The sequence below is a fragment of the Phyllostomus discolor genome, chromosome 5 (genome assembly GCF_004126475.2).
Source record: "Phyllostomus discolor isolate MPI-MPIP mPhyDis1 chromosome 5, mPhyDis1.pri.v3, whole genome shotgun sequence".
Taxonomy (NCBI): Eukaryota; Metazoa; Chordata; class Mammalia; order Chiroptera; family Phyllostomidae; genus Phyllostomus; species Phyllostomus discolor.
In genome coordinates, this window is record NC_040907.2 from 17,245,748 (window position 1) to 17,384,771 (window position 139,024).

The 139,024-nt window shown below is 48.5% G+C and overlaps 5 protein-coding genes, 1 non-coding gene and 2 pseudogenes across 12 annotated transcripts; 3 read left to right on the forward strand and 5 right to left on the reverse strand.

Moving 5' to 3' along the window:
- Positions 1-15,649: 15,649 nt before the first annotated feature.
- LOC114496884 lies at positions 15,650-16,287 on the reverse strand (annotated as a pseudogene).
- A 2,746-nt stretch (positions 16,288-19,033) lies between these two features.
- On the forward strand, positions 19,034-84,151 carry WDTC1 (WD and tetratricopeptide repeats 1). Of its 4 annotated transcripts, XM_028511139.2 has the most exons (17): positions 19,048-19,353; positions 19,854-19,915; positions 35,573-35,720; positions 37,157-37,240; positions 63,195-63,241; positions 63,673-63,784; positions 66,559-66,746; positions 69,908-70,090; positions 70,823-70,917; positions 71,318-71,433; positions 72,724-72,799; positions 73,420-73,528; positions 74,778-74,951; positions 77,979-78,214; positions 79,610-79,787; positions 81,399-81,591; positions 82,192-84,151. In XM_028511139.2, the coding sequence occupies exons 3-17, from the start codon at positions 35,673-35,675 to the stop codon at positions 82,387-82,389; spliced, it is 2,037 nt and encodes a 678-aa protein (XP_028366940.1). In that variant the 5' UTR covers positions 19,048-19,353; positions 19,854-19,915; positions 35,573-35,672; the 3' UTR covers positions 82,390-84,151. The 4 variants fall into 4 exon arrangements, with proteins under 4 accessions (XP_028366939.1, XP_028366940.1, XP_035881467.1 ...); XM_028511138.2 differs by lacking the exon at positions 19,854-19,915 and having other exon boundaries at positions 19,034-19,353; XM_036025574.1 differs by lacking the exon at positions 19,854-19,915 and having other exon boundaries at positions 19,064-19,353; positions 73,423-73,528.
- LOC114496885 lies at positions 28,177-30,051 on the reverse strand (annotated as a pseudogene).
- LOC114498279 lies at positions 53,967-54,029 on the reverse strand. The gene has a single exon (XR_003684716.1). It is a non-coding gene; the product is annotated as a U7 small nuclear RNA (small nuclear RNA).
- Positions 84,152-93,756: 9,605 nt separating the features above from the next.
- On the forward strand, positions 93,757-106,241 carry TMEM222 (transmembrane protein 222; the record flags this gene model as incomplete). The annotated part of the gene is made up of 6 exons (XM_028512612.2): positions 93,757-93,968; positions 100,559-100,643; positions 101,871-101,902; positions 103,948-104,044; positions 104,130-104,260; positions 105,200-106,241. Coding segments are annotated over 6 exons (645 nt in total), but the record flags the coding sequence as incomplete, so codon positions are not given.
- A 4,074-nt stretch (positions 106,242-110,315) lies between these two features.
- SYTL1 (synaptotagmin like 1) lies at positions 110,316-119,554 on the forward strand. 3 transcript variants are annotated; one of them, XM_036025577.1, is made up of 15 exons: positions 110,316-110,451; positions 112,544-112,802; positions 114,441-114,589; positions 114,812-114,884; positions 114,967-115,012; positions 115,455-115,527; positions 115,782-115,882; positions 116,016-116,129; positions 116,367-116,530; positions 116,810-116,906; positions 117,213-117,371; positions 117,643-117,721; positions 117,840-117,939; positions 118,921-119,126; positions 119,325-119,554. In XM_036025577.1, the coding sequence occupies exons 2-15, from the start codon at positions 112,612-112,614 to the stop codon at positions 119,462-119,464; spliced, it is 1,692 nt and encodes a 563-aa protein (XP_035881470.1). In that variant the 5' UTR covers positions 110,316-110,451; positions 112,544-112,611; the 3' UTR covers positions 119,465-119,554. The 3 variants fall into 3 exon arrangements, with proteins under 3 accessions (XP_035881470.1, XP_028369815.1, XP_035881469.1); XM_028514014.2 differs by having other exon boundaries at positions 110,317-110,451; positions 112,574-112,802; XM_036025576.1 differs by lacking the exons at positions 118,921-119,126; positions 119,325-119,554 and adding exons at positions 118,056-118,102; positions 118,332-118,913 and having other exon boundaries at positions 110,317-110,451; positions 112,574-112,802.
- Positions 119,555-119,711: 157 nt separating this feature from the next.
- On the reverse strand, positions 119,712-131,234 carry MAP3K6 (mitogen-activated protein kinase kinase kinase 6). Of its 2 annotated transcripts, XM_028513516.2 has the most exons (29): positions 130,433-131,234; positions 128,996-129,135; positions 128,887-128,910; positions 128,419-128,609; positions 128,131-128,299; positions 127,692-127,798; positions 127,031-127,201; positions 126,831-126,943; positions 126,351-126,510; positions 126,001-126,163; positions 125,811-125,918; positions 125,641-125,690; positions 125,458-125,553; positions 125,229-125,316; positions 125,005-125,138; positions 124,532-124,659; positions 124,145-124,281; positions 123,711-123,816; positions 123,056-123,213; positions 122,761-122,953; positions 122,525-122,663; positions 122,065-122,224; positions 121,750-121,926; positions 121,365-121,470; positions 120,929-121,097; positions 120,728-120,840; positions 120,563-120,636; positions 120,199-120,275; positions 119,712-119,990 (listed from the first exon to the last, which is right to left on the reverse strand). In XM_028513516.2, exons 1-29 carry the CDS (start codon positions 130,773-130,775, stop codon positions 119,861-119,863), a joined length of 3,924 nt encoding a protein of 1,307 aa, XP_028369317.1. In that variant the 5' UTR covers positions 130,776-131,234; the 3' UTR covers positions 119,712-119,860. The 2 variants fall into 2 exon arrangements, with proteins under 2 accessions (XP_028369317.1, XP_028369318.1); XM_028513517.2 differs by lacking the exon at positions 128,887-128,910.
- A 1,309-nt stretch (positions 131,235-132,543) lies between these two features.
- FCN3 (ficolin 3) lies at positions 132,544-136,719 on the reverse strand. The gene is made up of 8 exons (XM_028513313.2): positions 136,586-136,719; positions 136,206-136,301; positions 135,826-135,870; positions 135,543-135,575; positions 135,201-135,328; positions 133,970-134,099; positions 133,736-133,870; positions 132,544-132,919 (listed from the first exon to the last, which is right to left on the reverse strand). The coding sequence occupies exons 1-8, from the start codon at positions 136,671-136,673 to the stop codon at positions 132,675-132,677; spliced, it is 900 nt and encodes a 299-aa protein (XP_028369114.1). The 5' UTR covers positions 136,674-136,719; the 3' UTR covers positions 132,544-132,674.
- Between the last annotated feature and the right edge of the window lie 2,305 nt (positions 136,720-139,024).

The following is a 139,024-nucleotide window of genomic DNA, read 5'->3' on the forward strand; positions in this document are numbered from 1 at the left end:
CTCTTGGGACATGCGCTTCCCCAGACTCCACCATGATCCAGTGTAACATGGCATGTGTTTTTTCCTGGACTATTACATGGAAGCTAAGGACAACATACACCAAATCCTGAATGAGAGAGCTGCTGCGAGAGGATGGTGACTGAAACCCACAAGAGCACCTTCCAAAAGGGATGGAGAACTGTTTGTGCAGCCACCTTAAGAACAGATAAGGACATGAGGAAATTTGGGGCATGTTTTTGGCTTATAGCCTGGTGGGGAGCAAGGAAAATGTAGGGTCTCATGGGAGAACAGGGCTCCGAGCAGGAGTGCTCCCAACCCCCCACCCCAAAATTGGAATCCTGTAAATAAAAACCTGTTTCCTTCAACACTACTTGTTGGGTCATACATCAAGGCGACACCTGGACAGGTCCCAGTTTGCTCAGTTATAGGATTATAACCCAAAAAATGAAATACAGGGTCTGGCAAAAATAATGCCCCCTTTTTATTACAAAATCATACTCATGTAATTCTGTAATACTCATACTCATGTAATTTGGGTTCTGTAATGTAACAGTATCACTCAAACAGACCATATGACAGTTTTTTCAAACTGCTGACCATCTGCGTGAGAACCTAACAATCATACTCAAGCAAGTGTTACTTCTGTTGGACGCTGTATATGTATATGTACATATTATGATATAAATAAACAAATGGGGGAGAAAAGACAAATCTTTAAAAAATTCCAAATAATTTATGTAGATGCTCTCCCTTCAAGAAGGTGGAGCTTAATCTCACTCCCTACCCCTTGAGTGTGGGATGGGCTTGGTGACTTGTTTTAAGAATAGTGTGTGGATGGGTTCCAGCCAAGATGGAGGCATGGGTAGATATGTTTTGCTCCCTTGAACAACCAAAAGAAAGATAACAACCAGTTAAAAAAAAAAAAACCCACTTCCGGCCAAGATGGAGGCATAGGTGGACGCACCGTCCCTCCGCGCACAACCAAGATTGGAACAACAATTTAGAGGCAGAATAACACCCAGAACTGACAGAAAATTTATCTGAATGGAAGTCGGACAGCCAAGAAGTTGAAATAGACCCGTTCATCCAGACCGGTAGGAGGGGTGGAGACGAGCAGCGGGGCTCGGGGCACAGTGCTGGGGCGGAGGGGGGGGGGGGCGCGGCGCTGTGGGGGGGGGCAGCGCGGCGCGGCACAGAGGGGGATGGCGGCATGGCGTGGGGGGGGGGCACGGCGCCGTGGGGGGGGGCGGTGCGGCGCGGCGCGGCACAGGGGGGGCTGTGGCACGGGGCTGCGGCGCCGTTGGGAGGGCGGTGCGGCGTGGCGTTTGGGGGGGGGGGGGGGGCGGCGCTGTGGGGGGGGCGGTGCGGCGTGGCGTGGGGGGGCGGCGCCGTGGCGGGGGGTGCGGTGGGGCACAGGGGGGCTGTGGCGGGGGGGGGGGGGGTGCGGCGCCGTTGGGAGGGCGGTGCGGCGTGGCGTGGGGGGGGGCGGCGCCGTGGGGGGGGCGGTGCGGCGTGGCGTGGGGGGGCGGCGCCGTGGCGGGGGGTGCGGCGGGGCACAGGGGGGCTGTGGCGGGGGGGGGGTGCAGCGCCGTTGGGGGGGCGGTGCGGCGTGGCACGGGGTGGGCGGCACCGTGGGGGGGGCGGTGCGGCGCAGCAGGGGGTTGGCGCGGCACGGGGTCGGGGAACAGCGGCACGGCATGGCAAGGCCACAGAGAATAGGGAGAATTGGGCTCATAAGGCAACCAGGAGTGCGTAAGCATCAGGGGTGCGCAAGATCGCAGCGGGTGGACCCAGTGAGGCAGCGATTATGGAGCAGGGCAGAGCGCACAACTCAGGATCCCAGGGAAGGGACTGAGGTCCCACAGAGATGGAGCTACCGCCATTGTTCCCTCTCGACCCCACCCTCACATACAATGTCACAATCTAGTGACTGGGGTGCCCAGCCCCAGTGAACACCTAAGGCACCACCCTTCACCGTAACAGGAGCGACCAGACACCCCCCCCCCCCAAAAAGAGAGATGGCTCAAACAGAAGCACAAATCAATGCCCCAGAACTCATTATTTTGAGCGACTAAGAGATAACTAACCTATCAGATGCACAGTTCAAAACACTGGTGATCAGGAAGCTCACAGAATTGGTTGATTTTGAGTGCAAATTAGATGAACAAATGCAGGTTACCATAAAAGAAATGAAGGAAAATGCACAGGGAGCCAATAGTGTTGGGAAGAAAATTGGGACTCAAAACAATAGAGTGAACCAGAAAGAAGAAAGAAACAACCAAACAGGAAAGAATGGAGAAATAAGAATTCAAAAAAATGAGGAGAAGCTTAGGAACCTCCAGGACATCTTTAAATGTTCCAACATCCGAATTATAGGGGTACCAGAAGGGAAAGAGTAAGAACAACAGATTGAAAATGTATTTGAACAAATAATAAAGGAGAACTTCCCCATTCTGGCAAAGGAAATAGATTTCCAGGAAGTCCAGGAAGCTCAGAGAGTCCCAAAGAAGTTGGACCCAAGAAGAAACACACCAAGGCACATCATAATTACATTAGCCAAGGTAAAAATGAAGGAGAGAATCGTAGAAGCAGCAAGAGATAAGGGGACAGTAACCTACAAAGGAGTTCCCATCAGACTGTCAGCTGATTTCTCAAAAGAGACCTTACAGGCAAGAAGGGGCTGGAAAGAAGTATTCCAAGTCATGAAAGACAAGGACCTATATCCCAGATTTCTCTATCCAGCAAAACTTTCATTTAGAATGGAAGGGCAGATAAAGTGCTTCTCAGATAAGGTCAAGTTCAAGGAGTTCATCATCACCAAACTCTTATTTTACGAAATGTTAAAGGGACTTATCTAAGAAAAGAAGATTAAAAAAAAAACACATATAGTAAAAGGACAGCAAACTCACAATTATGAACGACCACACCTAAAACAAAACCAAAAGAAACTAAGGAAACAACTAGAACAGGAACAGACCATAGAAATGGAGATCACATGGAGGGTTAGCAACAGGGGAGTGGGAGGAAGAGAGAGGGGGAAAAGGTATAGAGAATAAGTAGCATAGATTGTAGGTAGAAAATAGACAGGGGGAGAGTAAGAATAGTATGAGAAATGTAGAAGCTAAAGAACTTATAAGTATGACACATGGACATGAACTAAAGGGGGGGAGTGGGTGGGAGAGGGTGTACAGGGTGGAGGGGAATGAAGGGGGGAAATGGGACAACTGTAATAGCATAATCAATAAAATAGGAAAAAAACCCACAGAACTGCCAGAAAATTGAACTGTATGGAAGTCTGACAACTGAGGATTTAAGAAAAAACATTCCTCCAGACTGGTAGGAGGGGTAGAGGTAGGAAGCTGGCCTGGAAAGGACACGTGGCAAGGCAGCAGCTGGTGGACTGGGCAGTCCCACATTCACATGCAGATAAGCTGGGAGGAACAACTGTGGAGTGAGGAAGACCATACGACTCAGGGTTTCAGTACAAGGAACTAAAGCTGAAAACCTCTGGCTGTAAAAAACGTGCAGGTTGCAGTGATGGGAAAAACTCCCAGCCTCACAAAAGAACCTGTTAGAGGGGCCCACAGGATCCTAGAACATACACAAGCCCACCCACCTGGGAATCAGCACCAGGGCATCACCTGAAAAGGGCACAATCTGCTTGTAGGAAGCAGGGGGAGTGATTGAAAATGGGACAAGAGCCAAACAAGCAGCATTGTTCCCTGTCTGACCCCTCCCCACCACACACAGTGCCTCAAAACAGTGAAGTGGGTTGCTCCACCCTAGCGAATACCCAAGGCTTCATCCCTTACACTATAACAGGTGTGCCAAGACAAAGAAATATGGCCCAAACGAAATAGCAGATCAAAACTCCAGGAAAAGAACTAAGCGACAAGGAGATAGCCAAACTATCAGGTACAGAATTCAAAACACTGGTAATGAGGATGCTCACAGAAATTGTTGAGTACAGTCACAAAACAAAGAAAGAAGTGAAAGCTATGCAAAGTGAAATAAAGAAAAATAGACAGGGAAGCAACAATAAAGGGAAGGAAACCGAGACTCAAATCAACAATTTGGACCAGAAGGAAGAAGGAAGCATTCAACCAGAACAGAATGAAGAAAAAAGAACTAAAAAAAAAAAAAATGAGGAGAGGCTTAGGAACCTCTGGGACAGCTTTAAATGTTCCAACATCTGAATCATAGGGGTGCCAGAAGTAGAAGAGGAAGAGCAAGAAATTGAAAACTTTTTTGAAAAAAGAATGAAAGAAAATTACCCAATCTGGCAAAGGAAAGATGTACAAGTCCAGGAAGCTCAAAGAGTCCCAAACAAGTTAGATCCAAGGAGGAACTCACTAAAACATATCATTATTAAAATGCCCAAGATTAAAGATAAGGAGGGAATCTTAAAAGCAGCAAAAGAAAAGGAGACAGTTACCTACAAAGGAGCTCCCATAAGACTGTCAGCGGACTTCTCAAAAGAAACCTTGCAGGCAAGAAGGGGCTGGAAAGAAGTATTCAAAGTCATGGAAAGCAAGGACCTACATCCAAGATTTCTCTATCCAGCAAAGCTATCATTTAGAATGGAAAGGCAGATAAAGTGCTTCTCAGATAAGGTAAAGTTAAAGGAGTTCATCATCACCAAGCCCTTATATGAAATGTTAAAGGGACTTATCTAAGAAAAAGAAGATCAAAACTATGAACAGTAAAATGACAACAGACTCACAACTATCAACAACTGAACCTAAAAAGAAGACAAAAACAAAAACAAACTAAGTAAACAACTAGAATAGGAACAGAATCACAGAAATGGAAATGACATGAAGGGTTATCAGTGGGGAGGTGGAGGGGAGAGAATGAGGGGAAAGAGTACAGGGAATAAGAAGCATAAATTGGTAAGTACAAAATAGACAGGGGGAGGTTAAGGATAGTATAGGAAATGGAAAGCCAAAGAACTTACATATATGGCCCATGGACATGAACCTAGAGGAGGACTGCTGGAGGGAGGGAGTTGTGGGGCAGAGGGGCATAAAGAGGAGAGAAAAATGGGACAATATCTCTTAGCTCTTTAGCTGAAGAAAAGCTTAATTTAAAAAAAAAATTTTATTTTAGGGAGTGGTAAGGGGAGGGAGAAAGAGAGGAAGAGAAGCAGCAATTTGTGCCGGCTGGTGTGGCTCAATGGATTGAGCTCGGGCCTGCAGACTGAAAGATTGCCCATTTGATTCTCGGTCAGGGCTTGTGCCTGGTTTATGGGCCGGGTCCCCAGCTGCAGGTGTGAGAGAGGCAATCGATCAATGTTTCTCTTGCACATTGATGTTTTTCTCCCTCTCCTCCTTCCTTTCCCCTCTCTCTAAAAAACGAATAAATAAAATCTAAACAAAAGGAAAAAGAAACATCGACGTGGGAGAGAAACATCACTTGGTTGCCTCCTGTGCCCCAACCAGGGACCAAACCCTCCGCCCAGGCTTGTGCCCTGACCTGGAATCCAACCAGCAAACCTTTCTGTTTGTGGGACGTTGTCCAACCCACTGAGCCACACCAGTCAGGGCAAAAGCTTATTTTTTATATATCCTGTGTGTGCGCATGTGTGTATTTTCAACATAAGAAACACCCAAACTTGTAGGGAATTTTTGTGAGTTTATTTGAGCCAATCTGCCAGGGAGCAAGATTTCAAATGCTCTAGAAAATAACACTTTTGCAGGTTCTTTTATGCACGTCAAATTAAGGAATATTGGAGAGACCGTGGCAGGGACTGGATTACTGGATAGTTAACAAGATTCTATGTTCTCCTGAGGATTAAAACCCTCTTCTTGGGGCTTTTTTTTTTTTTTTTTTGTCTTCCAGAGCTATTTCTTCTGGCATTTCAAAGGTATGTTGACCTAGATGCACAAGAACAATGGGCACGGCTTCCCTGAGGCAAAGGTAAACCTAGTACTAAAGAAGTGTATGCCTGGGGCATGACTCGGCACCATGACCTGCTCAGCTAGGAATTTATGGTCAGATTACCCTGTTATGTTAGTTTTCATAGAATCCCTCCCCACCCCCTTCACAATATATATGAAACCCAGGGGAGAAAGACATAAAAAAAAAAAAAAAAAAGGAGGTCTTGCTATTCCAAGAGGCCTCTAATGAGGCTGCATTGCAGGAAGCTTGGGCAGGGGGTGGAGTCGAGTAGAGACCCAACCAAAATTGTAGGTTAGGGTCAGGTTAAGCCTTTGGGACTTTATCCTGTGGCAGTAGCCTTTGATGGCTCTTAAGCAAGGGTGTGGCTGATTGCACAGTGATTCAGCCAAGGTCACATAGTTCTGCTTCCTGAGTCTCCCTTGTCCACAGCCCTTTCCTTCCACGAGCTCTTCCTTCTTTGCCCATAGAGGCCAAGCTCTGGCATGAATCTAAATCACGAGCACAGACATGATGACCTACCTTGCCCACCCTGCCACCCATACCCCATCCTAGATCGGTTCTCTTCAGAGACACAACATTCAGAATTACAACATGTAACACCTGGTAAGGGCTGGAGTGGCCCAACCAGCACAGATACCCTCTAGCAGGGATTTAAAGGGCAGAGCTTATGTAAAAATCAACCTACTCCAGATTGAGTCATTTCTCCCACCACACCCCCTCTGTTCATTCCTTCCTCCCATAATGAAATGTAAGCAGTCCATTGGTGGGGGAAGAGGGCTTAGAGGCAGAAGGAGAGGGGGCAGAATCTAGGGTATCAGGACTCCAGGAAAATCATCCATTATCAATCTGTCTTCATCAGGCCTGCTTGGAAAAAAAATACATCCAGGTCAGGAGCTGGGGGAAGGAAACGAGGGGAGAGAAAAAGGAGGCGAAGGAATGAATGTACGGTGTACCCTTTTCCTACCAGCAGCAGTCTAGTTATGAGAATTCAGTGCTAGAATGTATCAGATTCTCACACCTCAATTAAATCAGTTTTCTCCATTTTGTGTCTTTTATCCTTCTAGGGGGGAGAAGAAAAGGCTAACACTATTGAGCAATCTCTTAACAGAAACTCTGTACTAATATACCCATTATACAGATGAGAACACAGCCTCAGAGAAAGTAAGGGGCATGCCAAAGTTTATGCAGCTGCTAAGTGGCAGAGCTGGAAGAGAAGAAGGCCAGTTCAATTGTTTAGAAGCATGGACTCAAAAAATGATTTGGGGGAATTTCGCCTTTTAGGGGAAGAGGAAATGGTTTTATGGTAAAATCCAAGTTTTTTACTGGGTATCCAGCTCCCATTTCTGACCTTGCCCCCTGCCATGGCTAGAATGGCCACAGCATGCAGAGAACCTTTCAACCTTAAAGAAAGACTTGCCCTTGTTTTGCCAAAGAAGGGTGTGCCCTCACCATATTACTCCCTCCCTTCATTTGGGTCTCTGCCTAAAAATCAAACAGGCCTTCCCTGATTACCTTGTATCCAAAGAGCAACCTCTATCACACACACCCCTTTACGGTGTCTCATTTGTCTTCATAGTACCTACCATATCTTGACATATTTATACACACTTGACCCTTGAACGGCACGGGTTTGAACCTCGTGGGTCCACTGGTACACAGATTTAAACTGTACTTATTTCTCTGTTTATCGTGTGTCTCCGCCTACTAGACCTTAAACTCCAGGAGGACAAGGACCTGGTCTGTTTGGTTCACTGCTGTGATCCTAGTGTCCGGCACAGAGCAGGTGCCTAATGTGTTGAGTGAAGAAAACGGGGAAACTCTACTTTCTTCCACTGAGAAATCCCCATCAGCTGCTAAGTCCCTCTCACCCTTAGAAGCCTCACTCCTTTGCTCTCCCTTTACAGACTACGTCTCCCTCATCTTCCCCAGTTCCAGGACTGACACAGCCACCAATGCAGCTGCTCCAGCCAGAAACCAGAAGTCATCCTCAACTCCCAGTTTCCAATTCATCAGCTCCGGCCCATTTCTGCCTCTTAAATTGTCTCCCAAATCTGTCATGTTTCCCAATCCTTGCTGTGTTCCCTCTACCAGGCAGCCCTCCTTTCTTGCCTGGGTTGCAGCATCAGCCTCATCACCAGTCTTTGCCTCCAGTTTGGCCCCTGCCATTCAGCCTCCACATTGCAATCAGAGTGATTGGTCTAAAGCTCAAATTGTCTGGGTAAACACCCCACTGAGTTTCCAGTGGCCTGATATAAAATCTAGGATCTTAATGTGGTTTATAAGGCCCTTCCCTAACTGGCCACAGCCTCACTTTTAACCATACTCTGCTCCTGCCTGATTGAACTGTGCTCATGTCTCCAATGTGGTCACAATATTTCTTTTACCTGAGAACTCTGGCCGACTGCTCGTCATTCTGGTCTTAGACTAGATACTACTTTCTCCAGGGAGCCCTCCAACCTCATCCGTCCCACCAGACTGGGTTAGGAATCCCTAGTGTATAAAATGAGGACAGTCTCCCCACTTGGAGGGATCCCAGTTGTGACCTGGTCTAATTTTCCATCCTTTTCCATCGAATTCCTGATGGATATCACTGCTTGAAAAGCTTCCATTGCTTCTTCAATACCTCTTGCCCTTCAAGATACTCTCAAGTCCAGACTCATCCAGAAAACTTTCTGGAGGATGGGGGAAAAAAAAAGGCCACCTCTGAGTCAGGATGCAGGGTGCCCCTAGCTCAAGTCCCACCTTTGCCACCTCCTAGTGTGACCTTGTGCATGTCACTTTGCCTCTGAGAGCCTTGGTTCCCTCTGTAAAATGGAGATGATAACATTAATACTCACCTTAGGGTCATTGTAAGTAAAATTATAGATGTGTAATGGACATTGTAAACACTGAAGTGTTATGTAGACGTAACAATGGTTATTATCTTTCCTGGCACTGTGCCCCTGCAGCACTCACAGGCCATGACCCTCACATTTTGAACTTAATAATAACCTGCCTCCAATTATCTGCTCTTGCTCCCGGGTGGTAGCTGCTGTTTACAACCAGTGCAGAAGCCAGCTGATATCACATCTTCCACAGCTCTTCTGCATCCCCTAGAGTTTAGAAATCGCTGCTGAGCAAAGAGGTGTACGTTATTACTGTGATTACAACTAACTACCATTTATTAATCACCTATTATACACTAAGTACATGTTACTTATAATTCTCAAAACTGTCCAAGATATAAGTATTTTTAAAAAGACTTCATTTATTGATTTGTACAGAGAGGGGAAGGGAGGGAGAAAAAGAGGGAGAGAAACATTGATGTGTGAGAGAAACATTGATCAGTTGCCTCTTGCACATACTCCAACCTGGAACCAGGTCTGCAACCCAGGCACGTGCCCTGACTGGGAATCAAATCAGCAACCTTTTGGTTCACAGGCCAGTGCTCATTTCACTGAGCCACACCAGCCCGGGCAGGACAGGTCAATTTTGACTTGTAAATTAAGTACAGCTCCACCAAAGCATTGGTCCTACAGGTGCAAAAGGTGAGAGATAATTAGGAGAAGCCCTGGGACATCTAGCAGTGTCAGCACTGAACTGCTGCCTATGTCTCTGTGAAGACAGTAGATGCGAGTGGGAGGATCTGATGGCCAAATCACTCACAGTAAGCAAGTGGTAACCTCACACGGTTTCTATTCTTGGCTAAGAATTTGATCCAAGAGGAGATGTAGGCTTCACAGTTTACCACTAGGTGGCACGATACAAGGAGACATACAAATCACCCAATTAGAACCATTCAACACGAATAATTTAGTAGGGATTTTAGAGCACGCAAATGCCTCTTTTTACAGAAGAGATCTGAGGCCCAAAGAAGTTATCCAAGTTTCCTAGTGTCATGGGTGAATCAGTACCAGAGACCTAGGTCTGTCTGTTTCTGAGTTCAGTGCACTTCATTTTCAATGCTCATCAAATCACACCTAGATGCCTATCTCTACTCATGGTGTGATCTTACTCAAGTCACTGACATTTTCCTGAACCTCAGTCTTTCTGTCCATAGACTGGAGGATTAGTCTACATCTGTGATGTCAATATAGTATGGCTATTTATTTATTTGTTGTTTATTATTTTTATTAATTTATTTGAGAGAGACAGAGACAGAGAGAGAGAGAGATTTGTTGTTCCACTCATTCATGCATTCACCGGTTGAATGTGCCCTGACCAGGGATTGAACCTGCAACTTTGGTGTATCAGGACAGTGTTCAAACCAACTGAGTTACTGGGCCAGGGCCTTAACTAAAATTTAAAATTCAGTTCTCAGTCACACTAGACATTTCAAATGCTCAATAGATAGTTGTGAATAGTGCCTATCATACTGGACAGCAGAGATTTAGAGCATTTCCATTATCACAGGTAGTTCTACCAGACAGTATTGGTTCATTCTTCCAGCTTTAGTATTCTATGGATCTTCTGTGAGAGCATTGGAAGGTGTAGGATTAAATGCATAAGGTTTCCCAGCTCTCAGCCTGAGTTTTTAACCATATACAAGCAGAAGAAAATAAGATGGAAAAAAGGTCCTCCCTTCATGGAGTTGACATTCTAATGGGGCTAAGGATGAATGAAGTCCAAAAACCACAGCTTCTGTAATCAAGGTACCTTAGAACAGTTCGTCTTAAACTTTCTATGCATATCCAGTTTAAATGCAGTTGCTGATTCAGTAGGTCTGTGATGAAGCCTATGAATCTACATTTCTAACAAACTCTGTGTTGATACTAATGTTGCTGGTGATGACACATTTTAAGTAGCAAGGGTTTGGAGAATTTTGTGAAAAGACAAAATTGGTATGTGTGCATCAACTAAAATAAAATGTTTATATCGTGGATCTTCCTGGGAGGCTAGAGTTCAAATGTCACTCTTCAGTAACCTTTTGTTCATGCCTCAGAACTAGGTTAGGAAGGCTCTTATGGGCCACTATCATTCCTCATACTTCCCCTAGCCTGGGGCCATTTGTGCTACATTGCCTTTCCTTTTTAAATCTTGGCCTTAGTCTTCCCCATGGGGCCACAACCTGGGTCAGTCTCATTCACTACGGCACCCCCCACACCCAGCACAGTGTCTGGCAATTGGGGTTTTTAGAGTTAGTCATAGATCTCCTTCATAAGTTTTCCATAAAAGTGCTTTACCAGATACGTGATTAGCAAATCTTTTCTCTATCTGTGACTTGCCTATTCATGTCACAGTAACTTTGTAAAAACAGAAGTTCTTAATTTTTATGAACTTTCTTAAAGTCCAATTTATCATGCTTTTCATTATGGATCATTCTTTGTTGCCATATCTAAGAAATCATTGCCTAACTCGAAGTCATAAAACTTTGTTTCTGCATTTTCTTCTGGAAGTTTGTAGTTTTAGGCATTACATTTAAGCTTATGAGCCATTTTAAGTTAATTCTTATATATAGTACAAAGGTATAGACCAGGATTCGTATTTTTGGATATTATATTTAATTTTTCCAGCTCTATTTGTTGAAAAGACTATCCTTTCTCCATTGAATAGACATTGCTCCTGTGTAAATGATAGTGAAATATAGTCGGTTGACTATATTTGTGTGGATCTATTTCTAGGTTCTCTGTTCTGTTCCATTGATCTGTTTGTCTACTTCGCCATTGTCTTGATTATTATATCTTTGTAGTAAGTCTTGAAGTTTCATAGTGTTATTCTCTGATTTGTTGGGTTTTTTCAAGATTTTATTTATTTAGTTTTAGAGAGGGAAGGGAGGGAGAAAGAGAGAGAGAGAGAAACATCAATGTGTGGTTGCTAGGGGTCATGGCCTGCAACCCAGGCATGTGCCCTGACTGGGAATCAAACCTGCGACACTTTTGGTTCGCAGCCTGCACTCAATCCACTGAGCTACGCCAGCCAGGGCTGATTTGTTGTTTTTTTAAATTTGAATTTCATAATTTCAATCTGTTCCACATGCGTACTGCTGATTTCTCCTTATAATTCTTGTCGAGTGGATGGTGGCACATGGTACACCCTATTGACAGAGGCATAGAGAAGTGAAATAATCTGCTCGCCCAACAGGTCACAGGATCTTGGCTTTCCAGTGTCTGGATGCACTAACCTACTCCCCGGGAAAGGAACTTTGCTCTGTTGTCTGTAAGGTTAACAACTGTCCCCCATTACACATGAAAACATTGGGATTCCATTTGATCTGTTTTTTGTGAGCTTGATTAGCAGGAGTCATTTCCCTGATTTTAATCGATACTGGGAGCTGTGACACCACTGAGAGTCTAACCATATAAAACTGGGTTTGATTCCTGGACTGTGCATTCTGCCAAAACTATGGAAGATTACCCCTAATTGGCTAATCTGATGTCTATTCATTGACCTCTTTTCCTTTGCCCCTTCTGGCAATGCAGAGGCTGGAAATGCTAAATAATCACTTTTCAGACTTTTCCAGACCTGTTGTAGATGGTTACAAGACAGTTCTGGTTGGTGAGATATAAGCAGAAATCCATTGAGGGGCTTCAAAAAAGCTTTTGCTTTCTTAACAAAAAGCAGCTAGTGCTGCTTCCCCTTTCCTATTCCTTTTTTTTTTAAAGATTTTATTTATTTTTACAGAGAGGGGAAGGGAGGAAAAAAGAGAGGGAGAGAAACATCAATGTGTGGTTGACTCTTGCATGCCCCCTACCGAGGACCTGGCCTGCAACACAGGCATGCGCCCTGACTGGGAATTGAACCCGCAACCCTTTGACTCACAGACCAGTACTCCATCCACTGAGCCACACCAGCCAGGGCCCCTTCCCTATTCTTTATGCCTTGAACATAAATTTGATGCTTGGTGCTGCAGAAACCATTTTGTCACCTCAGAGAAAAACTGAGGGATGCTGGAGCAGGAAAAAAAAAAAAGAAAGAAAGAAATGAATTATGTTACAACAATCATCTACCTCAGGACTTCTTGTTATGTGAGAAAACTCGACCTCATGGGTTAAAGCCAGTACTGGTTAGGTTATGTATTACTTGCAACTGAAAACAGTCTCAACCAATCTGCTAACTATTCTAGTGGGGCCATCACTGTGTAGACATTTTCAAAATGTTTCTTTTGAAAATGCCATAGGGTCCCTTTTTTTGTTTGTTTTAAAGATTTTATATATTTTTAGAGAGGACAAGGGAGGGAGAAAGAGAGGCAAGAAACATCAATGTGTGATTGCCTCTCATGCGCCCCTCACTGAAGACCCAGTCTGAAACCCAGGCATGTGCCCTAGACTGGGAATCAAACTGGCGACCCCTTGGTTCACACAGGCCGGCACTCAATCCACAAAGCCACACTAGCCAGGGAGCCATAGGATTCCCTGATATAATCTCTTGAATATTCCCACTAGTGGCAATCTTTGCCCCTTTATTGGCGTAATTGAAAGGAAATGGAGACCTCTCATTTAAGAAAGAGAAGACACAGTGGGGACATGAGAGATGTATTCATTAGCTGAAGTTTTTTAAGGGTAAAAGGGGTCATTATGACTACCACTCCTGCTACCTCTCACCACGTTGGCTTAGGGTTTTACAGTTTGCACACATCACTTCATTTAATATTCAAATCTACGTTGCTACAGAGTACAGAGTTGAGACAAATAAGTGTAAGATCTTTATTATTAAGAACTGCCTAATGATCCGAGCAGCACAAATAAGAAAACGTGTTGTCCTGAGAGACAGAACTTGTTTTCCTAGGAAGAGCCGAACAGAAAACTGAGGGTGCTGAGCAGGGAGCAGATTAGGGCCCACTTGACTCTAAATTTCAGACCCAAGGCTGGGAATGAGATTGGCCAGTTCTTTCTTAGTCTAGCTAAGTCAGGTTTTAGAGAAGGAACAGAAGATCAGCAAGACAAATGGGAATTAGGGAGTGATTCCAAGTAGAGGTAACAGCTGCACGCAGGTGCTGTGTGTTTAAAATGAACTTGGATACTCTTGACCGACCAGTTGGACTAGACAGAGAAGCAGGCCCCTAGCAATTTGTGGCTTTAGACAAGTCACCAGATTGTTCTAGGCCACAGTTTTCTTCTTGATGAAATGAAGGTACTAACTGAATTCAGTGGGTCTCAACCTTTTCTAACAGTGATCTGGACCATATTCCCAAAGGCTTTGCGAACACAAATTCTAAAAACAATAAAAGTGGTACCTGTTCACTACCATAGTACAGATATGGACCTTTATCTTTTAGACAGACCTGTGTCAAGATGGATTTTTGTCCCCTCATTTAAACTTTAAGAATTTTAAAACCATTTCATTGTAAACTATTTCAAACATTTAGGAAAGTACAGATAATAATGATGTTTTATTCTTTAATTTATTTTAAATGTTTAATTTATTTTTAGAGAGAGGGGAAGGGAGGGAGAAAGGTGGAGAGCAAACATCATGTGGTTGCTTCTTGTGCGCCCTCTACTGGGGACCTGGCCTGAAACCCAGGCATGTGTCCTGACTGGGAATTAAACTTACAACCTTCTAGTTCACAGGCTGGTGCTCAGTCCACCTAGCCACACCAGCCAGGGCTATAGTGATGTTTCAGAGAAAGAGAAGAAGGGAGAAGGGGGGGAGGAGAGAGATCAATTTGTTGTTCCACTTATTTATGCATTCATTGGTTGTTTCTTGTATGTGCCCTAATCACTTGGGGATCAAATCAGAGAATATTGGAATTGGTCACTTAATTAAATACCTACACAATACAATAATTGCTTCTACAGTGTCCTAGACAGATGACTGTACATCCTATACCTGAATATTACCAACGACAGAGAGCTCACAACCTTCCAAAGTAATCCAGCTCCAGTGGTTAGAAAGTTCTCTCTTAAATTGATCTGGAAACACCTATGGCTGGCAGGGGTGTCTGATTCTGAACTTAACCTTCCTGTGAGCCTCCATGAGAATAATACCTAACTCATAAGGTAGTTGCGAGGATCAAATAAGTTAGTGTCTGTGAATGTATACGTGTGTGCATAGATGTACACGTATATCATATATGCATAATTTATTCATATATATAGAAAAGAGAGTTCATGAGAGAACAAGTGAGTTCCTGGTAGAAAATAATCAATAAATAGTAGCTGTAGCTATTATTAATATCCTTTCTCTTCCTATCATCCACTCCCTATCAGCAAAAGTTCATTCTGACAACAAATATTTACTGTGTCTGCTCCATGCCACAGAGTGTTCTAGAAGTCACAGAAATCTCACCCACACTTCTCTGTTGGTATTTCTAAGATCCTCTAGGGCAATGCCAGCATAGAATGAGTTTTTAAAACTGAGGCTGTTGATTCAAATAATCTGGATTTTTATACCAACTGTACCACTTTCTAGCTATGTAATTTGTGAGAGTATTACTTAAATCCCTAATTAGCACTTGCCTCCCATGGTAAATATTCGATAAATGTTAGCTGGTATTCAGTTTAATTGACCCAGTGACCATAACCAGGGTTTTAGCTGAACCTGGGCAGCTATGGATAGATGATCTCAAAGCTTTCTTCTAGGCCCAAGGTTTACAACTTGTTATATTCAGTGGGACATATGTCGGGGAGAGATCAGGAGAAATGACCCACAACATTTCCAGGAGAAAGGCATTTCACAAAGCTAATTTCACAAGGGTAAGTTCTTATTCCTCCAAATAGGGAGAAATTACCTTTTGGGAGCTTCAGACTAATTTGTAATCTTTCTAATCAAATAATTTTAATCAGGTTAACAGTAAGTAGTATAAATGCAATTACATGAAAAGCCGTATGTTTTACATGTTTAAATTGTTCTTTATTGTCTTATAAGGTGTTGAAGGGGAGACCCACTCCTGAGTACTCTTTCTAGTGGTGGAATAAGGTACATATTGTCCTGGAATGCCACTCATGTTGAATTTACAGTTTGTCCGAATGAATTTACAAGCCGTAGATTCATTTGTACCATCATGTATAGAGGAGCAGCAGTTATACAATGAAGCGAACAATACCATTCGGGGGGCACCATGCTTCATCCACATCACAGAATGTGTTTTCACCATTCTTTTCAGGAGTATGTATCACCCATCCATGAAGACCAAAAAAACTGCTCGTTGTCTTTATAGTATTTGTTTCCATATTTGTTTCCTCCCACTAATGTAACAACCCTCACATCATCTGCCCTGAAGAGAATTCACAGATGGCCTTGGAGGCCACTGTGGTCACTGATCTGCTGCAGCCCTCGCTGCACTTCAGCAAGGAACTGAACCCGCAGGAACTTCTGGCCTGACTCCTGGCTGAGCTGTTCAGAGTGCTCTGAGGGGAAGCAAACACTTAGCTGTAGGGAGACAGAAGAAGAAAAAGCAAGCAACTCATGGAATGATAAGCATGGGACAAACACTATAAATACGAGATATGTATAGTCATGCGCCACATAATGATGTTTTAGTCAGCAATTGATCCCATAAGATTTTAATGGAGCTGAAAAATTCCTATTGCCTAGTGAAGTCTTAGCCGGCAGTAACTGTGTAGCACAGTACATTACTCATGAGTTTGTGGCGATGCTCTGGTTGAATGTTTATTTCTTCCTTCTGGTCCAAATTGTTGATTCGAGTCCTGGTTTCCTTCCCTTCACTGTTGGTTCCCTGTACATTTTCCTTTATTTCACTTTGCATAGCCTTCACTTTTTCCTCTATTTTGTGACCATACTCAATCATTTCTGTGAGCATCCTGATTACCAATGTTTTGAATTCTGCATCTGATAGGTTGGCTATCTCTCCCTCACTTAGTTCTGCTTTTGGAGCTTTGATCTGTTCTTTCATTTGGGCCTTTTGTTGTTGTTGTTCTGGCACACCTATTATGTTGCAAGGGGTGGGGCCGTAGGTATTTGCCAGGGTGGGGCAATCCGTGTGCTGCATGGTGGCCGCTACATGTGGGGGAGGGGTCAGAGAGGGAACAGTGTTGCTTGGCTCTTGGCCCACTTTCAGTAATTTCCCCCACTACCCACAAGCAAATTGGGCCCCCCTGGTGCTAATTCCTGGGTGGGTGGGTTTGCGTACATTGTAGGACCCTGTGGGTCTCTCCAGTGAACACTCCTGCGAGGCTGGGAGTTTGTCCCACCACTGCAAACCCCACAGGTTTTTATGGTCAGAAGTTTTGAGGCTTTATTTTCCCACACTGGAACCCTGGGTTGTGCTGTCTGTCTCCATCCTTAGTTGTTCCTCCTGGTTTATCCACATGCAAATGTGGGATCACCGGCTTCTCCAGCCGCTGCCTTGCCACCATCCTCTCCACCCCTCAAACCAGTCTGAATGAATGTTTCTTCTTTAACTCCTTGGTTGTTGGATTTCAGTACAGTTCATTTTTTTGGCAGTTCTGTTTTTGTTTTGTTTTGTTTTGTTTTGAATTTGTTGTTGTCTTTCTTTTGGCCATGAAAGAGGCAAAGTGTATCTACCTATGCCTCCATCTTGGCCAGAAGTTCCCACGTGGTGATGCTGACGTAAACAAACCTCTGGCACTGCTGGTAATATGAAAGTATAGCACATACAGTTTTATGTGTAGTGCATAACACTTGATAATGATAAACAACTGTCACGTTTATGTATTTACTATACTAAACTTTTTATTACTATTTAAGAGTGTACACTTTCTATTTATAAAAAAAGTTTGCTGTAAAACAGTATGTCATGTTGCTCTGGTAGTAGCAGCCTCATACATCTCAAGTTTACCAAGTATCTTGATTGAATTATTTTCTCTCGTGCTTGATTTAATCTCATGTTGTTTTGTATAATAATATGCTGTACAGGCTTGTAGCCTAGGAGCAAGAGGATGCATCATATAGCCTAGGTGCGTGGGCTATACCAAGTAGGTTTATAATGTTTGAACGACGACAAAATCAGTTAACAACACATTTCTCACTATGTATTCCTATCATTAAGTATCATACGACTGTATATCCTGTCCTTCCTGAGGGCCGGTGCTGCTTGGTTCTCACTTGAGGGATGGGTGAGTGTTCAAAAACTTGGACTCAGGAGGGGGGCATAAGGGGATTAAATGGTAATGGAAAAAATACAATAAAAGAGATTAAACAAAAAATGAAAGCTTGGACTCTAGAATCAGGCAGATCTGGGTTTGAACTTCTACTTGGTTCCTTATCAGCTCTATGACCCCAGGCCAGTTGTTTTAACCTCTTTATGCCTCAGCTTCACCTGCTGCAAAACACAGATAGTAAGATTACCTATCTAAGGAACCGTGTTCATTACAGTGCTGACAAAGGAAATGCTCAATAAAAGCAAAGTATTGTTATTATACGACAAATTGCACCCTATAGGTGAGTGACAAGTTTCCATTTTCAGAAGATAACATTGTCTTCCTTTTCCGACTTGAGGTTGTTCAAGGGTGGGGCCTGGTTAAGCATAATGCCCCCTTTGTCACCTTGGGAACTTCCTTAGAAAGGAGGTAAAAAGGCTGGAACTGCTTCTCTTCACCGGAAGTGGGAACAGCAGTGCCTCCACCAGCCTCAGAGGTATCTTGTCTCTTCCATCAGCCCTAGGGTTCCCAGAGAGAGTGTGGCTGGCTCCCCTTTAGGCCACTTCGTGTTGAATTGACTCCTTTTTCTTCCCTTCCTTCATGCCCGGAAGACAAGAGTGAAGAATGTTCAGCCTCCCAGAGGAAGGAGTATGCTGAGCCTGGCTCTGGGGAACCCTGGGGCCCTAGCCTGAGGGTCCCGCAATTCTGGGGCTCCTCTTGGGAGACAGCATAGGGCTCTGGGGAGCCAGGGGTGAGTGTTAGGTATGTCACAGAGGCGACTTCAGGAAGCATTTTACGTGGATGTAGGGTGGGAAGTGCGTCTGAGTAACTAAGGGCAACTGGGTGGGGTGGGCCCACGCTCCAGGAACTCTTCCACAGAGAAAAACTACGACTCCCACGATGCCCAGGGCTTAGTCTTGCTTTCCCGCCCACTGGCTGCCGGTCCGGCGAGCGGCAAAGCGGATTGGTCGCGGCGGTGCGGGGCTCCCCCACTAGCATGTTAGTAGGCGCCGCCGGCAGCAGACGTTGACCGCGCGCGAGTGGTGGGGGAACCCGGCTCGCCATTCTGGAAACGGTGGGACGCAGTCTCCGTAGCGTAGCGGCCGGCTGGGGGTGCGGGGCGGGGGCGGAGACTGCGTGGCGCAGGCGCGGTGCTGGGCTTCTCCTGGGTCCCCAGACAGCTGGAGGAGATAAACAGAGCAGAGAAGGGAGGGGAGTGCGTGTGTGAGAGCGCGCGAGGGAGTGTGAGTGTGTGTGAGCGCGGGTGTGAGACGGTGCGCAGGGGCGGGCGGAGGCGCTGTCCGGCCCCGGCCAGGCGCCGGGCGGAGAGCATGGGCAGGAGCTAGAGGTGCCTGGGACCACCAGCCCCCTCCCGGGGATCCGCGCCCCCCCTCCCGGGAGAGGGGCCGGGCCCCCAGACTGACATGGGCTCCTGAAGTTACGCCGCCGCCGGTCCTGAGAAGAGGCCTGACAGGTACGGGTAGCCGCCGGCCCCTGCCCTCCGCGGCCGCGGAGGCGAGGACTGCCTCCCGGTGCTCCGGCACACGGGCCGCTCCCTCTGGGCCGGCCCCAGCCCTGTCGGCCCGGCGGCCTGAGCTCGCCCACTTGGGGGCTCTGGGATGTCCCGAGCCCGGTTCAGGCCTCTCTGGGGCGGAGGGCAGAGTGGGCCGGGGCTGGGATGGTCACGGAGGGCTGGCCGGGACGTTGAGGGAAAGGCTTGGGGAGTCGGGAGAACCTCTGCCGTGGGAGAGGTGGAAGTCGTCCCGTCCCGGCACTTTTTTGCGGAGTTTTTGTTTGACATCTGATCTGGCGCGCGTCTCAGGAAAAATGGAGCAGGTGAAAGTGCCGGGAGGGCAACATTTACCTGATCTGTTCTCTTAGTTTCCTTCTCTCTCTTCTCTCTCTCTCGCTTCCCCACCTCCCTCCCCTCTTTCCCTCTCTCTCTCTCTGTCTCGTGTGTGTGTCCGTGTCCAGGCTTCTGGCAGCCGCACATGCCTTCCGTGACCCATCCTGGCACCAAACTGAACTCTGCCAAGGTATTTCCACCAGGCGACTGTAACGCCGGTACAGAGGGCCTTTACTTCGGACGGGGGCTATTCAGTAGTCACTTAAAAGGCTAAATAGGAAGTGTGGAGTAGAAGAGTTTTCGAACCTGCATAATCCAATTCTTGTTACTGAAAGCTCAGTGGGACGGACGCCCCCTTGTCAGCCAGGTTGAATTTGTTTAGCGCCCTCGGGCTCTCCTCTGCAGGTGTACTAGCAGGGTCTGTAGAGGAGAGTATGGGGACTTACGACTGATGTCTAACAGCCTCATTTGAATATCTTCCTCAAAGTCCTTTTCTTCTGTGACTTTCTTTAGCTTCCTGAGGGAGTGGCAGGGCAACTTTAAAGTTTTCCTCTCAAGTTTATGAGTTTAGAAACCTGGCCAGGCTTTCCGAGGAAGGTAGATGGATGATCAGGGCCACATGACAGTTAAGTTTCCTTTTAACAAAACTTGAAGCAGTTTTGAGAAGAAAACTATTCTGAGGGCACATGTTGACTTAGAGACATTCTGAAAACCCCACCTAGGCCACAGGTGTTCCCAGTGGCCTGCACTAGGCTCTTCTGTACCTTACAGTTCTTCTTGAGTGGCCAGTCTCTGTTCACTAGGTGAAGGAACTACTTAAGGCTATTTCTGGTTTGAATTCTTCTGGCTTATTCTTTCTTGTAATTCATATGTATATGTAATGTGTGTGTATATATATATATATATATATATATTTAAAAGGGGTTCTTTTGTTGTTTTTTAAAGATTTATTTATTTATTTTTGAGAGAGGGAAAGGGTGGGAGAGAAACAGTGATGTGAGAAAGCATCACCATCAATTGCCTCTCCTACACACCCCAACTGGGACTGAACCTGCAACCCAGCCATGTGCCCTGACACAGACTCAAACGACCTTTCGCTTATGGGAAGATGCCCGAGCATCTGAGCCACACCAGCCAGGGCATAATTCTTGTATATTTAAAGAGATTGAATTGAATCTTGGCTGTTTATAGAACCTCTATGACAGACCAGAGAGTAACTGTTAGGGCTCTGCTGGGCTGAGTCTAATGGTGAATTCCTTCTTCAGGAATTCTGCAGATTGTTGTGTTGCATTGGCAAGTGGGAAATGACCTTTTCTGCCATAGTTTGGGATCATGCTGCCTTAATTATGGAGTCTTGTCATCCTTCCTTTTTTTGACCTATCTGAGGGCACTTTGTTCAAGTCACATCTCAGTTTGGGTCAATGCTGCAGAGTAACTGAACAACAATCCATACTTCTGCCTGGGACTCCCTCCCTTGGGGTTACTGAAAGAAAGAGAATATGTGTCAATTATGGAGATGGTATTAACATTTACAATTTTGCTAGTTTGGAGTTTTAGAGGTGTCACCCAGCTGACAGTTTTTCTCCCTGAAAGGAACTCAGTATTGACTCATGGGACAACCTGTATAAGGTATTTTCACACACCTGAATTTCAGGATCTTGAGGGATACAACTCAAGATCCTCAATAAATATCTGTGGATCTTGAGGGGCCAACTACTGGGAAGACTCAGAACTTTAATTATTTTTATTTTCTTCTCTCCCTTTTGAATTGGGAAATGTGGCCCACATGTGGAGCTCTGGGTCTCTGAGAAGAAGTGATAGACAATGTGTAACATGGTGATAATTACCTTCTCTTCTGTGTCACTGGTTTAATGGTACATCCCATTTTCTTCTTTCATCCTCAACTTCCCAGCTTCTCCACTGCATTTTTGGGCTGCCGTCGCAGATGGCCCGCATAGCTCCTAGGCTGTGCTTTCTTTCAGTCAGCTCTTCCAGACCCCAAGCCCTGGCAGTTGCCATCAGAAACCAGTCCCTTGGCGTTACGTTTAATTCTGACTAATTTACTTTAAGAGGTACATACTAATAGGCATACATCCCAAAAAGTGACTGCTGAATCTCAGGCTCTGTCCTAAGTAGTGTTCTTGCTTTATCCAGCTTAACCCTCATGGCTGCCCTGTGAGATGAGAATCATTTTGCGTATTACACATATGAAGATACAGGTTCAGAGATGTTAAATAACTTGCTTAAGGTCACACAGCTAGTGAGGGAAAGGATCAGAGTTCAAACCCAGGTCTGTCTCTTCTGAGACTGTGGTACATGAGGAAGAGCTGAAAGGACCAAAGCCAAAAGTGGGGGGGTAACATGATACCTGCCTTCAAATACTTGAAGAACTGTCATGTGGAAAGGGAACTGGACTTTCTCTGTGTGATTCTGGAAGGCAGCACTAGGATCAAAGGATGGAAATTCCAAAAGGGTAGACCGCTTGATAGGATAGAATTTGGCTTTCCAAAAACAAAATGGGCTGCCTAGTGAGGGAGTGAGTTACCCATTATTGGAGGTATTCAAGCAGAGCCTTTGCCACTTCTTATCAAGGATCTGTAGGTAGGAGTTCACGCAGATAATTGGATTAAGTGATCTTTTAGTATTTTAAATCCTGTTAAAATTGTATCAAAATCCTGTCAGTTTGATCTGTGAAAAAGTTTGTGCTTACAGTACTTACATTTTTCCTATAATATCTCATTTAATTCTTATAAATCCCCTAGGAGGTAGGTATTTATCATTATCCCCACTTCACAAATGAGGAAACAGGGGGTTCCAGAAAATTTAAATTTATGCTGGAGGCTATACAGCTAGTAGTAGTAGCAGCGCTGATATTTGAGCCTTTGTCTGCTCTTTCTTAGCTGTGTGACCTAGGGTAAATCACATGTCCTCTCTGTGCTACCGTTTTCTCTGTGAAATGAGATTTGTGACAGCATCCACTTTAAAAATGGGTTTATGAGGACTAAATGATGCAATATATGCTTTCCACTAGGCCTCACCGGTTGCCCTCAGGAGTCCAGGCATGGGGTAAAGGAGTACCTCTTTGGTTTGTTCAGGGTGAATTCAGACCTGACCGAAACCCTGAGAGCTCTGGGGCTCATTCTTTGTGCTGTTAGTAATAGCTGCTGACTCCTCAAAGGGCTCTGTGGCATTAGTGACTAATACCTTAAAAACTTGAGGTCTGAATAAGAGGAGGATTCAGCCAACAGGTTGGAATATAGGAGGCAGTGCCAGAGGCCTTGTAGAAAGACAGTTCTCACCCTACTGTAGTGTCAGATTCAGGGATCGCTGTTTGCACTTTTATAGTTGTCTTATTTTAGGATGAACAAGGTCACAACTGCTAGAGCTGTGACAGAGCTAGAGGCCAAGAATAATAACCCTTAATCTTCCCTGCAGCCATCTGGGGAGGTATTAACCCCATTTCTTGGGGTTGGGGTGGGGCAGAACAGGGTCGGACCTTGCCCAGGTGGCTTTGTAAGGGCTCTCTGGAGGCACTGTGTTAGGATCAGGACTTTGGTCGAATTTTGACCTTATTCATCATCTCCAGATTCTATTTTCAAAAAGCATAAAACGGTGCATAACTCAGAACTTTTTAGAGAGCCTTTCTCAGAATGGGAATCAGGCATTTCTGGTCAAGTAACTTTATGTTTGGGTGTTGATGACTTACCTGTTCCCCTTTGAGTCAGACATCTGTATGTAGCACAGCTGCAACTAAATTAGAAGGAAGTGCTTCCAAATTTGTTGGCTTAATTCTTTGACCTTTCTGCTAGGAGTAAAGTTAGAGGATGAAACTTCAAAGGCTTCTTTATGAAAAGTACTTTGAATCAGGGCAGGATTTGGAAAGATGCAAGCTAAAGGCAAAATCCAAGGCTGCAGATGCTCTTAAATACAGGTGGAGAAGGCAGCATTCTCAAAAAATGCACTCCCTTCCTTCTCTCTTCTTGTTCCATTCCACTGTCATAAAGTAATTGTGGCCCTGGGAGAAGGCAGGTAAATTAACTGTGACCACTGAAAAGCAGACTTCTGAAAACATCAAGGAAATTAATTTCACAAGGCTCAAATGGCAAAACAGAACCTGTTCAGGCAGGGAAGACATCAAGGTTAGTTTTTATTCAGAGTCTTCCACCAAGTAAAGGATTTCTTAGGATGGACTTTCACAGAGAAAGCTTCAGTCAGCCCCACATGGACTCATTTGAGCCTGGAGCCTCAAAGATGACAAAGAACCCTTTTTCCAAAGATGCTTTCCTGATGGGCCTGTCCTACCAAACGCACCTTTTCCAGGTGCTGTCCTTATGCCAGCTTAGTCCATGACACTGGAGTGCACTCTTTAAATTTGAGACCAACAGAGTCAAGGTGATTGTGATTCCTTAGCTTAACCCTAACGAATGGCAGGAGGCAAATTTCTTTTACGCAAGACTACAGATTACAGATAGTAATAGTAACTACTTCTTTAAAAAAAAGATTTTATTCCTTTATTTTCAGAGAGAGGGGAAGGGAGGAAGAAAGAGAGGGAGATGAACATTGAAGCATGAGAGGAACATCAACTGACTGGGTTGCCTCTCCTATGCTCTGAACCAGGCACCTGGCCGGCACCCCAGGCATGTGCCCTCACCAGGAACTGAACCAGTGACCTTTCAGTTTGCAGGCTGCCCACACTAGCCAGGGCCAGTAACTATTTTTTAATGGTCAACGGTGTGGGTCCTGCATTTAAACCATCTAGATTGACTCTCCATTTTGGGCAAACAAAACATCTCTATGCCTCAGATCCTTCATCTTTAAAATGAGGATATAATAGTACCTGTCCTGTAGGGTGGTTATGGGTGGTTGTAAAATGACATTTGTAAAATGCTTAGAATGTTCTATAAATATTTACCGGGCTCAGTGGCAGGTATTTTACATGTATGCCTCTTCCATTCCTTATCACTCTGCAAAGGTAGGCATTATTATCCCTGTTTTATAGATTAGGAAACCAAGGTTTAGAAATACTGTCACATAGAAAGTAGGTGGCAGAACTGGGATTTGAACCTGTCAACTCCACAGCCCAACTCTTTTTATTTTATTATGCTAGTTCCAATGGCCTTTATGCATTGGAAGTGCATTTTTTTCCCTTTACTACATAGGAATACTCCAATATGAAAACCGCCACAAATAGAGTGAACGGAAACTTGCATACCTCTTTTGCATAATTCAGAATGTTGAAAAAGGGTCAGTTGTCACTCCTGCTGGGGGCAGCTCCCTGCATTGGGAGGCAGCATGTCCAGAGGAAAGAGAATACAGATGACTTGGATTCCACTTCCATTCAACTCCCTTGCAGTGTGTCCTCAGAATTATAGGATAGTGGCATTGAAAGGGGTTTTGTAGCTCATCTCAGAGTCTACCTCTCATTTTACAGATGGGGAACTAGGCTACAGGGTGAAATGCCTCATTGAGGGCCGATCATACAGCCCATTGGAGGCAGAGCCTGGCCTGGAGCACAAGACTGTGGATCTCAGGACTTCTTCCTCAGCACCACATGGCATTGTGCCTCAGCTCTCCCTCATTAAATGGGGATGAGAATAACTTTCAAACTTCCTCACAGGATTGTTGTAAAGTTCAAATTAAAAGCATGAACAAAACACTCTGATAGGTATAAAACACTGTGTATATGTAAGGTAGTCATGCTTTTATTCATTCCATAGGTATTCATTGGCACCTGTTAAGCCCACATCACTCCTTGGAAACCTAGGAGGATCCATAGATGAATCAGATGAAGAGCTGGCCTTCAGGATGTTTTTAGTATTTTAAGAAAGAGAAGACACATAATTAAGTACAGTTCATGGTAGGAGGCAGACACAGAAAGGAAAGGGTGAGGACTAAATGTTCATAAGTTGTGATTTTGAGGTAGAGAAAAGAAAGAGTTTGGAAATTTCTTCATAATTGAATATAATTCACATACCATAAAATCTAGCCTTTTAACGTATACAATTCTACAGTTTTTAATATATTTACAAAGTTGTACAACCATCACCACTCTCTAATTCCAGAACATTTTCATCAGCTGCCCCCCAGAGAAACCTGTACCCTTTAGCGATCACCATCCACTCCAGTTATACACATCTTCTCCCTCAACCCGAGGCAGCTACTGATCCCCCTTCTGTCTCTGCAGCTTTTCCTATTCTTGACATTTAATATAAAAGAATTCATATAATATATTTTGTGACTGGCTTCTCTCATTTAACAGTGTTTTCAGGTTTCATCCATGTTGTAAGATAAATCAAAACTTCGTTCCTTTTTATGGCTTAATAATATTCCATTCTATGGATATACCACATTTTATCTGTCCATTGATGGACATTTGGGTTGTTTCTACTTTTGGGCTATTATAAACAATGTTGCTATGAATATTTGTGTGCAAGTTTTTATGTGAACATATGTTTTCATTTCTTTTGGGTATATATCTAGGAGTGGAATTTCTGGTTCATATGGTAACTAACTCTATGTTTAACTTCTTGAGAGAAGGCTTTCTTAAACAATTTTATTCTTATTGGAAATAATATTATCACTCACACTTAGTAAATTATCCAGGTATCCCATGTAATTCTCACAGCAGCGCTAAGGTGGGTACTATTCATGTAATGGTGAAGAAGTAGCCAGTGTTTCTTGAGCACTTACCATGTGTGCAGGATTGTACTGTGTTCTACAATGCATTATTACCTCATTAATGTTCCCAGCTACCCTATGAGACAGATACCATTATATACACCTACCTGGCAGGTTAAAAAACAAAAACCCAGGAGCTCAAAGCTAAATAGTTTTGCTCAAGATCACACAACTGTGTGTATTAAAGCCAGATTCAAACTCAGGTTTCTTTCAGTCCAAAGGTGGTTCCTAACAGCTTTTTCTACATTATTATAAAAGCAGTAAATGTTTACAATACAGTACTTGGAAAATACAAAGGAACAGAGAGGAAAAAAATCTCCTGTTGTCCTACCAGAGCACTAATAGTTTTGGTGTGTGTCTTTCTTACTGTAGCATCACAGGTACGTATATGTTTTGGTTTGTCCTTTTTTTCCACCAAGGCTGTGATGGCCATATATATGTCTTGAACCTGACTTTTCAACTATATGATCAATGGTTGTTCATTTCATTAATCAGTCTTCCAAGTTTTGCATGAATCTATACTAGGAAAGAAAGATTTTTAAAAGGGCTTTATTAGAGAGAATTCCAAATATATACGAAGTAAACAGACTAGAACAGAATAACGAACCTCTATGCACCCATCATCCTATTTCAGTAACTGTTAATATTCTGCCATTCTTATTTCCTCTATACACCCCCTGCTTTCTACCCATCCCTTTCCATTTTTTAGGTAACATTTACAAACATTAAAATGTACTAACCCTGATTGTACAATTCTGACAAACAGCTATGCCCGTGTAACCATACTCCCATCAATATATAGACTAACCTTTTAATTATTCTGGGAAGTTCCCAGGTGTCCTTTCCTTGTCAATCACCATGCCCCAGGTGATGCTTCTGATTTGTTTTTACTACAGTGTTGCCTGTTCTAGAACTTTATATAATTGGAATCATACAGTATGTACTTTTTTTATGTCTGGCTTCTGTTGCTCAGCATCTGTGAGATTCATCCATATTTTTGCCTATGTTGGTAGTTAGTTTTTTAGTAACTACTGTGATATAACTCACATATGATACAATTCACCTACTTAAAGTGTATATGAAATTCAGTGGTTTTTAGTATACTCACAGATACGTGCAACAATTACCATGGTCAATTTTAATTTTTCTTTAATCCTCATTCAAGGATGCTTTTCATTGATTTTAGAGAGAGGAAGGGAGGGGATGGGAGAGAGAGAGAAACGGAAACATCAGTTGTTTGTCTCTCAAATGTGCCCCAGCTGACCAGGGATCAAACCCCACAACCTTTTTTTTTTTTCCCAGAGTATGGGATGACGCTTCAACCAACTGACCCACCTGGCCAGGGCACCATGGTCAAGTTTAGAACATATTTATCACCTCAAAACGAAACTCCAAACCACAATGAAATACCACTTAATACCCACTAGGATGGCTATAATTAAAAAAAAAAAAAAAAGCAAGTGTAGTAAGGATGTGGAGAAATTAGAACCCTTATACATTGCTGGTGAGATTGTAAAATGGTGCAGCTGCTGTGGAAATCAGTTTGGCCATTCCTCAAAAAGTTAAACATAGAATTGTCCTATGACCCAGCAATTGCACTCCTAGGTATATATCCAAAATAATTGAAAACAGGTATTTAGACAGACACTTGTACATGAATATTCATAGCAGAACTATTCACAACAGCCAGCAGATGACAGATGAATGGATAAATACAATATGGCATAGCAAGGCTAACTCAGGCATAGAAAGGAATGAAGTGCTGATACATGCCACAGCATGGATGAGTGTGAAACATGAAGCTAAGCGAAAGAAGCCAGACACAAAGGGTCACATATTGGTGGTATTCTATTCATATGAAAAACCTAGAATGGGTAAATCCACAGATACGAAAGCAAATTGGTAGTTGCCAGGTGCTGGGGGGAAGAGGGAATAGAAACTGACTGCTTTGGGTATGGGGTTTTCTTTTGGGGTGATGAAAATGTTTGGGAACTAGCTAGAGGTGATGGTTGCAGAACATTGTGAAAGTACTAAATACCACTGAATCGTATACCTTAAAATGATTGATTTTATGTAAATTTCACTTCAATTTTTTTTTTGTTGGCAGTTTTATAACTTTATTTGACAGTCAGCACTTCTCATCCACATTAACTGTTTGTAGATTTTTGAAAGTGGTGACAGGTACATAAGTGACCAGTGTTTAGAGCTTGTCTGGTGAATCTTCATCCTCTTGAAGTTTTCCTGACAACCGTGCCCGGATACAGTATGGGACATTCTTTATTCCTTTGGCCCAGGGGGCTCCGTTGAGCCTGGTGTCAGTGCGCACATCCAGGGTTCCTACCTTCATGGCAGATTTCTGGATCTCTTTGAGTGCCCGAGGGGCTTGCTTCTTGAAACCCACTCCATGGATGCCCTTGTGGATGTTGATGGTGTACCCTCTGGTCACCTCCCCGTCGATGGCAGAACGGCCCTTCTTTTCTCCATCCTTTTTCTCCATCCTCCAATAGCTCCTTTTGCAGGAGCTGTTATGCCAGGCCCAAGTTAGAAAGAAAGAGCACGAGGTATTGTGGGAAGGGGAGAGCATGATCTTAATTTTTTTTAATCCTCACTCAAGGATATGTTTATTGATTTGGGGGAAGGGAGAAAGAGAGAAACATTGATGTGAGAGAAACATCTATCAGTTGCCTCTTATGTGCAGTGCCCCCCCCCCCGCCCCCGGGGTATGTGCTTTGAGCGGGGATTGAACCTGCAGCCTTTTGGTGCAGGGGACAACTCTCCCACCAACTGAGGCACCCAGCCAGGACTCAGTTCAGGTTTTTTTGTTTTTTTTAAAAAAGAGATTTTTTAGCTTCAAAAAAAAAAAAGCAAGTGTGGTAAGGATGTGGAGAAATTAGAACCCTTATACATTGCTGGTGAGATTGTAAAATGGTGCAGCTGCTGTGGAAATCAGTTTGGCCATTCCTCAAAAAGTTAAACATAGAATTGTCCTATGACCCAGCAATTGCACTCCTAGGTATATATCCAAAATAATTGAAAACAGGTATTTAGACAGGTATTTAGATGGGGGGTATTCTATCCCCCATCCCCTCCAGCCCCAATAAACCAAAACTCTACTTCTATCTCCATGGATTTGCCTATTCTGGATATTTCATGTAAATGGAATGATATGCTAATGTGAGCTTCTTCACTTAGCATAATATCTTCAGGGTTCATCATGATAGAGCATGTATTTGTACTTCATTCCTTTTTATGGCCAAATAACATTCTGTTATATGGCTGTGCCACATTTTGTTTATCCATTCATCAGCTGATGGACGTTTGGCAAAAGGAGGTTTCCACCTTTTAGCTATTGTGGATATAGTTTGCATATTTTTTTAAAGATTTTATTTATTCATTTTTTTAAAGATTTTATTCATTTATTTTTTAGAGAGGGAAGGGAGAGAGAGAGAGAGAGAGAAACATCCATGTGTGGTTGCTGGGGGTCATGGCCTGCAACCCAGGCATGTACCCTGACTGGGAATCAAACCTGTGACACTTTATTTATTCATTTTTAGAAGAGAGGAAAGGAAGGAGAAAGAGAGAGAAACAGCAATCTGTGGTTGCCTCTAACTTGACCCCCTCCCGGGACCCGGCCCGCAACCCAGGCATGCGCCCTAGAGTGGGAATCAAACTGGCGACTTCTCTATTTGAAGTCCGGCACTCGACCACTGAGCCACACCAGCCAGGGCTATAGTTTGCATAGTTTTATATGGAGTTCCTTTGTTTTCAACAAAGTCACTTTTTTTCCTCCTGATCTTGCATTTCAAAGTTAGCAGAGGTAATAAAGACATCCTACTCTCTGTACCCCGCCACCCTATAATGGAGTTTCTCTGGAAGGGAAGGAAGTAAGGGGGAATAGTTGGAATCATGCCCCTGAACACAGATAACAGGTCTTAGGAGAATTCAGATTTAGCTAACACTGTAGAGCACCTATATGATCTGGGTACTATTCAGTTAATGTCATGATATTCAATTAATGATAACCGTATTGTGTGCTCTTGAGAAGAAGGGTCTGTGTGTTTCTTGTTCTTTGCCGTATTTTTGAAGTCTAGCTTGGTATCTGGCACAGTAGGCATTGAACATTTTATTTTTTGGATACTTGAAGTCACTTACTTCAGTTTTTTTGCCTCTTGACAGAACTGAACGTTAGGTACTTTGTTGCACCAGAGATTGAAACCCCCTTGATGTAGTCCTTCTTAGTGTTTAATCATACATAGAAAACTTCCTTTTGTGAATTTCAAGTCATTCATTCATATCCTTCCATACCTATGAGTTCTTTAGTTTGTAGAATTGACTGTTTCAGAGCCTGAAAGTAATGCATTTAAAGTTTGGCCATGATTAAACCTTTCCATATTCAAATAACCATTTATTGATCTGATTATTTGTATTTGAGGGACTTTTGAACTGAAGTAGGAAACTAGTTATGTTTCTTGGTAGATATGAGGGTATTTCTTTCCTGATAATACCCTCATGTCTTTTAACCTTTTAAATAATCCCTACTTAAAAATATTTCCATTTGTGCTTGTCTGCTTCTAAAGTTTGCAGAAAGCAGTGAATTCCTGTTTCCTTCAGAGGGGAGTTGGGCCATGCCCCAGAATGAGTGATTTCTTCTTAGGGTGGGAACAGAAATGTTCACCAAAATGCCAACTGAGTTATGCAAGTTTATGCTTTTTTTTAAAGATTTTATTTATGTTTAGGGAAAGATTAAGGGAGGGTAAAAAAGGTTGATGTGAGGGAGAAACATTGATCGGTTGCCTCTTGTATGTCCCCCAACCAGGGACCGAGCCTGCAATCCAGGCATGTGCCCTGACTGGGAATTGAACCAGCAGTCCTTAGCTTTTCAGGATGACCCCCAACCAAAGGTGCCACACTGTCACAGCTTGATGTTTGGTTTTTGAAACCTCTGCATATTAGTCTGATATTATTTTAAAACTCCAGTTTCCATTTTATCATTTACCTGCATTGTAGTGTCTTTTTGTTTGTCTGGTTTCTCTGCTTTTTCCTCCTTTTGGTCCTTTTAATTTTTTAATCCTCACCTGAGGATATTTTTTTTTTTTATTGATTTTAGAGAGGAAGTGGTGGGGGCGGGGAGAGAGAAAGGGAGAGAGAAACAGCTATGTGAGAGAGAAACATCAATTGGTTGCTTGCCATAAGCACCATGGCTGAGTATTTAACCCTCAACCTAGGTATGTGTCCTGAGTGGGACCTGAACCCACAACCTCTTGGTGTATGGGGATGATGCTTCAACCAGCTGAGCCACCAGGGCTCCTCGTGTTGTTCCTTTTAGTATTTCCAGGCCACACACCAATGTTAGCTAAAGCCCTTTGCCTTTGACTCTGCTGCCTTAGTTATATGTACTGTCTCTTTCATCTCAGTATTCCCTCATGTCTAGCATGGTGCTTGATACTTGGTAAATTCCCAGTTAATGTTTTAAGAAAATTAATAATGACCAGCGACTATTTAGTTGGCTCCTTTGGTAGATTCTCGTAATGATCATTACTCTAGGAAGTTATGTATCATAGTGGTGAAGAGTGTGCATACAATTCTGGGTTTGAGTTCCTATTCCAGTTCCAGTTTATTAGCTGTGTAACATTGTGAAAATTGTTTCATGTCTATTACTCTATTTCATCATCTGTAAAATAATAGTAATAGCATCTACCATACAAGCGTTTTGAACCAGTCTCCCGCTATGGCCTTAGCACTAGTTCTTTGCTCAGAAGGGTCCTCCCCCAGTTCTTTGTGACTTCTCGTCATTCATGTTTTGGCTTAAAAGTCATCTTTTCACAGAGCCTGTCTGTATCAGGCAGGATTTGTAGTTGTCAGCAACAGAAAACTCCGGCTGATTAATTGAAAGGATATTAGGGACACTCGTGAAACATCATGGAAGGTTACAAAGCCAGGATTGAAGAATGGGCTAGAACAAAAGAAACTGGGTAGCAGCCAGGATCCACAGTCAAAATCATTTACAGAACCAGTCCATGAGGTCACTGCTACCTCTTATGTAGCTCTTGCCACTACAACCAGCTCCCTGCACCTGCGTGGCCATTATAGCTGCCCCTTGCTGCCAGCAAAGACTCTCCGTGTCCTCTTACTCTTTGACACCAGATCCCAATTAAGATCTGGGTCTGATGTGTCAGGTTGGCAGAGCCAGGGCCGTGTTCACACACTCTACGAGGGGGGACCCCAGAAAAACCCGGAATTATCTTCTGGAGTGTGAGCCTTTTTAGTATAGGCTTCTCCCACTAGGGAGGTGAGTGCTTTAAGAACCCATTTGTATCAGTGTACCAGATGGTGGTGTTGTGAGAGGCTGCGTTCGGCTTCAGTGAATTCTTTTTGAAGACTTCCTTTAGTGTGTTTGTCCATTTCATGATGGGTGATTTACAAGCTCGTCTGTCCACACTGCTCTGAGTGTTCAGTGGTTTTTGACCATAAATGGCATGACCCCCCTACCCGCCATGGCCCACCCTCCCTATTCACCCCATCTTGCCCTGAGTGACTTTTTTTGTTTCCCCGGATGAAAAAAATCCTCAAAGGAAACGATTCGCCCGTGTGGAATAGGTGAAACAAAAAACAGCTGAAGCACTAAAAGGCATCAAAATTAATGAGTTCAAAAACTGATTTGAGCTGTGGAAAAAATGTCTTGGTAGGTGTATTGCATCATATGGAGGGAACTTTGAAGGTGAATGAAGTTTAAACATGTAAGAATAAAGACATAATTTTTTATAAATAAATTCTGAGGGGGTTTTTGGGGGGGTCCCCTCTCATAGTTTCAAGGGAGTGCTCCTATGAAAGAGAGCCTTAGTTTCCACCATTTTCACTTCACAGCGGGAGGGTGCTCTGCCTCCCATCAGAGTCAGGGGGATTACCAAAATACAGGAAGGGGCTCAAATGCTGAGCAGCCAGAAAACTCCACAAATGGGCATTTTTTTTACCTCAAGTCTACAAGCAGCCCATCAATCACTCTTCTATCAACTTGTTTGTTTTCATCATAGCATTTTTCATTACTGGATATATTCTTATTTTATATGCATTATTGTTTCTTATCTATCCCTTCCTGATACAATGTAAGTAACAATGTAAGTACCATGAAAGTAAGGAACTTGCCTGTTTTAATCACTGCAGTATCCCTGGGCCTGAATAGTAGCTGGCATATAACAGAAGCTTCTTGAATGAATAAATATAGAGCACTTAGCAAAGTCCTAGTATATAGCAGGTGCATAACATTAACTGCTATATTATTTTCCATATGAACAACTGTAAACCGACATTTGCTCACCCTGTATTTCCTTTTTAAAATATAATCGTCATCACAAACAGAGAGGCAAAGGATCGTATATGACTACTGATAGAATGTAATAGAAAGTTCACAGTATCAACTGTGAGTATTCTTGCCAACAAACTGAACCTGCATCCTTCCATCCCAGTTTACAGGAAATGAAGGGGATAGAGAAACACATTAAGGGAGCCCACAGAGATCCAATTGGGTGGATCCGAATGTGGGAAATTTTCCAGACCAAATGACATGATTTCTCTAACAAATAAGTGACAGGAAAAATGAAGAGGAAGGAAGAATTGTCATGGATTACAAGGAAGTTAAGGGACAAACACAATGTGTGGACATTATTTGGGTCCTAATTCAGACACAACCACTATAAAAAGACATTTTTGAGCAAGTGGGGAAATTTGAACATTGACTAATGTTACCAATGAAGTATTGTTAATTGTTTAGGTATGATAATGGTATTATGGTTACTTTTTTATAACTCCTTATTTTTTAGATATACATGAATGAAATGTGTTTGAGAATTGATTTAAAATAATTCTTCTGGGGAATCCATGGATGGAGTTACGGGTAAAACATGACCAGCTAGATGTTTATAATTACCAAAGTTGGGGATGGGCATTCGGCAAGTCGTCTTCTTATTCTAGTTTAGTTTGTTTGTGCTTGAAATTTTACATAAGAAAAAGTTTACGAGAAAGAGATGGCAATGAAAAAAGAAGATAACTAATAATACTATTTATTGAAAGAACATCATGTTATATAAACATTAGATGTGATGTAAGCCTTTTTCTTTCTTAGGTAGCTTTTCTAATACCGCAAAATATAACATGGCTATAAATTATTGAACCCTTTCTTAATCATGGAAACTTGGAACAGCAAATTTTTTTTAACAGTATGACCTATGTAATCTGACAATTATTTTTTTTAAGATTTTATTTATTTATTTTTAGAGAGGGAATGGAGGGAGAAAGAGAGAGAGAAACATCAGTGTGTGGTTGCTGGGGGTCATGGCCTGCAACCCAGGCATGTACCCTGACTGGGAATCGAACCTGCAATGCTTTGGTTCGCAGCCCATGCTCAATCCACTGAGCTATGCCAGCCAGGCCTAGCAAATTTTTTTTTTTACTTTTACAAAATCTGTGATGAATATGCTTGGGTATGGAACGTTTTATTTCTTATGTTTTGAGTTTTCTTGTGGTAAATTATCAGAAATGAGATTACTCGGTCTTTCTAGCCATCAGAGTTGTGAAACAGGAAGAGGTTGCTTTAAGAGGTCATATACCTATCAGAATATCAAAAAGGGATTTCTTTATCAGATTGGATCTTGGAATGGTCCCATTACATCTCCCGTCTACTCCTTGATTCTGTGAATCTGTTTAAAGGAGGTGTGTTCTGTCTGTGATACTGATTTGGTTTTGATGAGAGCCAAGTTGAGGGTCAGGTATTTGAAGCATAATTAAAAGTCTCAGACTGGTTGCCACAGATGCATATAAGCAAGTGAAACTTGACTCTTTCTCACTGTGTACCACGTTCTTATTTTCAGGATATGCTTCTATCTGCCTTCATACACATATCCAAGCCCCCATTTTCTGGTGAAGTATATTTATTCAGTGTTTGTTCTAGCACTTTCTGTGGCTGTGAGGCATCGTCTCCCTCTTCCCCTATGCCTTTCACCCTCCACAGCTTCTTCAACACTGTAGAGCAGGGCCAGCTCTACACCATGTTGTAAATCACAGGCAATGGCCAGTTTGCTGGGGGTGGGGGCTGATAGGCTGTTCTAGGGGTAAAATCAAGGCTCCAAAGCCATCTTATTTCATCCCCCAAGGTTTGATGATTTTTTCCCTTCAGGTAATTAAATGTGTGTCACGTGGACCTGGGCTTTGCTGGAATGCTCAAGGGTCCTGAAGATCTTTATATAGCTTCCTTCCGTTGAATCCATTAAGAGAAGATGGCAAAAGTCAACATAACGAGAGACCTCATCCGCAGGCAGATCAAGGTAAGCAACCCAGGCCTCTGAACCAGAACGTGAGGTCCTTTCTTCCCCGTAGGTTCAGTTTACAGCCAAAGAAACCAAGTTGTAGAGTTGGTGACTTGCCTAAAGGCACATAGCTAATTAGTGACAGACTCGGGACTAGAATCAATGTCTCTTGATTCCCATATTCTTTTACTCAAGAACATGAAATTAACTGATGGAGACTCCTTTGTCTAAGTGTGTGTACATGGGCTGCTGAGATTAATGGAGGATGGTAAGAGAGGGGAGCCATCAATATTCTGTGCATGTGTGTGCATGCTTGGGCACGTGTGTAAGTATGTGTGGAGGGTGGTTGCAGAAGAAGTATATGTAGCTGCTTCATGTTGCTGCAGCTGCTAAGTTGAACATAAAACAGAACCTGGGACTCTTCTTCAAGGGTCTCCTGTACCAAAGCCTATACCTGTCCTCTGCAGGATGTACATAGAAGACACTTTTACTGTAAGATGAATGGATGACTAGCAGTCAAGTTCATTTAGCGAGGTAGTACAGGCTTTGTCAAAGAAACCCTCAGTAAAGGAGCACAGGGGTTTAGTGGAAGAGATTCAGTCAAGACATGATGTGCTTCTAGGAAGACCCTAAGCAGAGGAGGGTCAGGAGCTTTATCTCACCACTGCCCTAATTAATTACCTGGAAGACTTTAGTCATTTTTCTTCCCTGTGCCTCAGTTTTCTGTTGTTAAATGATACTGTCCATTTCCCTTTGGGCTGTTAACTTATAATAATGTCTGCCTGTAGGCTGGCTGATCTCGAGAATGAAATCCAAAAGAATACAAGAAAGTTCTTTGAAAAGGCTCAACACTAAAAAAAATTTTAATTAAATACCTTTTAAAAAATAAGTGGCATATAGCCTAAGCTGTGGTCGCGATCCAGAAGGATTAAGTGTATGCCTCTTCATGAGCCATGTACTTCATGCATGGTAGTCTGTGTTTCATATATTTTTCTCTGCATCCCTGAATATTTTTCAGACTTTGCCCATTTGTATGTGTGGAGGGGTGTGATTTCGTTAGAGGTAGCCCTCAAGGGCAAAGACCATTTGTACTTATAATAACAAGTTATTTTTTCTTCACATAGCTCACACAATATGTGTCCTGAAGAGGATGCCCACCCTCTCCAAACTAATATGGAAACATTCCCTATTTGTTGTTTCCAATTTTTTCTTTTCTTTATTTTCTTTTATTTTTGCCTTTTTTTTTTTGTAATCCAGCAAGCACAATTTAGTACTTATATACTCTTCTATTATTCTCTAATTTCTGCCCAACTGTAGTGCAAGCTCCCATAAGCTGATTTCTTGTTATCTTTCTTAACTCCTGTGGTGCCCAGCACAGTGCTGGATATACAATAGGCACATAGTAAACCATGTTGAGTTAAATCAATGAAACTGCATTTGCTTCTGTCCCCCAGGAGCGGGGTGCCCTGAGCTTTGAACGGCGCTACCATGTCACTGACCCCTTTATCAGACGGCTGGGCCTGGAAGCAGAGCTGCAGGTAAGAGACCCAGTTTGCTTCCCTAGATGCAGACGCTGGCTCTCCTCCCTTTGCCTGCAGAGAACCCTCTTGGCGCACTATTCAAGTCATAAACGAGTTTCTCTCTACAGGTCATACCTAAAGATTATCTCTCCTTTCCAGCAGTTTTATTAGGTAGGTAAATCTGAATCAAGATTAGTTATTTACGTGGTCACACAGAAATTATTTGCTTTGTGCTTGGAAAAATTGGTTGAATTGCATGCTGCTGTTTTTACTGTTGGCTTAGAACAATAATGATTCTTACCTTTATACAGGAATTTAGAATTTACAAAGTGTTTTCCTACATATACTGTCCTTTTCACATTTTAGCTTCAAAGAAATGCTTTGGGGAGCTAGGTGGGGAATAGTTATTACTAAAGGAGAAAGTTTAGGAAGGCCAAGCACCTCATTTGGTGTCGTCCTTTCCAGGCCATGGAGAGCCAGGCTTTCGGGCTAGAAGTTCTACTTTTTCTTTGTGTCTGCCAGAGACATGCCGTAATATTAATTCCATTCCCTTTGCTTCCTCAAGATCATGTTTGGAATCCAGCTTTTAACTGTGCTGTCCAACTTAGTGTTATTTGCATATTGAGTAAGAATTCTCTTTGGTTCCTTCAGGTTAGTGTTTGTATCATGTTGGTCTTAGAAAAAGACTACAAAGAAATTTATTGAATGTTAACAGTGTTATCTCAAGGGAGTAAGATTATAGGTGATTGTTATTGCTTCCTTTTCATGATAAACTTTTATCCATTATAAAACATAACTACATAAATAGTAATATGGAAAAGATAAGTAAAAATTACTTCTTAGTCCCTTCTCTGTAATACAATTACTACTAGCATTTCATATACTTTGGGGGGGGGTTTTGTTTGTTTTTTAAAGATTTCATTTATTTATTTTTAAAGGTGAAGGGAGGGAGAAAAAAAGAGAGAGAAACATTCATGTGCGTAAGATACATAGATTGGTTTCCTCTTGCATGCACCTTACTGGGTACCTGGCCTGTAACCCAGGCATGTGCCCTGACTGGGAAACGAACCATTGACTTTTTGGTTCCCAGGCCAGCACTCTATCAACTGAGCCAGGGCATATATTTTGTTTTATCTCCTGCATATTTTTACATAATTATAATCATACTTTACATTGAATTTTTTAAGTTAACATGTAATAATTATTTTTTCCATGTTATCAAGTAGTCTTCACAACTTTTACTTACCATTTTTTTCTGATTATAGAAGTAATAAATATCATAGTAAAAAATATAGAAAAAAACCCAGAAACATGTACCATCTAGAGGTAAACATTGTTAATGTGTGGTGTACTACTTCTGTGTGTTATGAAGCAGAATACTGGTTAAGAGATGGGCACTGGAGCTTCATTTAGTTTCAAGACCTGTCTTCTCCACAGCTATATAGCCATGTGCAAGTTACCCCGAGTTTCCTAATTGGTAAAATAGAGCAATAACTGAGAACTGTTGTGACGATTAAATTAGAAGATTGGAGAGAAGCACTTAACACAGTGCCTGGATCATAGCATAGTAAGCTAATTCAATAAAATAACAATTAAGATTTCTTAAATCTTCCAGCTTTTGTCCATGCTTATGTTATTTTTTTCCCTACAAATAGGGCTTATACAATTTATACAGTTTGATAAACCATTTTATACTTTTATATTATGATAGTTTTCCTATACCTCTAAAAATTATTTGAAGACATACTTTTTTATGTATTTTATTTTATTATTATTGTTTTTTATTTTTATTGTTTTAGAGAGAGGGGAAAGGAGGAAGAAATAGAGGGAGAGAAGTATCGATTGGTTACCTTTTAGTACAAGCTGGCCTGCAACCCAGGCATGTGCCCTGGCAGGGAATTGAACCAGTGAACTTTTGGTTCGCAGGCACAGCACTCAATCCACTGAACCACACCAGCCAGGGCATATTGTTATTATTTATCCTTTTTTTTAAAGTTTCTCTCCATGTTTCCTTCAGAACATAACTCAAAGTACATCCCTGCAAGTGCAGTTGGAGGAGGGATATGGAAGATTTTTACCTCGAAGGGGACATTTGGCAGCGGCCAGAAACAATTTTGGTTGTTACAAGTAGAAGGGTACTGCTGGCATGTAGTGGATAGAGGCTCGAGCTGCTGCTAAACAGCCTACAGTACACAGGTCAACAAAGAGAGTGCCACAAAGTATCATGCGCCCCAAATGCCAATAATGTGGAGGATGAGAAACCCTGCTGTGAGGGATGCCGAATAGACACTGACTCCTGGCGGCCTGGGCTGCTTCTTTCAGCTGTGCCTCCACCCAGTCCATTTTATCTTTACCTTCACTTCCTGGCTTGATAACTCAGTCCAGAAGAGACTTGGAAACTTCTGTGACTACAAAACAGGACTCCATCTAGTATTTCCCAGGGCCTGGAACTCAGAAATAAATATGTTAAGGTGAACCGTTTAGACTTGCGCTTGTCTAAAGGCCACCTTGCCCAGGACCTGTAGTAGCAGTGCATAGTATGAAGGGGAGTACCCAGGTTTAGAGGGGAAAAAAGATCTAGTTTAAATCCCAGCTTTGCCTCCTACAAGGCTTAGAGAAGTGAGAACAGTTGGAAAGAAGACTGAGAAAAAATAGCGTTGGGAGAGAATCGGGGGTTCAACCTGTTAAGTTTGGAAGCCTGTTGGATAATTTTGTGGAGATGTCAGGTAGGCAGTACTAAATGGGGGAGAGCTCTGGACTCGAGGGAGAAATCTGAAGACCTCAAATGCCCACAGAGTCTTAGAGAATAGGGTCAAAGGCCTAGCTCTAAGGCACTCCAGCTTTCAGAAGTTTATTACAAGCTAAGGAGGGGAAAAAAGCTAACTAAAGAGTAGTCAGTGAAGTAGAAAGGAAATAAAACCAGGAGAGTGTAAAGGCCAAGTAATGGAAGTATTTCGAGGAAGGAGTGTTCATTTGTACTCGGTGCTCCTGAAGGTTAAGTGAGATGGGGACAGACAGGGACTGTGGTCTTGGCTAGAGCGGTTTTATTGGAGTGTTGGGGATGGTGCTAGATTGCAGGGTAGATTGAGGAATGAATTGGAAGTGAAGAAATAGCAACAAGTGTAGACAATTTTCTTTTTTCTTTTTCTTGTTTTAGAGAGTAATGGAAATTTGTTTTTGTTTATTTATTTATGACAAATGTTTTTCCCAGATGAAAGGAATGGTAGGATGTAAGCAGTAAAAAGAGTAAACTTTAAAACGTATCTTCTCTTGCTGCTGTACATCTGCTTTTCACCTTTCTTCGGCTTACTACCTGGGCAGCTAGCTGACTTGCAGAGATATATCAGTGTTCTCTCTTGTCCTCTGTCTTCTGGTTGGCCTTAGCCAACAGGGAGTCATTTCAGGAAATGGGAGGAAGAATAACATCTTTTTTATTTCCCTAGCTTCCTCCCTTCATAGTCATTTCCACTCCAGCTTTATTGAGTTATGTAGGCAACTCTTGAACAACTGTTTGCAAAAGGAAGCAGAAAAATGGTGCAGTTGTTGACTTCCGGCCAGGATGGAAGCATAGGTAGACACACTTTGCCTCCTTGCACAACCATGAGAAGGATCACTATTAATCTGGTTGTAAAACAAAATACAACCAGAACTGCCAGAAAATCAAACTGTATGGAAGTCCAACAACCAAGGGTTTTAAAGAAGAAATATTCATCCCGATGGGTAGGAGGGACAGAGATGGGGTGCCAGGGTAGAGAGGATGCAGTGTGGCAGCAATGGCAAGACAGTGACAGTGGCTGGTGGAACAAGTGGTTTCACATTCACCTGTGGTAGATAAACACCGGGAGGGTCACTTGGGGAACGAGCCATCCCAGGCCCAGGCTAGACCATGCAGCCCAGGGTTCCAATGCTGAGAAAATAAAGCCTTATAACTTTTAGGGTAAAACCGGAGTGGGTTGGGGCAGCAAAAGAATCTTCGGTCTCTCAGAAGAGTCCATTTAAAGGACCCCCATAGCCCTAGAATGAATGCACACCCACCCATTCTGGGGTTCAGCACCAGGGCAGCAGCTAGAAGGGCACCAGTCACATATAGGAAGTGGAGAAGTGACTGGAAATGGGGAGAAAACTGAGCAAGCAGCATTGTTCCCTCTCAGACCCCTCCCCTCCACACAGAACCATCTGTCAAATATCTAAGACTCCACCCCTTACAATGTAACAGGTATGCCTTGACAGAGTCAAAGCAGCTCTACACAATACACAGAAACAAACACAGGGAGGCTGCCAAATTGAGGAGACAAAGAAATATGGCCCAAATGAAAAAACAGAACAAAATTCCAGAAAAGGAGCTAAGTGAAGTGGAGATAGCCAACCTGTCAGATGCAGTGTTAAAAATACTGGTGATAAGGATGCTTAGAGATCTCACTGAGTACGGCAAACACATAAGGGAAAAAATGAAGGCTACACTAAGTGAAATAAAGAAAAACTCACAGGGAACCAACAGTGAAGGGGAGGAAGCTGGGGTTCAGATCAATGCTTTAGAGCATAAGGAAGAAATAAATAGTCAACCAGTACAGAATGAAGAAACAAGAATTCAGAAAAATGAGGAGAGATTAAGAAGACTTGACATCTCCAAATGTGCCAACATCTGAATCATAGGGATGCTAGAAGAAGAGGAAGAGCAAGAAATTGAAAACTTATTTGAAAAAATAATGAAAGAAAACCTCCCCAATCTGACAAAGGAAATAGACATACAAATCCAAGACGCACTGAGTCCCAAACAAGTTGGACCCAAAGAAGGCAACATCAAGACACATCATAATTAAAAAGTTTAAAGAGAAAATCTTAAAAGCAGCAAGAGAAAAGGAGAGAGCTACCTACGAAGGAGTTTTCATAGGACTGTCAGCTGTTTTCTTTGCAGGTAAAGAAGGGACTGGCAAGAAGTATTCAAAGTGATGAAAAGCAAGGACCTACAACCAAGATTACTCTACCCAGCAAAGCTATCATTTGGAATTGTAGGGCAGACAGAGTGCTTCCCAGACAAGGTAAACTAAAGCAGTTCATCATCACCAAGCCCTTATTATATGAAATGTTAAAGGGACTTATTTAAGAAAAAGAAGATCAAAACTATGAGCAGTAAAATGACAACCATCAACAACTGAATCTAAACAAAAACAAAAACTAAGCAAACAAGTAGAACAGGAACAAAATCATATAAATGGAGATGACATGGAGGGTTATCGATGGGAGGGGAGAGAATGAGGGGAAAAGGTACAGGAATTAAGAAGCATAATTGGTAGGTACAAAATAGATGGGGGAATGTAAAGAATAGTATAGGAAATGGAGAAGCCAAAGAACTTCTATGCACAATCCATGGACATGGACTAAGGGGGGGATTGCTGGAGGGAAGCAAGGGGACCAGGTGCAGTGGGCAAAGAAGAAAAAAATTGAGACAACTGTAATAGCCTAATCAATAAAATAAACTATTTTTAAAAGAAAGAAATGGGGTAGTAGCTGAAGGAGTCGGTGGGATCCCCTAAAGGAGGGACTTATTAAGAATGGGAAGAAATGCTAGAGCATGTTTGTATGTTGATGAGAGAGGAAGGGATTGCTCATATAGGAAAAGAGCAGAATGAATGAAGGAACAAAGTCATGGGGAAGACTGGTAGGGATGGGATTCAGAATTTAAGCAGGGGACTTGACCTTTGATGTGAGTAAAGACATCTGTCTTTGTTACAGGGTATAGGAGGTCAGGGATCAGGAGAGAGGCAATGACTGGGATAAAAATGGAGGATCACTGACATACAGATAGTCTATAATAGCGGTTCTCAAGGTGTGGTTTGCAGACCCCTGGGGAATCCCCATGATTCTTCCAAAGACATCCATGGGCTCAAACTGCCATCACAGTAATACTAAGACATAGCATCAAACTGTCACTGAATTCTTCACGCCATGCATGTGAAGTAACAACAACAAAAAAAGAACCATTTTACTTAAAGTGTTCTTGATGTGAAGCAGAACTTAAAAGTTACTAATTTTATTAAACTTCAGCCCTTGAGTACATCTCTCTTTAATATTCTCTATTGTGGGGTAGGATGCACCCTTAAAGTCATGCTGCTGCATGTTGAACTATGATGGCTGTCTTGAGGAAAAGCACTTGTGCGGTTTTTTGAGTTGCAAGCACAACTAGCCACCTGAAAGAATAGTAGATGAAAACTATGGTTATTCAAATGTGGGTATTTGACAGACATTTTCTTAAGAACAAATTAAATGAGCTGTAACTTCCAAAAAAAAAAAAGCAACTGACTGTATTTGTTGCCAAGGATAATATTTGAGCTTTTAAGTTTATAAATATGAAAATGTGTATCTGCCACCATAAGCTTGATAGCTTCTCAGTACTTAAGAGACTTTCTTGATGAGAGCTGTGGTGATGTTAATAAATGTCAACAATACTGTATAATGAATGTTAACATTTGGAGTGAGTCACTTTTTTGTTGTTGCTTTTGTTTTTCAAATCATAGAGAAAGTTTATTTAGAAAGTCACAGAGATAGATTGAGTCATCTGGGGTGCATGTACTCAGAAAACAAGTTACAGAGGCAAAAGAAGGGCACTTGAAGCTTAGGAGAATGAGGGTAAAAGTATGCTTCTGGAAGAAGGGAAAAGGATGCAGGCTTACTCAAGAGAGAGCAAGAGCAGACCATGAGTCACTGTTTTGAAAATGACCAATGTATGATATAACAAAATCACATGCCTGAAGGACCCATACATAATGCAAAACAGACCAATGTGTTTTAATGTAGCAGGGTAACAATAGTTCATTTATGTGGTTTCAGATTCCACGTTGTAACTTGAAGAAAACATTACTGCCCTGGCTGGTGTGGCTCGGTGGATTGAGCACCAACCTGCAAAATGAAAGGTTGTGAGTTCAATTCCCAGTCAGGGCACATACCTGGGTTGTGGCCCAGATCCCCAGTTGGGGGCATGCAAGAGGTAACCAGTTGATGTTTTTCTTGGACATTCTCTCCCTCTTTTTTTCCCTCCCTTTACCTCTCTCAAATAAATACATAAATATATAAATAAAATCTAAAAAAAGAAACCATTACTGGTGGAATGGTTTTTGATATAGTATTAAAGAAAGGTATCTCCAATTTTCTGAAAAGGCTATTGAAATACCCCTCCCTATTCCAACTGCTTACCCTTGTGAGGCTGGATTTTCTTTATATACTTCAGTGAAAATAACATCTTGCAGTAGACTGAATACAAAAGTAGATATGAGAACCCAGTTATCTTACACTAAACTAGACATTAAAGAGTTTTGCAAAATGTAAAGCAATTCCAGTCTTCTTATTAAATTCTTTTTTCTTGGAAGATATAGTTACTTTTCATTTAAAATGTGTTAACTATTTTATTAGTATTTTTAAATGAAATTAATAGGAAATATTTTTAGTTTTCATTTCTAATATGGTAAATATCTATAGATATAATCCATATAAATGAAAGTTTTGGGGGAATCCTCAGTAATTTTTTAAATGGAAAGGGATTTAAAAAAATATATAAACCCTCACCCTAGGATATGCTCACTGATCCCAGAGAAGAGAGGAAAGGAGAGAGAGAGAACACCCATGTGAGAGAGAAACATCGATTGGCCGCCTCCAGCAAGGATCTTGATCAGGGATTGAGCCTGTAACCCAGGCATGTGCCCTGGCCAGGGATCAAAATTGCAACCCTCTGGTGCATGGGATGATGCTCCAACAAACTGAACCACCTGGCTAGGGCCTCGATAATTTTTAATAGTGTAAAGGGTTCTTAGACCAAAATGTTAGAGAACCACTGTCTATAGAGCCATGAAATGGGATGACTGGATAGTATTACTTGGGGAGAAAGTAGGAGGAGAGGGTCCAGAACCAAGAACCAAGGTGTTTGAACATTGAGAGATTGCCCATTTTACCTATTTCTTCTCTTCCTCAACCCACAGGAGACGAAAGAATAGGCATAGAGGTGGGAGAACTTGAGGAGAACATGGTGTGGAAACTAAGGAACAGAGAAATCTCAACTGTACTGATTTTTACGATCTTAATTCTCAAAAGGCTATTTTATTTCCCTCTTTCTTAGTTTGAGGGTGGAGAGGATGCCTGTTTGTGACTCCCTTTAAGCAGTAATAAAAATGCCATTATAAGTCTTTTAACTTCTAAGTACCCATTTTCTCACCTCTAAAATTAAATATTATATTTGTATCCTGTTTGTCTTTTAGGTTTATGAGGAGAAAGAAATAAGTTAATTTATGTAAAGTATTTAGCACAGTGCCCAGCATAATATAAAATTTATGGTATATAGCATCCAAATATTAGCTGCTATTATTCTTGTTATTTATACGCTTTTAAAGTTTTCTAAGATCCCAGTCCTCTGATGCTGATTTGATGGCGTCTGTCATTTTAAAACACTTTAGAGCCATTTTCTTACCTGTTTTATTTTCAACCCATTGTCACATGTGGACCCCATGTTGCTTAACAATGGTTGATTTTTGGCATAAGAAGAGGTGATTAATGGGGGGAAGGGGTGGGAATAGAAGAGGACAAATCAGTAGTAAATGTCCTGCCTGTTTGTGGTTATTGATCATGTTTTTTTCTTTATTATCTGGAGGAAACTTTTTTCCTAGATTTCCTAATTTACTACTATGCACGCTTTTGAAAAATGCAAAAGGAAACTTAAAGAGAACTCATGGGATATAGTATTGAATATTTAGTAGATGCTCACTAAAAACCTGTTGGTTTGATTGAATTTTTTTAAAAGGAAGTTTTTTTTTTATTTTAAGGATTTTATTTATTTACTTTTTTAAGAGAGAGGGGAAGGGAGGGAGAGAAACATCAATGTGTGAGAGAGACATCAATCGGTTGCCTGTCCCACATCTGCAACTGGGGACCTGGCCCTCAACCCAGGCATGTGCCCTGACTGGGAATTGAACCTGTGACCCTTTGTTTCTCAGGCTGGTGCTCAATCCACTGAACTACACTAGCCAGGGCTGATTGTCTTTTTTGATTTTTAATATGAGAGTTAGCTTTCTTAACTTCATCCCTATTTAATAATACTATTTCTTTACCTTCCATCTTAACAATCTCTCATGGTTTTTACTTTTTGACTTTCTAGCTTTCATTTTGAGTTACTTTAAAATTCAGAGTTTAGCCAGTCTCTGGTATCTTGTTATCTTTTCTGTATATTGGTAGAATTTGTACCCACAGAAGTGACTATTTAAAAAGCACCCATGTTAATTTGAATAACTTTATTTTTTATATATTCTTTCCATTTATTCATCTTACCAGTTACCTAAACCTCTGAAAAACTACTTTCCTGAGCTAATATTCTTTAATTTTCATACTTCTTTCCTGAGAGTTGCTGTCTTCTGTCTTTCTACCCACAAGTTTTCGTATGACCAATTTCCATTCACCTCTAATTATTTGGTTCCTAGCTCTTTCTTCCTCAGGAAGCACTAAATCAAGAAGTACAGTTGTCCCATGTGTTCTTTTCTCTTTTATTAAGAAATTGTCCTTGGCATTTTGAAGTCTTGGCAGTTTGCATATTTAAACTAAATCATGATCTAAAATTGCTGCTCATTGTACCTGAATCGGAAAGACTTTTTATCCTCTTTCTTTGACCTGGATGTTTGGATGGATGACATGACTGATACCTTGTAAAAATTTTTTCTTTAACTTGGCATCTGACTGTTATGTTAGGCCCTTTCCTTTTTCATTTACTCACTTTTAATTAGGTAAACATTCATATGGTTCTAATTTTTTAAGATTTTATTTATTTACTTTTAGAGAGAGGGGAAGGGAGGAAGAGAAACAACAATGTGTGAGAGATACATTGATTGGTTGCCTCTCACATGCCCCCAACTAGAGCCCTGGCCCACAACCTAGGCATGTGCCCTGACCAGGAATCAAACTGGCGTCCAGTGCTCAATCCACTGAGCCACATCAGCCAAGGTGGTTCTAGTTTTTTAAATATTTATTTGTTTTTTAGAGAGGGGGAAAGGAGGGAGAAAAAGAGAGAGAGAGAGAAACATCAAGGAGAGAGAGAAACATCGAACAGGGTTGTCTCTCACACACACCCCGACAGGGGATTGAACCACAAGCCAGGCATGTGCCCTGACCAGGAATCAAACTGGGGACCTTTTGCCTTTTTGGGACAATGCTCAACCAACGGAGCCACACCAGCGAGGGCCCATATGGTTCTAATTATGATGGGCTGGAGAGATCTTAGCTCAACTTCTAAAGATGAATGTAGTCTAGGTTAATACCTGAAAGATGGGTGGGAGGAGCTAGCTACATATGGGAGCAGGCGTAGAGAGGAAATTGTAGGCTGGGGAAAAAGCATCTGAATGATGCAAGAGAGAATAGAGGATATTCAGTTTGAAAAAACAGATAGCCCTGGCTGGTGTAGCTTAGTGGATTGAGCTCAGGCTTCGAACCAAAGGGTCACTGGTTCAATTCCTAGTCAGGGCACATGCCCGGGTTTCGGTCCAAGTCCCCAATGGGGGCCACATGAGAGGCAACCACACACTGATGTTTCTCTCCCTCTCTTTCCCTCCCTTCTCCCTCTCTAAAAATAAATAAATACAAATTTTAAAAATCTAAAAAAAAGGTTCTTCTTTAAAAAAACAGTACAAGTGGAAGAAGGATGACAGATGAGGTTAGTGAAGTGAGTAATGGTGGGTTGTCCACAATAAAGGATGTTGTAAGATATGGACTTTATCCTAAGGGCAATGGAGAGCCATTGAATGGTTTTTACCATGGGAGCTATGCTCACAGTTAACCTTTTTTTAAAAAAAAATTAATCTTGGCTTTAAAATGAAGATGGCCACAGCCTAAACTGGGCCAGCCTGACAATTAAGAGACCATGGCAATGATTCGGGAAGAGGTGATGGGGTCACTGGAACTAAAATAGTGGTAATTTGGATGGAAAGAAGTTATATAGATGGGAAGACTGCAAGTGAGTTGTGATTGCCTTTGGGGAGTGCGTAGAGTGCCAAGAAATCCCACAAGTGAAAGAAATAGAATGAATCACAGTGTGATCAGGACTTTAAGGTAGATTTTAAAGATCCTAGTGATGCAACCAAAAATGAAAGCAGATATCCCCCCAAAAAGTGAGGACTGCAGGCCACAGCCTGGAACTCCAGGGCATTTGGCTCCTGTCCAGTTATGACGATAAAGCGCACTGAGACAAAACAAACTAGCACGTATGACTAAAGGGTGACATGGAACACTCAGCAAAGATGTTCAAGAAATGCAGAGAAGTAATTTGATCTACATACCAGAACATCTTAGAATTAATCTTAATTAATATTACATTTCAGTCTTCTAATCTTGACCTCCCTCTGGCTCTTTTACTCAATTGCTGCCACTATATAACAGTTCTTTATATTTTCTTAATGAGTATGTTTAACTTTCTGTTTTGAAACAATTTCAAACATACAAGAGATGTGCAAGAATAATACAAAAACACTCATATGAACCTTTCCTTGAATTCATTATAGTTAACATTGCTGCATTTGCCCTTTCCCTGTCTCCACCCCTCCCCCAGCACACACACAAATGCACTTTTCTCCTGAACCATTTGAGAGTAACTTACAGACTTGAGGTCCTGTACATACTTAACTACACCAGTATGTATTTCTAAGAACAAGGTCATTCTTTTTTTTTTTAATTTAACCAGAACACATTTATCAAAATCAGGAAATTTGACACTCATACAACACTATTATTTAATACACAGTCCATATTCAAATTGTGCCCACTGTTCCAATAATATCCTCTAGATTTTGCTGATTCAGGATTCAATCCAGGATCACACATTGCATTTAGTTGTCATTTTCTTTTTAGTCTCCTTTAATCTGGAACAGCTCTCAGCCTTTGTTTTTTTTTTTTTATGACATTGACATTTCTGAAGATTGTGTTCACCGTTGTGGAGAAATGTCTCTCAGTTTGGGTTCATCTGATTATTTCCTCATGATTACTTTTAGGTAATGCATTTTGACAGAAATACTACCTAAGTCACCCTGTGTCCTCCTCAGTGCTCAGAATCAGGTGGCATATGATGTCTGTCTGTCTTGGTTAAGGTGATACCTACCAGGTTTATCCACTACAGTGTTGCCACTTTTCCCTTCACCTGTGAGGAAATACTGTTGCACTGTGCAAATATCTTGTCCTCCATCAAATTTCCACCCAATGGTTTAAATCACTCATTGATTCTTTTAAAGATTTTATTTATTTATTTTTAGAGGAGGTGGGGAGAAAGAGAGGGAAAAAAACATAGATATGAGACAGAAATATCGATTGGTTGCCTTTCATATGCTCCCCGTCTGGGGATCAAACCCACAACCCAGGCATGTGCCCTCACTGGGAATTGAACCTGCAACCTTTCACTTTGCAAGATGACACCCACCAATGAGACCACTCATTGATTATTCTTACCTGCATCAATTACTGGTATGATGTGGTATAATGGTTACAAAATGGTGATTTTCCAACTCTATGATTTCTTCATTTAGTGATTGGCAATTTGCTAGAATGAAGTGCTTTTCTCCCCACCTCTACCCTAGTGCAATCTCTGATATTTTTTATTTAGGGGGTTTTAATTCATTATCCTGATGCTCATGGGTTTGGCCCATAGCCTTTCAAGTTGGCTCCTGTGTCCTTTCTATATGTTTCTATTTCTTTTTTTTTTTTTTTTGTATATTTCTGTTTATCTTATGCACAAGGTGGTGTAGGTTCACTTTGTACACTTCCTGTCCCAGACCTGGAGTCAGTTATTTCTCCAAGGATCCCTGGTTCTTTTTAGTGGGAAATGGTATTCAGTGGGGAATGGTATCTAGATAGCTCATAGCTATTGAGGTATCATTGCGTCTGGACCCTTTTAGAGGACAGAGCTGGAAATAAATATATATTTATTTATAAAGTTCATACTGATATTGCTTATTCCACTATCAGTATGCTCAGAGTTCTTTGCCTTTCCCTATTCCATATTTGTTTTTTTTTTTTTTTTTAAGTGATATCTTCTTATTTAGTTTTAGTGAGAGGGAAATGGAGGGAGACAGAGAGGGAGAGAAACATCAATGCAGGAGAGATACATTGATCAGTTGCCTCTTACAAGCCTCTAACTAGGGACCTGGTTCAGCAACCCAGGCATGTACCCTGACCTAGAATTGAACCAGCAACCTTTTGGTTCACAGGCCAGCACTCAATCCACTGAGTCACACAAGCCAGGGCCCTATTCCATATTTGAATTTCCTTTTTCTACAGTGAGAAGGTGACAACATTGATATATTTATTATATCAATATTATAAATATTTATTATATATTCACATTGATAAATTATCCCAACAGCACTGATAGTTACTTATTTGCTCAATTTTACAAATACACAAAATAATTACAGAATTGCACAGCAATGTCACCACAAATGACAGATCTACTAACTAGAGTTCAAGATTTCCTTAAAGTTTATTTTGTCTTTAGAAGATATACGGTTGAAAAAGATATATATAGTCAAAATACTGTGTTTAAAAATTACTTGGGTTAGTTGGCATCTCCTCCCCATCTTTGTTGATTTAATTTTACCTTTTGAATGTACAAAACCCCAACTTTGTCCTAAAAGTAAAGAACTCTACAAAAAGGTCCAGAGAAGGGTTACTTTCCTTTCCCTATCCTTCACTTTGTACCTTCCACCCCCTAGAGGTGACCAACTCCATTAGTTTCTGCTTATCCATTCTGTGCTTATTCTGTTTGCAAAAATATGCAGGTACTTATATAAATTCTTATTTTCCATCCTTTGTTACACCAAAGTTGACAAAAATTATATTAAAATAGCCTTTAAACATATGGAAAAGGTATTTCACTCATAAGAGAAATGTAACTTAAAAAACTATGTTGAGATGCCATTTTTCATCTGTCAGAATGACTGAAAAATTCAAAAGCTGCTCTGGCTGGTGTGGCTCAGTGGTTGGGTGCCAGCCTGCGAATCAGGGTTGCCGGTTCAGTTCCCGGTCTAAGACACATGCCTGGGCTTTGGGCCAGGTCCCTGCTGGGGGGTGGCACACAAGAAGCGGCCATGGGTTGATGTCTCTCTCCTTCTCTTTCTCCCTCCCTTCCCCTCTGTCTAAAAATAAATAAATAAAATCTTTAAAAAATAATAAATAAATAACATAAAATCTTTTTAAAATTTCAAAAGCTTAACCACACACTGTTGATGTGTTGTGGAGAAACAGACACTCTTGCATTGCTTCTGGAAAGGCAAAATGGTGCAACTCCCACAGACGGAAATTTGGCAATATCTAACAAAACCACATATACATTTACTCTTTGGCCAGCGCTTTTACCTCTAGGTTTTACCCCGAAGATACAGCAATAATAAAATACATATGCACAAGTTTATTCATTGTGGTATTGCTGTAATCACAAACTATTAGAAACAACTCCTAAGAATCCATACATGGAAAAGTCATTGAATAAATCTTGGTTCATCTACACAATAAAGTGCTATGCGGCTGTGAAAAAAAACTCTATGAACCAATATAAGTGACTTCCAAGATATATTGGTAGGTGAATAAAGAGTGTATATATCTATCATGCCTCAATGATTCTTTGTCCTCAGGAAGTCTTATGAGCCCAGTCAACGCCTCTGTGCCCTCCTACATGCTGCCTTGTACTTCACTTCCCCTAAGTCTTCCCCTAAGACTCCGTGATTCATCGCTGCAGTCATCGTCCCGCTGCGGTCATCTGGCACAGCCCCAGCCCCAGACAACCTTTCAGCTTTCCTGTATCTTTAACCTTCCCTTTCTCTACTGATTCTTTCCCTTTCGGATGAAACATGCTCCAGCTTCTCTAATCTCAGAAAATCCTTCCTTTCTGCCAAATCCACATCTAGCTAGAGCCTTCCATTTCTCTACCCCTTCATAGCCAGACTGAGAGAATAGTCTGTACTTAGTGTTTTTACTTCCTTACTTCCCAGGACAGACATGCACTGCTTAATGACAGAGATACGTTGTAAGAAATGCGTCATTAGGTGATTCTGTTATTGTGCAACATCTTAGAGTGTGTTTACACAAACCTAGATGGTACAGCCAGCTACACACTAAGCCATATGGTATATCATGGTCATATATGTGGTTTATCATCGACTGAAACATCATTAGGTGGCACATGACTGCAATTCCTCAACCCACTTCTATTTATCTACACCACACACCACAAAAAGGGCTCCTGCCCTAAATCAGTGGACACTTCTTAGTCCTTATCTTGCTTGACCCAGAGTATTTGGTAATACTGGGCACTTCCTCAGTGAAACGTTCTTCATCTGGGTTCTGAGGTATACCCTCTCTGTTTTCCGTCCTACACCTCCAGTCAATTTCCTGACACCTTTGCATTCTCTTTGTCCACCTGGCCCTTATGCTGGTCTTCTTTATGGCTCTACCCTAGGCTTTCTTCCCACTCCACTGTGAGGAAAAGAACCTTACTTTTCAAATAAGGAGAGTAAAACCAAGCATTTCCAGGGACACATAAATGGTAGAAAATTAATACTTTTATCAGGCTGTCTGGCTCCATAGTCATATTCTTTTTACTTCAATCATGCATCTACTTTTTTAAAGGGCTTAATAAATAGTTCTTAGCTTGGTGAATATATTCTCTTGTCTTATGTATCTTCTTAATATTTTCCTTAAACAAGTTGCAAACATTAGATATCTCACCTTCACAGTCTGGCTTGATTGCCTTAGTTTATAATATAATTTGAATAAAAATTCACTGGAAACAAGTCATATCAAACTGGATTGGTTTATTTTTTAATATAGTTGGTAGACCAGGGCAGTTTCACAGTGTAACCTACTTCTAACAGATATTGCATAACCTGATTCTAACAAAGACTTGTCAAAGATTTTTTTTTTACAATATTAGTCTAGAGAAGTAAATCAGATACCAAATTTATTAAATAGTCACCCTTGAAGAAAAAGAGAGAGTGGAGATCTGACTTTGTGAGAGATTTAAAGGACTGTCGTTGAAATCAGGGATCAAATTATGGCCTGCAGGCCAAATCCAGCCTGACACATATTCCTTGGCTTCTTTTCTTTTCTTTTCTTTTCTTTTCTTTTCTTTTCTTTTCTTTTCTTTTCTTTTCTTTTCCTTTCCTTTCCTTTCCTTTCCTTTTCTTTTTTTAGATTTTTTAAAATTTATTTTTAGAAAGAGGGGAAGGAAGGAAGAGAGGGAGGAAACATTGGTGTGAGAAAGAAATATCAATTGGTTGCCTCTTGTGCATGCCCCATCCAAAGACTGAACCCATAACCCAGGCATGTGCCCTGATTGGGCATCAAAGTGGTGACCTTTTGCTTTGTGGGCTGATGCCCGGCCAACTGAGCCACACCACTCATCACTTTTGGCCTCTTTTTTAAGTTTATTTTTTTATTTTATTTAAGTGTACAATTCATTGGTTTTTATATAATATATTCATGAAGTTGTGAGACCACCACCACTATCTAATTCCAGACATTCTTATCATCCCCAAAAGAAATCCTTTACTCATATTAATAGTTACTCCCATCGCCTACTCCAACCACTAATCTGCATTTTGCTTCTGAATTTTCCTGTTCTGGACATTTCATATAAATGGAATCATACAATATGTGGCTTTTCATATTTGGCTTCTTTACTTAGCATGATGGCTTTCTTTCTTTCTTTCTTTCTTTCTTTCTTCTTTCTTCTTTCTTTCTTCTTCTGGTAAAGAGAGGAAGACCTACTAGACAAATTCAAAAAGAGCTGTAAGCACTGGGATTTTTAAAAATATTTTTATGTACTTATGTATGTATGTATGTATGTATGTATGTATTTTTGGAGAGAGGGGAAGGGAGGAAGAAAGAGAAACATTGATGTGTGAGAGAAACATTGGTTGGTTGCCTCTTGCATGCCCCCAACTGGGGACCTGACCTGCAACCCGGGCATGTGCCTTGACTGGGAATTAAACCAGCAACCTTTCGGTTTGCAGGCCAGCACTCAGTCCACTGAGCCTCACCAGCCAGGGCTGGCATAATATTTTTAAGAATCATCCATGATTTAGCACGAATGAATACTTCAGTCTTTTGCATTTGGATATCCGGTTGTCCCAGCACCATTTGTTCAAAAGACTGTTCTTTCTCCCACTGGATTGTCTCGGCAGTCTTGTTGGAGATCAATTGGTCATAAATGTAAGGACCTACTTATGGGCTCTTGACTTTATGCCATTTATCTAAATGTCTGTCCTTATGTCGGCACAATGCTGTTTTTTGTAGGAAGTTTTGAAATTGGGAATTCTGAGTCTTCCAACTTTTTCTTTCTCAGGATTGTTTTAGCTATTCTGGTCCCTTGCGTTTACACGTGAGTTTTAGGGTCAGTTTGTGAATTTCCACAGAGAAAGCAGATGGGAATTTGATAGAGATTAGGTTGAAAGTGTTGCCACCTACTTTTATAAATAAAATTGTATTGGAATACAGCCACACTCATGAATGTATTATCTATGGCTGTCTTAATGGTGCAGGAGCAGAACTGAGCAATTGTAAAGAGTCCGTGTGGCCTGCAAAGCCTAAAATATCTACTGTCTGTCTCTTTGCAGAAAAGTGCCAACCTCCACTTTAGATGATGGAGTAAATTCATGCTCTGAAGCCCCAGAGGGCAGAACTAGGGGTCATTAATTCAGTTATATGTTCAAGTAAATGCCGAGTGCCTACAATATGCCAACAATATTCTAGACTCTGGGAGATAAGTACAGCAATGAATAAGACCAGCACAATTCCTGGCCTCATAAAGCTTCTTGCTATGGCCTGTAAGACACCCTGAGGATCTGGTCTCACCTCCCTGAGCTCATTTTGCCTCGCTTAGTCTTCCCCCTTTATCACTATGCTCTAGCCACAGTGGCCTTCATTCTGTTTCTCCAGCATTCCGAACATGTTTCTACCTTGTACTTGTTCTTCCCTATGCATGGTATGCTTTTCCTAATGATATTCGTCACTTGCTTTTTCTCAGTATTCAAATTTTGTTTCAAAGATCCTTCATCAAAGTGGCTTTCCCTGACCACTGTGTCTAAAGTATATCCCAATATTATGGTTTATTTTCTTTCTGAACTCATACTGATTCACATGTTGTATGTCCTATTTACCGTGATGGCCTTAGCATATAGTAGTTGCTCAAAGAAAAGGCTGGATGAATAAACAGACTTCTCAAGGATAGATAGCAGATACAGGCTCAGTGTAAGGAAATACTCCTAAACATGAATTATGGTTATTAACTTGCTCCACTAAGGTTTTTAGGTAAAACATAGAGGTTGAAATATGTTTTAAATTGCCCCCCTTTTTTTTTTTATCACTTCTAGGATTTTTCCTTCCCCAGCAATCTCAGTTCACACCAGGCTGTACTTTAAATCTTGAATTATCACGGTGCAATGGAAAGAACAGATTTGGATTTGATTTCCAGTTCTGCTATTCAGCAAAGTGACTGAAGTGCTTTGCAAATATTGATTAATTTTCCACAACCACCCTATGAGGTGATATATGTCATCTCTGTCCTCACACACATAGAACCTAAAGCACAGAAGGGTTAAAGAACTTGCTGAGGGAAACACAGCTTGGACACACAAAACCACATTTGCTGTCCTTTATGGACAGTTTAACAGATTTTCAAGAGTAATTATGTGAAGAGGACAGGGCCTGACACATAGTAAGCTAAATTTTAGTCATTACTATTCCATGTAGTAATTCTTAGGCGCACAATACATTTGAGAAACCATTGAGGTAGATTAAAGAAGCAACAAAAGGAAAGATTTTATGGAGATGTCAGGATATTGAGATCTTTCTGGCTTTATAAGTATCAGATCTTGAAGTGAATAGAGGGCACATGAAGAATTCTCACAAGTCTTATCTGCTTTCAGGACTCTCTCCACTCTGTTTTAATAATGTACCTACATAACCTTAACACATGTAGTAAGCACGTATTGTGAAGTTTAAGTGACTTGGTGCATACGAAAACTTAGCACTTGCCCTGACATTTAGTAGGTATTCAATGAATGCTTTCTGGATTTTGCATCTAAATCTTGCTCAGACTCACATCCACACTGTTAGGGAGTTATAGAGAAGCATGTGGCCATCTGCTCTCTATCTTTCCTGGGCGGCATTTCTTGTGGAGGCTCTACTGAACATCTCTCTCATGCTCTTTGACATTGACCTTTTAGGTAGAACTTCATTATACAAGGGTTTAGGCCTGAAGTCAGTGGGTAAGTTAAATGTGCATATGATTGGGATGCAGTTAAGAGAGGGTACTTACATGTATGCACACTGGGTCACGGACTTGGTCTGCCAGCCAGACAGTGTCCTCAGAGGTCCTTTAAGTTTGTTCCTAAAGCCCGTCTTCTTCTAGGATACGTCTCTCCTTCCTCTGTTACAGTAGAACTTTGTTTCATGTTGCCATAGACACAGACCTGTCTTTGTTTATCCTACTATTTATTTTCTTTTCTCCCAGTACCTAATACATAATGGGTATTGAATAAATGAATTATCTGTTTAGTCAGAACTTAGAAAAGCAATTTAATAGCTGCAGAAATAACCCTTTTGAAAAAGTAAGTAAATAGGAAGGAATATATTTGTTCAAGATGTATATCCTTTGTGAGTACCCTAGCCATGTGGGAGGGGTCTTTGAGAGTGGGGTCTAGAAGAACACAGACTAGCAAAAGAAGATCCTGAGGACTAGTTCCAGGGAGCCAGCATTTGCCAAAATGTGACAAAGTGTGCTAGCTCCCTTGCACATATTACATCACTTGATCTTCGCAGTGATCTTGTCCAGTTGACATTATCACACATCCCCATTTCCACATGAAGAACCTGAAGCTCTGGGAACCTTAAGTGACCTCCCACAGACCTAGGAAGAGGCCAAGCTGGGGCTGAACCAGACAGCTCTTTCACTTCACAGTTCCGCCTCTCGTGGACCAGCCCCATGTCCTCAGCTTCCTCCTGTAAGAAGTACCTTTGGTTGTACCAGGATGCACATTGACTTGCAGACTTCCTAGTTCTTTGCTTCTCTTTTTTTTTTATTCCTTTCATGCAGTGGGCCCCACCTTTTTCCCCTAGCAAGACTGACTTGTAATTTTACCCCTGTCCTCACTGGGTAAAGGATTGGATCCCACATTTTGACAGATTATTGTCTAGTAAATCATGTTTGTTAATGTTTCCCACTTCAATACACTTTTCTATACCATGACTACCCATCTGAGCTCCTGAACAGAATGGGATATACCTAAGGTTACAACACAGATTTTATGTATTTCCAGTCAAAAGCAAAAAACCATGACAGTGTGCCCAGTCTGGGCCACTCAGTCACCTTATAAATGTTTTATTCCTACTGGACTTTCAAAACACATCAACTCACCAAAATTTTGTGCAACACTAAGGTAAAAATAAATATGGTTTAACCTTTGGAGGAATATTCTATAGCCATTTGAAGTGATGCTCGCAAGGAGGTCGTAGTGACATAGGGAAAAGGCTGATGTTCTGGGTTTGGAGGAGAGGAGGAGGAGGAAACAAAGCCGAGCCGGCTCTGTGCGGACTGGAGGTGTGGCTGTCTGACCCGCTCTCCCAGCCCAGTGGAGTACTGGCAGGCACACAGCAGGGAGGCAGACTTTCATAGAGACAGCCCAGGATTTAAGAAGGTAGGTATGGCATCGTGGTGAAGAGCCAAGCTCTAGAATCTGTCAGACCTGGGCTCACGTTCTGGCTATGCTGTTCACGCAGTATGGGGTATTAACCTTTCCTTGTCTGGACAATGAGGATAGTATTGGTGTTTCTATCACAAAGTAGTTGTAAAAGCACGTATAAAGGACACAGTATTGTCCCTGTACGTGGTGAGAAAGTGCTTAGTATATATTAGCTACTCCTATTGCTATTGTTACATTAGCAATTGAGATGCGATTTATTGAGATGCGATTTACATTAAAATAAAGTGCACATGTCTCAAGTAGTGAGGTAGATGAGTTTTGACACTTGTGTAACTACCACACACAAGACAGAACATACCTGCGTCTCCCTAGAAGGTTCCGTGGTACCCTTTCCGTCAACCTTCCTACCTCAGGGTGACCACTTTTTGGCTTCTGTCTTCGTAGATTAGTTTTGTCTGTTCTTACACTTTATATAAATAGAATTCTATAGTCTATATTTTTATGTGCTTGGGCTTTTTTGCTTAGCATATTTGTTGAGTTTCATCTGTGTTGTTGCACGTATCTATAGTTTGTCATTTTTTAAAGATCGTATTTATTTATTTTTAGAGAGAGGGGAAGGGAAGAAGAAAGAGAAACAATCAATGTGTGGTTGTGTCTCATGCGCCTCCTACTGGGGACCTGGCCCGCAACCCAAGCATGTGCCCTGACTGGGAATCGAGCCGGTGACCCTTTGGTTCGCAGCCTGTGCTCAATCCACTGAGCTACACCAGCCAGGGCTCATTTGTTCTTTTTTATTGATGAGTAGTGATTCGCTGTATGGATGTACTACATTTTGTTTATCTGTTCTCCTGTTGATGACCATTTGGGTTATTTACAGTTTGGGGCTTTTAAAAATAAGGCACCTAAGGATATTTTTAAATCAGTTTTTGTGTGGGCAGATGTTTTCATTTCTCTCCAATAAACACCTAGGAATAGAATTACTGAGTCATAGGGTAGATACCAGCTTAACTTTATATAAAACTACCAAACAGTTCTCTAAGGTGATGGTAGCAATGAGGTCTTTTTTTAATACAAGTGGAAATAGGGTGATGTTTGATGTAGTCCAACATAGCTGAAGACTTTGGAGCCGTATTGACCTGGGTTCCCATCTGGGCTCTGATACTTAGCATTTGTGTGACCTTGGTTAAGTTATTTATTGTCTGAGACTTGGTTTTACTTATAAAAAGGAGCGATAATGAGATCATATATATTAATATCTGGTGTTCTACCTAACAGTGGAATACTAAGGTGAGCACAGTACAGGCTATACTGGGGTACATAGTCTGTAGAGAGTTTAAAAGTAGTAATAAAACCAATGAAAAGTCCATTTGCTTTTTATCATTATTATGCACCTACGATGATAAAATGCTTCTCTTTACCTCCTTTTCCCCCGTACACCAGGCTACCTAGCAAAGTACAGGGACCGATAATACACAGTAATTATAATGAATATTTAATAAAGATAAACAGGAACTAAGAGTTAGGTTGGAGTTTGGAACTTTAATGAGATTTGGGGCTTTTATTGCGGGGTCTTCCTCCGTAGCACTTTGTCTCCCCAGGTCCCTGGTGTGCCAGGCTCACTCTGAGTGCACACCCTCCAGGGCCCCGGCAGGCTCACAGGGTCTGCCCCTCTCCAGGAGCCATCTCGAAACAGTCCTTCCTCTCCACTCCTTACACATGTGAAGTTTTACCCGCTTCTTTTTACCCACGTTTTGATTCTGGTATGCCATAGGCATATTTTCTACATATTGTATTTGTCAACATAATTGTAAATTATGTATTTATGTCTCATCTAGCCTTACTTATCAAGGCCAAAATAACTTCCCTTAAACACTCTTTCTTGTAAAGTAGCTTCCCAAACACATGTTCTAACTTATGAAGCCCTTTGTTAATATTTTTGTCAATACAGTTGACCCTTGGACAGCACAAGGGGTTAAGGGCACCAACCCCTCATGCAGTCGAAAATCCGTGTTTAACTTTTGACTCCCCAAAGACTTAACTGTGCTCGGTATCTGCAGGGAGTTGGTTTCAGGACCCCCACAGATACAGAAATCTGTGGATGCTCAAGTCCCCTATATAAAACGGCATAGATCAGTGCCATAGAGTCTACCTTCTGCATCCACAGACTCCCCACCATGGATCAAAAGCAGTACAGGTACTTACTGGTTTTACTTACTGGGATACCATTTTATTATAAAAGGATATAATTCAAGAACAGCCACATGGAAGAGATGCATAGGGCAAGGTATGTGAGAAGGAGCACAGAGCTTCCATGCCCTCTCTGAGCATGCCACTCTCCCCAAACTTCCATGGGCTTATCAACCCAGAAGCTCTCTGAACCCTGCCTTTTTGGGTTTTTATAGAGGATTCATTGCATAGGCACGATTGAGTAAATCATTGGCTATTGGTGATCTGTTCAACCTCCCTGGAGGTCTGAGAGATAGAGCTGAAAGTTCCAACCTCCCAATTATGTGGTTGGTTCCCTTAGCAACCAGCTCCCATCCTTTGGTGCTTTCCAAAAGTCAATTCATTAGTAAACTCAGGTATGGTTTAACAGAGTTTGTTATGAATATCAAGACACCTTTATCACTCTTAATACTTAGGAAATTCCAAGGGTTTTAGGAGTTTTGTGCCCTAAATGGGAATGAAGACCAAATATAGATTTCTTATTGTAAACCACAGTGTCACAGCAGGTTATCTAACCTCTCTGAACATCGTTTTTCTTACCCATGAAATGAGTAATGATACCTGTTTCCTAAACAAGATAATGGATATAGAGTTTCCTATTGCTGCCGTAACAAATTATCACAAACTTAGTGTCTTAAAACAACACAGGTTTATTACCTTACAGTTCTGTAGGTCAGAAGTCTAACAGAGGTCTCACCAGGCTGAAAGCAAGGTCCTGACAGCGCTGTGCTGCAGTTCCCCAGTGCTAGAGGCTGCTGCATTTCTAGGCTCATGACCCTGTTTTCCATCTCCAAAGCCAGCAGGTCAAGTCCCTTTCACACCTACATCTCTCTGTTCTCTGCAGCCAAGGAAGCTCTAATTTTAAAGGACTTGTATGATTATTTTGGGCCCACCTGAATATTCTGGGATAATCTTCCAATCTCAAGGACCTTAATCTTAATCACATCTGCAAAGTCCCTTTTGCCACCTAATATATTCATAGGTTCCAGGGGATCAGGACATGGTTATCTGTAGGGGCCATTCATTGTTCTACCTACCACAAGTGCTTGGCACTGTCTCTAGCTCTTTGTAAGCCCTCAGTTAGCAGCGATCTCTCAAGGCCCTCGGTACTCTGGGAAATTGCAAACAGAAGGTATGACCCCCAGCATAAGTAATTTACAGCCTTGTGAAAGAATGAGAGGGCTGAGGACAGAAATGATTCTGACCCAGAAAGAGTGACCAACGCCATGCGTGGGGTTTCAACCAAGCGCCATGGAAAAGTGAGAGGCCTCAGGTCTGAACAGAGTAAATGTGTCTGTAACGTGTGGCGGTGCGGAACCTGGAAAGAAATGAGGTTCAACCCAGACGAGAATTTTTATTGAACAAAGAGTAAGTGGGAAGAAGCAGAGGAAAGGCCTTTTCTGACTGATAGGGAATTCAGTTTGTTTTATCTCTTCACTGTTTCCATTAGTCCTGCTGTATTCATTTGTTCATTTATGCAGCAGATGTGTGCCAGGGACTGTACCTGGCCTTGGACGTGCAGTGCACACAATACACAAGAGCCTGTCTTCTCAGGGCTGTCTGGTGAAGCAAACACTGCGTCCACCTGGAGCCACAAGAAGGGTGTACCTCCCTCCCAAATATACATGACGGAAAGGCATCTTGAAGGAACTGCCTGTGAACTGAAATCTGAAGAATGAGTTCGAGTTTTTCAGTTAGGATGCTTTGGGCCACAGGGACAACCCAATTCACACGGTCTTAAACAGTAATGAACTGACCGGCCTACGGAAGCGGAAGTCCAGGAGTAGAGTAGGCATCTGGGTTGGTTACTTTGGTCACTCGGGATCCATTTTTCTATGATTCCCTGGGCTGGGCTTTCCTCTCTGTCGCTTTTACTCTCAAGCTGGCTTCCCTCACGGTGGCAGTTCCAAATGTCACATCACTATTCCCAGCATCCAGAGGAAAGGCATCTCTTTCAGAGACTCCTGAGAATGAGAAAACTCCTTTCCCAGAAGCTCCCAGCAGCTGTCTCCCTTACATCTGATTGGGGTCACAGGCTCATTTCTGAGCCACTTTCTGTGCCCAAGTGAATACCATGTCCAATTTGGCTTAGGCCTAAGTTTCTGAACCTACCAGTGCGGAGAGAACAGTGGGTTTACCCTTCCTGAAACACATAGCCTAACTTGGGCAGGGAGATAATTAAATGAAAATCAAGGTGTCACTAGGAAAGAGAAAGGGGGAGGAAATAGAAAGAAAGGTAGGAATGCCTAGTGACTTGTTTTCTCGCTCTCTCATGTAAGACTTGTGTCTGCTACTGCACACCTTCTGCATTTCACGGATCCTGTTTCCTCATAATTCCAGCTTTGCCATGATTTCTCTCTGTGCACGCTTTCAACTTCAGCATCTGTTAACTCCCTCAGTTTCTCCATGTTTCTTAATTCAAATCCCCAAGCTCAAGACACTGGCCTAATGTTCCTTACTATACCAGGCTCCACCTACTGGAAGTCAGCTCCAAGAGATCAGGGACTTCGATTTGTACACTGCTGTACCCCCAGCATCTGAACAGAACCTGGCATGTAGTGAGCACTCAATAAATCAAGTATATACCAAATGAATGAAAGATCAGCCTTCTAGTTCATTGGCTGCCCTTGGATCGGATGCTTCTCTGGGCAAATTTTCTGTGGCCAAGGGGCTTTCCCTCAAAGGGACGGTTGACATGTCCCTTCTAGTGATAGGAACAGAAACTTGTTTGTACCTTACTTCTATTACTCACTATTATCTGAACTTCATTTTACTTTTCTGCAAAATGGAATCGATGAAACCTGCCCTTTATGACTTAGGGGTGTTTAGTATCAAGCAAGGTCATGAAAATGAAAGTACTTTATATATTGTAAGATGCCAGGCAGTTTAATTCAATTCTGGTCACTCACATGCACCTGGAAAACGTTGATGATGGAAAGGTTAGTTTACCTGTTGAGTTCCACTTCTTGGTGTTGAGTTCCCCATGAGAACCTCTAACTGGCTCTCTTCTTGTCCCTTTCCATTTGCTCCCCCAGGGTCACTCAGGATGTGTCAACTGTCTGGAGTGGAATGAGAAAGGAGAGTAAGTATGAGCTAGAGCACCTAGGGGGTGCTAGAGAAAGGGAGTGGGGAGGCTGGGAGATCCTCTTCCTAAATCTAAGGAAAAGAATGGACCCAAGGGAAAAGAGACTGCTGCCCTCTGCTACATACTTTAGCTTAGTCCATCATTATCAACACACAGTAAAACAGTGAAGCTCAGACCCATAGAAGATTGGATGACCATCCAAATGTTCTTTTTTTGATAAGCTAATGCAAAGTTCAAGGAATAACGGCAAATTCTGAGGACAAATAGAAGGGGATCATCCAATATTTACAAGATAGCCTTAAATTCTATGACATACACTGTTATTTAAGCTCTGTGTTGCCTAACTCCTTATTATCTGGGAACATGGGCTAGGGGAGGGCTTCCACAAACTTGAGGAGAGAGGTCAGAACCCCTCACTCTGTTTGCAGCTTGCTGGCCTCTGGTTCCGATGACCAGCACACAATTGTGTGGGACCCGCTGCACCACAAGAAGCTGCTCTCCATGCACACAGGACACACTGCAAATATCTTCTCTGTCAAGGTGAGCAGGATAAGCCACAGAGCAAGTGAGAGGGGTGACCGGGCTGTGCACATGGTCGTGTTTGCATGTGTATATGTCCCATGTCCCCCCTGGGGTCACATACACGTTGATGATCTGAGTATCTAATGGTGGTTCCTGAAACCCCATCTCTTTTCCATATTCTACTTCCTCTCTCAGAGCCAAGAGGTAAGCTCTAGATGAATTTATATGTATGAGTGGTGATGCTGGGGGGTATGGTTCCGAGCATGAATTTAGATATTAGATAGCAGGAGACCTGGGTGACTCCCTTGTCTGCCCCTTGGAGGCTGTGTGGACTAAGCAAATCACCTAACTACTCTGAGCCTGTTTGCTCATCTGTAAAAAAGGTAGCAGCTAAGGGAAATCCCTCAGATTCATGAATAAATCATTTAATTTTAAAAAAGGAAGTAATGGTCCACAGGGTTGATGTTACCTGGCACAGGCACTTTTTTTAGCTATTCTACCTTTTGTAGGAGATGGTTCTGCTGATTTGTTGGCGGAGGGGAGTTGAGCCGAGGAAAGGTGAGAAAGGGACTTAAAAGCGTCTTCAGACCCTGAAGACCTATTCTGTGGAAGTGACATGAGACTTGACCCTTTTGATCTCAGAGAATAGACCTATGACACATGGCTCTAAGTCCACAGAATCACATGTAGGCCTGATGAAGGGAAGAATTGCCTAATGCTTAGAGTAACTTGAAAAAGGTAGAATGGGCCCTCTGAGGATATAGCAAATGCACTTAGCACTGAGGTATTCTGCTTGCTGAGAACTTTATCTGCCAGATTTAAGGTTGGAGGAAATGACCTTTAAAGATCTTTCCAGCTCTGAAATTCTATAATGGATATATGTGAGAATGAGGCTATCCTTTGGAAAGCCTCACTAATCCAAGAAATATTTTCCTAATTAATATCAAGAGAAATAACAGGATACCTGAAGAAGGCAGATTCCAGAGCTCAAAATCTACTTATTTCCCTAAACCCCATCTCTTTCCCAAATTGTGATCCTCAGCATCTGTCCCAGAGACCAACCGTAGAGGAATTTCTGCTATTTTAAAGACAGAACGATGCTCATTCACCTCTTGCATAGCAGAGACTGCTTTTGCCCCTGAAAAGTGTTAAGTCCAGTTTGGGTCTGTGGGGTCCTATCTCTGGAAAGAACCTAAGCTATCATTTTGGCATCATAGAGCACAAAATGTTGAGTTCAGGGACCGGAATTTGACAATGGCCTTGATATTCGCTAATTAATAGTAAAACCTTGAGCAAGGCAGTTATAGTCAGACCCCCCAGCCTCCTCTTCTGTTTAAAAAAAAGTGTGGAAAAGGGCTCTTCTCTCTTCTGGTGGGCAAAAATAAATTTACAGTTCGTATGGAAAATAATACAATAATTAGTAAAGAATAATACAAGAATAAACTTTCACATACAACTGTAAACCTACTTTTGCCTACCCTGTGTTTAACCCACAAGCTCCCCCTGGTGGCATCTTCAGTGCATAACAAGTGGCAACAGCCACAAGTGCTTCCCAAGGGCTCTGTTTCTTTTGTGTATGGAGTACATGCTGTTTCCAGACAGGATTAAAGACTATTATTTGTCCCTAAAAATTACTAAATTCAATCTATTTCTTCTAGTCCTTGTCCTAGTGAACCATTAGAGAAGTGTACATGGGAAAAGTGAATTGTTGCTTTTGGGTGAACATTTAAGTCAAGTGGTACTCCAATTATTTAAATACAGAGTAATGCCCTCCCCCCAGCACCCATTCAGCCTTGTTGTGGGTTGCGAGAAACTATTCAATGCATAAAAAGAGATAATTTAATCTTCTGAACTCAAGAAAGCAGAAGAACTCAACACCACACCTATATATTTTTTTTGCGTCAAAACTAGATGCTAGAACAGCCCAACTTTTAAAAAACTATTATTCAGACTATGGGTGTAGCTGTTTTGTCATCTGGAGTATTTTGTGCTCAACTGCATCAGAATGGTGGGGTTCTTGGTGCTTAGCCCTTACGGAAGGTCTGATGATGGAGCCTATCCCAGCATCTGTCATTACCATGAGTGCTGCTCTGAGCATTTCCGTACGGGTCCCTTTTTTCTTTCAGAGTTATTGGGTCAAAAGATAGAAATAGTTTTTATCTTTGCTACCTATTGCCAGATTGTTCTCCAGAAATACTTGAACCAGTTTAAAACACCGATTCCCTGAAAACAGTGGAAGTTCTTTTCATTTTAGGACTAATTTAGTAGCCCCCAGGCTATTCACAGCTAATGGTTATGCAGCAGTACCACAGCTGTGGTTATGAAGCAGTACAACATAGGGGAGTCAGACAGACTTGAGTTTGAACGCAGTCCTGTGGAATGTCAGTGCCAAACCTCAGTTTTTAATGGGGTTGGTTTAATGATCAGTAAGGTAAATTACCTGCCCTGTTGTCTGGCACATGGTAAATGCTTAGTAAATGGTAACAGCTGTGATTATCATTCACTTGGCTCTTACCTGTGGAAGAATCAAAGGAAAAAGTTACCTTGGGTAGTCCACTTGGCCTAGGTCCGGACTATTCTGGCAAAGTAAAGGTGTTTGCCCCAACTTTGACCTTTAGGCATAAGGACTGATGTTCGAAGTCCAGAGTTTTCTTGGTGGGCTGTCTTGGATGGGCTCATTTTCTTACCCAATCGGAGAGGGAAAGAGGGTGCTAACATCCAGGCCAGTCTCCTTCCGTGGCCGACCCTACCTCCACCACCTGCCAATCTCTCCTTCCATCTCTCCGGAGCAGTTCCTGCCTCACGCTGGGGACCGCATCTTGATCACGGGGGCAGCCGACTCCAAGGTGCATGTCCACGACCTGACAGTAAAGGAAACGATCCACATGTTTGGAGACCACACAAACCGGGTGAAGCGCATTGCCACGGCACCCATGTGGCCCAACACATTCTGGAGTGCTGCTGAGGATGGGCTTATCCGGTAAGGGCCTGAGGCATCGATGGGGCCTGTGCCTCCCACTGCATGTCGGTTCCCCCTCCCACCTGCCTGTACCACTTGCTTCCACAGGCTTGACTCCTTCCCTCCAGCAGAGTTCCAGCCTCGTTAGTCCGCCAAGAGCAGTTGTCTGCAGATAAGCTCAGCTGACATTTGCTTCCCCTCCTCTCACCTTCCCCGTTCTCTCTCCCCTCCTGTACTGCGTGCAGGCCTTCTGGCCTCCCACCACCTCAGATGCAGAGTCTGCCTCCTTCGGGCTTTTACACTGTTGTTTCCTTTGCCTAGTTTTCTGTGTACCCAGTTCTTTTGGCATATGACTCTTTCTTACTCTAAGGAGTCTGTTGAAGAGTCACCTCCTCCAAGGCACCTTCTCTGACCATCCTGAAGTAGACCCCTCCCCCATTACTCTTTGTCTGAGCACCCTGTTGTATCCTATAATACCCTAGTCATCATCTGTAGTTAATTTGTTTACCTGTTGGTTCCTTTTTTTCCATATCCCTCAACAAATAGTAAACTCTCTCTGAGTAGCTCCATGTCTGTCTTGTCCTTGGGTTGTGTCCCTAGAGCCGAGCACAGTGCGTGGCACATAGAGGCACTTCATACATTTCTCTTAAACAGTGGGTCAGTGGGCATCTGCCTGTCAGGGGGAGAGGCATCCAGAAATGGTAGAGTGGACTGTCCCCTTTCCCAGTGGCTGGTATTGTCGTACACTTGCCTATCCTTCCCTTCATCCTAAAATGGTCTCATTCCCCTTCTTTAACTCCTGTCTTCAGATGTGACCTTAGAACTCTTTCCTTATCTCCCCAACCTGCCTTAACTGCCTCCCTTAAGACCCTGTAAGAGATTTTAAGAGATCTTATAAGAGATCCTGTAAGAGAGGTCCTAAGTGGTCTGTAAACGGTAACGTAGCAAATAGAAGCAGGGCACTGAAGTCAGAGAGATCCGGGGTCAAATCTTACCTCTGTCACCCAGCATTTGACTGAAGCAAGTCATTTCACCCCTGAACCTCAGTTTCCTCATCTGCGAAGTGGGAATTATCACAGAACCTCCCTTGTTGACCTGAGCATTAAAATTGAGAGTGCCAGTAAAACCTTAGCTCAGTACAGTAAGTCCTCACTTAAGTCTTCAATAGATTCTTTGTCTATAAGTGAAACAACATATCACAAAGCCAGTTTTACCATCAGCTAATTGATATAAACAGGAGTTAAGTTCCCATGGCTGTCATCAATGTTATAATGAAACAACACTGAATGATGAAAAGATGTTATTCAAGGACCTGCTGTACTTAGAAGACAGAAAGCACTTGGTTGGCTGCAGGTCTGACTCTATGTTGCACTTGTTAACTTTGACTGGACTGTCAGGGCAGCGGGGAGAAGCTGAGCATCAAGGGCCCGGGGTAGAAGCCTAAGCACTTAGGTGCAGGCACAGTCAGGGAAGGTGCCCTGGCAGAAGGCAAACAGGAACTGGCCTTCCAGAACAGACAAGGTTTGGACGGGCAAGCTGAAGCAGGGTGGGCTCCCAGCTCGAGCAGTTCGTGAGGGCGGGGTGAACGTGGCGTGTGCAGGATGAAGAGTTCTGTGCTTGCAATTGATCACCTTTAGAAAACTGAGGGACAAGGTTGGAGAGGCATGTGCCATCAGGTCTTGAAAGCCAGACTGAGGAGTTCAGTAAAAGTAAACTAAAAGCACATTTATGCTAAAAAATATTGTGGAATCACTGCAATTTTGAGCTGGAGAGTGAACTTAGAAAGATATGGTGAGCCCTAACAAGTGTGGCTTGGTTGGGCATTGTCCTGCAAAGTGAAAGGTTGAAGGTTTGTTTTGCTTTTTTGTTTTTTTTTTAATTAGTGTAGACTATATATTTTTAAGACAATATATTCTTTTTATTTGAAAGGTTGCAGGTTTGATTCCCAGTCAGGGCACATGCCAGGGTTGCTGGTTCAGTCCCAGTCGGGGTGTGGCAACCAATCAATATTTCTCCCCCTCTCTCTTAAAAAAAAAAAAGAAAGAAAGAAAGAAAGAAAGATAAGGCAAGTAATGAAGAGATCAATGCAAATGCCTGAGCAACAGGTAGGTGAGCACAGGGCCATTTCCTTCCCACTCTCTGCATGCGCCTGTGTATTGGCAACAGAGACACTCTCCAGGCTGCTGCTGTGGGCATGTGCTGCTGCCAGGTGGACGTTTGGCATGACCTTTGCCACCTGGATGGGACTCTTGGGCTTCTCATGGCACTTGGTGTTTCTAGGTAGCTCTTAGATGATCTCCAGATTCTCTTGTTTATCACCTCCATACTTCTTTTGTTTCCTACAAGAAACTAATTTACAATAAGAATTGAATTAAGGAGCAGAATAAAACTCAAAAAGATATATATATAAACTGGCTCTGGCTGGATTGAGTGCTAGCCTGTGAACCAAAAGGTCACCGAATCGATTCCCAGTCAGGGCACATGCCTGGGTTGCGGGCCAGGTCCCCAGTTGGAGGCGTGCAAGAGGCAACTGATTGATGTTTCTCTCCCTTTCTTTCTCCTTCCTTCTCCTCTCTCTAAAAATAAATAAATAAGTTCTTTAAAAAAACTAGGTTAGGAAGACTCTTATAGGTTACTATCATTAAATAGTTGATTGATAGGTAGAGAGAGAGCGAGAGAGAGAATTAAAGAGCAGAGCAGTCTTAGGAAGCTACCCCAGCTCTGCCCTCACTAGCAGTGTCGTCCCAGGCACGTTATTTAACTTCCTTGAACCTCGGTGTTCTAATGGTACCTAGGGATGGTGTGAGGATTTAATTAGATAATACATGTGCAACACTTAGGAACAATACTGGACACAAAGCAATTTCCAACTGTTAGTAATCAGTAGTAAATAGTACTTAGTAGCAATAATACTGACATCTGATTTTTTTTTTAATTTAAAAAAGGTACAGTAGTGTTTACCTTAAGGAGTTATGTTAGCATAAAACATCATGTGAGAAGCCTGCAGTAGGGGCCTGGCACACAGTGGGCACTCAAGAAATGAGGGTGGTTTTTGACATTCTTATTATTTACACAGGTCTAGAGCCCCGCCCAGTCACGCTGTCTAACAAGGCCTTGGCTTCTTCCCTGCCTTCCACACAGGGGCCCAGCCTCCAGTCTCCTAACTCTGCCCTCTCTCACAGCCAGTATGACCTTCGGGAGAACAGCAAACACTCGGAGGTGCTGATCGACCTGACAGAGTACTGTGGCCAGCTGGTGGAAGCCAAGTGCCTCACGGTGAACCCCCAGGACAACAACTGTCTGGCGGTGGGGGCCAGCGGGCCCTTCGTGAGGCTTTACGACATTCGCATGATCCACAACCACAGGTACGGACAGCCCGGCCTCCTGCAGGGACGTCCCTGGGAGCCTGCTGTCGCTTCCCGACATTACCATGCCCTCTCCTTTTTGAGGTGGTTTTTTAAATTTTGTGATTTTTTAAAAAACTTGAATTTATGCTTGTTTTGGATATATGAAAACTATAATTTAAAATTATCCATAATCCATCACCTGAAAGAAATCACTGTGTAGTATTTTCTGCTTGTTCTTTTACTATGAGTGTTTATACAGAGTTATAATAATCTTGTACGTAAATTTCTTTTTGTGCATGTAATTTTATCTTGTTCTTTTTTAAAAAAACAAAAGTAGAATGTACTAGAATCTCCATGGAAGTCCCAGACCTGAGCGGCTCTGCCAGCCTAGGTTTCAGTGGACTCTTGGGACAGGTGCAGGAACGTCTGGCCTGCTGACTCTCATTCATGGGTTTGGGCGACCAGTGTTGCTCCTCATACGCTACGTGACTCTGAGCCTTAGCTTCCTCACCTGTCAAATGAGGGTAATGGGGGGTCTCGAGGACTGAGACAGCTGGCAAGGCCAACTTGTTAAGCAGTGTGTGTCCACAGCTGTCTGGTTGGTGGACCTTTGGGGTTGCCGAGGTAAGGAGGAAAGGTACCTTCTGTAGCTCTCAGGGACACAAACAGGTTTTCCTCTCGGGAACGTGGTGTGATCTAGACAGGGCTAGTGCTAGGCATTGTAACCTATACGGTTTGCCTTTCCACCAGAAAGAGCATGAAGCAGAGCCCTTCAGCAGGTGTGCACACCTTCTGTGATCGGCAGAAGCCCCTTCCGGATGGTGCAGCCCAATATTACGTAGCAGGTAGGGCTCAGCCCAGCTCTGGCCCCAAACTCTTGGCTGGGTGCTGGCGTTGCCTGGGGTAGTGCAGGGAGGTGGTGTGGCGCAGTGGTCCAGAGTGAAGGTTTTAGAGTCAGACATATCTGGGCTTTAATCCTGACTGCCATTAACCAGCCATCATGTGACCTTTGGCAAATTACTAACCCTTGATGAGGCTTCATTTCTTTTCTATAAAATGGGGTCATAATGACTAAATGAGATAAAGTACATACAGCAGTTGGCCCAGCACAATTGTAAGGGCTCAACACTTGTAGCTGTTTTTATAATGAAGATGATTGCAATCATCCTTAGTATGGCTGACTTCCCGCCCTTTCGGGGGGGTCCTGGGAGCCTCACCCTGGGGTTACTGGGCTGTTCCCTGCAGGTCATCTGCCGGTGAAGCTGCCTGACTACAACAACCGTCTGAGAGTGCTGGTTGCCACCTACGTGACCTTCAGCCCCAACGGCACAGAGCTGCTGGTCAACATGGGAGGGGAGCAGGTACGTTCGACTGACCAGGCCGCTCTGCCCCACCACCATCCCAGATCCAGCAGCCAGGGCCGTGTCCCTCATGTCCACTGCCACGATGCGGGTTAGAAGCCTTATTTTAAGTGACAGTGAAATGTGGGAGTGACGTGGAATCATTGGAAATCCCAGAGAGGTGCCCTGGCCTGGCCTTTTTCTTGAGCATAACTTTTAGAACCGACAGACCTACCCTCAAATGCTGACCTTCTGTTGACTAGCTGTGTGCAGTGACTTTGAACAAGTCCCTTCATCTTTCTGAACCTTGGTTTCCTCATCTGCTCTTTTCCTGGGAGGAGTTCCTGGGGTTCGGGCATGCAGCCAGGCTCTGGTTTAGGGCGAGCTCTGGGGAGTGTTCTTTGATAATGGCAGGTTGCTAAACCTTCTGTCTGCATGTCTCGGCCAGGATAGTTATCTAGCTTTGCATAAATTCTTTATTCTCCCACGACTCACTGAGCACGTACTCTGGGACTAGCATTTTCATAAACATGAGGGAGACAAATGCGAAATACAGTCCATCCCAGGCTAACAGGGATACATAGCAAGTGAAACAGTTAAAGGAAGGTATGAGTTTGTACAAAAGATACAGGATGAAGAAGAGGTGAGCACCTGAGTTCAGAATAGGGCCCTGGCTTCAGATTGCTGAGCCGTCATGAGTGGCAGCACAGTAGTGTAAGGATGAGTGGAGGGACAGTCTAGCAGAGTGTGCTGCCCAGGACCCCCTTGGTGTGGGGTCCTGGTTGTGTCACATGCTGCTCTTACGGCCCAGGATGCATTAAATTCTGATTCTCCTTTTCTTCATTTTTAAAGGAGATGATGAAAATACAGTAGTACCTCTTCATGGAATGGTTTCTAGGATGAAATAAGTCATGTAAAACACTAAACAGAGTTCCTGGAGCAAAGTTGGGATTCAATAAATGTTCAGTAATAATAGGTAATATTTACTGAAGGAAGTAACTATCACTGTTATTTTAAGTAAATTGCTTCTCTTCTCTGAGGCTTCAGTTTTCCCATCCGTGAAGTGAGGCATTTTGCTTTGTGACCTCTGAGGACCTTTTCAGCTTAAACATGTGGTTCCAGTTCATGCAGTACCTCCTGCAGGAACTGGGGAGGTTTTCCTGCCTGAGGTTTGCTGCATGGAAACCCCTCCTGGCCTCGCCCGATGGTTCCCCGCTCGGCACTCACCGAGAGCTGCCCAGGCCGTGCTCAGCCACATGCTTACCTCACAGCCCTTCTCGTCTTTTTCTCTTCTTGATCCCTCCCCTCTAGGTCTATTTGTTTGACCTGACTTACAAGCAGCGGCCATACACCTTCCTCTTGCCTCGAAAATGCCACTCCTCAGGGGGTAAGTTCTCTCTTGAGGTGTCCTTCAGGGCACCTCCGCTGGGGAGCTCGAGTGTGTGCCGCCCCTGCTGAGAGACCTGCCCCTTACCTTGGGCAGCGGCTGTGACTCTCCAGAATGAGTGGGTTATCTGACAGACACTATCTGCACAGTAAGAAAAGATGACAGCAGGTCCACAGAGCTCTGTCAGAGGGATTTTTGCCACAGCCCCTATCACGTCCCTCCGAAAAAGCAGTGTATTTCCACAGGTTGGCTCTTGAGGACCTGAAGTATTTGCCCTTCCCTTACCATCCCAGATCAGTCTCCTCATTGACTTCTTACTGGGGCCTAACGTTGATTTAGGCCCCTCCCCATCCCCTTCTCCCACCTGGACCCCCAACTCCAGCTAAGAGTAATGCCAAGTGAAGCTATGTCCCTCTTCAGCCAGCAGAGGGTGCACGGGCTTTTCTTTATGTCCTTGCCTGCCCAGTCTACCAGAACTTGCTTTCTGGGAGTGGATCTTACCCTGGGAAGATGGCCTCACACTAGAACCATCAGACCCTGTGATGGAAGCTGGAGGGCTGCTGAGATGTGAGGACCTCTTTTTGAGTTGTTGCTGTTCCTTTCTCCCCATTCCCTGACAGAAGTTCAGAATGGCAAGATGTCTACCAATGGTGTGTCCAACGGCGTGTCCAATGGCCTGCACCTTCACAGCAATGGCTTCCGGCTGCCAGAGAGTAGGGGACATGTCAGGTGAGGCCAGCCCCAGTTACATCATATGGACTAGAGGGAGGCTTGTCTTATAAACCTTCCTCCTGACCACCCCTCCCCCCCACCCAGACAGATACACCAGAGTCAGGGGACTGGGGCAAAGAGTTTTCTGGAGGATGATTATTGGTGCCAATGCCACTCCTACCTGGTAGGACTCCAGTCGTGCTCAGACTGGAGCTCTGGTCCCTTAGACCAGAAACTGTGGTCAGGACCCAAAGGCTAAATGCCTGTTATCACTGAGCTCCCTCTTAAATGGGTTCCAGCGTTGGCTGGTATGGCTCAGTTGGTTGCAGCACTATCCAGTACACCAAAGGTCCCAGGCTCAATTCCCCAGTTAGGGCACATGTCTAGGTTGTGGGTTCAGTCTCTAATCAGGATGCATTCGAGAGGCAGGCGATTGATGTTTTTCTCTCACTTTAATGTTTCTCTCCCTCCCTCTCCCTCTCTTCCCATTCTAAAGTCAATGGGCGAGGGCTAAAAAAAATAAAAAGGGGTTCCATGCCAATGGGCCTCTCCCACTATATTTTTCTCCATCCGGTAGCATCTTTTGGCCTCTATTCTCTGCCAGGCCCTGTGCTGGGCTTTGGATACAGAGGTTGAATACAGAGGTGTTGAAATCATCTAGCCCTTGAGAAAAACAAAATTCTCTCTAGAGAGATCCATGGGAGGGACTTGGTGGTCACAGGGCTCAGCTCAACATGCAGGCAGGTGGTGTGAGCTGCTATCATGCCCAGGAGTTTGGTTAAGAATTGCTTTAACCCCGTCTAGGCCAGCTTCATTTCTGCCTTTTTTTTGTTTTAAGATTTTATTTATTTAGTTTTAGAGAGAGGGGAAGGGAAGGAGAAGAGAGGGAGAGAAACATAAATGTGTGGTTGCCTCTTAAGTTCCCCCTACTGGGGACATGGCCCGCAACCCAGGCACGTGCCCTGATTGGGAATCTAACCAGCAAGTCTTTGGTTCGAAGTCCAGCACTCAACCCACTGAGCCACACCAGCCAGGGCTGCCTCTCTTGTTTTTTTACTGGCTCAGAGTAAAATCCATTACCGAATTGAATCCATTACCTATCATGGTAACTTAGGCCAAGGATAGGAGTGATCTCCACTTCTAGGTGACAGTGCAGATCCCAGGGGCCAAGAAAACCTGTGTGACCCTCAGACAAGGCTACAGACTTCCCTGAGGGGCTGCTCTGACCTTCTTTAGCTGGCCTAATTTGGCTCTGCTTTCCCTGTAGCCCCCAGGTAGAGCTGCCCCCATACCTGGAGCGTGTGAAACAGCAAGCCAATGAGGCTTTCGCCTGCCAGCAGTGGACGCAGGCCATTCAGCTTTACAGCAAGGCTGTGCAGAGGGCCCCTCACAATGCCATGCTCTACGGGAACCGAGCTGCTGCCTACATGAAGCGCAAGTGGTGAGTGGGTTTGGGCCAGGGCGAGGGGTGAAGGCAATGGGCCTGATGGAGCCATGTTGCATCTAGGCTGGTGGTGGGTGGGCACCTGACCCATCAGTCAGGAAGTCTCAAGCACCAGGGAAGCTCACAGTTAAGTGGAATATGTGCACAAGCAGCTTCAACATGGGGCTTTGTTATTAAATACTATGGCCACTGGAGAAGTAGGAATTGAGAGAATGATTAATAACAATTATTGGGAGAGTTGGGCCTTGAATTGGACTTTGAAGGAATAGCAGAATCTTGCTAGATGGAAATGAGGCGTTTCGTGAATTTAGTTAGTGTTTGTTTGAAATGATTCTGCAGGTCCTTGACCTTGGGGAGTACTTTCCTGTGCTCTTAGGCCCTTTGGACCAAGCACAAACAAGATCCCACATAACCTGAAGCTGGCTGTGGGTCGTGCTGGGTTGTAGGGGCTAGTGGTAAAGGAGGAGGTCCACATCCTGAATAACTCTTTATCTTTGGGGAGCCCCGGGCCCCCAGCCCTTCTGCCTGTAGCACCAGCAGGCTAGCAGACAGGCAGACCCCCATCCCCCAGCCAGGGCCAGGACTAGAGATGGATAGAGCTGGGCCCACAGCCATTTCTGCTCCGTCTGGCATCCGTCGGCTCTGCCCAGACAGACAGGCCAGCTGGTGTGCCATCGTCTGGCTGCAACTAGACAGGCCGGAGAGGGAAGCTTAAGAAACCCACCCAAGTCAGCAGGATGGTAGATGGGGGTTTGGGAAGATGCTACCCCCACAGGCCTTAGCTCAGGCATCGGGATCTTGCCAAGGGCTCACATGGTGGCCTGACCTAGGAGGTGGCGGTTTGGGGGCCATCCTGAGGTGTTTCTCCTCTGTCCCAGCAGCTGGGTGTCCTCATCCAGGCCCTAGCCTGAGAGAGCTGTTTCACTCCTGCAGTCTTGCTAAAAGATAAAAGAGGCTGATAAATTCCCAACCCACGAGTGCCCTCAGCATAATCTCTGAGCTCCTACTATGTGCTGGGTACTGGGGACACAAAATTCTGTCATTCTGAGTTCTTGTGCTCCAGAGCTCCCAGCCTCTGGACAGGGGACAAAGATGGATATGATCCATCATCAAAGAGGCAGGAAGCAGTGGGTCTTTTTGAATGGTCAGGTGAAGTGCTGGCCATTCAAAGATTGGGTCGCTTTAGCTCGGGATCAATCAGGAAAGCATCAGGAAGATGTGCTAAATAGGCTTTAAGTGTGGGCAGGCTTAGACAGGAGATGAAAAGGAGGAGGGGACTGTGGGGGAAGGACATTCCCAGGGAGATGAAATGGTATGAACAAAGGCATGGGGGTGGGGGACTGACTGAAGAGCTTGTTTGCAGAACAACAAATCCATTTGGCTGGAGCAGAGGGTTCGGGAAGGGACTGGCAGGAGATGAGTCTGTGAGGTAGCCTGGGGCCGGCCTGGGAAGGACTTGGAATGCAGAGCGGTGGCGGCGTGTTGGCCTTGATTCAGTGGATGATGGGCAGCTACTGAAGAGTTTTGAGCCGGAGAGGGATGTGCTGAGGGCTGTCCTTTCAGGGAGATTGATCTGGCAGTGAGTCTGGATGGGTGAGCCCTGGGGCCAGTCTGCTTTCTCCTCATTCCCACGTGCCTGCCAGTGACCCCTAGAATGTCACATTCTGTCCCAAGCCAGTCTCCCCAGGGCTGCCATCTGCTCCTGGATGCAGTGGGAGTTGTCACCCTCTGGCTCCTGGCTGGTCTTTGGTCTGGCTCTCCCCAGGAGCTCTGAGGGGCACCTTGCAGGCGGTAATTGGGTTTCCAAACAGCGCCTGCTCCCTCCTCACAGCCACTCGTTCTGACACCGACTACATCATGAAAGCTGTGTCTCCTGCCTGCCCTCACGCTGGCTAAGCTGCTTGTTCTTGGTCTGAGCATGGCTGCTCCAAGGGCTGGATGCCCCCTCTGAGTGCCGTAGGAGAGGAGGGTCAGGAGGACATTCCCATGTCGGCCTGCTTTAGCCCACTGCAGGAGGGTCGTGAGCTGCCTTGGTGGAGGGGCCACCAGCTCTGGGGGTGCCGCTTGGCATGGTTGGGTCTTAGGCCTAGAAGGAAAAAAACGAAACAAAACAAAACAGGAAAACCCAGCTCGCAAAGGAGAAGAGGCTCCTGTCACCCGTCTGGCTCTCCAGATGAGGGGTGGGAACCAGTGTTTGTGTGCTGGGGGAGTGTATCTCATGTTCTGGGTCCAGGTGGGAGAAGGAGGGGATTCCCCTTTGATCCTGCCCCTCTTACTCCCCCACAAAGAAACATTCCACTTCTCTTCGTCTATGCTCCAGGAGGTTGGAAGGGTGAGTGGGGCAGATTTGGAGCTCCTGGTGTGCATGCCTCGGCCCACCCCCCACCATCCCTTCCAGAGAGCTGACTCTGCCGGTCTGTCAGGCCCCATCCTCTAGCCCCAGGAGGTAGAGGCCACAGCTGCTGTGGATCAGTCAGCCAGGACAGAGGGGGGTCTGGCTGAGGGCTTGCTGCCTGCTGGTCAGACCCTGAGTCTCCAGCCTGGCACTTCTGGCTTCCCCAGACCACAGAACTGTCCTAAGGGCCCCCTACCTCAGACATGGCTTTGAAGCCTTGTCAGGGGGATTTGAGGAGGTGAATGTAGGAAGAGAGAAGGAAGGTTTGGGGAGCTGAGACTGGCAAGATGCCAGGCCTTCTGCTGCAGAGCTGCGGGTGCCTGGGGTGAACGGGTATGCAGGTGCATACTATATCCAGCAGAGGGCAGCCTTACACTGGGTTTTTGCCACATACCCACCTCCCACCCCACCCCCAAGACCTCAGGGTTCCTGGCTTATCTTAACATACTCTTATCTCTTGGGAAGCGAGACCTGGGCTGAGCCAAGATTCTCTTCATCCCCAAGTACCCTTGCTCTGAGATTTGTCAGAGGTGGGCTGGGGTGGCCAGAGAAAGCAGGGACTGAGTGGGGATGACTCTTTGCTTGTCATGCAACCCCACCTGCAAGCCACACTCTCTTACCTTATCCAGGGATGGTGACCACTACGATGCCCTGAGGGACTGCCTCAAGGCCATCTCCCTAAATCCATGCCATCTGAAAGCACACTTCCGCCTAGCCCGCTGCCTCTTTGAGCTCAAGTATGTAGCTGAGGCCCTGGAGTGCCTGGATGACTTCAAAGGGAAGTTCCCGGAGCAGGCCCACAGCAGCGCTTGTGATGCATTGGGCCGAGACATCACGGCCGCCCTCTTCTCCAAAAATGATGGTGGTGAGTGGGCACTGAGAAGGGGCTGCTGTCACTCTTCCTATTTGAGGAGCTACGTGACATTCTGGAGAGGATGCGGTTCTGGGATTAGAGAGGCCTGGGTTCAGATGCTGAGTCAGAAACCATGTGACCTTGAGATAATCACTTGGTTTCTTTGAGACTCAGTTTCCTGGTCTGCAAAGAAGGAAGAATAGCACCTCCCATTCAGTTCCCATTGAGGATTAGCAATAGCCTCTTTAGAGCACCTGGTGTAGTGCCCAGGACTCAGGATAACAGTAAGCTGAGCCCCAGTCCGGCCATGGGGCTTATTGCGTGTTCTCACCCCCTCATAGACAGGGCCTTGGGCATCTGAGTGGGGGGCAGCAGCTGGCAGTTGTGCTTGTTCCCATTGGCACCCTTGTAGCAGAGACAGCAGCAGAGGGCAGTAGAAGTGCCTCGGGTGCTCTGTGTGGAGCCTCAGGTCCCAGTCTCAGTTCTGCCATGTGGTAACTTTGGGTAAAATGCAGCCTCTGTGAACCTTACCTGCACAGAGATCATGCCAGTGATGCATTTGTTTGAAGCTACCAAGCACCTACCATGTACCAGGCACTGTGCTCGGTCCTAGGGATACAGCTGGAATAAGTCAGATGGGATTTCTCTATTCATGGAGTTTACACCTAGTGAAGGAACCAAGTGATGAAGGAAAAGTAGAGTGTGATGAGTGTCATGGGGACCTGGTATGTTACAGTGTAGGTATACGGGGGAGAGCTTGATGGCACTTGGGGGTTCTTGAAGAAGAGACATTTAAACTGAGATCTTGAGGATGGAGAAGAGGAAGAGATACAAAGTGTAGCTGTGGGAGGAGAATAGTTCCTAGCATAGGGACCAGCATGTGCAAAGGCCTTGAAGCAGGCAGAAACAAGGCACTTTTAAGGCACTGAAAAAACCGGCGTGATTTTACCCAAGACCCTTAATCCTACATCAGTGCCTCAGTTGGGATCCAGGATAACTTGTCTTCCAGAGAGGAAGGGCTTGGACCTCACTGCCCTCAGGACTGTGGGTCTGTTTAGAAAAGTCACCCCCTCAAGTGCTCTTGGTAGTGCTTCGCCCTCCCCTCCCTGCCTCTCACTTCCACAGAAATAGACCTTGGGTCTGTGCATCCTTGGGGCTCCCAGACATTATTCAGGGACCTGAGCCAAGGCACCCCTGGCATCAGAGGTCTCTTCTTGAATGTCCTCAAGGACTGGGGATAGTCCAAAGTTGCTTCTCTCCCACAGTCATTCCCAGCTTTCCAGGGTGGCGGTCTAGGCAGGTAACCTACACTGCTAGTACTTGGGCTGGAAACAGGAGTAAGGTGGGGGTGGCTAGGGAGGGAAGAGAGGGGCCGGACTCTCACCTTCCCTCGCTTTCTGCCCCCAGAGGAGAAGAAGGGAGCCGGTGGTGGTGGCGGCCCAGTCCGCCTCCGCAGCACAAGCCGCAAGGACTCCATCTCAGAAGATGAGATGGTGCTGCGGGAGCGAAGCTACGACTATCAGTTCCGCTATTGTGGCCACTGCAACACCACCACGGACATCAAGGAGGCCAATTTCTTTGGCAGGTCCGAGGCCTTGAAAAGGAGCGGGGCACAGCCTAGTTGGGTAGCAGGAGGTTGGGGGGTGTGAGGGCATAACTTCTCTTTTCTTTAAATTATTGTTGTTCAAGTACAGTTGTCTGCATTTACCCTCCACCAGGGCATAACTTTTCTTAAAGATTTTATGTATTTATTTTTAGAGAGGGGAAGAGAGAGAGAAACATCAATGTGTGGTTGCCTCTTAAGCGCCCCCTACTGGGGACCTGGCCTGCAACCCAGGCACGTACCCTGATTGGGAATCTAACCAGCAAGTCTTTGGTTCGAAGTCCAGCACGCAACCCACTGAGCCACACCAGCCAGGGCATATTTATTTCCTTTTAGAGAGAGGGGAAGGGAGGGAGAAAGAGTGGGAGAGAAACATCAATGTGCAAGAGATACATCAGTTGGTTGCCTCTCACATGCCCCAAGCTGGGACCTGGCCTGCAACCCAGGCATGTGCCCCGACTGGGAATTGGACCAGTGACCCTTTGGTTCACAAGCTGGCGCTCAATCCACTGAGCCACACTAGCCAGGGTAAGGGAATAATTTTTCTAGAAAACTCTCAAATTCCAGCTCTGCCTCTACACCCTTAGGCAAATGGTTTCACCTGTATGGGCCTAGTTTCTTCATCTATAGAATGAAACCAACCACCGCCACTCATGGGGCCATAATGAGGTCATTCATAAGAACATCCAGTGCAGTACCTGGACTGTTCCCCCATCCCCTGCCTCCTCCTTCCTCTGTCTCCATGTGCAAAGTTCGGCTTCTTTATCTGGGTGCTTGGATCCTCCCCTCTGCTGGGGGTATGGGGTGAGGGCCCTTGGAGGCTAGCAATCTTGGCATGACTATCATTTGCTGAGAACAGTGGCTCAGGTACTGAGGGATAGAGCCCGCATCCCAGACACCGTGACCCCCAGCCCTCCTTCGCAGCTGTTGCACCTTCTTTAGGGGGCAAAACACAGGAACATGGACTGAGAATCTCTACCTGAATCCCCCTAAATGTCCACAGTGTGTGAGGGCAAATGCACTGTAGGATTTGGGGGTCTTGATTCAGGAAGACTGGGACTACTAAAGGAAGGCTTAGACAAAGGTATTCCCAGAGTCCTGGCACCCAAGGAGCTTACTTTGGGGGAGGTGCTTTGGGGGATAGTGCCTTGGAGGGGCCTAAGCCGTCCCTGACCCTGAGTTTAAGAGAACAGTTAGCCTTGGCTGGTACGGTCAGTGGATTGGGCACCGGCCTGCAAGCTAAAAGGCTGCTGGTTAGATTCCCCATCAGGACACATGCCAGGGTTGCGGGGCCAGGTCCCCAGTAGGGGGTGTGAGACGCAATGTTTCTCTCCCTCTCTTTCTCCCTCCCTTTCCCTCTCTAAAAGTAAATAAATAATTTGAAAAAGAGAAAGAACAGTTAAACAGTGACTAGAGCTCTGCAGTGTGGGGACGACTACCGTGTGCTAAATGAAGTGAAGACCTTGGAGGTTGGGGGCTGAGCCGCTGCAGGATTCCCTGCTCCCCATTGCCCTAAGCCACACAGCCTCTACTTGGGGCTGTAGAACGCTACCCCACCTGACCCCCCTGTCCTCTGCCCCTCCCCCCCGCCAGCAACGCTCAGTACATCGTCAGTGGCTCTGACGATGGCTCCTTCTTCATCTGGGAAAAGGAGACCACCAACCTAGTCCGCGTGCTCCAGGGGGACGAGTCCATCGTCAACTGCCTGCAGCCACACCCCAGCTACTGCTTCCTGGCCACTAGTGGCATTGACCCTGTCGTACGGCTCTGGAATCCCCGGCCAGAGGTGAGGCTACAGACATGGCTGAAGCCAGATGGGGAGGGGAGGGGTGGAGTCTGGGCAGGGCCTCCCGCTGAACCTCTGACAGTTGGGAAGGGAAGTGAGTCACAGGGAGGACAGAAGCTGCCAGGGTCCCTGAGCTCTCACTCAAGGGCCTAAGGCTGTGTGAAGGTGGGAGCCCTCAAGTTCTTACAGTTCCAAATGCAGTGGACAGTTCCAGGGACAAGAGTTGGCTTCTGCCTCTGAGGACCATATCTTTGAGCAAGCTGTGAAGATGTGTCTCACACACAGGACTTAGTGACCAAACGCAGGGCAGGGAGGGAGCCGGAGCAGCACATGTCAGGAGAACAGGACCTTGGACTCCCTGGGTGCTCTGCCCCTGTACCAGAGGCCTGTCGCTCAGTCACATGGTAGAAGTCAGGCTTTCGAGTCTGGTGGGCCTGAGTTTGCATCCTGGTCCCTTCACTCACTGCCTGAGGGACATACCATCTCTGACCAGGTTCTCGTCATCTCCGCACTGGGATATGCACGGTCACCCCCGCCCCACACATACACCCCAGACGTGTGTGTGCACCTCCCCACGTATCCCGCTGTCCCTCCCCGCAGAGCGAAGACCTCACAGGCAGAGTTGTGGAGGACATGGAGGGCGCTTCCCAGGCCAACCAGCGGCGCATGAACGCAGACCCGTTGGAGGTGATGCTGCTCAACATGGGCTACCGGATCACAGGCCTGAGCAGCGGGGGTGCTGGGGCCTCTGACGACGAGGACAGCTCCGAGGGCCAGGTGCAGTGCCGGCCCAGCTAGACCCTCCCAGCCCCGGTCCTGGTCCCCGGCCCCTGTGACGGGCTGGACTCTCCGCCCTGGGCAGGAGGTCAGGGGGTTCTGTTTTGGTTTGTCTTCCCCCCACCCCATGTTTTTATTTCCCTCATTTTGTTTGTTAGTTTGGCATTGGGGGTGGGGTTGCTACAACTTGCTGGCTTTCAGCCTTTTGGGCAGATTGCCCTTGACTGACCCCAACCCTGAGCAAAAGAGCAGGAGGGGAAGCCCCTCCCTACACGTCCAACCTCCCGCTTCCAGGTCCCCGGAGGGCTCTGGCCTGCCTCAGGTGTGGAGGCAAGGCCGAAGCTGTCTTCAAGGACTGCCTACCCTTCAGTTGGAGCAGGAAGGGGAGTGGATTCCACTCTACAAGGGCTAGCCTTGACCTGTTGCCACTTTTGCCCCTGACTGGCAAGGCTAGCTCCCCCCGAGGTCTTCAGGGAAGGCTCTGAAAAAGGGGGAGGGCCCACCCTCCCTCCAGAGCCACCGTGTCAGGGTGGAAGCAGAAAGAAGGATGGGAGCCCTGGAATGGGCAGAGCCAGGCCACTGCACCGGCTCTCGGTCCACCTCTGGGGCTCAGCCTTTCCTGAGGACCCTGGCAAGGGCGGAGCACCACCCTGTACCCTGCCCGCCCGTGCCAGGCCTTCCACACTACGGCCACTCTCCTTTCTCAGGCGCTCCTGGCCTCACTGTGACCTTTCTGCCAGAGCTCTCAGCCAGGCCTCCTCTTGCTGAGGTGGCGCTCCCTGCTAAGGGCCCTTCTTGCCCTTTCTGCCCTCCCTCCCACCCCACATGTAGAGCCGCCACAAAGACCAAAGAAGTGATGGCTTTTCTCTGTCTCCTGCTGCTGTGGGGGGAGGAGGGTGAGTCTCCTGAGCCACTCAGATGGGAAAGTCCCTAACTCAGCCCCCTCCCTCCTCAGCAGTCCCAAGCTTTACACTGGATGCAGCAGTCACCCCACCACTCACCAGGCCTCCCTCTCTCTGCCTCCTTGGCTCTCAGCTCAGGAGCTGCTCCTGGTAGTTGGTTCTTCCTTCTTCCCTTCTCCCTCCTCCTTCCCCTCAGTGCTTACTTGGCTCCAGCCCTCCAGCTGCAGCCTCTGGGGAAAAGCAGCCTCCCTTCTTTTTCTCCCTCCCTCCTTCCGCCCCTGTCTCTGCCAGGTGCCTCCTCTCAGTCAGGCTTCAGAGCAGCCCTGGAGACAGGAGGGCCATGTTAAAAGCTTTTTCACAGTTTTAAGAAGACACCAAGGGGGAGGGGTGAGGATAGTGGTGGGGGGTCTGGCACCATCTCATCATTGCTTTAATCCCAGCAACACAGGTGGAAGCTTCTCTCCCTTCCTCTCCACCCCAGTCCCTCTTCCCACCCCTCTCTTCTAGCTTGGTAATGAAGTGTATTTATTGGCGAAGGAAACAGCTGCTGCTGCTTCTCCTGCTGCTGGGACTTGCTCCCCTGTTTCTTCTCCATGACCTTTCTCCAGCCAGGGAGGGGAGAGCCGGGTGTACTGGGGCTGGGCCCTGGGGCCCACGGACCAGCAGGGCCCCTTCGCTTTCCTGAGTTCCAGCTGCCCACCATTTCCTGTCTCCTTGTGTCCCACTCCCCCTCCCTGTCCCTGTGCCCTGCCTGTCCGCCCGGCCCTGCAGTGTGGAGACACATAAGCCTTACTGTCCTCTGGGGGCAGGAGCCGAGCCTTTTGTTGCTCCGCTCCCAGGAGAGTGAGGGTGACACAATTGATTAAAACCGTTTTGTTCTAGGTGTGGCTGGTGGCCTTTGTGGGGTACAAATGGGTCCTGGGACCAAAGTGAGGATACCTGATCTCTCACTGCTGTAGCTGTGTGACTTTGAGTGACCACACCTCGATCGACCAGGCAAATGAGGACTGCCTTGGAGGGGTCCCTGTGAGTGCTGGCCACCCATCCTAGGAGGGCTGAGTCCAGAGCCCGGCCCTGGTGGCTGTGACTTGCAATAATCAGTTCTCACTCTCCAGGCTGTTTTCTCAGCTGTAAGATAAGGAGGCTGGGGTCTTAATGGTTTTCAAACTTTTTTTTTTAAGATTTTATTTATTTACTGGTATTTTCAGAGAGAGGGGAAGGGAGCGGGGAGAAGAGGGAGAGAAACATCAACTGGTTGCCTCTTACATGCCCCCCAGTCAGGGGCCTGGCCCGAAACCTAGGCATTTGCCCTGACCAGGAATCAAACCAGAGACCGTTCGATTTGCAGGGTGACGCCTTCCCCACTGAGCCACACCAGTCAGGGCCAAACGTTTAAATTAGAACCCAAACAAGAAGTGGACGTTTTATATTGTGACCCAAGATACCTATGCTTATTTGTATGTATATATAATGAACATAAGTTTTATACAATAATATTCTTGCTACAGGCAATGAGCTCCATTTACCATTCTGTTTTATTAAGGAGAAAAAATGCTGATTTTAACCCACTAAATTGATTTCACAGCCTGCAGGGGGGGGTTGTTGTTGTTGTTGTTGTTGTTGTTTTAATGTGTCCTGGATTAGAGGACTTCTTAGACCAGAGGTTCCCAAACTTTCTCAGCTCACACTCCCCCCCCCCACCGTTAGTGTCTCAGGACTTATTTTCATGGAGCCCCTAACCCAAAAGAAATACCTCAAAGTTTGATTTAGTAAGTAGTTAAATCAATAAGAATACACATCTTACCATGTCGGTCATCATTTTGAAAATGATACATATAAATGAGAAGAAACAACACTGTTGTTGCTCTCTTAAGTAACGTGATGACGAGTGGGGTCCGTGTGCATGTCGGGTGCTGAGAAGCACTGCGACCTCTCTGATGGCATTGGAAGCCACCCCCCCCCCACTTCCTGTTGCACCTTGACTTTTGTTGGCTTTTGTCACTGCAACCACTAAAAACGCAGCTTTTCAAAGGAACGCAGCACAGCCAATAGTGTTGAATATCTCAGATTTAAAGTACCCCACGGTGCCCCCTGTGAGTTCCATGTGGTGCTTTAAGGCGCCTTGATGCACAGTTTGGGAACTGTGGTTCTGTCCTGTGGGAACACCGGTTTCACTACTGAAATCTTGTTATTCTCCTGTTTGCACATTTGAAAAGAACCAGGCCAGGCCCCGCAGGGTACACTCCGCTTAGTACAGGAGACTGACAGGAAAGAGGGCTGCCAGGAGCACAGTAGGTGGTGCTAGGAAGCAGGTGCTGTGGGGTGGTATCATTCCTCTGTGTTCCCAAACTGACGTCTGCAGAAGGTTTTTCAAAACATTTGCAGTCCAGGCAAGGGAAGGATAATGTTCCAGGCCAAGAGGGTGTAGTGCAAGGTCCCAGCATCCCTTGTGGAGCCTGAGTAATGCAGCTCAGCTGCGTTGCAGAGGGAGGGGCAGCCCATGGACTGAAGGGGCGGTCAGACTGGAGGGTGTCCTGTGCTTGGTGAGAGGATGTTGGCTTAGTCCCGTAAGCCAGGAGGGGCCATTGGAAGACTTTACTGGGGGCCCCTTTCATTTGGAGTTGGCACTCCTTGTCATTATTTTTAATGGGCTATTGTTTCGGGCAGCTTTAGGCACACAGAAAACTGAGTGGAGAATACAGAGCCCCAGACGCCTCCTTTGTCTCTGGCTCAGTTTCCCCTACCATTAACATCTTGCATTAGTACAGTACATTTGTTACAATTAATGAACCAATATTGATACATTATTGTTAACTAAAGTCTACAGTTTACAGTGGGGGTCAACCTTTGTATGGTACAGTTCTGTGGGGTTTGACGAGTGCGTGATGTCAGGTACCCACCACTACACTGTCACACAGTCACTCGCTGCTCTGCCTGTTGAGCCCTCATCAGCCCAGCCTCAATTTAAAAAAGGACTTAGGAATAAACCTGACAAAATATGTACAAGATCTACATAAGGAAAACTACAAAACTGATGAAAGAAATCAAGAAAAATCAAAATAAGTGAATAGATATCCCATGCTCACGGATAGGAAGGCTGAATGTTATTAAGACGTCACTTCTTCCCAACTTGGTCTGTAGCTTCAGTGAAATCCCAGTCAAAATCCCAGCGAGTTATTTTGTGAATATCAACAAACTGATTTTTAAGTCTATATGGACGGAGAGGCATAAGACCCAGAATAGCCAACATGAAGAACAAAGTTGGAGGATTAATGTTACCCAACCTCAAGACTTACAGGCTACAATAATCCAGATAGTGTGGTCCTGGCAGAGGAATAAACAAGTAAACCACTGGAATGGATAGAAATCCCAGAAGTCAGTCCACGCAAATATAGTCAACTGGTCTTTTCTTTTTTTTTTTTTTTTAAGATTTTATTTATTTACAGAGAGGGGAAGGGATGGAGAAATAGAGGGAGAGAAATACCAATGTGTGGTTGCCTCTCACATGCCCCACTGGGGACCCGGCCCACAACCCAGGCATGTGCCCTGACTGGGAATCAAACTGGTGACCCTTTGTTTTGCATTCCATGCTCAATCCATTGAGCCACACCAGCCAGGGCTGATCTTTTTTAAAAGGTTTTCTTTTAGAGGAGAAGGGAGGGGAAAAGAGGGAGAGGAACATCAATGTGTGAGAGATACATAGATCAGTTGCCTTTCACACACCCCCAACTGGGCACCTGGCCTGCATTCCAGGCATGTGCCCTAACTGGGAATAGAACCAGTGACCTTTCAGTTCTCAGGCTGGCACTCAATCCACTGAGCCACACCAGCCAGGGCTCAACTGATCTCTAGCAAAGGAGAAAATTTAAAGTAGGAAGGATAGTCTTTGCCACTAAAGTAGTGCTGGAACAATTGGACATTACATGCAAAAAAAGTAAATCTGAACACTGACTTTATACCATTCACAAAAATGTACTCAACATGGATCCTAGACCTAAGATAGGAGGAAATCTAGGTGACCTGGGGTTGGACACTGAGTTTCTAAACACAACATAAAAAACACAATCCATGAAAGAAAAACTGTTAAATAGGGCTTTATAAATTGCCCTTGGAAATCACTGTTAAAAGAATGAAAAAGACAAGGACAGAAAATATTTACCAAGTGCATCAGATAAAGAACATGTATCCAAAACATACAAAGAACTCTAAATGATATGAAAACAACCCAATTTAAAAAATGGGCAAAAGATCTGAATGGACACTTCACCAGAGGATATACAGGTGATTGATAAACATGGAAAGATATCCATTATGTCACTGGGGAATTACAAATTAAATCAGTGAATTACCACTGTGTACCTTTAGGATGGCTAGAATCCAAAACGCTGACCACACCAGATGCTGGTGAGGATGTGGAGCAACAGGAACTCTCACTCATTGCTGCTGCGAAAGGAAAATGGTGCAGCCGCTTTGGAATATAGTTTGGCAGCTTCTTACAAAGAAATACAGCCTTACATAGGATCCAGCAATCACTCTCCTTAGTGTTTACCCAAATGAATTGAAAACTTAGGTCCATGCAAAAACCTACAAGAGTGTTTACAGCTGCTTTATTTGTAATTGCCAAAATCTGGAAGCAACCAGTAAGTCCTTCAAAACGTAAACGGATTAACTATGGCACAGCCATACAATGGAATATTATTCATCGATAAAAGAGAAGAAATGAGCTCTCAAGCCACAGAGACAAAGAAACCTTAAATGCATATTGCTCAGTGAAAGAAGGCCAGTCTGAAAGCCACACTGCAGGATTCCAGCTAGATGACATTCTGGAAGAGGCAAAACTAGAGACAGTAAAAAGATTCGTGGTGCTCCATTTTTAATGTGCTTCCGCATGTGTGACTCATCCAAAGCTCTCACCAGCCCTGCTGATAGCCTGGGGCTCAGATAAGCCCACACAGTGAGCGCATGGCAAAACAAAAACAGACTTTGGAATTGGGACCCCTGTGTTTGTGGTGGGCAGGTGTAGCCCCAGAGGCCTGCTGCCAGTCTTTGTGCTAGGAACGTGCTGAAATGTGGTTGCAGAACTTACAGGGCAGTGCGAGATCATCTAGCTCAGAGGATCTAAGCTCTGACTACATATCAGAATCACCCAGAATACTTTAAAAACTACCAACGGCCCACCCAAAATCCTTTTTTAATTGGCCTGAGATGGGTCTCGGGCATCCATCCCTTATTTTAAGCATCTGAGATTCATACTAATTACCACCAGAGCTGAGAACCACTGCTCTAGCCCAGTCCCCAAGTTGTACAAATTGGGACAATGAGTTGCAAAGAGGGGCAGGAAAAAGGGATGGGCTGTCTAAGGACCCCAGTGATTAGAAGCAAAGGCAGGTCTGGATCCCTAATCTCTGATTCCTGGTCCAATTCTTGAAAGATCATTTTCTTATTTAATGTGTGTCTGGTGTTGGCTTAATGAAAATGTGCACAACACACTAGTCCCTGCCCTCCTGGAGCCTCTACAGTGTCTGGAAAAAGTGAAATAGCAAAGAAGGGGGTTGTGCAAGATCCCTGCGTGTTGTATTTCACTGGAAACTGTGAGTCCTTCCCCATACATCTGCCATCAAGTGCACTGCTGTGTGCCAGGCTCTGTGTCCGGCAGGGGAAGCAGGCAGGAGGCATTCCAGTGGACACGTTGGCAGGCAGGAGGCACGCTATTGTTTGGCTTGCTTCTGCTTCCTGCTCCCAAGGTGTTTTTTTTTTTCCTTATAGAAAATATGTCCTGGCCTGGGGGAGGAAGGTATAAGGGGACTAAATGGTAATGGTGGGGGGAAGAACAAAGATTAAATTTTTAAAAAGGAAAGAGGCCCTGGCCAGGGGGCTCAGTTTGTTGGAGCATCATCCCATAAGGTCATGGGTTTGATTCCTGGTCAGGGCACATGCCTAGGTTGCAGGTTCGATCCCCAGTCGGAGCATGTACGAGGGGCAGCTGATGTTTCTCTTTCCCTTCCTCTCTCTTTGAGATCAATGAACAAACGTGTCCTCGGGTGAGGATTAAAAAAAAAAAAGGTTCTGGACTTAGGAGGCCATAGTTTGCACCTATGTTATGGTGATTTATAAAATCCCAGGCTGGCCTCATCCACTCGTTAATGGTCGTAAACGAGGTCACCAGCAAAGACAGCCCAGGTTTGAGGTTCAGAACTCCAACCCTGTATAATATATGTTTAGACCTCAGGAAAGTTCCTGGACCTCTCACTTTATCAGTAAATGGGTGTTACCATACTGCTGTAGTTATTTCACCACATTGGAAGGCTCCAAATCGCAATGAGATTGTGCACAGTGAAGTGCTGTCTAAGCAGTCAAGAGCCCTCTGATGGTGATGTGTGGTTCTAACTGCTGTAATGGCGAACACTGAGTGTGTATTTTGGGCCAGGAGCTGTCCAGATGTGGCCTGTTAAGCCTCACTTGATGCGAATTACCATTTCCCATTTTAGAGATGAGGAAACTGATGCCTTGACAGGTCCAGTGACTTTCCTAAGGTATGACAGCCACTGACAAAGGTTCAAACACTGGGCTCGCTAGCTAACTCGCAAGTCCACCTGTTCAACCATAGTGCGCTGCTGCCCACCTGGGAGTTGGAGGCTTAGATTCTAGTCCTTGCTATGCTTTCTGTAATCTTGGGTGAGTTTGTCCATTTGTAAAATGAAATGGAGAAGAAAATCGTGAACTCTGATGTCTGAAGGGTCAGAAGGTCTGTTTCCATATGGTCCTCTCCTCACCGCCGAAAGGTCTGAAGGCATCCTGGAAGACAGTCTGGGGCTTCATGGGAAGAACCCCGGTCTCCAGGAAACAGAGAAGGTAACGAATGGGACAGAAGCAGAAAGGCTGCAGAAGAGAGGACACTGCCCTCCCACACTGCCTGCCGCCAAGCAGCTCCTCCGAGCTGCAGTGGTCCTGGCTCAGCCTTGCTTCCCTGGCCTATTGACCGAGGTGGTTCCCCCCCAGCCTTAAAGGAGGCCACCTATGGTCAACAAATAGCTCCAGTGACATTCCCTGAGCACTTCCTATCTGCCGGCTGCTGTGCGGAATACAGGGACCAAGAGATCCAGTCAGTCCCCTTCTCAAGGAGTTCACAGTCTCTTGGGGGAGACAGATATGTAAACAGCTAATGCTAATGCAAGCACACATGAATATTCAATAGGTAGAAACAGCCTCCGTGCTCTGGGAGCAAAGAGGGAGCATTTGCCAGAAACCTTGAAAGGGGTGTAGGAGAGGAGGGGAAGGGCATTCCGCTGAAGGAACAGTGTGAGCAAAGACGTGAGGTATGCAGTGCAGGTTTCTGCTTTCTGATAGGCAGACATCCCAGTGAGGTTAACTCCAAGCCAGTCCCAAGGGAGACAGAGGTGAGCTGGAAAAGAAGGCTGGAGTTTGGGGCTAGCCCATGGGGGCCTGGAATGCCGGAGGGCGGAGTGAAAGGGCCTGAGAGAGGTAGAATGTGAGCCCTGGGAGCTCGTACATGGGGCCAATTGAGGGGACTTCCACCAAGAGAAGACGTGCCCTGAGTTCACCCTTCAGACAAGCAACATCCTACCCTCCAAGCTTTCCCAGCTTAACAGTCCCAGCACTGCCCCCCTTCCCTCCCCCAGCCTGCCCTATAAGTGGATCCAGATGGTCATTCCTATTTTAGGTCGGGGTGTGTGTTGGGGGGAGGGGTAGCTTTGAGCCCTATCAGTCCTTTCCTGAGTTCTCTGTTAGAGGAGCTTCTTCCAGGACCCTGTTGTGATCCTGAGCCTGGAAGGAAGTGTTAGTCTTTGATGGAGATTTCCCATCTGGCTGTGGGTGATAGGAGTGGTGGCAGCAGAGGAAGCAAGGGCATAAGCCAAGGAAGTTTTTAGAGTGGGTGGGAGAAACAAGATGATGTGTATGTGTGAGGGTGCCCTGTGGATGGGCTGTGGTGAGGAGCAAGCCTGGGGTTGGGGCACCAGAGGAGTCAGAGAAGGAGCTGGCTTCTCCCTCCAGGTACCTGGCCTTCCTCATGTGCCTGCAGCTGCAGCTGCCTAGGCCAAGTGTAGGGTGGGGCAGGCTGTGGGGAAGATGAGCTAGGGCTTTCTGGTCAGACCCTACTCCTGAACATTTTGCCTATCAACCTCCATGGACCCCTTCAAAAAGCTTGGAGCACCCAGAGGTAGCAGGCGATAAGCTAGGCTGCTGCTCTTAAGTCTGTCTGTAGCTGGCATGTGACACCAAGTTTATCAATACTTGCCATTAATTCAATTTAGCGAATATGTATTAAGCAAATGCTGTGTTCTACACACTACTAGGCATCGGGTTACAAAGGTGAACAGGGAGTTTCTGCCCTCAAGGAGTTTCCAGCTTGGTGGGGGAATCCAAGGACATAGCTGCAAGTGTGCTATGAGGAAAAACAACAGGTTCTAAGGGAGATTGCCAGGGGCTTGCTTTCTTTTCTTTTCTTTTTAAAGATTTTACTTATTTATTTTTAGAGAGGGGAAGGGAGGGAGAGAAACATCAATGTGTGTTTGCCTCTTGCACACCCCCTGCTGGGAACCTGGCCCACAACCCAGGCATGTGCCCTGACTAGGAATTGAATAGGCAACCCTTTGTTCACAGGCCGGCACTCAATCCACTGAGCTGCACCAGCCAGGGCGGGGACTTTCTAATTTAGATTGGGTGACCATGGAAGGGATCCCTGAGCAAGTGACATTCACTATGAGATGAATGGAAACTAGCCAGTTTAGGTCTTGGGGGTTGGGGGTTTGAGTCAGGAGAACAGTGTGTGCCACACTCCTGGATATGAAACAGCATGGCACATAAGAGGAACTGAAAAAAGGTCGGGGTAGCCATAGTGTAGTAAACATATAAGGGCAGGGTCCACACGCAGGCCTTGTCAACCGTGGCAAGATATTTGTGTTTATCCGAAGCTCACTGAAGCCACCGAAAGTCGTCAGGTTAAATGCAGTACTTGTGTTAGTACTGCCTAATTTGTGACAGGCCCTAAGAAAAACTTAGGTTGTTTGATCATCCACACCTACGGTAAGTGCTTAAAGGGCACTCATAAACCCTGTGCTAGAATTGTGTGTTGACAGTGATGGTAAAGGAATGTCTAAGGCACAGACCTTCCTCAGAGCCTATGATTCAGAAGAGATTAGACAGCTATAGTGATTGAATTGAGAAGTAATTTATTCACTCAACAAACTGCACATCTAATGTATTCCAAACCTTATGCTAGATGCTGGTTGCTGCCCTTCAAGGATCACACACTACACATGGGTCACAGGAGAGGCACAAACATACTCAACAAATTTTGAGTGGGTCAGAATCATTTCCAGTTGTGGAATCTATGAGGCCTTTATAAAACATCCATTCAATCATTCAATAAACCCATAAACATCTAGTGGGCATCCACTCTGCACTAGGAACTATGCTAGCTACTGAAATCAAGGACCTTGGAGTTCCATAACAGAGGCAGACATACCCCTCAAAATGCATTAAAATATAAGGTGTTAGGACAGCAGCTTTTTTGTAGATCAGCCTTGAAGGAAGGTAATTCAATGAAAGACCTTCCCCAAAAGGCCTAACTCCCACCTTCCCGAGTAGACTTGTCCCTATCTCCCTCTGGCCTTGTTTTTAGTTGCTGTCTTGCTCCTCGTTCCCCCATTTCCCTTCCCACCCCAGCATATTCTATTTTGTCCATCTTGGCATCCTTAAAAAAACCTCCAAAGATCCAAGTTTTGAGCCTAACTTTACATGATCGTGTGTGATCTCAGACAATTAGTAACTTCCCTGAGCCTCAGTTTTCCCACTTGTACAATGCAGGGATCGCGTCTCATCTAAAGCTTGTGATTTGCTCCAGCCAAGGTGATATTCACACTCCTGCACACTGTGCTCTCTTAAGTACGTCCTTTGCTCCGCTGCACATATCCCTCCACCCCTACCCCCGTGCTACCTAGTAAACGTCAAGACTCAGCTCATATCTTCAGGCAAGTCTCCCCTACTTTTACACACACACCACAATATTTTAGTCTGTCCTTTGTGCTACCATTGCCTCGTGAGAGATCACAGACTGGAAAGGACAAGGGAAACAGACTTGGGTTTCAGTCGTGGGCACTTACCACCCCTTGAACCTCAACTGCTCACTTGTAACCTGGAGGAAATGCCTAAATTCACATGTCTAACCAATTTATGGCGATTAAAAACTATGTTAAGTGCTTGGCCCGGATGAAGTGCTCGATAAATAGCGACTGTATCACACCTTTTAGGACCGAGAAATCTGCTTAATGAATTAGAGGTCTCGGCCGGTCTCCTGCACCAGACTGCACGCTGCCTAAGGGCATCCCTTAGGATCAAACCCGCGGGGCTGGAGGGCACGGAGGGAGGGGGGAGAAAGGGGAAACGGGCAACCCGGGCCCAGAGGGACTCGACTCGAATTCCCGGGGGGAAGGCCAAACTGTGCGGACCCCACCTCCGGAGGTGACGCCACGCAGAGGGCGGGGCGGAAGCGGAAGGGATTTCGCTGCTCCTGTTGCCGCCGCCGCCGCCACCCCCGCCCGGAATGGCGGAAGTGGAGGCGCCGACGGCGGCCGAGACGGACAAGAAGCAATTTAGCGGCTCCAGCGGCGGCGCCATGGACGTGGAGCGGAGCCGCTTCCCCTACTGCGTGGTGTGGACGCCCATCCCGGTGCTTACGTGAGTTTCCTCTAGTATCCGCCTGAGGACGGGGAGAGCCTGGGCCCGCGCGGCGTCCATGGGGCGCCCCCGGGCCACCTGCCGGCCCCGATCCACAGCAACCCCTTCCTTTCGGTCCGGCCTTCAGATCTTGCCTCGCGCAGTGCCAGTTTCTACTGTTGATGGGACACGCTCCCCTCCCTCATTGCACGGGTCTAGTCAGGGAGAAAGACCGTTGTAGACCGGCGGCAGAGAGTCTGTGGCTAGAAAGTTCGTACAGAAGAGGGGCCCCTAACACGGTTTGAGAAGACATCTTCATTCATTCGTTTTTTTTCATTCATTGAGCAAATGCTTGCTGATCACTTCCTATCCTGCTGGGTCTGGAAGAATTTACTTGGGACCATACAGGTTCCTGGGATGTTAACATTGTTGGAATCCCCAGAGATCTGAGAGTCCAACCCTTTGTCTTACAGGTGAGACTGGAGATTACACATCATCTCAGTTTGGGTCCCAGGGTGCTTGCCTCTCAAACAAAGGTTCTTTGTGTAGCATTCGCGTTTGTAGGAGAGAAAGGAGACGTTGCTGTCACCATTTAGCGAGGAGCTCCTGGTTGTGGAGAGCTGATTTGCCCTCCTGCTTTGGTCTTGACAGCTGATAATAAGCACTCCTCACAGTGCTGGACAGTTGGCCAAGCTCTTTCACACCCATTTTCTCTGAATTTCGCAGCTACTTTCACTTGACATTAGCCAAGAGGCCGAGAAACGATTCACAGCCACTTTCTAAGATACAAATTATCTTCTGAGATGATGAAGCTGAGTGTCTGGAGTCGTTCAATATCCTGATCAGGGGCACATGCCACTAAGCAGAGGCACCCCAAACTCAGGCTTCTGGTGCCATAACTTTCTGTCTTTGATTACGTCCTTTCCTCTCTCACCTGATGGGATAGTTTTGTTTCCTCTATCCAGAACAGCCAACCGGTGTGGAGAAAGGATCATTTTTGGCCTCATCTGTTGCTGATCCTAAAATGACTTTAATTCTTGTTTTATGTAAAAATACTTTGTTTTTGCATTTTCAAATGCGTATGCATTTGTTTAGGAATATCTAAGTCTGAGTTCTTTAAAAATAAAATATATAAGAAAATATGTCCCTGGCCAAGTGGCTCAGTTGTTTGGAGCATCATCCTGTACACCAAAATGCTACAGGTTCAATCCCTGGTCAGGGCACATGCTTAGGTTACAGGTTTAATCCCCAATTGAGATGCAAAAGGGAAGCAACCCATCAGTGTTCCTCTCTCTCTCTCTCTCTCTCTCTCTCTCTCATCAGTAAACATATTCTCAGGTGAGGATTTACAAAAGAGAGTTTATTAATTCACTTAATGTTCTATAGAATAGTTCTAAGTGATAAGAATATACAGTGGTGAACACAGCATATATGGTTCCTGCTGTCATGGAGTTTAAATCATGGTGGAGAGAGGTAGTAAACAAGTAAACTAACAGGAGAACTTCTGATAGTGATTAGTGCTATGAAGAAAATGAAATAAATGTTAATGGAAGAATGAATAAGTGGGAGGATAGTCAGGGAATATATTGCTTTTGTACCTCTCGTTATCCTAAGATCTCTTTGGTTTTTCTCTGTTCTTAAAAACACATTTGTGGAATCCTCTGCTCTTTAGAGAGCTAGTAGCAACATGAGGTGGAGACACCATAATTGGCAGTCATCTGGGCCAGAGGCAGTTCCCACCCCAATTCTATTTAGATCTATTTACAGTGTTCATAAGACCAAGATGAATAGAGCGGAGCGCCCCATCAAAGGGCTCGTGTTTCCGTAGAAAGACTCAGCCCCCGGCAGTAGGGAGAGAGAGACAGACAGGTGGACTGCCTCCTGGTGGGTTGTGACGGCTGCTGACCTAGAGCGCAGAACAAGGCGCCGATGTGGCACAGGGACCTGTCTTCTGTCTCAGGGGGATCAGAGAGGAGGCAGCTGAATCCCAAGATTTGTCCACCCCTCAGAGATGTTGACAATTCTGCACGAAAAGCCATATAATAGCTATTACTAATAAAAACAGCTCACATTGGGTACTTACTCTGTTCCGGGCCAATCACATTGACTATCTTATTCAGTCCTCACATCAGCCTAATGAAAATAGATACTGTCTTCTCCATTTTATAGATGAGGAAATAAAGGCTTAGAAGCCAGCATGAGGCTTTTTCCGCTGAAGTATTCTACCTTCCCAGGTAGAAGCTCCAGACTTCATAACTCATTCATTTGTTCATTCATTCATTCAATTTGTAGTTGTTGAGGACCTATGTGTACTAGGTCTACATGGAAAGCAGCTGTGGAGCTTGCCTTCGTGAAGCTTCCAGACTGATGAATAATTTGAGAGTTTGTTCTCTGGGGCTTCCCTGGGCACAGGGCTCTGCTGTTGTCTCCAGCCTGCACTCCTAATTTCCATCACCAGCTGCCAGCACAGCTGCGGTACATGGGGTACTGGTCCCACATCTCCCCAACTAGACGAAAGGAGTTGGGGGGCAAAGGGGTTCTGAGATTAGAGTCTAAGAAGCCAGAGAAACTATTAATACTTTCCCATAATTCTGAGTGTCCATCCTGTGGCCACTATGGAGCTTCAGCAACTTACGCTATGCCAGTCCAGCCAATCAGATAGCGTGTATTTATTTATTTATTGAACACGTCATGATAACAACATTGAGCAACTACCAAGTGCAAGGCAGTATGCTAAGCACTTTTGCAAGCATATCCTACTTAATCCTCATGGTAGCCCCCCACCCATTGAGGTAATTATCGTTACTGCCCACCTCTCACTGACAGAGATGGGAATGAGTAACTCGCTCAAAACCAAGTCAGGACTCAACCCAGGTCTGACTCAGAGCCTGACGCTACTCTTAAATGTGGGACATTCACTCATTCATGATTTAGTCAGTGAATACTTAGCTCCAGCCACATGCCAGGCATTGACTTGGGGACTCTAATAAATAAGAGGAAATCCTGCTCTCTTGCAGCTTATGTACCAGTAGGAAGAGAGAGCCAGTGACCGTGTAAGTAAAGATCATTTCAGAAAGTAGTGGATACGTACTGTGGAGAAATTAAAACCGAGTGGGCTTGAGGGCGCCTGGGGCTGAGTGTGACTACTCTGCAGGGCACGGTCAGGGAAGACCTCTGAAGTTCCAGTCAAGCCGAGGCCTAAACAGTAAGAAACAGCCAGCGCTCTGAAGCTCTGGCGGAAAGGTGTTCCCGGCAGAGACAAATGCAGACTAAGCTTTAGTGTACTTGAGGAACCAGAGGCAGGCAGTGGGCTAGAGAGAGGCATGAGAGGATGAGCGGGACCAAACTGCTGAAAGGAGTGTCAAGTGTAACAGGAAGCCATGCATGGGTGTTAAGCAAAGGAATGATGGAATCTGAACTTACATTCTCAGAAAACCACTCTGGCCCCATCCTCTCAGGTGCTCAGGCTGCAGACCTGGAAGACCTGTATCCTCTCGAGAGTCATAAAACTGTCCAGTCTTTCTTTAAGGATCTTTGGTTCCATCGGCTTCTCGCCACCAACCATAATGTGGGCAGGGTCACCACCTTCTCCTGCCAGCATTCCAGAATAACCTCTGAACTGGCCGCTCTCTTTCCCTCCACCTCTGACCCCTGCCCACTCTGCAGACTCATGCTGTGCTTTACTGCTCTGGAGTCTCACTTTCTGCCTGTAGACGTCCTGACCTTTCACGGGTAAGGTGAAAAGTCACCTCATCTATGAAGGCTTCCTGACTGCCTCAGCTTCACAGAATCACTTCCGTGAGCCGCGTCTCCCTTGCATTTGCTGCCACCTCCCTCGCAGGGTGCAGCCTTGAGACCAGCACTTGGCCACTGGTTCTGTGAGTCCTTCTTAAAATGGATCAGTCTCTCCTGCACCCAGGCCCTTAGGGCCATGGTTCTCAGAGACTACAGAGTGCGGGATTCCCTTGTGTTTTCCATATGGGGATCCATCTGAGATTTGGTTTTATTAAAATGCCCATCACTTTTTTTTTAAGATTTTATTTATTTATTTACTTAAAAAGAGAGGGGAAGGGAGGGAGAGAGGAAAACATCAATGTGTGATTGCCTCTCACACTCCCCCTACAGGGAACCTGACCTGCAACCCAGGCAGGTGCCCTGACTGGGAATCAACCGGCGACCCTTTGGTCCGCAGGCTGGCCTCAGTCCACTGAGCCGCACCAGCCAGAACAAAATGCCCATCGCTTTTAAGAATCTGAACTTTTAGTTCCTGATTTCTGCTCTTGCACATACAGTTTCATCATTGCCTCAGGGAAGCCTTCCCTGAACTACCCCCACCCACAGACTGGTTTAAATGCCTCCCCTACCTTTTTTAAAAAAACTTTTTATTGAGATATAACATATACTATAAAATGTATAAACCTTAAGTATAGAGCTCAATGAGTTTTTACATATGTATACTTAAGACACCTAGGTCAATATAGAGAACATTTGAAATACCCAAAGGGCTTCCTTCTGCCTGTCAGTGTTACCATGGAGGTTTCCCCTCTCTTGCCTTCTAGCTCTATAGGTTACTTTGGACTGTTTTTGAACTTCACGTAAGCGGAATAGTATGTATTGGGTTGACAAAAACGTCTGTGTGGTATTTTCTGTAAAATTGAAGACACATTTTTCATTTTCACCAATAACTTTATTGATTTGGATATTTGAGTATGTTGGCTATTTCCCACATGGTATAATGTTGATTGTTCTCAATTAATGTCTCAATTTGATCACTGTCAATTTCAACTGGTCTACCCAACCTTGGAGCTTCGTCCAGTGAGAAATCTCCAGCACAAAACTTTGTAAACCAGCCCTGGCTGGTATAACTCAGTGGATGAGTGCCAGCCTGCGAACCAAAGGGTCACCAGTTTGATTCCCAGTCAGGGCACGTGCCTGGGTTGGGGGCCAGGTCCCCAGTAAGGAGTGCGCGAGAGGCTAACACACATTGATGTTTCCCTCTATCCCTCCCTCCCCTTCTCTCTAAAAATAAATTAATTAATTTTAAAAAACTCCGTAAACTACTTTTGACACATTTGATCAGTCACGGCACCTTCTCCATACACTACACAGATCTTTTTTTGTGTTTTTACCTTTCTGGAAATAATAAAGCATAATATGCCAAAAATGTTGCATATTTTATTTCATCTTCAGTATTAAAATTGCTATACAAAAATTCACCAATTTTGATAAGTTTTTTTATACACACTGATATGATAGCTGTCATGATACAATCTAACAAATTTGTTTTGAACGAAGTTAAAGACAACTAAATGCTCCTAGAGCCATCTTAATGGGGGGGGGGGATGGATGAACTTTGTGGCCAACCCAGTACGTACCTTTGCATAAGGTTTCTTTCCCTCTGTCTTAGTCTGTGAGACTATGTGTTGTGTGTAGCAGAAATCTGTTCTTTTTCCTTGTTACCTACTGTTTCATTACGTGGTTGTGACCCAGTTTACATACTCATTTTACTATTGTTAGACATTGGGATTATTTCTTTCTTTTTTTTTTTAAAGAGAGGGAGAGAAACATCAATGTGTGGTTGCCTCTCAAGCACCCCCTCTGGGGACCTGGCCCACAACCCAGGCATGTGCCCTGACTGGGAGTCGAACCAGGGACTCTTTGGTTTGCAGACCATTGCTCAGTCCACTGAGCCACACCAGCCAGGGCTCATTATTTTTTTAAATCAGCTTCATTGAGATATAATTGACAAATAATAAAGTGCATGTACAGGGTCCAGCAGAAGTAACGCCTACTTGAGTGTGGTTGGTGGGGTAGTAACGTGGGTGTGATGATTTATAGTTTCAGTTTGAACATTTCACCTAAAATGCCATATGGTATGCTTGAGTGTGATATTGTTACGTTATAGAATTACGTCCTTATAGTTTTGTGATAAGAGATTTTGTGATGAAAAAGGGGTGTTATTTGTGCTGGACCCTGCATTTTAAGTGTGAAGTGTGATGGGCGCCGACAGGTGCTGCTCCCCGCCCTTTGCCGTCACGGTGCCGTGAGCGTTCCTGCGCGGGGCTTCGGTGGCCGCGCGCCCTTGTTTCTGTCGGGCGTGGGACCGAAGTGGAATCGCTGAGGCGCACAGCGTTGTGCTTGCCAGGATTTCAAAATTAATAGAAACCGTTTATACTGTCACGGTCAGTGATTGAGAGTTCCAGTTTTGTTTTTAAGATTTTATTTATTGTTTAGAGAGAGGGGAAGGGAAGGAGAGAGGGAGAGAAACATCAATGTCACGCACCCCCGACTGAGGACCTGGCCCACAACCCAGGCGTGTGTCCTGACTGGGAATCGAACGCTCAACCTTTCCATTTGCAGGCTGATGCCCAACCCACTGAGCCACACCAGCCAGGGCCTCACCCACTCAATGTTATTGACCTTTTAGTTATATTCTGTGTGGGTGGGCAGTATCGCACTGTGCTGTTCGTTTGCACTTGCCCCTCTCCTTGGCGTCTGCAGCCCGGTAGCCACCCTGCCGGTACTCATCACACAGGGTCACAGTCACAGGCTCTCACACTAGATGGAGTGTCCCTAGGCTCAGCTCCTTCCCTGTCCTTTTTTCCTCACAGGTGGTTTTTCCCCATCATTGGCCACATGGGCATCTGCACATCCACAGGAGTCATCCGGGACTTTGCTGGCCCCTACTTTGTCTCGGTGAGTCCTCATTCCGCCCCACTCGGGAGGGTTCCGAGGCTTAGGTGGAAGGTCGGCCTGTCTTGCCTGCAGGCATCCTCCTGTCTCTCCAAGACCCAAAAGAATGCAGGTAGCACGCAGCCCCCAGCCCTGGCCCCCTGCTCCTCACCAGTGTTTGACCCCTTTACCCCTTCTCTTGCCTCCAGGACAGGCCAGGAGGGCAGTGTGGCCAGAAGGTTTCTTAAGTAACTGACCCAGCCCTTTGCCCACCCTTGGGTTCCCGAGACATGGGTAGGGGTTAGAGGCAAGAGTGGAGAGTCAGACCACCAGGAAGCACATCTCTGGACCTTCAGAAGGTGGGAGCCACAAGGTGGGGGCACAGGGGAGGCTGATACGGTTCCCCCGGGCTGGCCATGGAGAAGAGGGGGTGGGCCTTCTACAACGAATCAGCTGTGTTCTCAGGTCTTTGCGGGGGCTGTGTCCCAGGTGGGTGTGGTGGGTGTGTTCCAGGTGTTCGGGCAGCACCCTGCCTGTTTTGAGGGTGTAGTTTCATCAGAGGCTGAAATGAAAGAGTGGGGTGGCGCTAACCTGTTCATATTAATAGTACTGATGATCATCTCAACACAGCAAAGGGCTTTCACATCCATCGCTTTCACTGTCACGTACTTTTATGATGATTCGTCTTTGACCAGCAGCCAGCAGATTCTGAACCCAGAATCTGTCCCTGCACATCTCCCACACACCTCATGCGGCATGTCTAGGACTTAGCTGGAATGCCCCCCTCACGGAAGGGTTCTCCAGCCCCGGCCCCTTCGCCGTCCTGCTCTGAATGCAGTCGGACGGGTACGGGCAGAGAAGGGCTCTCTGCGTGGGCACCACTGTTGGGTCGGGAGGTCAGAGGGTGCCCTCTTTCATCCCTGCAATCAAAGGTTGGAGATGGACCAGAGAACTTGGAGAGAACGAGACCCAGGGAGAGGGAGAGAATTCCTGGGAGCCACACCATGGGGCTGGCACCCCGAGCCTTTGGTCTTGGCACACCGCACTCTTGCACCCCTGCCATGCTGCCTTCTCCCCCCACATGAGTTGCTGCCAGCACTTCGCACGCCGAGCCAGCCCCAGAGCAGGCCTGGGCCCCATTTCTGCCCGCCCGCCCGCCATGCCCAGTCACTGCACTTCGCCACCTGCCCAGGTCTGTCTTACTGGCTGGATGCATGTTCCCCGCTGACCTCTGCTCTTGTCCCTCAACAGGAAGACAACATGGCCTTTGGGAAGCCTGCCAAGTAAGTGACGAACGCCCATGTGAGCGGCCCTAGGGCCAGGTTCCTCCTGGCCGGGTCCTTTGTCCACAAGCCAGCGAGGCCTCGCCTCAGCTCGGCAAGGCCGAGTTTCCCGCTCCGTTGGAAGGGCGAGGAGAGGGAGACTTGGTCAAGATCACACAGGAAGTAGCAGAGCTGGGATTCGCACCCAGGTCCGTTCCACTCCAAAACCTGGACTCTTCTCCTGCCCCTCAAGGAGGGACACACCCTTTAAGGTGTAAGGGGGGCGTAGTCTGAAACCCCCCTGGGAAGCTGCAGTTGGAGAGAGCAAGAGCAGCGCAGGCCCTCTGGGAACTGTTGCTAATTTGCTTGGATCTTTGGACTTAATTTTTTCTGTCTTGGGGGGCCCACCTCAAATGTGGTTCAGAACACAGTGCCCCCCTCGTCCGCATGCTCACAGCAGCATCGGGTGCCGTGTCCCAGCGGCCGCACTCGGGAGGAGCCGGGCCCGAGGAGGAGCTGGTGTCCTGCACGGTTTGAGAGCAGCCCCCGCCCGGGCCTGCGGATTGCTCGTTGGTCCCCTGTGCCTGGGCCAACGATTTTCAGCCTTTCTCATCTCATGGCACACAGAAACTAATTATTAAAAATCTGTGGCACACCAAAAAATATATTTTTGCCAGTCTGATCAAAAAATAGGTCTATTTTTTACTCATTCACACTGGATGGCTATTGTGTTGGCTGTTGTCTTTTTTTTTTTTTTTTTTTTTTTTTTTGAAGATTTTATTTTTGAAGAGTGGAAGGGAGGGAAAGAGGGAGAGAAACATCAGTATGTAGTTGCCTCTTGCACCTCCAACTGGGGACCTGGCCTACAACCCAGGCATGTGCCCTGACTGGGAATCGAACTGGTGACCCTTTGGATCGCAGTCTGGCGTTCAGTCCACTGAACCACACCTGCAGACCAGCCAAGGCAAGTCTGTATTTATTTATTTTTAGAGAGAAGGGAAAGGGGAAAGAGAGGGAGAGAAACTCAATGTGAGAGAGATACATCTATCTATTGCTTCTCACACCTACAGTTGGGCACCTGGCTAGGCATGAGCTTGACTGGGAATTGAACCGGCGACCTTTCGGTTCTCAGGTTGGCATTCAATCTATTGAGCCGCACCAGCCAGGACCATTTTTTTATTTGACAGTGTAAGGGGGTGAAAGGTCAGTGCCCCTGAGAAAGTAGTCGAGTATTGCATGTTTTAAAAGTTCTCGCAGCTGGTCCTGGCTGGTGTGGCTCAGTTGCAGTGTTGTCCCACAACCAAAAGACTGTGGGTTCGATTCCCAGTCGAGGCACATACCTAGTTTGGGGATTTGATCGCCGGTCCTGGAGCGTACGATCCCTGGTCCAGGTGCACACAGGAGGCAGTTAATCGATGTTTCTCTTTCTCCCTTCCTCTCTCTAAAGCAATGAGAAAGGTGTCCTTGGATGAAGATAAAAAATCCTTGCGGCTGGTGTGCCTGCGGCAGCACCCAATTGAAAATCACTTCTCTAGGCTCCTGTACTGAGCACTCCCTTCGGGGTCTCAGCTAGCTTGCGATTCATGAGCTTTAGTTTCACTGCTACTCTCCCTAACACCCTCACCCTAGTACCCCAAGTGGAGAGATGGGGGAATGCTTTTTGGTGGATAAGCTCCTTGGGCAGACACTCAAGGCCCCTTCAACATGGATCCACCTGTATTTCCAGCCTCACCTTCCAACATGTCATCACTCCGCTCAAACTGTCCCCTCTGCCTCGAATGGCCGCTCCCTGTTCTGCGCCTGGCTAACCCCTCCTCCTTCAGACTGGACTCCGTGTCACCCCAGAAAGCCCCTCACACCCTCCACTGAGTTAGTTCATGTCCTCCCCAGGATCCACGTGGCACTGGGCGTCTCACACGGTTACACGGACGTGAACGTGGCTTTTCCTTCCCTGGACCTGGCTCTCCCCTGCAGTTTCAGCAACCAGCTCAGGGCCCTGCGCAGAGCGGGTGTCAGGGAACACTGGTGGAGCTGAGCTAGTGCCCAGAACCCCCCTCTCCCCTCAGGTACTGGAAGTTGGACCCTGCTCGGGTGTACGCTAGTGGGCCCAATGCGTGGGACACAGCTGTGCATGACGCCTCTGAGGAGTACAAGCACCGCATGGTAGGTGGGCCGCTCCTGAAAATGAGAACCAGGGTGGGAGGTCCCCCCACAGTCCAGCCTGACCCCACCCTTCCTGCCTCTCCAGCACAACCTCTGCTGTGACAACTGCCACTCACACGTGGCACTGGCCCTGAACCTGATGCGCTACAACAACAGCACCAACTGGAACATGGTGACTCTCTGCTTCTTCTGCCTGCTCTATGGGAAGTATGTCAGGTAAGCCGCCCCCCTGCCCTCCCTCCGGGGCTGCTCCCCAAGGGCACCGGCAGGGCCACTTCTGGAGTCCCCCAGCCAGCAGGGACAAAGCAGATGTTGGTCGGAGCTGTGACAGTTCCAGAAACTAGCTGAGTTTTTGGAGAGGGAGGCGCCTGTGCTGAAGTTCAGCTTCACCTGAGTCCCAAGCGCCGCTCTGTCACCTGTTCACTGTGAGATCTTAGGTGACTGCCTCGGCCTCTCGGCGGCAGCTGATCTTGGTAAAACAGGGGCAGTGGTTCTGGCCCCTCGGGGAGGCTTGACTGCACAGAGCCCTGTGCCCGGGCCGAATGAGCTAACAGACCCTCATGGGGGTGCACACGGCTGTCCCACATGCTCCCTTCCCAGCATCCATCACCTGAGGCAGGGTTCTGGGCAGGTGGGCCCCAGTGGTGGCCCAGGAGGACCTTGGAGGCCACAGCCTCAAGATCTGTGAGGTCAAAGGCATTAGTCCCGATTCACAGGAAAAGGCAGCCCAGAGATGTTGAGTGACTTGCCCACTTGGGAGCCAGCATGCACCTGGGCAGCCAGGCCCCCTCTCCAAGCTTTCCCCTAGCTGCCCTCATCAGTAAGAGCTTCTGAAAAGGAGGCTCTCAGGGGTCTTTTTATAGTGAGAGGCTTTTAGAGGCCCCCGAGAAGACTAACCGGCCACACAGAGGCTGACACAGAGCTGGCGCTGGGCCCTGGGCCCTGACTCCAGTACAGTACTGTGCTAGCTCTTGCTGACTCCCCCACTCCCAGGTAGCCCCACAATGAGGGCTGCCAGCCCAGTCCCTTGGTTGACCAAGTTAGGGGGTGAGTGTTCCAGGCGCTTCCTCAGGGACAGCAACCCCTTCTGGGTTTGGATGGATGGGGCTCTGGGTGACACCCCCACTCACCAGGCTCCCCTCTCCTCTCTGTCAGCGTCGGGGCCTTCGTGAAGACCTGGCTACCCTTCGTCCTCCTCCTGGGCATCATCTTAACCACCAGCCTGGTCTTTAACCTGCGGTGATGGCTGCCTCATGGCCCTGGACCCGCCACCCCTTTTGGTTCCTCATCCCTTCTCACCCCAAAAGGCAGGGATAGGCCTGCTGCTGGTTTGGACCCAGGAGTCTGGGCTTGGGGGGGATGGAACGGGGCGAGGATGAGCTGGCGGCGGGGCCGTGTGTCTGCATGTCGTATCTCACTGGTCACTTGGGAGTTCCCTGTCCCTTCCGTCCCAGGCTTGTGACCCCTGTGCTTGAGGACCCTCTTTGTTCATCTATTGGAAAGGCCCTAGCCTCGCTCTGTAGAGCTGCTCCCGCACTGCCTGCCTCGGCTCAATGCCCGCCAGGGGAGGGGAGGACATGTGGACCCATCGCACAGGCTAGAGCTGCATTTGGAGCCTGTCCTCCTGTTGGGGCGGTGGTCCTGGAGGGGGTGGGCTGCTCTGGGAAGTCTCCACAAGCTAAGCTGCTCTAGAGCCCTCACCACTGGCCTTCAGAACCGCCCAGGAGGCTGGATGAGCCCCCTTTTGCCAGAAGCCGCACCAGGGATAGTCTGTGCCCCACCCCCGGGGCTCTCCAGACCACACTGCCCCTCTCCCACGCTCCCAGGACATTCGCCTACTTGGGCCTGTCTCCCCCTGCAGTTTGGGGTCCGGGCTCCGCCAGCCAGGCTGGAGAGATGAGTGACAGTGACGTGTCCAGAGTGACACCCTGTAGATCAGTGCAGTAGGAGCAAAGTCTGGCCCCAGCCCCAGGTGTGGGCCTCACGCTGGTGATGGCACCCCTTGGGTCCAAGATGTGGGGGCCCTCAGAATAGCCAGTGCCACTGGGGAGCTGAAGGGGAGCTGTGCCCCCCACCTGCCCTGGCTCCCTCTTCTCTTCGTGTTGTGGGAAGGGTTTTTGTCCCCTCACCCCTGCCCCACGGACTCCTATGTGTAGGGCTCGCTTGCTGGACAGGACAATAAAGAGTTTTAACTTCAGACAATGGTCTTGTGTTGTCTCTTCAGTGGTCCCTTTACCTCTTTAACCCGTGTCTCCCTAGTGCCCTTGGGTACCTCTGCCCTTGCCAAGGGTCTGACCAAGTCCCCACCCGGTGCCTGGCTTACAGGGAGGGAGCACCCCTCGGGTACATCCTGCCCTGGGCCCGGGCTCTGGAAGCCACCACCATTCCTCACCCACCATCCCACAGCTTTCTCTTCAAGGCAAATGAATGTGGAAACCCCTCCCGTGGTCCTTGTTGGGAAGAACTTGCGGGGGGGCGGGGGCAGTTGGGGCTGAGCAGACCACAGCCCCAGGGTTTAGAGCCAGAGATGGCGGAGGGCCCGAGCCCCGCCCCTTCCATTTGTGTGTCAGTCAGGCGCCAGGTTCCTTGCCCCGCCCTCAGTGACCGCGCCCCTTTCCTGACCCGCAGTGCCCCCCGCTTCTCTGGTTCCCCCCCCTCCCCCCTCCCTCAGGCTCCTCTCCCCACACTCTATGCTCCAGCAGCTCCCACTTCTGGCCCTGTGCCTTCCGCCTGTTATACTCATGGCCTTTCTTCCCAAAGCCCAGTTTCAAAGGCACTTCCTTGGTGGAGTCTTTCCTAATTTTGCCCTGTGCCATGTGTCACTTAGTTGAACCAGTAAAAGATTTGGTCTCTGAGTCTTGAGGGCCCGGCGCGTTCATCCCGAGGCTGGCCTTAAGGACATCTCTGGCTGCCATCGCTCCGAACCCTGGGTCCGCTGGTCCCAGACCCTGCAGTGCCGGGGCGGCCAAGCCTGAAGTTTCTCCAGGGCAAACTTCTCCCCACTTCATAAAAATTTCTTCTTAAAAAAAATTTTTTTTTTGCATATTGGTGTCCATCTGAGATATGGTTGGTGGGGGGCAGGTATGAGTTCTAGTACAAAGGACAACCACAGCAAAATAGGAAAAAAGGGGGGGTTGTTTGGGTTTTTTAAAAATATATGTATTTTAAATCCTTGGCCAAAGATACATCATTGATTTTAGAGACAGGAAGGGAGATAGGGAGAAGCATTGAAGGAACCACTGACCAGTTGCCTCCCATACGTGCCCCGGCTGGGGACCGAACCTGCAACCGAGGTGTGTGCCCTGACAGGATCAATCCTGTGACCTTTCGGTGCATGAGATGACACTCCAACCAACCAAGCGACACTGGCCAGAGCTGGAAAAAGTTTTAAGGCCTGCCTCTATGAGCAGGGTTTTCGGTTAGCGTTGCAGAGGCAGGGCATAAACAGGTCCCACAAAAATCACCTGGCAGTTGAGTGCTTACTATGTGCCCGGCCTCATCGTAGAGGATTAGATCGTTCACCCTCACCACAGCCCTGTGAGGTTCCCATTTTACAGTGAAACAAGTGCAGAAGAGAAGCTGACTTGCTTAGGTCACGGAGGTGGGAAAAGCAGAACCAGGTCGCAGAGGTAGAAGCAGCTTGGCTCTGGAGGCCCGACTCGGAACCACCTTCAAGATGGCTTTGCTGGAGCACAAGGAGGGATGAGGGGAGGGGCTGTTTCTCCAAAGGACTGGGGCGCTGTGACCAAGAGAGATGGGTGCCTGAGACCAGAGAAGGGGGCAGTCCTACGAGGTGGCTGCTGTTGCTGTCCCTGTTCTAAGGGAGAGAGTGAGGCTCCCAGAGATCGTCACTTATCCAAGGCTGGGAAGGACCATGTGGCCCTCCAGGAAACTCTAAGCCAGATCTGGGGCTTCTTGGCCATTGTAAGCTGCCTAGAGACCAGCCATAGTGCAGAGACGTTGAGCACCCCCCACCCCGCCCCGCCCCCAGAGGGTGGCGGCTGGTGGGGAAGCATCCTGCAGTGGAGGATTAGGGAGCACAGATGGCTGGGGTTGGTGAAGCGACAGGGGGCAGAGTGCAGTGAGCTTCTAAGGACAGTTGGAGACAGGTGGGGTCTTGAGTTGGGCCGAGGGGTTGGGCAGCCCAAAAGGAGGGTGGACTGCGGGGAGACGATGAGACTTCTGTCAGTGGAAGTATCTCAGGGAGGCTGGGCTGATTTGGAGTAGATTTGTTAAAGGGTCACAGGGTACCGGGGTTGTCGGCTGGCACCTTCCAAAGCTCAGGTATGACAAAGTGGGGTGTTGACAGGGCCCTCTAATAGCTGTGCAATTAAGGGCCAGCGGGACTGGGTGTGGGAGCCAGGAGACAGGGAGGAGGTTTCCAGAAGAGACTAAGCAGGGACCAGGACCTGGGCTGTGGCAAGGAGAGGGGATGGAGGACCGACAGGGAAGCCCCAGGCTGGAGGGAAGGGAGGGAGGTCCGGTGACGGGCAGGAAGCTGCAGGAGACCTGGCAGCCAGGACATGGGGCTGTTCACAGAAGTGGAAATAAGAAGTTTCATCCGGGGAGGGGGTAGAGTCCAGGTTGAGTTTACAGGAGAGTTGGACAGAAGTACCAGCGTGCCAGAGAGTCAGAGCTATAGACTGGAGATCAGAGAGAAAGGGGATTCAGAAGCTGGAAGAGTGAAGAACGAAGTTCAAGTTTGGTGCCTTCCAGGGGTGAGGGCTGCTGAGAGGTGGGGGGTGGGGGGTGGGGAAACCCCCTTGGCAGGAGCCAGGATCAGGATGGGAAGGGGTGAGGGTGTTGTTGGCCGCCCTCCTTCCATGTTGTGAGACTGGATGGAGGAAGCAGACATCACAGTAACCCCACCCAAGGCGGACACTCAAAGGTTGCTTATACAAGTACATGTGTATATTTCCCTGGCTGGTGTGGCTCAGTGGATTGAGCACTGGCCTGGGAACCAAAGGATTACCAGTTCAATTCCTAGTCAGGGCACATGCCTGGGTTGCAGGCCAGGTCCCCAGTTGAGAGCATGAGAAGCAACCGATCACTGTTTCTCTTGCACATCATGTTTCTCTCTTTCTCCCTCCTTTCCCCTCTCTCTAAAAATAAATAAATAAAATCTTAACAAACAAACAAACAAATGCATGTGTATATTTATGAAGGAGCGAACCAGCAAGAATCTCACTGAATTGTAGTGAAAACCATCTGAGAAGGGATTATGACCACCATTTAACAGATGAGTAAAAGGAGACTCACAAAATAAGATTGACCTGCAAACAAATACATGGGGAAGCTGGACCGTGCTCTGGGGTACAGGAGGGACCCTCAGGTGCTCAGAGTAGTGATAGCATTATTGAGCCAGTTCTGATGAAGGGAGGAGTGGGGTGTCATTTACGGTCATCTCCTTGCCCCCGCTCCTCTCTGGGGAATTTGGGAGGTACGCTCTGATCTCTCACCCACACCAGGAAGGGGGACGCAGCAGGGCTGGCAGAGTGGAATGGAGCAGACTAGTCTCAAAGCATGGTCCCAAAGCAAACATCGTCTAGGGCCCAAAGCTATGCTCAGAGTGGGGCAGAATCTGGAGGCAGAATGGGGCGCTCAGAGGGGCTTCTCGGAGACAGAGGGTGTGGGAGCCTCACTTTGGCCCTGGAGGTGCCCAGGCCTCCTCAAACAGATGGGCCCAGCAGGGCAGAGACCGCAGCTGTGCGGTGGCCGGCACTTCCCAGGAGGCATATGAGGACGTGGAGGGGCAGGGGTTGTCAAAAGGGACTCTGTTGGAGAGGGCACACCTGGTACCCACTATATACCAGCTTGTGCCGGGCGCTTTTATTTCCCTTCTGATAGGCTGTCCACGCTCTGCTGCCCACAGTTTGCACTGGAGGAAACTGCAGCTCAGAAAAGGTTAAGAGACCTGCCCAGAGTCACACAGCGGCAGAGCAGAAACTCTGCTTAGGACCTCCTTCCATCAGCCTGGTTCTTAGAAAGGTTTCTAACTTTGCTTTCAAAGCAAGTTCCTCTCAGCTCCTCGGTGGGCAGGGCGGGGCTGCTACCGATTCTGCAGACAGGGGCAGCCAAGGCCCTGAGCGGCGCCAGGTGTTGCACAGTTAAGTCTGCAGCGGAGCTGGGGCCCAGTCCCAGGCATCTCCCGCCTGGCAAACCGGCTCTGGGTTTTCTGAAAGCAGAGGCTCGGGCACACCCCTGCGGAACGAAAATCCGGGCCCGGTTTTGCATCAGGCCCTCCTGAGAAGGTGTTTCCTCCTCCCAGTGGGGCAGCTACTCGGCTGAGCAGCCGGTTGAGTCAGCCTTAGTACCTCACTCACTCTTCTCCCGGTCCCTGAAACTCGGCTGCCAGGAGAGCCGGGGCCACACTACGAAGGTGTCCCCTCCATACTGGACCCCTACAGGTAACATGCCTCAGGACAGGGGTCTCCTGCCAGTGTCCCGAGGGGCAGGCGCTGCCACCTGGTATCCTGAGTACCCTCTGGGACCTTGGGATGGGGGAGGCGGGAGTGTGTCTGGGACTGGAACAGCCAGACAGATGGACAGACCCTTGTGCTGACCCAATGGGTGTGTCCCGTAGTGTTGCAACAGCAGAGAAGACCAGATACTTGCTTCTGCCTCTGGAAGGAGAGGGGCTGCACGAAGGCCCGTGCTGCCAGGTCTCTGGGCTTAGGTGCCCAGGGCCCAGCCCCTGGCAGACCTGCAGGACCAGAGCAGGGTCAGTTTTACAGACTGCCCCCGCACCTACACACACACACCCCTGGGGTCCCTCGGGGTGCCAGAGCACACACCACAACACACAACTCGGTCACACATACAGCACAGCAGGAAATACACCACACAACGCCGTCACCCAGAAAGTCACTGAACTCATCGCACAGACAACAGCCACCCATTCGGCATCACACCGTGGCCGGACACACAGACACACATGCAGCGATACACCATCCGTGCCGGCGAAGCGTACAGGCTCAGGGGCCCTCAGCATGTAGACACGCCTGCTGGACCCACTCTCTGAACAGCGCAGCTCACCAGAGACACCACCGTGGGCTCGCACGCCAGCTGCAGAAGAGCCCGAACTGCCATACCTGGGTCCTTTGGGCACCGCAGGGGTGCAGGAACTAGGGCTAATGCGGAGCATGCAGGCATTCACACAGGCTGTGCGATGCCTGGTGGACATGCAGGAGCCCCAGGCTCTCGGGAGAGGATGAGGCAGCAGGGAGGGGGCTTTGCTTGGGCTTTGACACTGACTCAGCCGGGAGGACACGGAACGCAGGCAGCAGGCACAAGCCAGGACCTGCCTTCACCCCGGTGTCCTTGCACAGGAGGGCACAGGCGGAACAGGGAGGAGAGACCGCCCAACAGGCTCAGGCCATGGCTCTGCTCTGCCCATGGCCCAGTCATGGGCCCCTTGCCACGTCCACACACCCACACGCCCCTCAGGGCTGGGCAAATGTTTTGCTTCCGGGGTCACCACAGTACCTGAGCGGCCGGAGCTGCTGTGTCAGCACGTGGCCTCCACCACAGGGACCCCAGCCAGGTGCCGGGCCAGGGTGGGTGGGGACTAATGTGGCCAGAGCAAGGGGCCCAGGGCGTTTGAGCAAGAGGGCAGGGCTGGCAGCCAGGGAATCCCCAGGCTGGAGGCCTGTGGGGGTGGGGGTGACGGTTACCTCAGGGGTGGGGGTGGGAGGAAGTTAGGGGTGTAGGCTGGGGAGGAGGTTGCCTCAGACAGGAAGGCCAAATGGGCCAGGGCAGGGTGGAGGTGAAGGATGGAGGGAGAGGAGGTTCCCGGGTGGGAGGGTAAGCAGATACGTGTGTGTGCCTGTGTGTCTGGGTGCGTGTTTGTGTGTGTTCGTTCCTCAGGTGTGTGCAGACGGGTTTCTGCCTTTAATTAATCAAGCTTTCACCAACCATCTGTTGTGTGCAGAGCACTGGCTTTGGGGGGAGAGCCTGTCTCTGCCTTCAAGGAGCTCACAGTCCCGTTGGGTAGGGGGTGGCAATTTGTGTGTGCAGAAGTCTGTGTGTTTGTGTGTATGTGGGGACAAATCTCTGTCCCAGGGCTTGTTCTTGTACAGACGGACCCGCCCCGTGGGTCCTGCCTCCCTTCGTGTGCGTGGGCCTGTGCGCAGGTCTGAGGATGTTAGGTCCGTCTCTCGGTCTGGGCGTGGGCCTGGGCCTATGGCTGTGTAGGGCCCTTCACCAGACAGCAAGGGTGCACGCGCCTGTCTTTATACAGGTACCAGTGTGCGTGTGTGACTAGGTGTACTTATGTCTGCGGGTAGTTGTGTTTATATGTATCAGTGAGTGTGCACATGTGTCTCTGTTTATGCCTGTAAGTGTGTCCCTGAGTGTGTTTGCAGGCCGGCGCATGCATGTGTCCATGGGTGTGTCCCATGCCCCTTTGACCTCAGCTTTCCGGATTGTACTCTGCCCACCCCGCCCAGATTTGGGCAGAAAGGGGCGGGCAACACCAGGAGGTGCCCTGTATTTGTGCAGGGCCCGACCTGACCCCCAGTCTACCCCCAGGGAGCCATGTGTGCCCAGCGGGGGCACTGCCCCAGCTGATGCCCCAGAGCGGCCACCCATCTCAAGAGGGGCTCTGGGCCCCACCTCACCCCCTCATGGCGCATGAGCCGGAGCCCAAGGCCAGTGAGCTGTTGGACCTCAGCTTCCTGACGGAGGAGGAGCAGGAGGCCATTGCTGAGGTCCTGAATCGAGATGCCCACCTGCGCGAGCTGGAGGAAGGGAGGGTCAGGTGAGGAAGGACAGGGCAGGAAGCCCAGGAGGAGGGGGCCTCAGGCACTGGGGGCTGGGGAGCCCTCACCCCGCCCCCACCAACACGCAGCCTCTTAGATATCTGAGTAGTTCTTGTTTTTGCCTTTTGGTTCCCTGTACTCCTGGCCAGCTCAGCTTATCACCTCTCGCAGGGAGGCTGCAACAGCGCCCTGCCGGCTTCCCGCACTACAGGCTTGCCCGCCCCAGTCAGCCCACCACACAGCAGCTGCAGCTCCTCAGAGCTGTCCTTAATACGCCTCGCCGAACCTTCTCATGGCTCCCCGGCATCTGTGTCAGGGGCAAGCTCCTAAGCTGGGTCCACGGGGCCCCCCTGATTGGTCCCTGCCAGCCTCCCACATCCCATCTTCCACCAGTAACCACCAGCCCTCACACACATACACTGGGGGTCCGCTACAGCCATTCAGGTGCTCCGTGGCCCCTGAACACACCTGCCTTTCACTTCTAAGTCATTCCTTCTTCCTGGAAGAGCACAGTGGCAGATGAGCATGGGACTTATAAGCAGAGCTTGGGGACAGACACCTCCTAGCTGTGTAACCTTGGGCTACTTACCCGACCTCCCCAGCACCACCCTCCTCGGCTGCAAAGTGCGGCTCAAGAGCACTTCCTCACAGTGTGAGAGGGACTATGCAGAGTGGTCGCTTTATTATTATTTTTAACTTTAAAGAGGCTTATTAATTTTTATTATTTATTTATTTATTTTTAGAGAGGGAAGGGAGGGAGAAAGAGAGAGAGAGAGAAACATCAATGTGCAGTTGCTGGGGGCCGTGGTCTGCAACCCAGGCATGTGCTCTGACTGGAAATTGAACCTGCGACACTTTGGTTCACAGCCCGCGCTCAGTCCACTGACCTATGCCAGCCAGGGCTTAATTTTTTATTTTTTAAGATTTTATTTATTTACTTTTAGAGAGAGGGTAAGGGAAGGAGAAAAAGAAAAAGAGAGTGGGAAACATGGATGTATGAGAGATACATGGTCTATTACCTCTCACGCTCCCCTAACTGGGGACCTGGCCCAAAACCCAGGCATGTGCCTAGACTGGGAATTGAACCAGTGACCTTTTTGGTTTGCAGGCCAGTGTGGCACTGAGCCACACCAGCCAGGGCTGCTTGCTTTATTTGTTTATTTTTTAAAATAGGCAATCCAGAAGTATAACAGAATTTATGGTAGAGCAAGTTACTTATAGGAAGATTGAGTCCGAGTGGAAGGTGACCCCACAGTCTGCACAGATAACCGTTGCTGCGAGACAGTAGCTGCAGTAAATGTTCTGTAGTATAGCTCAACTACTGATGATCAACAAGACAAAGGAACCATACCTCCTGCTGGTCTTACAGTGGTAATTGCTTACAACTGACACTGGCACCTAGTTTGATAGTTATCTCAAAGTTGGCCCTTCTTATATCTATCATGGCACCCACCTCTCTATAGTGTACTCATCTATTCCAGACTCAGTCTCCCCACCAGCCTGAGCTCCTCCAAAGTAGGGATCAAGTCTGATTTGCTGTTGTGTCCCTGGCCCCAGGTACAGGGCCCAGCACATAGTGGGTGGCAGGAGCGTTGGCTGAGTGAGTGGTAACAGCCACGGCCTCCCCTATCCTCCAGGAAGCTCCGGGCCTCACTGGCAGACCCTGGGCAGCTGAAAATCCTGACGGGGGACTGGTTCCAGGAAGCACGCGCCCAGCGGCACCACCATGCCCACCTTGGCTCTGACCTTGTCCGAGCCTCTATCCGCAGGAAGAAGAGCTCCAGGGGTGAGAGGAGATATTTAGGGCAGGGCAGGCTTCATGCAGGCTGGGGTACCCAGTATAGGTAGGTGGACAGCTAGAGGGCCCCTGGGTTCCGGTCCCTGCTGCCCCTGGCACTGTGCCTTTGGCTGAATACCATCCCCCAGTGGGCTACAGGAGGTGGGTGGTATATCCCAGGGCCAGATGTTCTGTGGAGGAGGTTTCACAGAACTTCTCACCTATGCACAGGAGACCAGACTGTGGATAGCAGTACCGAGGCTGAGGCTGCTGGGCAAGAGACGGAAGAGGAGTTGCAGCCTGGGTGAGTAGGGGCGGCAGGGAGGGGAGGGTGCCTATGAGTCATCTGAGTCCCATCCCTGACAACCACCTCTCCCTACTCCTAGGCTCCTCACAGACCAGGCCCCCCAGGAGAGGCTCAGTGAGGCTGAGGTAAGTAATGAGTGAGGGAATGAACTAATGAATGAATGTACGGTGGCATGGCAGTGGGATGTGTTGGGAGAGACCCAGCCCGAGGATTGAAAGACACTAGTCTGTGCCTGTTATCTTCTCTGCTAAATGGGTGTATGGGCCTCTAAGGAAATCTCTGAATCTGGCTGTTACAGGTGGTATAGGAATGAGCTGGGCGAGGTCCAGGACTCAAATACTACTCGCTCCCAGTAATAGGACCCTGGGAGTCAGGCGAGGCAAGTGTGAGGGGGTGTGAGGTACAGGTCCAACTGGTCCTGCAGGTGGTTGCCAGCCCTGCCCTGATGGCTGTGCTAAATCTAAAGCTGGGGCAGCCGGCTGGAGCCTCTGACCTCTGACCCCATCATAACCTTTTGTCTCTTCATCACTAGTCCCCACTGTGACTTCTACCCCTTGCTTCCTTCAGGGACCTGATTTCCCCTCACCATATGTCCCCCCAGAGGTTTCTGATCATGAGGAGGAGCCCCAGGCCCAGGAAGGTAAGTGGGAGGGTGTGTTGGGGAGCATAGAGAAGTTGTGGGACCAGAGGCAACTCTTAAGTGACTCCAACCACCTGTGTTGACCTTCCTCTTCCAGCATTCGGGGTGGGAGGTGGCTTGCGGTCTCTAGGGACGACCCCAGGGCAGCACTGGGGCCCCAATCTTCCGGTCATGTGGGTTGTAAACCAGTTCCTCCAAATTTGCTCGGGGCGGGCTGAGATGGGCTGGCTCTGCAGCTTGCGCCCCCACCCCAGCCCCTGGCCCAGCGGGTACACAGGTCTACCAGGAGCAGGCGGACCCAGAGCCGGAGCCGCCTTCTGGTGGGGAGGAGGAGCCGCAGCCCCGCCCAGCACAGGTAGGCGGGAGCCGCCCGTAGCTGCTCTCAAGACCCGGAGCGGATTACGGGCCGGGAGTGAACGGTCGGGACCAAGCATGGTCGGGGAAGGGGCTGGGAAAAGCGGGGACCCCATCACTTCCCCTCTCCCCAGATCCAGGCGATGTCCGAGATCCTGGAGAACGGGGAGGAGGCTCCGGAGCCCGGCCCCTCACTCGACCGCATGCTCAGCAGCAGCTCCTCCGTGTCCAGCCTCAACTCCTCCACGGTGAGGGGGAGAAGGGGACGGGGGGCGCCTCCCCTCCCCACATCCCGATGCTTAGTCCCTGCCTCACCCCTCCCTCGTCCCAGGACCTGACACTCCAGCTCCTAAGCAAGCTACCTCCCTTTACCTCGTCACCTGGCTTTGTCCCCATAACCTCTATCTGAACCCTCCCCGCTCCCCAGCCCCAATGGGAGCCTGCACCTCGCTCTGACCCCCCCAACCCCCTCTATCTACCCCCAGCTGAGCGGCAGCCTGATGAGCCTGTCGGGGGAGGTGGAGGCGGGTTTGCAGGTGCGCGGCTCCGTGCACTTCGCGCTGCGCTACGAGGCTGCCGCCGCCGAGTTGCGGGTACACGTGATCCAATGCCAGAACCTCGCCGCCGCGCGGCGCCGCCGCTCGGACCCGTGAGTGCCCCACCCGGGCGGGCGGGGGCGCCAGGGAGCCGCTCTCCCCGCCCAGTACCGCCACTTGTCCTGGCCTGTTTCCTGGTCTTCAAAATGGGGGTCACAGTGTTCTTGGGAGGCGTGGGGTTGAGTGACATGACGCCTGTAAAGCGCTACACGAGGCCTGGCGCGTGAAGCCGTGTCCCGGGCTGTGGCCGGGGAAGCCCCCAGGCCGGGGAGGAGGTGCCGGCAGGGCCTGCCCCGACCTCGCTCGTCTGGTCCTCGCCTCTCCCACTCCAGCTACGTCAAAAGCTACCTCCTCCCGGATAAGCAGAGCAAGCGCAAGACGACTGTGAAGAAACGGAATCTGAACCCCGTCTTTAACGAGACTCTCCGGGTAAGGCTGCGACGACAACGGGGCGGCCCCCGTTCACGAATCGGACGTCCCTTCCTGAGGGCCAGGGGGGCAGGGGCCGCCGCTGGCATCGTCATTGCCCGTCGCTTCGGCCCTCCATTCTGCCGGAAGAACGGCAGGGAGTCTAGTGGTGGCAACGGCGTTCAGACTGCCATTGATGCCCTTCGGGGCGTCCCAGGATTCCGTCCTGCAAGGAGTGTGGGAGGACAAGCCCCAGTCAACACTCCTGCAGCACTGAAGCCGGGGCCATCAGCGGAGCTCCAATAAAGCGCACCTCCTGTCCCCCAGTACTCCGTCCCGCAGGCCGAGCTCCCGGGCCGCGTGCTGAGCCTGTCCGTGTGGCACCGCGAAAGCCTGGGTCGCAACCTGTTTCTGGGCGAAGTTGAAGTGCCCCTGGATACGTGGGACTGGGACTCTGAGGCCATCTGGCTTCCCCTGCAGCCCCGGGTGAGGCAGCTGACCCCGTGGAGGACCCCACGCACTCATCTCCGGTTTCCATCCCACCGTGCTTTCCCCTAGACCCCTTAGACTCCTTCCGCAGAGCCTCCCCTTCGCCGGGAAACCTGCCTACCCCGGGTGCCAGGACCTGGCCCCGCCCCTGCAGAGCCCGCCCTCCGCTAACCACGCCCCATTGGTGTCTGGAGACTCCACCCCCTTGTGGCCTCTTGGCCTTGGGGCCCGTCCCCGCTTTCTGACGGACCATCTCACACTCTCACAGGTCCTGCCCTCCCCTGAGGACCTTCCCAGCCGTGGGCGGCTCTCTCTGTCTCTCAAGTATGTCCCTGCCGGCTCTGAGGGTGAGTGGCCGTCCCGGAGAGACCAAGCTTGGACGGACCCCTGGGAGGCAGGGGACTCTGTCCCACAAGAGGGAGGGCTCTGTCCATGGGGCAAAGCCTGAGCCGAGGCTTTCCGCAGGTGCAGGCCTGCCCCCGAGCGGGGAGCTGCACTTCTGGGTGAAGGAAGCTCAGGACCTCGTGCCTCTTCGTTCAGGATCCCTGGATACTTACATACAATGGTGAGGGATATCAGCACCTCCCCACTTCCCTTCCTTTTGCCTTGTAGTGGAGCTCCCCACCCCCTTCTAATCGCCTACCCTTGGTCCCCTCGATCTGCGCTTTGACCACTGAGCAGGGGTAAAGGGGACAGCTTGGGTCCGAAGAGTTGAGGACACCTTTGAGGAGCTGCATTTCTTTTTTTTTTTTTTAAATAAACTGTCTTTTTTTTTAAGATTTTATTTATTTTTAGAGAGGGAAGGGAAGGAGATAGAGAGAGGGAGAGAAACATCAATGTGCGGTTGCTGGAGGTTATGGCCTGCAACCCGGCATGTACCCTGGCGAGGAATTGAACCTGCGACACTTTGGTTCGCAGCCCACGCTCCATCCACTGAGCTACGCCAGCCAGGGCAAGGAGCTGCATTTCAGTGGCTGGCACCTTTAGGACTTGCTGGAGAGCTGAGGCTGGGACCTGGGAGGTAGCAGGGGCCCTTCCATGGATGCCCTGCAGGGCCAGGCTGTGAGGCCCTGCAGTTCAGTGGTCTGCAAAGTAAGCTCCCGGGAAACCTCTGGAGGTGTCCCCAGGCTCTGGCCCGCCCTGAGAAAGTGAAATGGAGGTAGGCCTAACAGGTTCTGAGATCCAGCCCTGATTCAACCAAACATTGTTTTTCTCTTAGGTTTTCTACTTCTGAGCAATACTTTATCTTGCAGAAAGGGCTCCGAGGCTTTAAAAACTTTGGGGAACTACTCTGGGGGGCAGCAGGGAGTCCGTGACGGTCACTGAGCAGGGAGCAGCAACATCCCATTTCAGTGCCATTCCTCTGGCAGGAGACCGGAGAGGAGGCTAACGCTAAGGTCACAGGGCAGTGAGGGTTTGAGGCCAAGTCTCAGGCAGGAGCCAGAGGCCATGTCATTGTGAGGGAGCACAGGTAGCACTCAGTGATCGGTGGGTCCCAGGGACTGTGGGGGGGTAGCCACTTGATGCCAGCCCGCCTATGCCATAGCTCAGTGCTGCCTGATGACAGCCGGGCCAGCCGCCAACGGACGAGGGTGGTGCGAAGGAGCCTCAGCCCCGTGTTCAACCACACCATGGTCTATGACGGCTTTGGGCCTGCCGACCTGCGCCAGGCCTGTGCGGAGCTCTCCCTCTGGGACCATGGGGCCCTGGCCAGCCGCCAGCTGGGGGGCACACGCCTCAGCCTGGGCACCGGTGAGTGGGGCAGCACCCTGGGGGCTGTCAATGCTGGGAGGCGGGGGCTTAGTATGGAGCCTTGGGCACTTCTCTGCCCTTTTGTGAGCTTTGGTGCCCACTGAGAAGGGGGGGCGGTAAGTGCATAATCTGGGACTAGGCCAGTATTCCTTGGGACCTGGGGTATCCAGCGTGACCACGCCCTCTACCCTTGGCCAGGCAGCAGCTATGGGCTCCAGGTGCCCTGGATGGATTCCACACCTGAGGAGAAGCAGCTGTGGCAGACGCTCCTGGAGCGACCTTGCGAGTGGGTGGACGGCCTTCTGCCCCTCAGAACCAACCTGGCCCCCAGGACATAGCTGCCTGACAAGCCTCACTAGACCCCTCTCTGGACCCCCATCTCAGGGCCTGCCCTTGGAGAAAGTCAATAAACTCTGTTCTAAGGGCAATAAGGGGCTCATGTCTGTTTGGGGTTGGGGGAACCAGGTGAAAGCAGGAAAGAACCAGGAAAATGTAGGGGGCCAGGTGAAGACACTTTAGATTCAGGCATAAAGATCTTAGAGAGCTGGTACTAAGACCCTCAAATACCTCAGAAGTTGCCAAGGCCCAGAGGTACGAAAGTGTCCTGTTTAATAGTCTTTGGTGGTGCACAGTGAGCTTGGGGCATCTCTGTGGTTGGACTGCCCCCAACCCCCGCCTCCTCCAGTTGTCCCTGGGTCCTGGAGTGGGTGTTTCGTAAGTTCTTGTGTCTTCACTCATCCATCCTTGGGTCTGGCCTCTTGCCTCTGATGCCCCCCTTCAGCCTCCTGGGCGCCAGGGGTAACAGCCGTGGATCCTGCTCGCTGCGCCAAGATGGCTCTCCAGATGCGGCACGCTGTCCCTCCCCTGGGGGTGGCAGGCTCAATGTGGCTCAGCTAGAAGACCCTTGGCATTCTCTGGCACCCACTGTCTGCCTAATGCCCCCCCGTCCCCTTGGGACCCTGATGTCCCTGTAGTTTCCAGAGAGGAAACTAGGCAAGCCTGTAGCTGGGGGCCAGGATCTGGCCAGCAGGATCCCATAGGCATGGGTCATCCTGGAGGGCCCAGGACATACCTGATGCAGGTGTAGGTGAGGTCATCTCTAGTGGCACAGGTCAGTAGGGAATGAAGGGTGAAGCTGTGGTTCAGCAGCTGGTTGGGGACAAAGACCCACACACAAGAAACAGGGAGAGATTAAAATCAGAGAATGTGTCCGGAGCATCAAAGGCTGGTTCTCTTTACTACCAACACTCTAGGGCAGATCCCACCCCTTTCTGGGCCTCAGTTTTTTCATCTGTACAATGGGGAAGGTATGCTAAGTGTTCCTCTGATGTTGGGATTCCCAGCATCAGAGGGAAAAAGTGAGAAGAGCTGAAAGCCAGGTAGGGATGGAGTCTCCGGTTGGTGGAGGTCAGGGTAGCCAGCACTGTCCCCCTTACGGTCTGGATAGTGCCTGAATCCACGTTCAGCTCCTGTAGCCACTGCACCAGGTCCTGGTCCACTGTTCGAGTGGCTGTCAGGAGAAATCAGGTAAACCCAGGGGTGCCTCCTGCCAGAGGCTATCTCACACCACCGTTGGCATTCTCCAGCCAGGGCCCACTCACCTGGGGGCTCTGAGGCCGGGGAACAGGTCCTGGCCTCCTCGTTCACCCGCTGCAGAGCTTGTTGCACCAGGGCCCGCCACTCACATTCCTTCTCAGCCAGAATGTCTCGGAGCCTGTTGGATGGCAGAAGGCCAGTAGAAGGGAGGACAGAGTAGGGGTGAAGCTCACACAGAGGCTATGGAGGGGCCCTAGGGGCCTTACCTATCAGTCTCTGCTCGCAAGAAGCCCAGCTGTACCATCAGATGGGGGGCACCCTGCTCGGGTTCCTTTGGGAGCAGGCTCTGCTGAACCGGGGTCTCCTGCCGCTTCTGCTGGGACTCCTCTTCACTGGACTCTTCTGATGTCGGCAAGACTGCATCCTTCTTCACTTCTGCCGGTCAGAGTGAGGTGAGCTCAGGCAGGGCGAGAGCGCCCACTGGGACCCCCAGACACTGGCGGAGGGTGCACAGGGATCTGCTCAGCGGCCAGGCACTGTCAGTCTGGGAGTTGCCCTTTTGGTCCCGCCCCCACCCACTCCTTCCTGGTCAAGCCTGAAGATCACAGCTCCTTTTGTGTTCACCACCTTTCCAAGGGCCACACCCTCCCCCACAAGCAGCCAGGCAGGCAGGCAGGCAGGCAGGCTCCACTCCGGGCCTACCTGGGCTCAGTACTGCCAGGGCTACCTCCACGGCACTGCTGAGCAGGGAGTCTAGCACGAACATCCAGTGTGGGCGGATCTGGCGCCTGCGGAGAATCTGCTTCACCTGGAGAGGCAGGAGGGTGCAGCTGAGACTGCCAAACCTCAAAAAGGTGGGGCTTGAGTTGCAAAGGCCTAGAAAATTTTCTGCCTGAGGCAAGTGGGGTGGACAGGCTTGGAGTCAAGGGAGGGGCTAAGAAGCTAGAACTGGACAGGTGTCCCTTCCCTAATGGCTCTTCCTCCACAGAGAAGACTGGGAATCATTCACCACCAAGTCCTTGCTCATTTCCAAGCACAGGGCACTCAGGAGCTCTTCTTGGGTAGCCCTGTGAGAAAGCTCCCTTACCGCAGGCGAGAAGGCAAACAGTGGTCCATGCAGAAGTGCTGGCTCAAGGCCCTGGGCCCCCAGCTGTTCTCGCAGCTCCCGCAGCTCCTGGGCCAGCTGCCGGCGGTTGGGAGTGTGGATGTGCGCTCCAAGGCAGCGCAGTAGCTGTTCCACAAGATTTCTGCCCGGACGGGGACCCTGAGAAGGAAGAGGGGAATCGTCCGTGGATATTCCCACTTGAGCCAAGAGATGCTGGCTGTGGGCTGGGGTTGGTGGCCATCGGTAGGAATCCTGTCGGTGCTTGACCACCAGGGGGCGCTGGGGCGGGCCGCCCACCTGTTCTTGCTCCCGGCACAGATTCTCCACCAGCGCCGGCAGCTCCTGCTTTAGCACTTTGGCCAGCATGGCCCGGCGCTTGCTCTCTTGATGCAGCAGGCTCACCCCTGAACTCTCCTCGGGAGACGTGGGCTCCTCGGCCCCAGGATCCTCAGGCACCCTGGGTGCAACGGGGAGCAGCCAGTAGAGTGCCAGCAGCAAGGCGGTCCAGCCACCGCCGCCCCAGGGTTTGAATGCTGGCTCTCGCTTTGACTCTCAGGCCTATCTCACAGGGATAAACGGGAGAAACCTGGCACTGAGGGGACACACTAAGTACAAGTAGGGGATTTGGGAGGTAGGAACCAAATGCCATCTTTGCAAGTGGTGGAGGTGCCCGGGTTCCCAAAGAGGGCTTTTTCTGGAGGGAGTACAAGGGCAAAACCAGATAAAGTGAACCCACCCCAGGATCCTGGGCTCTCACCGGAGCTGGCTGGTGTCTCCATAACTGAGGCAGCGCTTCGGGGGACTGGGAGGGTGCTGAGAAGGTGCCTGAGGGCGTGGGAATGTCTGGGACTGGGTGGTCACATCAGCGGAAAGAGGGGGGCTGGCTGAGGGGGCATCTAAGGGAGGGACGAGACTGTCAGCACAGGTCCCCCTCACAGCTCCAGGGCTCCTCCCCCTCCCCCCAGTGTGCTCACTCTCTCCCCTAGGCCGTACCTGAGGGCCGTGGAGTGTGGCGGGGGGATCCTGGGCTTCGGCTCCTCTTCCCAGGCTGCAGGAAGGGGTCCTCAAGCAGCGCTTGTGCACTGGCTCGGAGGCGGGGATCTGGCTCAAAAGTTCGCAGGAGGAAGGCTTGGGCCTCAGCGGACAGAGAACTGGGCATTGGTGGATGCACCTTGTACATGCCCACCTGGGAGAGGGCAGGGAGCGTAAACAAAGGTTAAGTTTAGAGGTGTTTAGGGCCCAGTCTGTCCGCAAACCACCTCATGAGCCAGGGCCTGAGTGGTCTCACCTGAAACATGGCAGCCTGCGGGTTCCCTAGCTCATGGAAGGGTGGGCGACCTGTGGCCATCTCGATCACAGTGCAGCCCAACGACCAGATGTCAGCCGCCTTTCCATACCCTCGTGGGCCCTGGTCAATGATCTCTGGGGCCATATACTGTAGGGTCCCTAGGACAGGAGCAGAGGCAAGAATGCTCATCTGGGCATTATTGCTACAGGAGCAGCGGGGGTCTGTATCATCCTTTGGCTGCCTGCACCCTCCCTGGACACTACCATCCAAAACAGTTCTCATCCCTTATCCTGGTCGTCAAACATCTGCGTTTCCTCACTCATCTTAGGCTCCACCTCATTCACGGACTCCATCGCCTGCGGTAGGTTCCGTCATATATCCTGGATCACACGATCCACTCTGAACTCCATCACCCACTTTGGTCCACGTCAACGCTTCCGGATTCCATCTCAGGTGCCCCATACCATGCCCTCAGCTATCCCAGCTCCAGTTCTGGGTTCCATCACCGCACCCCCGGCTCAGTCACCTGCCCTGGGTTCTATTCCCCATTAGGAGTCTAACTAACTCCATGCCCAGGAGAAGCTCCATTCCCTGGAAGGCTCCAGAAGTTCTGTCCCAGGTCAGCATCCCCACTCCCCACCCCACACCCTATTACCTGTGAAGGTCTCCGTGCAAGGTGTGATGCCTGCCAGCCGCTTGGAGGTGCCAAAGTCAGAAATTTTGAGTAGCCCACTGAAAGTGTTGATCAGCACATTGTCCCCCTGAGGAGAGTGTACACCGCGCTCAGTGGACATCAGGCGGGGCTCCCGGTGACAGAGCAGACCCCACCCCGGATCCCATCTCCTGGGAATCCCAGTCTGACCCAGCCTCTGTCAACCCCCTCACCCTGCCATCCCACTATGCCCCTCTGGGAGCTGGCACCTGGTTTGGCTTCAGGTGTGACCCTCTCTCCTTCTCTAGGGAACCTTCTTGATGAATTCCCCGCCCTTTGCAGAGGGTCCACTCACTGAACTGCCAGCCTCAGTCTGGGGCTGTGTCTCCTCCTTTCCCACTCCCAGCAAGCCAGAGTGGTCCAGCTACAGTGCTAACCTTGATGTCTCGATGCACAATTCGGTTGTCATGTAGGTAGCTGAGTCCCTGCAGGATCTGACGGGTATAGAAACTGATGGTGCTCTCGTTGTCCTGCAGGGGTCCCCACACGGACCGCAGCAAGGAGGACAGGCTGCCTGGGCAGGTAGAGTCCGAGGTCATCATTGCCACCCACTCACTCCAACCCACAATTCTCTGCCCAGACACACCCATGCTATGGCCCGGACTCCATCACCCCACTGGCCTGTGTCAGCTAATTCTGGGCTACACACCACCTACACACGCTAGGATTCATTTCCCCCAAGGGTTCTCCACCCCTGCCTGGCTCCATCCCCACACCCTCCAGCTCCATCTCCAGCTCCACTCCTGTCCCAGCAGGGCAGGCACCTCCAGGCACTTCCTCCATGAAGATCTTGAGGTAGCCGCCCTGGCTGGCTGAGCCCAGATAGCGCACAATGTTCTTGTGGCGCAGGCGTTTGTGCAGAGCGATCTCTTCATGCAGGGGCTGAGAGACCCTAGGGGCAGTTGTTGGAGAGAGAGGAATAGGCCAGATTTGGACAGAGATGCTTACCCAACTCCAGCACCAGCCAGGCTACGCCCCCAGGATCTGCCCTGCTCACAATCCCCTCGGACCTTCCCCATTTATCACCCAACCCACGGGCCCCTCCAGGTTGTAGCCCCACCCCCTGGTCTCTGCCTTTCTGTCCACAGGCCTGGGCCCACAGGGCTTGGACTCTCAAGCCCATGAGCCCGCCCATCTGCCCCGCCCACTTGGGCCTCTCAACTCCGGTCCCACCCACTTGACCTGCCTACTTTACCCCTGAGCCCTTGGCCCCACCCACACGCCCAGCGCCGCACACCTGCTGTCCCGTTCCGGGATCTCCTTGATGGCGATGCGTACTCGGGTGTGCCGGTCGCGGCCGGCATACACGACCCCGTACGTGCCCTTGCCCAGTACCAATCTCTCTCCGGTTTCTGTGTACTCATAATCAAACTGTGGGGGCGGGTGAAAAGGGGGATCAGCAGGGCTCTTAGTCCTTTCCCCTCCCCCATCTCCGATCTCCCGGTTCTTCCTCCTCCTCACCTCCAGCACCTCACCCACGCCCTCGGCCTCCTCCGCTGGTGCTCTGGAATCCGGATTTGTTACCAAGGCCTGGATGAGGCCGCAGAACCTGAGGGCGGGGGAGGTGTGCGGGGGTGGGTACCTTGGGTGTAGTGTCCTGTCCTTTGCTGAGAGCAGCTCTGGGCCACATCCCTTCCTTTCTCTCACTCCCCTGGGCACCCCAGCCCTGACCCCAAGCGGGTGTGCTCACCACTGGCAGTGCCCGACGCTAGGGAAGCACAGCTGGATGTCCTGAGCCGGGGGAAGCGCATAGAGGAAGCAGCAGCGTTCGTCCTGTTTGGAGGCGCTGGGTAGGGAGGGGTGAAGGACACGGTGAGCGCCAGGCCAGCTAGCAGGGCGCCCCACCCGGACTGGCCCAGGCCTTGCCCCTCACCTGACACCGCAGATGGAGGAGGCTGAGAAGGTCCAGCTGGTGGGGCCGTCCTGTGAGAAGCAGGTGAGTCAGAGGGCAGTGCCGTGCCAGGGAACAAGACAGGGGCCTGGGGGTGGAAGAAAGGCTAGAGAGAAGGGGTGCTTAGCAGGGAGTTGGGGTGGCAACTTCACCTGGGTCTCAGGCTCCAGCAGGCTCAGGGTCACTGCGCTCACTGGGTCTCTACCCTGAACCTCCAGCCTGGCGGGCAGCAGCACTTGGTTCATCTCCAGGACCAGGACCTGCAGGTGACAAGGGAGTGTGGGGCCTTAGATGAGAAGAGGGCTGCCCTTCTCCCAGGCCCCCTGCCCCCACGGGCCTCACCAAACACTGGTCCCCTTGGGAACTGGCAGTTTTGAGCAGCTGGCAGGACTGCAGTAAGAAGTGGAGCCAGAAATGGGCACGGCGTGGGGTGCCTCCGAGGGGCTCTGGTGTGGGCCTGAAGTGCTGGTACAGCAGGAAGGTTTCCATCACGGACACCAGGTACCTGCAGGCACGCGATGTCTTCAACTCGGCCCAGGCACCGGTGAGCCCGAAAGAGTGGACCGCACGTGGGCACTGGGGGTCATGGCACTGGAAGGAGCCAGGTCACTGGCCCAGGGCTCAGGCCAGTGGTCACAGGTGCGGGAGGTGACAGCACAAGCCAGGCCAAGACTGAAGACGGGGCCACTTACCATATGGGGGCGTTGAGCTTGTATAGCTTCTCTGCGGCCAGAGCCACCTGGGTGGGGTCATTAGCAAGGATCTGAGCTCCCAGGTAGAAGCCTACATCCCAGTAGTATTGCATCTTTTCCACGCAGCCTTTTCGGGCCAGCAGGCAGCCCAGCTTCATACCTGGGAGCGAGGGGCACGGGCCACACATTCATGCAGGCAGGGACACAGATGTGGGTGAAAATGTAGGTGTGACATGATCTCAGGTGGGAGTAGAAACTCTGGGAACACGTGTTTGTGAAGGAACACAGGTGTGAGCTAAGGAGCAAAAAGTCATGGGCTTAAGGGCTCACGAGGGCCTAGGGCAGGTGTGAGGACCCAGGTGCAGGTTCAGACAGGGCAGATCCAAAACGGGACGAACCCAGTCCCAGCTCAAGTGCAGTGTTTTCTCTCCCTGACCTCGGCCCCTCCTGGGGGGACAAGGGTGCAGGACTGAGGCTCACCGATGAGCTGGAGCTCGTTAGAGTCCTCAAAGCGCTGCCCAGCAGCAATAAGGAGTACAGCAGCGTTGATGCCGGAGTGGAGGCTGGGCTCAACATCAAAAGCCTTCCGATACCTGGGGGCCAGGCAGAGGGCTGCAAGGCTGGACTGATGCCCACAGCCCCAGCCCTCAGCCGACTGCCCACTTGCCTGTGCCCCTTACCAGTGATAGGCCTGTTCTCGGTGCCCAGCGTCCTGGAAGCCGGAGCTGAAGAACAAATCCTTGTAGACACGGCCGCACATGCAGTACAGGTCGGGCGCCACGGAGCCCTTGCTCTGCACCACTGGCAGCAGCACAGCCAGTGCCTTCTCCCGGTCCCCGGGCCTGTTCCTCCTAGGAGAAGGGGAAGATGGGCTGGGGACCTGCCCGGTGGCCCTGTCCCATGTCTGAACAGGGGGTATTAGAGAGGTCAGAGGTGACTGAGGAGGCCAGGAAAGGTAGTGGGGGTCAGAGATCATAATGGAAGTCAATGGACCCCCAGATGCTGAACATCAGGGACCCTTCCAGGAGCCTGACGGAAATGAACCCAGAATGGCAGTGACCCTGGTCAGCACTGACCTTCCTAGAGGTAGTGATCCCAGATGTAAGTGATTTCCAGCTGCAGTGACTCTGAAGAGAGGTGAGCCTTGGACAGCTGTGACCTCTCCAAGGGCACCACCTCACCCCACCCTGGGCAGCAATAATAGAACGGGGCCATCTGACATCAGTGTGACCCTGGTCAGCAAACTCTCTGAACAGCCCCGAGCCCAGACAGCAATGACGTCATACAGTGGGGACCCATGCTTCCAGGTGGCTATGACCTGAGTGAGGCTCTGCCACTCACCGGTTGAGGGCAAATGTGTAGTGGAAGCGGACATTGTGCTGCTCAGCCACATCACAGGTGGGCAAGGCCTGCAGCGTCTCCACCAGCTCGATGATGGCTGAATAGTCCTGCGTGAGGGAGCGGCACACACTGAGACAACGGCCTCCGGTGGGTCCCGCCGGCCCCCAAGCCCTGAGGAAAAATCTTGAGCTGGGCTGGGTGTCCCCCCACCCCTGACACCCCACCTTCCCACCACCACCCTCTGCACACCTCCCTCCAGCCCGGTCGGTAGTGCAGACACTGCACTTTCATAGAGAACTCGCTGTGCACCCCAACCTCACAGCTGCCCCGGGAGACAGTGATGTGGTCACCCCCACTACACACTGAAGCTCAGAGACGTGAGGAGCTCACGCGCATTTGTCACACCGATGCTACGTCCCACCCGCCTCTCTGTGCGCACCTGCACGTCCCGGTAGGAAAGCAGCAGGTTCATGATGATGTCGGGGCTCAGCAGCTCCACGCTGTCCAGTCTCTGCTGTAGGCGAGCCAGCTCCTGCCGCAGCTGCTGCCCGCTGAACCGCTCCCGGGCCTGCCGGATGTCCTGCCGAATGGTCTCCCGGAAATAGCCACTGGTGCCCACAGCGGGAGAGGGAGGGAAGGGGAGGAAATGGTGGGGCCTGTCCGTCAGCCCACACCATTGCACCCGCTCCAGCCTCCTCCTGGTGCACCTACCCTCGCTCCCCCTTACCAAGAGTCTGTGGGTGTGGCCTCCAGCAGGCGGGCAAGTCGGCCCACCAGGGGTGTGAGCAGGGCCTCCGTGCCCACTCCAGGCTGGACCAGCCCGTCAGCCAGGCCTCTCAGGAGGCCGACATCACCACACAGCACTCGACCGGTGGCTGTCACGACATAGGGGATCAGCGTGTAGCTGCCAACACAATCCTGGTGGGAAGGAGGCAGGAATCAGTAGAGGTCAGAGGTCAGCACCAAGTTAGAGAGAGGCAGTGAGAGAGTCGGAGGTCAGCACCAGTGGGAACTGGACTAGTAGGGAAGGGGCACACTGCAGGAAGGGAAGCAATAGGGAGCAGAGGGTCACACAGATGTCAGGGGGGTATTAGAGAGGTCAGAGGTGACTGAGGAGGCCAGGAAAGGTAGTGGGGGTCAGAGGTCATAATGGAAGTCAAAGGGCATGTTGGAGTGAGGGGTAGTTTCTGCTCACAGAGTTCTTCTGGAAAATGTCCTCCTGCAGGGAACAGACAGATACTGATGCTCTGGGTAGGCCCTACCCCCACCCTGTGCCCGCCCCCACCCGCCACCTGGCCACCTACCCGAAGGGCCTGCAGGTCAGGGATGTCAGCCTGGGAGCAGAGAAGCACATTGTTGGTCATGCTGAAGCTCTCACGCACACCAAGGTGGTAGAACAGGGAAGGCTGTGCCAAGGAGCTGCTCACCTCCAGCACCACCACGTCTGCAAGCACACGGGTGGGGGCCCTGAGCCCTGGAGCCCAGCTCGGTGGGGGGAGGGGGCTGGAGATCCATCCTGGCTCAGCCCGCCTTCCCGTGTGACTCCAGCAGGATCCAGTTTTGCTCCTGGCCTCAGTTTCCCCCTTTTAGGGTCCTTTGGGCTCTTACACGGAACTAGTGTCTGTGGTGCAGCAGGAGAGGGCTTGGGCTCAATGGACCCTCACCCTGCTGTTCAGAGCCTGTGGCCCCTGGGCACAGGGAAGGGGAGGCTGTGCACCAGCCCAGCGCCTGTTCTAGGCCATATGAGAAGCAAGAGTTGGGCCAACACATAAGTCGCCTTCCCTGAGCCCTCAACCCAGTCTCTTGAAAGGTCCCAGCACTGTGTGTAGATAACTCTGCACTGTATGTGTGCTTATGTGTGTATAGCGTATTGTGTCTGGATCTCTGGGTGTGACAGGGTCTGTGAGGACCTGTGTATTGACATGCAAGTGGCTTGTAAGTCTGTCTATGACTCTGTATGCTGCGTGTCCTCAAGGGCGAGTGAGCCTTCCTTTTCTAGGCTGCGATTTTATGGACATCCGGCAAGCACCGGCGCCCAGACTCTTGGATAAACAAATAAGTATCGGGAGGCGTCAGGGTTGGCAGAAGGAAGAGGCTACTTGCCCTGGAAAAATTGCCTCCTGGTCCCACCCCCAGGATTCTGCCCCGCCTCCAGCCCCGCCCATTGTCTGGGGGGAATGAGCGCCTCATAACCTAAGCTCCCTTGCTCAGAATCCAGTCTGTCGAGTCCCATGCTTCCCTTTCTGCCTCTCTAGCCCAATCCTCGGAAGTAGTATGCTAGCACACCTGAACTCTAGTCCCCCAAGTAGAGGCCCTTCCCTAGTCCAAGCTCCACCTCCCAGGATCCGCCCTCCTATACTCCGTGTGAAATCATTCCGAGGCGGAGCTCTCCAACCCCATTGCTAAAATACCGCACCCCCACCCCCGGCTCCCCGGCTCCCAGTCCTAACCCTGCTCCTTATGCACCGTGCCTGCATAAGTCCCAATCCTAAACCCCGAAGAAGCCGGGCCTGGATCCGCTAAATTCTAGCCCGATCCCGGCCACGCTTCAAACCCCCTAAATTCCACTTTTGTCAGGGTACCACCTCGGGTCTCTAAGCTTTAGCTCACATTATACGCCCCCAGACCTCACACCCTTCTTGGTCCCTCCCCAGAATCGGTGAGCCACTCCCCTTTCGGGCCAGCCCAGGGCCCTAAATCCGCCAGTAATCCTGGTCCCGCAGCCCAGCGCGCACACTCACCGGCGTTGTAGAAGGAATCCAGCGCTGCTGTGTCTCCCAGCGCCAGCGTCCCAAAGGGCAGGCTGCGCAGCTGCGGCCGCTGCCGAGTCCCGGGGACTTGAGCGCAAGCCTCGCGCAGGCAGCGGAGGGGCAGCGGCTCTGCCTCGGCTCCCCTCTCCTGCTCTACTCCGGGCTGCGGCTCCCGGGTCAGCACGTAGACCACGCTGAGCGGCCGGCCTCGTGCGCAGCCCCGGCCGGGGGGTGCTGCAGTCGACCCGCCCCTACTCAGCGCCTCGGCCAGAGGGTCCTGCCAACAGCTACCGGCGCACTCCAGGGTCCCGGGCGGGGGGCACTGCCCCGCCATGCGAGGGCGCTCAGGCGTCAGGCGTGCTCTGGGCACCCAGCACGGGGCAGGAGCCAGGGGCGATGTGTCCAGGGCTCTTGAGATCGGGAATCCGATTGGGACCAGGAATCTCTCATGGGATCTGGAGATCCGAAGTCCTGCCAGAGATCCCGTCCCCGAAATCTGGAGTACAGGGCGAAATGCGGTCTCTGACTTGGAAGGTCCTGAGGATCTGAAATCGGGAATTGGGTCCCAGGAATCTGGAGCATCCAGTGATCCGTGGCTCAGAGTCACGTGGGAGATTCCAGGAATTAGTCCGACCCTGTCAGCCACTCAGACTCCACAGGAGAGCGTCCACCGTCGTTTTCACTGCCCTATGTGTAGGCTGGGCCCAGCCCTTTCCCGCCGACCGGAAAGCTCCACCCTCGGCCCTGGGGCAGCACCGCTCCCTAGCGGCCCAGGACTCAGCCTCTCGCCTCCCTCGGATCCAGCTAGTCCCGCGCTTCCGGAACAGCCTGTGCCCCTGCGCGCGCCAGCCACTGTGGACTGCTCACAGCAGGAGCTCACAATATGTGTGCCCAGGTCTGGGCTAGGGAAGAGGTGTGAATTGCAGGCCCTGACTCTCAGGGATCCGTTGAATGAATGGATCTCCGGAGACACTAGGATGTGCAGAGCGTGGTGAGGAGTGGGTGTTCTCCGCGGAGGGACTGGAATGGGGAAAGCCCGCCCTTCCCCCTACCTGAAGGCCATTATCCCTAGTACAGGACTTAGCAACTGAGCCCCCCAGCTTGCCCTCTTGCCAGGGAGGCTACTTTCCCCAGAATCCAATCTGCTGATCTTGGACCTCCATTCTGAACCTGACCATAGGACTTGAGAAGAGTGTCCACACAGACATTTCTCTACCCACCTGAGAGGGAACCCCAGGACTCTGGCCCTTCTCCAGTAAGGGGGGCGGCAACCTGCTGTACACCTCGGTGGGCTCCAACATTAAGAACTGGGGACTCAGAGAGCTTGAGTGACTCATCTGAGATCACTCCACCACAGCAGCAGGACGCAACCCCCAGGACTGCAGTCTTATCAGACGACAGGTATCAGACCCTCCACTGCCATATTTTGCTGTGTATAATGTGCACTTTTTTTGCCCAAATTTTTGAGGGAGAAATAAGGATGCGCATTGTACATGGGTATAATGATTACATACCATGGGTATAATTGCCCCATGTGTAATGTGAACAAACATGAGTGTGCATTATGCACGGCAAAGTACAGGTACTTACTGCTCTGCCACTTTCTAGAATGTGGCTCTGGTGGACTAGCTGCTTGATAAATGCTGGCTCAGTAGCTGCTGTTTCATTGCCTGTAGTCCCGTGGAAGGAAACGTACCTTCCTTGGTTTAACCCTGAGTTTAAACCAGCCCCTAGTGGACCCAGAGAGAAGTAGCCACGGGTAAGCTCTGGGCTTACAACGGAGGCTAGGGTGGAAAATGGATGATCTGTCAAAGACAGTCATGAGCAAGAGGGTGAGAAAACTATGCAAATTGTACCACAAAACCACCCACTTGTAGGACCCCAGAGGGCCCAATGGCACTGTCACTGGATGCTTGAATCCCAAGTCCTTCACTAAATGTTCCCCTGGCCTTGGCTTGCATACTTCCAGAGATGGAAAACTCACTACCTTATGAGGCAGACCCTTTCCTCTTCCTGACTCAAAGAAAAGTCTTCCTTCAGTGGAGCTAAAAACCTATGTCCCTACTCTTGAGGTTTTCCCAGTGACTGGCAGAGTCCTGCACGCCAGGAAAGGGTTAAAATGATTTTATTTTTAAAAGCGGACAGCAGAACAGAGGGAGTTAGCGATGGGGAGGGGGAGCCAAGGGTCCGGAAGCTGTGCAGCAGAGATAAGGGCGCTGGCTGCCAGCGTGCCCTAGCGAAGCATGATGCGGACCCTGCGGTAAGGGTGGCCCACGCCGAGGCCCGAGGCCCAGTCAATGCCGTACTTGTGGGCAGCGGTGAGGGATGTGGCATAGTGCCCGTTGAGATTGGACCGGTAGCAGGATCCGTACCACCACGCGCCGTGGACCACCACCGCGCAGTTGCCCCCGCTGTTTGCATCATGGTCAGCATCGTAGGTGCTGAAAGACTTCCCATTGTGATAGCTCAGGGAGTCCCCTGCAGGGAGGGATGGGAGGCTCTTTGGTGTTGGTGCCGTGCCTGGCACCCTTGAAGAGAGTACCTCACAGGAGCCTCAGAACAACCAAGAGGTGGGTGTCATTGGGCCCCGTGAGAAAACTGCAGTGCCAAGGAGCCAGGGTGCTTGCCCAAGGTTGCCCAGCTAGTCACAGGGGCACTGGGACTTGAACTCAGAACCGTGGCTCCAAGCTGCCAGCTCCTCTCCCTGCCTTGTCCCCTCCCAGAACCACCAGCTTCTCTCTGGCTCCTTTGTCTCATCCTAGCTTCCACCTGCAGCAGCCTGAGCAACTCTGTCAGAAAGAGCTGGGAGGGACTCCTCAGACGCCCCAGCAGGAGAGGGGATCTGAGATAGCTCCTCGGATCACTTCCCTCTTTCAAGTCTTTCCTCAACAGTTGCTGTTTCTCGGAAAAAAGCCTTCCCTAGTTCCTCTTCCAAAGCAGACAACGCTAACACTCAACAGGGCCTCAGTAGTTCCCGCAGCCTCCCTCCCCGCCTCCTTGTCCCTTTTACGGTGCAGGAAACTGAGGCTCTGACGCGGAGGGAACTTGCCCGGAGTCACAGTTAGTAAATGACAGAGCTGGGTTCAGACTCCGGTCTGTTTGCCTCAGGAGCCCAAATTCTCCACTCCTGTACCACCTTGCTTCCTAACTGCCATTTCTCAGGTGAGACCACGGAGGCCAGAGAGGACAAGGGATTATCCTGGGTCATTACAGAAGCAGTGGCAGTGCTGTGCAAGAACCCAGCCTCCCTCACCTTTTTCCCCTTCTCCAGGGCCCCACCTGAGGGTTGCTCACCTGCAGTGCCCTCTAAGAACTTGCCCAGCACCAGCTGGTAGTGGTCTGCCTCCCCAAGGAGGCGGAAGGACTTGTAGTGGGCAAAGGTGTGGTTGCCATTAAAGTCCTCCAGCTCCACGCAAAGCTCCCAGGTACCTGGTGGGGGTGGAGGGAAGGGCAGGGAGGGGGAATCCTCAGACCCCAGAATGCCAGAGGAATGCCTCTCAGGCTCCCTGGATCTGGCTGGGGACCTACCCTGGAGAGTCAGCTGGTGCAGATTCTCATTACCCAGCCAGAATTCGGACTCCTGACTCCCGAAACCTGCTTTGTAGGAGGACCAAGAGCGGAAGAAATCCACAGAACCATCCTGTCGCCTCTGGAACACCTAGGGAGGTGGAGAAGGCTAGCACAGCAGCTCCAGGCTTGGGGTGAGATGAGGAGGGGCGGGAGGCAGCGGCAGCTGAACGGGGGCGCCCTGTGCGGCGCGGTAGCCACTCCCTGCCTCTTTGGACTGGGGGCTTGTTGATACAGCATGAGTCCAAGTGAGCTTCGCCTATGAATGAACGTAGTGATGAACTGTACATTCTCTCATTAGCTTTTAGTGCCAGTAAAACAGTCAACTTCACACCAAAGCCTTGCCAGTCCTGAGGGAGACCAAAATGATAGAAATGCTGTTCCTGCCTTCGGGACGTGGTCAGTCCTGCTGGGGGTCAGATTCAAAAAACCTGGCTTTAATTTACTATAATAAGAACCAAGATATCACAGCTGAGGAGTCACCTCCAGAGGCCCAAGCCGGACTCCTGGCCTCACCCTGATACTCCCCCTTCAGGCCAAGCGGTACCCAGGTTCTGCCGAGTTTCCCTCCGGAGCGTCTTTCAGTGTAAGTGCCTCCATTCCCACTGCTGCCACCGCCCACCGTCTTCTCGGCCCCAACCCCTGCAGGCCCGCTACCCCGTGCCCCTGTTTGCACTCTTGTTCCCCACTGCAGTGCATCTGCCACGTTGTTGTCTTTCTAAAGCACAAGTCTGGCCTGGCAATTCCCTGCTTAAAACTCCCCCGCGGCTCCCCATTTACCCCACGATCCGAGTCATTCAGTGCTCCCCGTGAACCGGCCCTCGCAGAGGCCTTCCATCCATGCCTGACCCTCGCCAGTAGATCTCAGCCCGCCACTCACACCCGCTCTCAGCTCGCTCGCCCCGCCCCGGCAAACTTCGGGTACTGTCCCGTCTCTCTGCACGTGTCTTCCCCTCTACCCGGAATGCCGTTCTGCACCTCGTCTGTCTGGAGAACTTCTGCACAGCCTTCAAGGCCCTGTCAGATAGCACCGTGTCTGTGAAGCCTTCTCAGACTTCAGGTCCCCTGGGGGCTCAGTAAACGTTTGCGAATTACTCCAAAAAAACGCCTTGGCTCCAGTGGGCTCTGGCTCCCCCTGGGGGCCAAAGGGCAGAAGTGGGCCTCGCCTGTGAGTTTTCTCTCTGACACTCACCAGCCAACCACCCCCTCGGGTGTCCATGTCACAAAAAACTGGCAGGGCTCTGCCTCCTGGTAGGCACAGATGGTACCAGCCACTCAGGGTGGCACCCCGGCTCAGCAGCTCCTGGCAGCTCCTGGGGCCTGGGGAAGGGGAGATGGACTGAGAGGCCCCCCAAGTTATGACCCAACCCCCACTCCCTGGGCAATGGGAGAGGCTGAGTATGGGACCTCGGGAGCCCTCGCTGCTCCTTCAGGGCCCTGAGAGGGGCTCTAGGGCTGGCCCACGCCTGGTACTCCACCAACACCCCAGCACTACCGGGTTCCAAGCTCCCGGCTCCTGCGAAGGCTGCTTCACCTTCCCCACACCGGAGCAGGCTCGCTGGGTCTCCTGCCATGAGGAAAGACCGAATGTTAGCTCTGAGGTCTGAGTATCCTGGAGGGGATGCCCGCAAACCATCAGAGGGGAGGGTGCACAGGCCCTTGCAACCTTGCCCGCCCCCTCAGCCTTCCATGCCTCTGTAGGAGGACAATCACAGCTAATGGCTGAGTAGCAACCCAGCAGAGCACCCCACCCCACCCCACCTTTCTAGCCCAGGGACAGAGCAAAGAAAGAGGAGGCCTGGGTTTCACTCACTCACCCGGCTCACCCTTGGGGCCCATCTTGCCCGGTGGTCCAGGGTGCCCTGAAATCCCAGAGACAGGGATGCTGTGAGCTCCACCCCATACCAGGGCCAAAAGCAACAGGGATTTGGAGACTGGAGTCAAATCCCAGCTGCACCCTTCCCTGGCTGTGACTGTGGACAGCCGACTTATCCTCTCAGAGCCCCAGTTTCCCCCTCAGTAAAATGGGGGGAACTCTCCCACTCCCTCACAGAGTTGATCTTTGGGTCCCAGGTGCCCAGCCAGGCACAGTAGGTGCCTGGCCCCTTCGTCATCGCCCTTAGCACAGGCAGTTACTGCTGCACCGCCAGCCTCCCCAGTGTAGCCCAGTCCCTGTCTGCTCCCTGGGGTCTCTCACCTTGAGGACCTGGACTTCCCTTCTCCCCAGGACTTCCTGGGGCTCCAGGACAGCTGGGCAGGAGGACAACTTTGCTGGCTTCCAGTTCCCTGGGTTCTGCATGGAGACACAGGGCCAGGTGGCACCAAGTGGTTACAGCGGGAGTGGGCATGCTTCCGTCTCCCAGACCCCCCCGAAGTTCTCTTTCCATCTCGCAGATTCCAGCTGTCAGGACACTTGCCTCCAAGGACTTTCAAGGCTTTGTACTGTTTGCATCTGTTTGCAGAGCCCCGATTACCAAATGCCCACCCTGCTCCTTGAGGCTAGTGAGCCTGGGTGGGAGAAGGACACCAGCGAGGGAACGAGGGCGGGTTGGTGGGGAGGGCACCCTCCAACCCTACCTGGACAGCTGGGTTGGTCCTCAGTCCTCAGACAGGCAGGCTCCCTGAGCAAGAGGAGAAGGGAGAGTGGTGTCCACAGAAGGCCCATCTTGCTGGTCCCCTCGAGAGAAAAATGCCCGTTTATAAGGGGGCCAGGCTGGTGGAAGAACAAAGGAAGACTTCCATCCATTGTGCCTGCTCAGGGACACCCCACCCAGGTTGGAGCCAGCAGGAGATGGGGGCATTTCCTCCCTGGGCCCCAGAGAGAGTGGGCATTATCGCTGACCTGTTCAGCTGGGAGGGCGTCCAACCTCTGCTCCCGGCTGCAAGGGCTCCCCAGCCATCTCTCCAGACCTTCCCATTCACGGGCGATTTTCTGAGCCTTCCACCTGAAATGCCCTTCTCTGCACCTCTCCTGTGGGCTCCGCCTGTCCATGAAGGTCCGACCCTAATGTCGTCTCCACTGGGAATGCTTTCCCGACCTGGCAGTATTCATGACCCCTGCTACCACTGGTTGGGTGCCTACTGCTCGCCACAAGCCACGCTGCATGCAGTTTGTGCGTGGCCTCTGATCCTTACACGGCCCTGCTCATGGTCATTACTATTGGCCCTGGGTTACAGGCTGATACAAAGCAGGTGTTCAATAAATATTGGTTAAATAAAGGAGTGAGCAAGGAGAAACTGAGGCCCTGAGACAGGATGTGACTTGTGCTCTCTCTGGCACTCGCATGCCCAGAGCCACAGAGATTTTGCCTGAGCTCCATGCCTCCCACCAGGGAGAGGCACCCTTAGCAAAGTGACACCATGCCCACCCACAAGTCCCTTGGGAAGCCCCTAGCAAGGCCTAGGAAACAGCTAATATAGGCCAGTTGCATGGGCAGCTCAGGCAGGCAGGCCCGGAGGCTGGGAGGCCAGTGGGAAGGCAGCAGCCATAACCCAGACATGAGGCATGAGGTCTGAGCAGGGGAGGTCCCTCAGGTAATAGGGGAGGAACGAGGAGTCTCATTCATTCATTCACTCATTCATTCATTCATCAGACCCTCCCTGAGGGCCTCCTCTATGCCAGGCCCAGAGCTTGTGGTGGTCGGAAGGGCTGAGGTACCATGGGGAATCGGGGTGGGGAGTGGGTTGGAAGCCCAGTTTACCAGACAGGACGGACCCATGAGATGGATGCTCTGAGGCCCTGCATTCTGTCCTGGGGATCCGTCCCCCTCAAACTCTCCCACAGGGGTGCCAAGGCCTGTGGACAAGCCTGTTTCTCGTGCTGCTGTTTGTAATCATCAGTGTGGACGACCCAACTGGACATTGATAGGATGAAGGCAAACAAGTTATCACCGTGTGGGCAAGTCATGGGGCGAATCTGGTGAGGAACGAACGGGCGAAGTCACAGAGCAACAAGCACGGCACAGCCCCACTTTGTGCTTTAACGAAGCTGAATGTACATTCACGGGAAAGGCCTGAGACATACCGTGAACCATGGTTACTTCTGGGGAGTGAGACCAGTGGGGCAGCGGTTCTCACTCTTTATACAAACTTCTTTATGGCCCTTTTGTTCCTTAGAGGCATTTACTACTTTTGAAAAATATCCAGTGAAGAAATGTTCTTAACCGAGTGGAAAGCCAGCAGGAGGTGGGGGCATTTCCTCCCTCCGTCCCAGAGAGAATGGGCATGATCCCTGCCAGCTCTTAAGTGCCGGCTGGAGAAGCCAGGGGAGGGCAATCCAGGCTGGAGGAGCTGCGTGTGCGGAGGCTTGGATCGGAGATAGAGCAAGGCAGGCTGGGTAACAAGAGGTGGATCCAAGTAGCTGGAGGGGTGTCTCCAGGGGAGACTGTCTGAGAGGACGGTAGGCATTGATGAAGGTATGTGGGCAGAGGGAGGTGGACTGTTTGGAGTTTTGTGGATGATGGCATGATAGTGAGGCCAGGGAGGAGCCAGAACTCCCCCTCCCTTGGACTTCCAGTGGCCGCTGAAGAGCTTGCAGGGCAGCCAGGTCTGGAGAAGTGGTACCAGAGGGAGTACCCGTGCCTGCTCTGAACCCTCCCCACATCCAACTGAGCTGGATATTACTGTCACCCCACTTTATGGATAAGGAAACTGAGGCCCAGAACTGTCACATAACTTGCTCCAGTTCACACAGAGCAGTTCAGTTCCACAGGCTGAACTCTCAGCCATTACTGTCTATTGCCACTCAGCTTGGACAGTCCTGTGATTATATATCAGACTCAGCCACATGCCTGGTTTCCAGCACGTGCTGCCCTCAGTGGGAGAGGTTATTAGTCAGGGAAGACTTCCGGGCCAGGGATGGGGTGGGGGTGGGGGGTGAAGGATGGGAGGAGGGCACGGGCAGGGCTTCCCAGGAGGGTTTGAGCGCAGAAATGGCTGTGCAGAGTTACGGGGGTGTCCCCGCCTCGGGGAGCAGGGCAGAGACATCACTGAAGGAGCTGAGAGAGCCTGGCGGGG

What these genes read in the sequence shown, in the direction of transcription:
- FCN3 (XM_028513313.2), bottom strand. Translation starts at nt 136,673, where the DNA reads ATGGGCCTTCTGTGGACACCACTCTCCCTTCTCCTCTTGCTCAGGGAG. An exon ending in GGACCAACCCAGCTGTCCAG is followed by an intron (nt 136,302 to 136,585) that starts GTAGGGTTGGAG and finishes GTCTCCATGCAG; the next exon opens with AACCCAGGGAACTGGAAGCC. An exon ending in CCTGCTCCGGTGTGGGGAAG is followed by an intron (nt 135,329 to 135,542) that starts GTGAAGCAGCCT and finishes CCCCTTCCCCAG; the next exon opens with GCCCCAGGAGCTGCCAGGAG.
- SYTL1 (XM_036025577.1), top strand. Translation starts at nt 112,612, where the DNA reads ATGCCCCAGAGCGGCCACCCATCTCAAGAGGGGCTCTGGGCCCCACCT. An exon ending in TGTCCCTGCCGGCTCTGAGG is followed by an intron (nt 117,722 to 117,839) that starts GTGAGTGGCCGT and finishes GGCTTTCCGCAG; the next exon opens with GTGCAGGCCTGCCCCCGAGC. An exon ending in ACGCCTCAGCCTGGGCACCG is followed by an intron (nt 119,127 to 119,324) that starts GTGAGTGGGGCA and finishes ACCCTTGGCCAG; the next exon opens with GCAGCAGCTATGGGCTCCAG.
- MAP3K6 (XM_028513516.2), bottom strand. Translation starts at nt 130,775, where the DNA reads ATGGCGGGGCAGTGCCCCCCGCCCGGGACCCTGGAGTGCGCCGGTAGC. An exon ending in GCCACACCCACAGACTCTTG is followed by an intron (nt 128,300 to 128,418) that starts GTAAGGGGGAGC and finishes TGTGGGCACCAG; the next exon opens with TGGCTATTTCCGGGAGACCA. An exon ending in CCACACTCCACGGCCCTCAG is followed by an intron (nt 122,664 to 122,760) that starts GTACGGCCTAGG and finishes TCCCTCCCTTAG; the next exon opens with ATGCCCCCTCAGCCAGCCCC.
- WDTC1 (XM_028511138.2), top strand. Translation starts at nt 35,673, where the DNA reads ATGGCAAAAGTCAACATAACGAGAGACCTCATCCGCAGGCAGATCAAG. An exon ending in AGCCCAATATTACGTAGCAG is followed by an intron (nt 70,918 to 71,317) that starts GTAGGGCTCAGC and finishes TGTTCCCTGCAG; the next exon opens with GTCATCTGCCGGTGAAGCTG. An exon ending in GCCTACATGAAGCGCAAGTG is followed by an intron (nt 74,952 to 77,978) that starts GTGAGTGGGTTT and finishes TACCTTATCCAG; the next exon opens with GGATGGTGACCACTACGATG.